This window comes from Symphalangus syndactylus, chromosome 18 (assembly GCF_028878055.3).
Source record: "Symphalangus syndactylus isolate Jambi chromosome 18, NHGRI_mSymSyn1-v2.1_pri, whole genome shotgun sequence".
NCBI lineage: Eukaryota > Metazoa > Chordata > Mammalia > Primates > Hylobatidae > Symphalangus > Symphalangus syndactylus.
The window spans coordinates 44,046,069-44,155,894 of NC_072440.2; the positions used below are offsets into that span (position 1 = coordinate 44,046,069).

Sequence of the window (109,826 nt, forward strand, 5' to 3'; positions counted from 1 at the left end):
TTTCCCGGCCAGCAAATCTCTTTCTTACAGCAGAATGCTAGCTAACAAATGTAGAAGAACTAATAGAGGAGTTTTTTAGTTACCATTTTGCAACTATCATACTAATATTTGATTCTGGCTTACTAAAACTAGCAGCTGAAAGTTTGATGAAAAAAGGACATTAATAAGGTCTTATAGTGTCTCCCCACGAATTAGTTATCAATTATAAGGAAAAAATAATAACTGTACAATGGAGAAACCTGGAAGACATTATCTTAACCAAGTCACCAAAGTTAACAGTACTGTTCTGGTGATCTATTGCTGAATAACAAACTACTCCAAAACTTGGTAGCTTAAAACAATTTATTATTATCTTTCATGGTTCTGTTGATTGAGGGGGCTCAGTTGGCATCTCTCATGCAGTTACCTTCAGATGTTGGCTGGGACTTGATTCATCTTAACGTTCGATATCAATTTGTTTAACATTCAAGATGGCTTCTTTCTTCAGCTATCTGGTGACTGGGATACCTGGAACAGCTGGGTGCTGGCCAGGTGTCTCTCTCTCTCCAAGTGGCTAGCTTGGGCTTCCTCACAGTTGGTGGTCTCAGTCAGGCTTCTTATGTTGGTTGCTTACCCCCAGAGTGAGCATTCCAACCAGGCAAACATTGCAAGGACAAAATTCCAAGAGACAAGGCAGAAGCTGCGAGGCTTCTTCAGATCTAGTAGAAGAAGAAACAATCACGTCTGCCACATTCTATTAGTTAAAAGAAAGTCACTGGGCCAGTCCAGATTCAAGGAGAGGGAACAACATAAGGCCATGAAAACTGGGGACATAGTTCACTGAAGAACTTGGAGACTAGCTATCAGTGATGATCAATATGCATCATGTGCCTCCAGATGTAATGCAGTAAGAAGGACACTACAATACTCATGTGCTATTTCTGCCAGAAATGTTTAACTTGAACCTCATCATGAGGAAACCTGGGATAGATTCGAATTAAGGGACATTCTACTAAATAGCCTATACTCTTCAAAAATGTCAATGTCATGAACAACAAAGAAAGGCTAAGGAATTAATTCAGATTAAAGGAGGCTAAAGAGACATGAAGACTAAATGCATGATTAATCCTGGGTTGGATGCTGGATGAGAAAAAAAGAATGCTATAAAGGACACTATTGGAACAATTGGTGAAATTTGAGTAAGGTTTATAGATTAAGTAAGAGCACTGTGTCAATAAAAAATGATCTAATTGTAATAACTGTACTGTGAACATCCTTGTTTTTAGGAAATATACACTGAAGAATTTAAGGGCAGAGGCATATTGTCTGCAACTTAATCTCAAGTGGTTTAGGAAAAACTATATGAGAGAGAGAGAGAGAGAGAGGAAGCCAGGAGCAGGGAAGAAGGGAGAGAATAATAAAACAAATATGGCAAAATGTTAACAATTGGTAACTCTGGGGGAAAGTATATGGGAATTCTTTGTGCTATCTTTGCAACATTTTTACAAGTTTGAAGTTTTTTCAAATTAAAGAAAATATCTTCAAATGACTGAAACATATCAAATATATTTTTAAATTTTATGACTTCATCATTAACGATGCAAAAAAAAGTCAAAACCCAAAAACCTTATTGGCCCCCTTTGCTGGATGCTAGGGAATCAACCAATTTTGAAAACTAGTAAAAAGAAAGAAGCGACCAGGTGCAGTCGCTCACGCCTGTAATCCCAGCACTTTGGTAGGCCTAGGCGGGTAGATCACGAGGTCAGGAGTTTGAGACCAGCCTGGCCAATGTGGTGAAACCCCGTCTCTACTAAAAATACAAAAATTAGCTAGGCGTGGTGGCATGCGCCTGTAGTCCCAGCTACTCAGGAGGCTGAGGCAGAAGAATCGCTTGAACCCAGGAGGTGGTGGTTGCAGTGAGCTAAGATCGTGCCACTGCACTCCAGCCTGGGCAACAGAGTGAGACTCCGTCACAAAAAAAAAAGAAAGAAGCAAATGTTTATACTACATTTCTTAAGCACAGTTTATCTTGGGGTAACCAAACTGTTGAGGGAAAATTCTTCTCCTTAGAAGAATTCCAGCTAATAAATGAAAAATTCCTCTCTATTTTGTAGGCCAGGGGTTGGGAAACCAAGGTCCTCAGGACAAACCTAGCCCAACACCTGTGTCTGTAAATAAACTGGAATACAGTTGTGTTAGCCCGTTTGTGCTTGTTATAACAAAAATACCTGAGACCGGGTAATTTATAAAGAACATAAACTTATTTCTCACAGTTCTAGAGGCTTGGAGTCCAAGATCAAGGCACCAGCAGGATCAGTGTCTGGTGAGGGCTCAGTTTCCAGTTCCAAGATGGCACCTTGTTGCTGCATTCTCTGGAGGGGAAGAACACTGTGTCCTCACATGGCAGAAGAGTAAAGAGAGCAAACGTACTCTCTCAAGCCCTTTTATAAATGCCCTACATTCACGAGGGCATGGCTCTCGTAAGCATCACTTCCTAAAAAGGCCCCACTTATTGCAATGATGGTGATTAAGCTTCACCATGAATTTTGGAGGTAACACACATTCAAACCATGGCAACAGTCACTCCATTTGTTTACATATTGTCTATACTGGTTGCATTCACACCATAAAGGCAGAATTGAGTAGTTATGACAGAGACCGCATGGCTACTAGGCCTAAAATATTTACTACTGGGCTGTTTACAGAAAAAGTTTGCCAATCCTTGCTCTACTCCAGGAGAATAATGGCCAATGACCTCCAGTGCCCAAACCGTGAGGGCACTATAACAAACTCACAGGGACATCACAGTAGGTATTTTAAATTTGGGGGGAAACAACGATGACATCTGTCAGAAGCCATGTGAACTACCAGCTTGAGGTAATTCAAAGTTTCAACATTAGGGCAAATTACATTCTTTTGACTAACTTATCTTTGCAGTCAGGTTTTCGGTGGTTGCTATGGTCTCAAGAAAGTGTTGTGCAGAATCCAGTTAGGAACAGGAAATGAGGGTAGTGGTGTCCCACCTGATTTCAAGGTTTCAGAAATTATGAGGTGCCCAAGAGGTATAGACATCCCATTAGTAAGCAAATGTGGTTATTTAAGAATGAAATTAAAGTATTATTCTTTCAAATTATGTGTATATTTTAAAGTCGCTACTAAGTTATTAGGACATAAATATATATGTTAAAAGTAGTAGCAAAAACCATAATTACTTTTGTACCAACATAATATTAATTTGTTTGACCCTAACTACTTAATAAACAGAAATGTTAGGTACTTCTATTGACCTATGGGAACTGAGAAAAAATTATTCAGACACTAAAGATGTCATGAACTTCTGATCAAGTGGATGATCATCCATGGCTGCTGAAATGATTAGGTGAAAAGCAGACGAGGAACTTTGTTGTAGACAATATTTGAGCCCACTGAACAGCGTTAATCTCACAAAAGAAAGACCTCCAGAAATCATGTGCTTCCCAAAGTGTTACAATAGAAGTACAAAACACTATCTATAAAGGCTTGATTTTAAAAAATCAAGTGTGAATATGATCAATTGTTCAACTCTCCAGACTTAACTACCAGCCTACAGCAATTAGAGGGAATAGAGAATGTTAAATAACATTGCAGGGATATAATCAGCAAAATCTAGACTACAAGAAATTTTACTGGAAAAAAATACTTCAGTTTCTTTAAAAAAAAAATTTAAAGGAAAAAAAGAGGTGGTTAACTTAGAGACTAAAGGGAATGTAAGAAACATAACTAATTGCAATGTGTGGATCTTGTTTGGATCCTGACTCGAACCAACTGAATTAAATTACAATACAATTCAAGAATTTGTAAATTCATGATACTAAATGATACTAAGTAAATATTAATGTTTTAGATATTATAATTATATTGTGATTATAATTTTTTAGATGAGTCTTTTGTTGTTGTTTTGAGACAGGGTCTCACTCTGTCACCCACGCTGGAGTGCAGTAGTGTAATCTCACTGCAGCCTCAACTTCCCTGGGCTCAGGTGATCCTCCCATCTCAGTCTCTCAAGTAGCTGGGACTACAGGTGTACACCATCATGCCCAGCTAGTTTTTGTATTTTTTTGTAGAAACAGGGTTTCCCCATGTTGCCCATACTCTTGAACTCCTGGACTCAAGGGATCTATCTGCCTCAGCCTCCCAAAGTGCTGGGATTATAGGCATGAGCCACTGCACCTGGCCTTAGAAGAGTCTTCATCTTTTAGAAATACATACTGAGTTGCCAGGCACAGTGGTACACACCTCTAGTCTCAGCTACTTAGGAGGCTGAGGCAGGAGGATCCTTGAGCTCAGGAGTTAGAGGCCAGCCTGGGCAACACAGATAAGTGATATCTGTAATAACACAGATAAGGCAACATCTATAAGTGATAGATACAGGGAGTCTCTACCTAGTCCTTAAATGTTGGGATTTCTTGGAATTTGTTCTCAATTCCTGGCCCCATCCTTTCTTTGTCTTGAGTGATTTTTATCTTCTCTCACAGTGCATGAGTGTATTAATCAAAAATGTTTTAGGGCCTCTGGCTACAATGGCACGTGCCAGTAATCCCAGCACTTTTGTAGGCTGAGATGAGAGGGTCACTTGAGGCTAGGAGTTGGAGACCAGCCTAAGCAACATAGGGAGACCTCGTCTCCACAAAAAATTTAAAAATCAGGCAGGTGTGGTGGTGCACGCCTGTAGTCCTGGCTACTCAGGAAGCTGAGTAGGGAGGCTCTCTTGAGCCTGGGAGGTAGAGGATGCAGTGAGCTGTGATCGTGCCACTGCACTCCAGCCTGAGTGATAGAGTGAGACCCTGTCTCAAACAAACGAAAACAAAGTTTTAGTGGCTATTATGTTATGATATATACTGGTTTTTTGTCCATGGTTCCTGACCCCTATCTCCCATAGTCTTTGTTACAATGTTGGGGCACTTAAGGCCTTAGGAAATAGAATCTCTCTCTTTCTTTCTCCTGTCCTCATTTTACCTGCCCAAGCCAAGACTGTAATCTGATTGTGGGCCAAAATACCCTTATTCCAGAAAGCACCCTACCCCACACCTTAGAGGCAGGAATACAATGCAGAGAGGCTAAGAAAAATCTGAAAAGTCAAGCCTTGCTGGGTTTAAATCATATTTTTTTTGTCCAATCACATTTCTACACAGTTGTCAATCATGCCTATGCAATGAAGCCTCCATAAAAACCCAAAATGACAGGGATCAGAGAGCTCCTGGATACCTGCATATGTGGAGGTTCCTGGAGGGTGGTGCACCCAGGGGGTGCATTGAAGCTTCATGCCCCTTCCCCCATACCTCACCCTATACATTTCTTCATTCATATCCTTTGTAATATCCTTCATGATAAAACAGTACATATAATTAAGTGTGTTTTTGAGTTCTGTGAGCCACTCCAGCAAATTAACTGAACCCAGAGAGGGGGTCATGGGAACCCCAACTTGAAGCTAGTCCACCAGAAGTTCCAGAGGCCTGGACTTGCAACTGGTGTGGTGAGGTTGGGGGCAATCTTGGGCACTGAGTCCTCAACCTGTGGAATCTGTTGCTATCTCCAGTATCAGAATTGATTGGAGGACTCCCAGTTGGTGTCTGCTGCAGAATTCATTGCTTGCTTGGTGGTGGGGAGAAACCCCCACACACTTGGTCACAGAAGACTTTTTCTGTGTTGATGCTTGTTGTCATGGTAGCATGAGAGCAGAGGAAAAACATTCTTTGAGAGTTTCTCCCAAACAGTAACAAATCTTATTCCACTCACTTTAAAAATAACAAAACAAAACAAACAAACAAACAAACAAACAAAACCAGTGAAGGAGATTTATCAGGGAAGAATCCAGAATGACGATCAGAGTTGTAGGTACCCAGACCTCAGTCCTAGACTTAGTGCCACTAGTCTAGGCACTCTATCTCCATGCATCAAGCAGAGATGTCTTTGTTCTAAAGACAGGTTCTCTTTATGCTGCAGGGAAAATGATGACTACCGTCAGCCCCAGAATCACATTCATCTAGTTTAGCCATCTGGTGAACAAATAAGCAACTCCAGGAAGACAGTTTCTTTCTCTTCCTGTCTACAGACCAACTCTAGGGAAAGACTCTGATTTGCCTTTTGAGTCATGTTCCCCATATAAGAGGATGACGTAGAATGACGAGGCCTGGGTAAGACCAAGGGAGCAGGTTCTACTATCAGAAGAAAGGGAAATTTTTACTGGGCAAGTAAAAGTAGCTATCTCAGTTCCCTAAAGAAAGCTACAATGACCCCTTGCATGTTGATAACTCTCAAATGTAGAGTTCCACATCTTGCCACCCAGCAGCCCACTAGATACCTACAATCAGATGTTTTACAGCTACTCTTCACTCAGCATTTCCAATGCTGAATTCATCCTCTCAACCTCTCCTCCCAATCTGTTTTCCCTCTTTATTCTCAATCTCAATGAAGGACACTACCATTCATAGACTCGTCCAAGTCCCAAACCTGGGAATCCTGTTCTTTACTCCTCAATATCCATCACTCCCCACATTCAGGTAGTAAAATCTGTCAATTCTACCTCAAATATCTTGAATATGCTCATATCTTATACGTTGAATGCTCATTTATCATTCTCCACTGTCACTAAAGTAGTTTAGTGGTTATCATCTCATCTAAACTACTCCAGTATCCTTTTCTGACTTTTTGATTTAAAGTAGTACCCTCAAAGCATTATACTGTACAATGGCACCCAGTTTATTTATGTAACAGAACTTACCATAACATCTATTTATTAGATAAAATGCTTACTTTTAATTGTTATTATTATTGTTTTTCTCCTTGACTTGAATATAAGTTCCTTCTTGGAAGAGATCATGTCATTTCTATTCACTTCTAGTAGATTAGGGTGTCTAAATCAACTCAAACTGGTGTGGTGAGGTGGGGGGCAGACTTGGGGATTGAGTTTTGTCCAACTAAGCAAGCACAGAGTTTTTTACAACTTATATTTATTGCTAAATAAATATGAATTTTTCTCAACAAGGAGGCATAAAGTTTTTTATAACTTATATTTTATACTTTTATATTTTTACCACCTATATTGCTAAATAAACATAAATTGTAAAAAAAAACTCTATGCCTGCTTAGTTAGACAAAAACTACCATTAAACAGGTAGATTTTGTTAGAGGAAGGAAATGAGTGGAGAAAAAGTGTGGTATTCAGATTTTTCCCTTTATTAATCTTTTTTATTTTATTTTATTTTTTGAGGAAGAGTCTTGCTCTGTTGCTCAGGCTGGAATGCAGTGGTGCAATCTTGGCTCACTGCAACCTCTGCCTCCCGGGTTCAAGCAATTCTCCTGCCTCAGCCTCCCAAGTAGCTGGGACTACAGGTGTGCACCACCAGACCCGGTTAATTTTTGTATTTTTAGTAGAGATGGGGTTTCACCATGTTGGCCAGGCTAGTCTCGAGCTGCTGGCCTCAAGTAATCCACCCACCTCGGCCTCCCAAAGTGCTGGGATTACAGGTGTGAGCCACAGGGCCCGGCTGTCCCCACAATTAAACTTACTGTGTTTCATTAACCTTCTTGAATCTGAAGTTTTATTTTTCACAACATTAGGGGAATTTTCCAGATTTTATTTTTATTGATTTATTTTTTTGAGACAGAGTCTCACTCTGTCGCCCAGTGGTACAATCTTGGCTCACTGCAACCTCTACCTCCTGGGTTCAGGTGATTCTCCTGTCTCAGCCTCCTGAGTAGCTGGGATTACAGACATGCGCCATCATGCCCAGCTGATTTTTTGTATTAGGTTATATGGGGTTTCACCATGTTGGCCAGGCTGGTTTCGAACTCCTGACCTCAGGTGATCCACCCACCTCAGCCTCCCAAAGTGCTGGGATTACAGGCATGAGCCACAGGTCCCGGCCATCCCCCAAATTAATCTTACTGTGTTTTATTAACCTTCTTGAATCTGATGTTTTATTTTTCACAACATTAGGGGAATTTCCCACCTTTTATTTCTTCAAATATTCTCTCTCTCCTCATTTTTTAGGAAAATAATTTCATTTATGTTACAACTTTTGATATTGTCCCATATCAAAACAGTCCCTGAGGCTATTTTTTTAACCATTTACTTCTCTGTTGTTCAGATTATACAATTTCTGTTGATTTATCTGCAAGTTTACTGACTCTTTTCTGTCACTTCCATTCTGCTGTTAAACCTATTCACTAAAAACGTGAATTTTTAATTTCAGATATTAAAATTTTCAGGGATGTTTTGTATCTGTATATATGTCTGTGGTTTTTAGTTCTCTGCTAATATTTCCTACTTTTACGTCATTGTGATCTTATTTCCCTTCACATCCTTGACTTAGTTTAATAGCTACTTTAAAATCTCTGTCTACTAATTGAAACATCTGGGCATCTTAGAACTGGTCTCTCTGTTAGTTGTCTTTTCTCTTGAAAATGGGGTGTGTTTCGCTGGGCGCGGTGGCTCACACCTGTAATCCCAGCACTTCCGGGGGCCGAGGCAGGCGGATCACGAGGTTTATGTGTAAAATCTAGGGTTCTACCCTCTTTTTTTACTTAAGGTATTCCCCCTTACTTTCCAGCAGCTGATTGTCTCAAATTCTGTCCTCTAGTTTTTTAGACCAGAAAAGCTGTTATCTACCAGATTTCCAGCCACTTCTCATGGTGCAGAGTGGAGCTTACTCTCATGCTAGAATCTGCAAAAACAGGGGAAACTCACCCAGTGCTGTTCCCTTGTTTCAAATGTTATCTACCGTCCTGCTTTTGCTTGCTCTTTAGTGCCACAGGTGGCATTTATTGTATTTTGTGCAGAGGTCAAGAATTTAGTGAGAAGAGAAGGTTCATGCGTTTGGAGCTTACGCAGCTCTTACAAGAAAAAACTCCACTCAAACATTTGGTATGAGGTTTAAATTTTTGTAGAACAATTGAATGAGAATTGAAGGTTGTAGTGTGCAAGAGCTATAGACTCCAGATTAGAGAATTTAGAAGAATTTGGATCAATCCTAGTTGTTTCCGACACTGTAAGTCTTTGCCAATCTATTTTTGATTCAATTACATGCTTTTGGTGGTTTATCCGGACTCTTCCCAATCAACTCTCATTTTTTCATCACATACCAGTCACTTTTCTAAGAATCTGTCCATTTCTTCTAGCTTATTGAATTTGTTAACATACAATTGTTCACAGTATTCTCTCATAATCCTTTTTATTTCTGTGAGTTTGGTAGTAATAACCACACTTTCTCTTCTTCTTTTAGTAATTTTCTTCTTTTTTTCTTACCAGTCTAGCTATAGGTTTGTTGATGTTGTTGATCTTTTGGAAGAACCAACTATTGGTTTTGTAGATTCTCTCTATTGTTTTCTATTCTCTATTCCTTTTTTTTTTTTTTAAGAGAGACAAGGTCTTGCTCTGTCACCCAGGTTAGAGTGCAGTGGCACAATCACACAGCTCACTGCATCCTTGAACTCCTACGTTCAAGCAATCCTCCAACCTCAGCTGCCCAAGGGACGGACTTCAGGTGCATCCCACCACATCCAGCTGTTTCTGTATTTTTTTGTAGAGACAGGATCTCAGCATGTTGGACAGGCTTATTAAAAAAAAAATTATTTATCTCGTCTAAAATCCTAATTATTTCCTTTCTCCTGCTAGCTTTGGGTTGATTTTGCTCTTATTTTTCAAGTCCCTTAAGTTGGAAAGTTTGTTGATTTGAGATCTTTCCTTTTCTCCTTTTTTCTTTTTTTTTTGAGACAGGGTCTCACTCTGTCATCCAGGCTGGAGTGCAGTGGTGCAATCTTGGCTCACTGCAACCTCCGCCTCCCAGGCTCAAGAGATCCTCCTGCCTCAGCCTCCTAAGTAGCGAGGATTACAGGCAGGCGCCACCATGCCCAGCTAATTTTTGTATTTTTGGTAGAGACAGGGTTTCACCACATTACCCAGGCTGATCTCAAACTCCTGGGCTCAAATAGTCCTCCCACCTCGGCCTCCTAAAGTGTTGGGATTACAGGCATGAGCCACTGTGCCCTGTTCAATAAGTTTTAAAAGACTAAAATCATACAAAATATTTTTGGATTTTTCATCTCTAAAAAAATACAAAAACTAGGTGGGCATGGTGGTATACACCTGTGATCCCAGTTACTGGGGAAGCTGAAGTGGGGGGGATCACTTGAGCCTGAGAGTTCGAGGCTGCAATAAGCCATAAGCATGCCACTGCACTCCAGCCTGAGTGACACAGTGAGACCCTGTCTCAAGAAAAACAAGAAAAAAAAAAACAAAGAAATGAAAAACAACTTATTGAGACTTGTTTTGTAGCCTAACATATAGTCTATCTTGGTAAATGTTCCATATGCACTTGAGAAAAAACATACACTGTATTAGTCCTTTTTCATGCTGCTGATAAAGATATACCCATGACTGGGCAATATACAAAAGAAAGAGGTTTAATTGGACTTACAGTTCCACATGGCTGCAGAGGCCTCACAAATCCCTTTGCCTCACAAGCAGAAGGCAAGGAGGAGCAAGTCACATCTTACATGGATGGCAGCAGGCAAAGAGAGAATGAGACAGAAGCGAAAGCAGAAACCCCTTATAAAACCATCAGATCTTGGGGTCAGGCACAATGGCTCACGCCTATAATCCCAGCACTTTGGGAGGCTGAGGTGGGAGGATCACCTGAGGTCAGGAGTTCGAGACCAGCCTGACTAACATGGAGAAACCCTGTCTCTACTAAAAATACAAAATTAGCCGGGCATGGTGGTGCATGCCTGTAATCCCAGCTACTCAGGAGGCTGAGGCAAGAGAATCACTTGGACCTGGGAGGCAGAGGTTGCAGTGAGCTGAGATTGCACCATTGCACTGCAGCCTGGGCAACAAGAGCGAAACTCCATTTCAAAAAAAAAACAAAACCATCAGATCTCATGAGACTTAGTGCCACAAGAACAGTATGGGGAAAACCACCCCCATGATTCAATTATCTCACACTGGGTCCCTCCTACAACACGTGAGAATTATGGGAGTACAACTCAAGACGAGATTTAGGTAGGGACATAGCCAAACCATATCATTATGCCCCTGGCCCCTGCCAAATCTCATGTCCTCATATTTCAAAACCAGTAATGCCTTCCCAATAGTCTCCCAAAGTCTTAACTCATTTTAGCATTAACTCAAAAGTCCATAGTCCAAAGTCTCATCTGAGGCTGGGTGTAGTGGCTTACGCCTGTAATCCAGAACTTTGGGAGGCCAAGGTGGGGGGATCACCTGAGGTCTGGAGTTCAAGACCAGCCTGAACAACATGGTGAAACCCTATCTCTACTAAAAATACAAAAATTAGCCAGGTGTGGTGGTGGGCGCCTATATTCCCAGCTACTCAGGAAGCTGAGGCAGGAGAATCACTTGAGACCAGGAGGTGGAGGTGGAGGTTGCAGCAGTGAGCTGAGATCATGACACTGCACTCCAGCCTGGGCGACAGAGTGAGACACTGTCTTAAAAAAAAAAAGTCTCATCTGAGACAAGGCAAGTCCCTTCCACCTACAAGCCTGTAAAATCAAAAGCAAGTTAGTTACTTCCTACATACAATGGGGGTACAAGCATTGGGTAAATACAGCCATTCCAAATGGAAGAAACTGGCCAAAATTGAGGGGCCACAGGCCCCATCCAAGTCCAAAATCCAACGGGGAAGTCAAATTTTAAAGGTCCAAAATGGTCTCCTTTGACTCCATGTCTCACATCTAGGTCACGCTGATGCAAGAGGTAGGTTCCCATAATCTTGGGCAGCTCCACCCCTGTGGCATTTCAGGGTACAGCCTTCCTCCCGGCTGCTTTCATGGGCTGGCATTGAATGTCTGTGGCTTTTTCAGGCACATGGTGCAAGTTGTTGGTGGATCTACCATTCTGGGGTCTGGAAGACAGTAGCTCTCTTCTCACAGCTCCACTAGGCAGCGCCCCAGTAGGGAGTCTGTGTGGGGGCTCACACCCCACATTTCCCTTCCACACTGCCTTGGCAGAGGTTCTCCGTGAGCACCCCCACCCCTGCAGAAAACTTTTGCCTGGGCATCCAAGCATCCTCTGAAATCTAGGCAGAGGTTCCCAAACCTCAGTGCTTGACATCTGTGTACCCGCAGGCTCAATACCATGTGGAAGCTGTCAAGGCTTTGGGCTTCTACCCTCTGAAGCCACAGCCTGAGCTATACCTTGGCCCCTTTTAGTCATGGCTCTGGAAGGAGTGGCTGGGATGCAGGGCACCAAGTCTCTATACTGCACACAGCACGGGGACCCTGGGCCCGGCCCATAAAACCATTTTCTCCAAGGCCTTGGGCCTGTGATGGGAAGGGCTGCCATGAAGGCTTCTGACATGCCCTGGATAATTGGGGATTAACATTCTGCTCCTTGTTACTTATGCAAATTCCTGCAGCCCATTTGAATTTCTCCTCAGAAAATGGGATTTTTTTCCATTGCATTGTCAGGCTACAAATTTCCCAAACTTTCATGTTCTGCTTCCCTTATAAAACTGAATGCTTTTAACAGCACCCAAGTCACCTCTTGAATGCTTTGCTGCTTAGAAATTTCTTCTGCCAGATAACCTAAATCATCTCTCTCAAGTTCAAAGTTCCACAAATCTCTAGGGCAGGGTCAAAATGCCACCAGTATCTTTGTTAAAACATAACAAGAGTCATCTCTGCTCCAGTTCCCAACAAGTTCCTCATCTCCATCTGAGACCACCTCAGCCTGGACCTTATGTCCACATCGCTATCAGGTGTTTGGTCAAAGCCATTCAACAAGTCCTAGGAAGTTCCAAACTTTCCCACATTTTCCTGTCTTCTTCTGAGCCCTCCAAACTATTCCAATCTCTGCCTGTTACCCAGTTCCAAAGTCGCTTCCACATTTTCAGGTATCTTTTCAGCAGCGCCCCACTCTACTAGTGCCAATTTACTGTATTAGTCCGTTTTCACGCTGCCGATAAAGACATATCTGTCACTGGGGAATTTACAAAAGAAAGAGGTTTAATTGGACTTACAGTTCCACATGGCTGGGGAGGCCTCATAATCATGGCAGAAGGCAAGGAGGAGCAAGTCACATCTCACATGGTGGTGGCAGGCAAAGAGAGAATGAGAGAGAAGCGAAAGCAGAAACCCCTTATAAAACCATCAGATCTCATGAGACTTACTACCACAAGAACAGTATGGGGAAAACTGCCCCCATGATTCAATTATCTCCCACCAGGTCCCACCCAAAACACGTGGGAACTATAGGAGTACAATTCAAGATGAGATATGGGTGGGGACACACAGCCAAACCATATCATATACTTTGCTGTTCTTGGGAGGGAGTGATGTTCTATAAATGTCTGTTAGATCTAGTTGGTTTATGTGTTGTTCAAGTCTTCAACTTTTTTGTTGATCTTCTGTCTGGGCCTTTATGCAATGCAAGGTGTTGAACTCTCCAACTATTAGGGTAGCACTGTCTAAAATTACATCTTTATGTATTATATGCTTATTAAGAGAGATTTTTTTTTTTTTTTTTTTTTTTTTTGAGACAGAGTCTTGCTCTGTCGCCCAGGCTGGAGTGCAGTGGCGCAATCTCGGCTCACTGCAAGCTCCACCTCCCAGGTTCACGCCATTCTCCTGCCTCAGCCTCTCCGAGTAGCTGGGACTACAGGCGCCCGCCACCACGCCCGGCTAATTTTTTATATTTTTTTTTTAGTAGAGACGGGGTTTCACCGTGGTCTCCATCTCCTGACCTCGTGATTCGCCTGCCTCGGCCTCCCAAAGTGCTGGGATTACAAGCGTGAGCCACTGCACCCGGCCTAACACAGATTTATAAATATTCTTTTATGCATTTATTTTTTAAATCCTTTTTCCTTAAAAAAGAGGAGTTACAAATCCAAAAATAGAAAACTACTTACTTTTAATTTCACCTATGTAGTTACCTTTACTGATATTCTTTAGTTCTTCATATGGCTTCCTAGCCTCTTTTCAGGCTGAAGGACTTCCTTTAGTATTCCTTGTAGTTATGAACTCCCTCTGTTTTTGTTGTTCTAGGAACATATTTATTTCTCCTTCATTTTTTAAGGATACTTTTGCTAGATTCGGGATTCTTTTTTGGCTTTTTTTCGCAGCACTTATGTCATTCCACTGCCTTCTGAGCTCCATGGTTTCTGATGATAAGCCTACTGTTAATCATAATGAAGATTCCTTCATTAAGGAATGACCAGTCATTTCTCTCTTGCTGCTGCCAAAATTCTCTTTGTTTTTGTCTTTTAACAATTTAATCACAATTTGTCTTGGTGTAGATCTCTTTCAATTTATCCGCCCTGAAGTTCATTGAGCTTCTTAGATGTGTAGCCTGTCTTTCATTAAATTTGGTAATTTTTCAGCTATTATTTCTTCAAATATTCTTTACACTCCTTTCTTTTCTCCTCTCCTTTTGGAATTCCCACTGTGCTTGATGGTGTCCCACAATCCTTACAGGTCTTGTTCATTTTTCTTATTTTTTCTTTCTGTTCCTCAAACTGTATACTCTTGATATATCTCCAAATTCCCCAATCTTTCTTTTGCCTGCTCAAATCTGCTATTTAACCCCTCCAGTGAACATTATATTTCAATTATTGTGCTTTTCAACTCCAGCAACTCTATTTGGTTTCTTTTTATAATTTCTACCTCTTTAATAGTATCCTCTATTTATTGAACAATTCACTTTTCCTGGTTTCCTTTAGTTATTGTCTATTATTTTCTTTGCTCTTTGAGCATATTGAAGACAGTCGACAATGTCTGGGCTTCCCAAAGGAATGTTCTCTAAAAATTTTTTCCTTTTAAATAAGCCATACTTTCTCATTTCTTTGCATGCCTCATAATTTTTTCTTGTTGAAAACTGGACATTTTGTATATAATATGGTAATTCTGGATATCTGCTTCTCCCACTCCCCACCAGAGTTTGTTGTTGTTGTTGATTTCTTTTATTAAATGTCTGGAACCAAAAAATAAAAAGATAAAAGCCCAAAATGCGAGAAAACACTCCCAGTCTTTGCCAGTTAGCTATGTGTTGTGGCACCCCTTCAATGCTTAACTAGGTAGTTTACAACTGCTTGCATGAAAGCTGAAGGTCAGTCAGAGGTGAGAGTTTACGGTGTTCTTAGGTTTTTCTCTGAGTATGCATCCAGACTAGGGCATGCCGATGGCCTTCTAGATTCCCCAGAATAAAATGAAGCTTTCCAAAGCCTTTATTCCCCCAACTATCTCCTTCTCCAGCCTCTTCCTTCCCAGGATTTTTGGTCTGTTTATTGCTTGTCCTGGCTTTCATACCTTGCTTTCTGTGACACTGGCTGTTTGCCTTTAATGTTTTTGACAAACACTGCCTGGGAAGCTGCCTGAGCCCTGAGGAAGCTCTGAGGCAGGTGAAACAAAGGCAAGCCCTTGAGTTGAACCTTCAGGAAACCATCAGAGAGGTCAAAACACACCTACAATTCCTTGAGGATAAGGTCTATAGTGCTCCCTCTGGTGCCAGCAACCCACACCAGGAATGTGGCTGCCATCTTCAAGGCCACTGCCAACTTGGAGAGTAGAAGATGACCACAGAACTCTCTTGCCAAAATTCAGCAGTTTTTTCTTCATTATATGTTCCCCTGGCTTTTGTGAGTTTTTTTTAATCAGTTTCAGAGTTTCCAAAAAAGGTGCTCCTGACGGTTTTGCCAGCTTATTCATTCTTGAGTTCCCTACTTTTTTCCCATTTTTTGCTGACATCATTTCATACTATTTACTTTTGTGTTTCCCAGCCTTGCTTGAAATTATTTTCTCAGCCTGGAATGCAGAAAAAAAAGAAAGGTTGCTATCACTGAAACTATCAAAAGAATGTATTACTGACTTGTGTTACTTGACCGGCCCTGACTTGAAGGCAGGGCCAATGAGCAGTTCAAAAAGTTTTTGAACAAGAATACCATCAGCAAAACAACTTTTATCTCCCTTAAAGGCAACATTCATTAAATCGTTTGCCTTGTATTTGTCAAGCCCTCCATAATAGACGCAATGTTTGAGAGCACACAGGCTTTGGGATAAGATCTTAGTATGAATTCCAGATCTTCTGCCACTTAGCAGTTGTTTGGCCTTGTACAAGGCACTTAAATTCTCTGGGACTATTTCCTTATCTGTAAGACAGGAAAAATATACATTTCTAGAGCTGTGATAAAGACTTAGATATTATCATTTCCAGAACTGTGGTAAAGACTTAAAAAGATATACACGTAAAATTCTTGGCATTCAATGTTAGCTATTTGTTAAATTTGAATTTTTATTTTATTTTATTTTAGAGACAGAGTCTCGTTCTGTTGCCCATGCCGGAGTGTGGTGGCACAATCTTAGCTCATTGCAACCTCCGCCTCCCGGGTTCAAGCGATTCTCCTGCCTCAGCCTCCAGAGTAGCTGGGATTACAGGTGCAGGCCACCACGCCTGGCTAATTTTTGTATTTTTAGTAGAGACGGGTTTCACCATGTTGGTCAGGCTGGTCTCAAACTCCTGACCTTGTGATCTGCCCTTCTCAGCCTCCCAAAGTGCTGCGATTACAGGTGTGAGCCACTGCACCCAGCCTAAATTTGAATTTTCAAGTTTAGGTTTTTTGTTTTGTTTCGTTTTGAGACAGGGTCTTGCTCTGTCACCCAGGCTGCAGTGCAGTGGCACCATCATAGCTCACTGCAGCCTTAACTCCTGGCCTCAAACGATCCTCCTGCCTCAGCCTCCCAAGTAAGATTGACTACAGGCAGGTGCCACCCTGCCCAGTTAATTTTTTTAAATTCTTTTGTAGCGATGGGGTCTCCCCATGTTGCCCAGACTGGTCTCCAACTCCTGGCCTCAAGTGATTCTCCCACCTCAGCCTCCCAAAATGCTCAGATTACAGGCATAAGCCATGGAGCCGGCCTAAATTTTTAGTTTTTTTCTGGCATTACAGACACTGTTTCTTCTGGTTTAAGCAGAAAAAAGAAAAAGAAACAAAAAGAGCCACTGGCTTCCTTTGTAAGAAGAGCTTAGGGTGGCCATATGCTTTTCAGGGACTGACCTTGAACTGATTTTCATAACAAGCACATTAATTTTACTTAGACTGTATGTTTACTTGGGGAGGTTTTGGGGGAAATTGCTGGGTATGTGGGGTGGGCCTCTAAAATCCTTCTAAAGCCCCTTTTAGCCTAGAGACTAATTTGCAAACACATTTTTAAAAAACAAACCCAAATACCTAGACGACGGAGGGAGCATGCCAACTCAACAGTTTTTTCAAACCAGCTTCCCTTTGTGTCTGTAGGGTCCAAGGACGTAACCAGATCATACAACACGCGCCAGGAAAGCCCAAAAGAGGGGTGATCCCTCGATGGAGGTGCCGCATCAGCGTTTTCTCACGTGGCCTCCGGGGCTCTATGAATGGCAAGAGATCGCATTCCTTCTACTATCCCTTCCAGCCTCCAGCCGGGACAAGGAACTGGAACAAACTCCGGGCTGCAGTTCCGACTAGACTCGCCCACCTGGGCGCGCCGGCTGCCCCGCCTCCTGAAGCCTTGGGGCTGGGCCCTGCGGTGATGGGCGTGCTGGCCGTCGCAGAGCCCTCTGGGAGTTGTAGTCCGTAGCGGCGAGAGGTTTGACAGCGACCGCCGACTTGGCGCATTCAGAACTCCAACTCCCGCCGGCCCCTGCGACCCAGGCTGTTGCCGCTTCCTGTTTGGACTAGGAGCCCCGTGGTCGCAAATTGCGAGAATTTGGGAAGGGAGTCTTTATCTTCTTGTCTAGTTCTCCGAGGTTGAAGGCTCGGCCTGCTCAGGTAGATTACGTTCCCACGTCTAGCAAACTCGCCCTTCGGGGAGGTGGGAAGGTATCCGAGGGAAGGCGGCGGGAAGGGTTGATGTTGGGGCGAAGCCGGCTGTCACCTGGGATAGTTCTTCTTTGCAGCGCATCGGAACCGTGTCTTCTTTTGGGGCTCAGGGAGGCCAAAGCCTGGATCCGCGGAGACTGCTCCGGGGGCACGGCGCGCACTCCTCAAGGGCTCAGTGAAAGGAAGTCAGGAGTCCCTCGGGGTCTGAGGGAATCCGAGTGTCTATGGGAGTCGGTGTCAGCTGGAGCCTTAGAGAAAAGATAGGGTTAGGGTAAATGAACACCCTGACCCTCGGGTGAGAGAAGGAGGGAGTAGGAGAATTGGGGGACTTGCAGGAATGGGAGCACCCTTCTTTCTCTCTCTTGAGATGGGGTCTCGCTCCGTCGCTTGGGCTTGAGTGAGGTGGCGCGATCACGGCTGGGAGCACCTTTCTCCATCCCGAGTTGGGGACATCTAGAGGGGGAACATGAGGGAGGAACCGCCTTTGGGCCTTGAGCTAGGACCACAGATGGGGTGAGGGCCATGACTGGTAAGCCCTGGCCACACTTTTCACACGACTCAGTCGTGAGAGTGAGTGTGTTGATAGTGGGTAGCTTGACATCTCAGCATAGTAAAGCTGGAAGAGGGGTTTGAGAGCAGCTAGTCAAGCGCATTCTCCTCATTTTACAGAGAAGGAAACTGAGGTCCACCGAGTTGGAGAAACCCACTCAACACCAGGTAACCATTTAATGGCAAACTCGACTAACACCTAATTGTCATGACTCTCAGGCAGTGTCATCCATTGCCGAGCTCCGTAGATGAGCACACTATAAGTTGGAAGTTGTATCTCCACCTTGTTTTCTTTTTTCTTTTGTTTTCTTTCTTATTTTATTTATTTATTTTTTTCAGACAGAGTCTCGCTCTGTCGCCCAGGCTGGAGTGCAGTGGAGCGATCTCGGCTCACTGCAACCTCCGCCTCCCTGGTTCAAGCGATTCTCGTGCCTCAGCCTCCTGAGTAGCTAGGATTACAGCTGCCCGCCACCACGCCCCGCTAATTTTTGTATTTTTAGTAGAAACGGGGTTTCACCATGTTGGCCAGGCTGGTCTTAAACTCCTGATCTCAAGTGATCCGCCTGCCTTGGCCTTCCAAAGTGCTGGGATTACAGGCGTGGGCCACTGTGCCAGCGTCTTTTTTCTTTTTAATACCTTCAGACATGACAAAGATCTGACATATGTAGGATAGCAGGCAGCTGCTGAGGAGAAAGGTTTTTTAAAAACGTTTCGGCCAGGTGCCGTGGCTCACACCTGTAATCCCAGCACTTTGGGAGGCTGAGGCGGGCAGATCACGAGGTCAAGAGATCAAGACTATCCTGGCCAATATGGTGAAACCCCGTCTCTACTAAAAAAAAAATACCAAAATAAGCCAGGTGTGGTGGCACATGCCTGTAGTCCCACCTACTCAGGAGGCTGAGGCAGGAGAATCGCTTGAACCCAGGTGGCGAAGGTTGCAGTGAGCCGAGATTGTGCCATTGCACTCCAGCCTGGTGACAGAGTGAGACTCTGTCTCAAAAAAAAAAAAAAAACAAAAACAGGCCGGGTGCGGTGGCTCACGCTTGTAATCCCAGCACTTTGGGAGGCCGAGGCGGGCGGATCACGAGGTCAGGAGATCGAGACCACGGTGAAACCCCGTCTCTACTAAAAATACAAAAAAAAAAAAAAAAAAAAAAAAATTAGCCGGGCGTGGTGGCGGGCGCCTGTAGTCGCAGCAGCTACTCGGAGAGGCTGAGGCAGAGAATGGCGTGAACCCGGGAGGCGGAGCTTGCAGTGAGATTGCGCCACTGCACTCCATCCAGCCTGGGTGACAGAGTGAGACTCCATCTCAAAAAAAAAACAAAAAACAAAAACAAAACAAAAAAAAGTTTCAATAGGTCAAAATTACCCATGTCCTAACTTAAGAAAAATTTCTCTGCCTCATAAACAACTACAAACTTCGTGTTAAGATAGAAGGTTCGGCTAATTGCGGTGGCTAACGCCTGTAATCCCAACACTTTGGGGAGGCTGAGGTGGGCGGATCATTTGAGGTTAGGAGTTCAAGACCAGCCTGGCGAACATGGTGAAACCCTGTCTCTACTAAATATACAAAAATCAGCCAGGCGTGGTGGTGTGCCTCTCATCTGTAATCCCAGGTACTTGGGAGGCTGAGGCAGGAGAATCGCTTGAGCCCGGCAGGCGGAGGTTGCAGTGAGCCAAGATTGCACCACTGCACTCCAGCCTGAGCCACAGAGCAAGACCCTGTCTTAAAAAAAAAAAAAAAAAAAAAAAGTTGTCACCTATAGTTTCTTTGTTTCTAAGAAAATAAAATTTACCTTTCCTTCCCCTAGACCTCTGAGAACAGTTAGACTTGGATTCCTTTTCTTTTCTTTTCTTTTACTTTTTTTTTTTTTGAGATGGAGTCTCGCTCTGTTGCCAGGCTGGAGTGCAGTGGCGTGATCTCAGCTCACTGCAACTTCTGCCTCCCGGGTTCAAGCGATTCCCCTGCCTCAGCCTCCTGAGTAGCTGGGACTACAGGCACACGCCACCACACCCGGCTAATTTTTTGTGTGTGTTTTGGTAGAGATGGGGTTTCGCCATGTTGTCCAGGATGGTCTCAATCTCCTGACCTCTTGATCTGCCTAACTCGGCCTCCCAGAGTGCTGGGATTACAGGCATGAGCCACACACCCAGCCAGTTAGCCTTAGATTTCTAATCACAATCTTAAATACTCTATATTTCAGTTACGTACATAAAATAATATGCTTTTAATTGTGATTTTATAATACTCTAAATGCTTACAATAAAGGGTAAACTCAGCATAGGAGGATGGAATACCAACCTGAACTACAAATTAAAATAGTACTGTTTAGTTTTTTTTTTTTTTCTTTTTGGGGTTAGGGGCAGAGTTTTGCTCTGATACTCAAGCTTTAGTGCAGTGGCACTATCATAGCTAATTGTTACCTTGAGCTCCTAGGTTCAAGCAATCCTCCTGCTTCAGCCTCCCGAAGCATTGGGATTACAGGCATGAGCCACCACACTGGACCTATATGGTATTTTTTAAAAAGTGTATATGGGCTTAAAAGTTAAAAAAAAAAAAAATCACTTAGAGGTTAAAAATGTCTACCAGGCCTGCATTTTATAACATACTTAAACTTCTGTCCTTTGCTAGGGTTCTTTCTTTCTTACCACTTAAATATAACTTGAGAGCATTTAGTGTTCCCAGTGTAGAAGGAGAGATTCTTTGGTACCATAGCATTGCTTTGGTAATTTCTTTGTGAGACCACACCATCCTCCAGCACTGTTAAATTTAACGCCTTTTGAAGCATTTATTGATCAGGTTGGAAGCATGTTCCAACTGTCACATCAGAATAGGAGCATTATAGATCCTATTGGCTAACCAGTAAATGATTCATCAGGAAGCGATTTAGATAAGTTTGTTATTGGAGTTTATAGCTGTTACAGACTAATACAGAAGAAAACATATATACATAGCATAACTGCTTCCACCAGAGTGACTTTTTTGTGGTGTGGTTCCATTTGCTTTTATGTTGGCATACTACAGAGGTGAGTAAACTATGACCAAATTTGGCCTGCTGACATATATTTTTTTCATAAAGTTCTATTGGAACACAACCATGCACACTCAATTGCCTTTCATGCTAACAGGTAGAATTGAGTAGCTGCAGAAACTATATGGCTCAAAAAGCCTGAAATATTTATTATCTGACCCTTTACAGAAAAAAATGTGTCAACCCCTAGCCTAGTACACTGAGTATAAATGTAGTATCTGAAACTCTATAACATACACAGAGGTATTCAGTAATACTCATTTTTAGTCTCTGAGAAAGAACATATATAATAGTTGTATGTGGGTCCATAGTCACATTTATTTGGGCACAAGCTAGTGTATTCTATTGCAGATTGATGCTAGCATCTTGGCATAGATACTATAGATTTATTTTTGCAAAGAATTGTGAAAAGACGTTTCTAAGCCTAGCGTGGAAAGGGCTGATATTCTTTGAGATACGCCAATAATCACAGTCAATACCTTTTTAAAATAATGTCATACCAGTTTTCTTTGATTCTCTCTATGTCCTTTTTATGGAGAGAAGTGCTTCAGTACAGGCACCAACATTTTTTGTTCTTTTAGAGACAGAGTCTCACTCTGTCACCTGGGCTGGAATGCAGTGGTGCCATTGTAGCTCGCTGCAATCTCAAACTCCTGGGCTCAAGCAGTTCTCTCACCTCAGCCTCCCGAGTAGCTGAGATTACAGGCATGAGCTACCATGCCTTGTTCAGTCACCAACATTTTAAATAAAAGTTGAAAGTACTAAGCAAGTCAACTAAGCTGTTCATTCCCCATTGGGACCTATCTCAGTCTCTTGGTGTTGCTCTAATGAAATACTTCAGGCTAGGTAATTTATAAACAATAGAAATTAATTTCTAGCAGTTGTGGAGGCTGGGAAGTCCAAGATCAAGCCACCTGCAGATGTGATGTTTGGTGAGGACCTGGTCTCTGCTTCCAAGATGGCACCTTGATGCTGTGTCCTCACATGGGGGAAGGGATGGAAAGACAAAAGGGGTCTAGCTAGTTCCCTTCAAACTTTTCATAAAGTTATTAACTCCATTCATAAGGTTCTGCCTTCCTGACATAATTACCTCCAAAAGGGCCTACCTCTTAATACCATAACATTGGCAATTAAGTTTCAACATATGAATTTTGGAGGGGACACAAACATTCAAATCATAGCTGGACTCCGTATTAAAACCAATCTTAAACAATTAGAGACTCATTTAATGACTTAGATTTGACTTAGTGGTCTTGCATCTGGGACTTTATTTTAAAACTCAGAGACTGAGTGAGATGTTAAAAGTGATTATGTCTGGGTTTTGTTTTGAGACAGAGTCTTGCTCTGCAACCTCTGCCTCCCGGGTTCGAGCAATTCTCCTGCGTCAGCCTCCTGGGTAGCTGGGACTACAGGTGTGTGCCACTACTCCTGGCTAATTTTTGTACTTTTAGTAGAGACAGGGTTTCACCATGTTGGCCAGGCTGGAATATGTCTGTTTATGTCATCTTGTATATTTAGCCCCTACCAAATTATATCAATGTAATGTCTGACAAATTAATACTATAGAAGTATTTAGCATTTTTGTTAATCATTGATAAACTATTCTGCATTATCACCTATGTAATATTTGCTATGGAACTCTAATTCACCTCTCAACCTAATTCATCAAACTTCGGAATATTTTATACTTCTCATCAAGACATTCAAAAAAGCTTTAAGACTAGGCATGGTGGCTCATGCCCATAATCCCAGCACTTTGGTACTTTGGGAGGCTGAGGCAAGAAGATTACTTGAGGCCAGGCTGGGCAACTTAGTGGCGCACAACTGGAATCCCAGCTACTCGAGAGGCTGAGGTGGGAGGATAGCTTGAGCCTGGCGGGAGGAGGTTGCAGCAAGCCCAGATCGCACCACTGCACTCCAGCCTGGGTGACAGAGTGAGACCCTGTCTCAAAAAAAAGAAAGAAAGAAAGAAAGAAAGCATATCTGTTGTCAACTGAAATTCTCAGGAGCAACAAGTACAGTTGTTTCTGTTGTGACAAAACTTGCACCATCTACAAAAAAAAATAAAAACTAAAAAATTGAAATAAAAAAATTCCACCTTGGGTCTGTGTGGGGAAAAAAGGAGGGGGCATTAAATTTCTGTTGAAAATTTGACATCATGCTAATTGACTAATTGAGACAACTGCAAATTACCAATTTTCTTACAGTTCTTCATATTTACTTGAATATTATAAATCTTTGACTGAAAGGCATCAGGGACTTTGAACTCATTTATGATTTGTTATTTGAAATCATCAGTTTTCTACTTATTTAGAATAAATAGCTAATTCTACTATGCCGCAGAACTTTGGATTTGCTCAGAACAAATACACATAGGTGACTAAACTGGAAATTTTAATTCCTCAGTGGCTCTTACATTTTTCCCCAACCTTGATTTCACTTTTTGGTAAGGTTCACTGAAATCCAAGGATCTTTCTAGATTTCTCCTCTTTCCTGGTTTCTTCACTTTCAATCTTTAAGTAAAGTATTAATTTCCAGAAAGTGAAAGGATCTTCTCTCTCTAAACTCACCCACATTCTCAGTTTAGTTTAGGAACCAATACTACAGAGTATATTGGTTTACAAAGTAAATTAGAAAGTATAGCCATATATTTCTGCCATTGTTTAGGCAGATATATTTTTGCTACTCTGACTTGGCTTCTGTCCTTTCCCTTGTTTCACTGCCACTGGAAGGGTTGTTGCTGGCTAAGGAAATATTGAGCCTTGAGACAAAAAATTTTGCAACAAAAGAAATTGACCTAAACTAGCTTGCTTCAAGAAAAACAGATTCATGGTGTTTAATGTGTAATCCGGATACCCAGGCATGAAGTTTTACTCATTCTAGTCCTGATTATGTCTTAAAGAGTTTAAGGCCAGCCAGGCGCAGTGGCTCATGCCTGTAATCCCAGCACTTTGTGAGGCCGAGGCAGGCAGATCACAAGGTCAGGAGTTCGAGACCAGCCTGGCCAATATGGTGAAACCCCATCTCTACTAAAAATACAAAAAAATTAGCTGGGTGTGGTGGCAGGCACCTGTAGTCCCAGCTACTCGGGAGGCTGAGGCAGGAGAATTGCTTGAACTGGGGAGGTGGAGGTTGCAGTGAGCCAAGATTGTCTCACTGCACTCCAGCCTGGGTGACAGAGCGAGACTCCGTCACAAAAAAAAAAAAAAAAAAAGAGTTTAAGGCTATTTGCCATTATAGCTATTATTTTATATTTATAAAACTAAACAAAGAAGACCTGATTTTCAGATGCTTCTTTTGTCTTCCAGCCTAACTTCTCCTTTTTAAGGCAGACATCAGAGTATACTGGAAATAACATTTAGAATCAAAGTGACCTGGTTTAAATCCCAAGTATGGTTTTATTAGCTTAGTGATTTAGGACAAGTTACTTCTCAGAACTTCAATTAATTTCTTTCTTTCTTTCTTTCTTTCTTTCTTTCTTTCTTTCTTTCTTTCTTTCTTTTTGTAATATGAAGGTAATACCCATTTCCCAAATTCTAAGGATTAATTGGATTTAAACAATAACATGTAAAACATTAGGTCAGTATTAGGCATTCAATAAATAAATGTTAGTTCCATCTCCCACTATCTTCTATTAACTTGTCTTTTTCTCTCAATTTTCCTTCAAAAATGACACCAAGTTTTGTCCTTTTGATATCCTTTAGTGCTATCTTGTTTGTGGCAGTTCAATAATTCTATTATATGAAGGTCAACCTTTTTATTTTTCGTACCTTGCTGAGTTTGCTCACTTTATACTAAAGGCATGTAGATACGTCAGCTGACTTTGTTCAGGCCACTAAGTTAAGGCAATACATATTTTTTCTTTTTCTTTTAAAAAAAAGTTTCTTCTTGTATGTCCTTCCAATGAGTAATTTTTCTAGTTTTAAACAGCCAAATTCATAATAAAAGTGATAGCTATGTTTATTGAATGTTCACTGTGTACCAGCCACATTATATGTATTATCTCATTTTAATCCGAAACCCTGTAAGACTAGTATTTTTATTATCTCCAAAACCAGTGAATCTTAGGGAATTTAAGTAAGTTGCCCAAAGTTGCACACTTAATAAATGGCAGAACCAAGATTCACATCCAAGCAATCTTACTTGTGAGCTATCAACCACCACACGCTACTTGATAGCACCAGAATAGCCCAAATCTCAAATTACCCAGTGTGTGTAATTCAAACAAATTAATGCCTTGCAGTTCTTTCTGAAAGTGCTTTTATGCGTTGTTGGAGATTTAGGAGTGATACGGTTCTGGCTACTTATCAATATTAAAATTTTTCTCTAGCATTTCTTAACCATTCTATAGATTGCTGTTCTTCCCTACAATACAAAAATTTTATTAACCTTCATTAAGTTCAAAAATAATAATAGCAAACTCTTACACAGAGTTTGGTAAGAGTTTGTCATTGTTCTAAATGCTTGTACTTACTAACTTATGGGTTTTTAAATTTTTCATGTGTTTCAGAGTTTCCTGAATAAGTTTTTCCCAAGTTCTGTGCTATTCTTTTTGATGAAAGGGTACTGGCTTCCCTACAATCATCTTTTCAATGTCTAAAATGTTTAATTTTTTAAATTGAGATAATGCTTTAAAAATCTATAAAGCTATAATACAATTCTAAATAGAACTTCTCTACAATATGTTTATTTCTTTCCTAAGCTTTTAATTCTGGTGCTACACCCAGGTTAACTTAAAATGTATTTTTTGTTGGTATTGTATTTTATTTTAGTTTTTGAGACAAGATCTCACCCTTCTGCCCAGGCTGGACTGCAGTGGTGTGATCATAGCTCACTGAGACCTCAAACCCTCTTGCTCCAACTGTCTTCTCAGCTCAGCCTCCTGAGTAGCTGGGACTATAGGCGTGCACCCCCATGCCTGGCATGTGTGTGTGTATATATATATATATCAAATTTTGTAGAGACACGGTCTTGCCATGTTGCCAGGGTTGGTCTCAACTCTGGATCTCCTGGCCTCAAAGGGTCCTCCTGCCTTAGCCTCCCCAAGTGCTGGGATTACAGGAATGAGCCACCATGCCAGGCCCATTTATATAGAATGTTTTCATTTATTATTTCTGGGGAATCATCTTTTCAAGTTAATTAGTCAATTTGACAGTTTTAAACTAAGAAAATTAACAGATTCTATCAATCCTAACTTCATTCCATCTTAATGTCATAAATTAGTAGGTTAATTTTGAAAAATTCTGCCTTTTAGTTTTAAAACTGAAGATCAAACAAGTCAACCGAATTGTTAATCAGTTTTATTATGTAAAGGAAGGAAGAGAAAGAGCAGGCTTTTGTTTTTTGCTTCTCAACTATTTTAATGAAATTAACAGTAATGAGTAACTTTATCTCAGTTGGTCCCATCTTACTAGGATTTTCGTAATAATTATCACTGAGTAATGTACTTTATAGTCAAGAACATTTTTATGCTACAGATTTTCGAATATGTATAATACATTATATGAATCTGTGTCTCAGAGTCAGCTTATTTATTCTTTTTACCTTAAAAAAATAAATTTTGCACTGATCTATTACTAAGCTAATTTGACAGCTAGAGCTAGCAATTGGTATAGATTTGAGCTAAAAGTGAAATGAGGAACTGAAAATTGGAATTAGTTATTAGCATCCTAATATGTTTTATTATTCAAGTGATTTAGGACAAGTTACTTGACTTCTCTAGGCTTCATAAGTGATTTTTTTTAACTTTATTGAGGGTAGGGATCATGACTTAAATTTTTTTTCTATGTTTTTCAATACCTCAGTATATTGTAGGGACTTGTTGAGAACTTGTTGCATGAATATATTGTTCAGAGTTTACCATTACTCAGTATTTTAGTTGTCACATGTTAAAATAGATAATCATTTTTACCATCATACTCCCTTCATAAGATATAGAAATAAAGCCCTTCTTGTTTGGAAATGGTGGTATTTTGGTTTTACTTTTTTTTAAGTTACTGTTGTAAGGTACTACTTTAATTTTATTTAACTTTATTAGTTTGTCTTTAGTAGGACTAAGTTAACGAGAGCTTTGACTTGCTTAAACATTGGGCAGGAAAGCAGAAGAGAAAAGGGAAGTGGAAATCAAAACAACAGAGAAAAGAAAATGCACATATTTGGGAAATAGAACATGTTACCAACATCTGTGTCACGTAATAATCAGTGGCAGGTTGACATCATTTGCCTAGATGTTTATTACTGAAGAAAAATTTTTCACTTAAAAAAGGAAAAACCTCAAGAGGCTGCCTATGTTTAAAAAAAAAGAGCAAGTATTTTCATTTGGTTTTTGATGGAAATGGTAATACATTTGAACATTTATTTTCGCATTACAAAGTACTAAATGAGGTCAGACGTGGTGGCTCATACCTTTAATCCTAGCACTCTGGGAAGCTGAGGCAGAAAAATTACTTGAGGTCAGGGGTTCAAGACCAGCCTGGGCAACGTAGTGAAACTCCGTCTCTACCAAAAAAAAAAAAAAAATAGCCAGGCATGGTGGTGCATACTTGTAGTCCTAGCTACTTGGGAGGCTGAGGTGGGAGGATCACTGGAGCCCAAGAGGTCATGGCTGCAGTGAGCCATGATCATGCCACTGCACTCCAGCCTGGGTGACACAGTGAGAACCTGTCTCAAAAAAAAAAAAAAAAAATTAATGCTAAATGTAATATGTATAATCTCATTTAATCCTCAAACATTAATTTTTTTTAATTTTGAAGATGCAGAGATAGTCTCATGGAGATTAAATGGTTAGTGCTAAATTACACAGGTAGTGAGTGTTAGATACAGGATTTCTAATTCAAAAACTTTATTTTCTTCCTACTGTTTCATAAATGTTACATTTAGAAAATTAAGAAAAGTGGGCATATGAGTCCATTAAACAAATATGGCAACAATAAAACTGTACTTGTTACATAGTCCAGGCAGTAACAAGAAACAGAAGAAAGTGACAAGGGACTGAGAAAGAAATGACAGAACAGGAAAGACAGCACAGCATAGTGGTAAAGAGAATAGGCTCTGGATTTAGACTGCCTCGTTTTTAATTTCAACTCTGCCACTTACTAACTTTGTGATCAGTTACTTCTGTGCTGTGTGTCCTTATCTATAAAATGAGGATAATAATAGTAATTTACAGGGTAAGTAATAAAGCTACATCCCTTGCTTTTACATGTTAAAACCTATTTATTTCAACAGCATCCCCAACCTCTACCCACTGGGTGTCAGTAGCACTCCCTTTAATTCTAACAACCAATTGGGTAAGGCCAAATTCCTTATTACCCTTTTCTACAATTCTTGACATGCTGTGTAGAGTACAGTGCAGGGGGATAAGGATAGAAGCAGGGAGCTCCATTAGAATGCTGTTGTGGTAATCTTGGTAAGAAATGGTAATGATTAGATTCTGGATATATTTAAAGGAAAAGCCAATAAGATTTCCTAATGGGTTGAATGTAGATTGTGAGAAAAAGAAGTCATGAGTGATTCCAATAATTTTGGCCTGAGCAAGTAGAAAGAGATTTTATCAACTGAAATAGGAAAACACTAGGTGGGGTAGTTTTGGGGGAAGAAAATCAGAAATTCCATTTTGGACATGTTAGGTTTGAGTTGTCTGTTATATCTAGCTAAAGATGTTGAGTAGGCAGTTGAATAAGCAAGTCTGAAATTCAAAAAAGAAGTTTAGGCTAGAGATATTAGCATGGAAATTGTCATTGCCTAAATCAATAGAACTTTCTACAATGATGGAAAAAGGTTTATATCTGTACTGTCTAATATGATAGCCACTAGCCTCATGTGGATTTTGAGCACTTCAAATGTAGCTAGTGTGACTGAGGTACTGAATTTTTTTATTTTAGTTAATTTAAGTAGCCACATCTAACTAGTGGCTACTGTATTGGACAGCACAAGCTATGATAGTAACACCATAAGACTGCATAAGATTACGAAGAGATCAAGGGTAGGTCAAGACTGAATCTTGGAACTCTGCAACTATAAAGGGATCTGAGAAATGAGAAAGCAGCAAAGGAGACGGAGAAGGAGGAGGGACCAGTGAGATAGGGAAAAAACCTGGAGGCCTAGTGAATCCAGCTTATCAAGGAGGAAAGTGATTCTTTTGGCAAATATTTCCAATAGGTCAAGTAAGTTAAGGACTGAGAAATAACCCTTGGGGTTACCAATGTGGAGCTCTTTAGTGATCCAATAAGAACAGCTTCTGGATAGTGATAGGAAAGATACCATGATTAGCATAGGCTGAAGAAAGAATGAGAGGATCTTATTTATCTTGTGCTTTCTATTTTTTCCCACCTATTTTATATTTTTTTCTCCTCTTTTGCTTTCCTTTAGTTCAGTTATTTTTTATCCTCCTTCTTTCCCCTCTACTAAATTTAAGGTTATACACTGCTTTCTATTAATAGTTACCTTAAAATAACAACATCAATGTGTGATGTTGATCTGGACAACATAAGGACCTTTGGACATTTTAATTCCAAGACCTTACCTTCATCTGACTTTTTTTTTCCCCTTTGGTCTGGGATTTTAATTCTTTTTTTCTTTTCTTTTTTTTTTGTTTTTGTTTTTGTGTTTGTTTTGTTTTATTTTTTTAAGATGGGGTCTCACTCTGTGACGACCAGGCTGGAGTGCAGTGGTGCAGTCTTGGCTCACTGCAACCTCTGCCTCCCTGGTTCAAGTGATTTTCCCACCACAGCCTTCCAAGAAGCTGGAATTACAGGCACCTACAACCCCACCTGGCTAATTTTTATATTTTTAGTAGAGACGGGGTTTCACCATGTTAGCCAGGCAGGTCTCAAATTCCTGACCTCAAGTGATCTGCCCACCTCGACCCCCCAAAGTGTTGGGATTACAGATGTGGGCCACTGTGTCCAGCCTTAATTATTTTTTTCAGACCCTATAATGTTTATTCTCTTACATTCATTAAATTTCATAAATCTGTAGATAGGTATCTTTAGTGGTCAGCCATTATCTCTACAGATATTACTTCTGTCTTCTTTCTTTCTGATTCTCCAATTACATGCTTTTCAGACCTTCTCATTCTATCCTCCATGTTTCTTAAACACCTTCCACATTTTCTGCCTTTATTTTTCTCTCTCTGCCAATATTCTAGGTAGTTTCTTCTGACTTATCTTCTACGTCATTAATTTTCTCTTTGACTTTTAAACTCATTCATTGAGTGTTGAATTTGGGCTCTTGAATTTTTTTTTTCCTAAAAATTCACTCTGGTCCTTATTTAAACACTCTAAGTCACTTTTTGAAAATGTCTACTTTTTCTGTTATTTATTTAAACATAGGAAACATTATTTTATATTTTTATTCTGTTGATTTTTATAGTTGAAGTTCTTGTGGGTCTGTTTCTGCTTTTGTTTCTTGTTCTCACTCATGGTACTTTATTTCCTCCTATGCTAGGTTATTTTTGACTCACTGTTTGTTGTCTTTAAATGATTGTTAGCAGGACTTCTTTGAGGCCTACGATGAAGGTGTATCTTCACAGGAAAGATTTACATTTGCTTCTATTGGTTACCTAGAAGTGCTACCAAGCAGGTTAATCTTAAATTACATTCATAGCTTTAAGTGTTCCTTGCAAATTCTCATGAGGTGCAGTGTATGGTAATAAATTATCAGTTTATGGTAACAAAAAAGCTCATACACACACATGATGTGGTCAGTAGTTTTGGGTGTTTTTTTTAATTTTTTTTTTGAGATGGAGTCTAGCTCTGTCACCCAGGCTGGAGTGCAGTGGCACGATCTTGGCTCACTGCAACCTCCACCTCCTGGGTTCAAGCTATTCCCCTGCCTCAGCCTGCCGAGTAACTGGGATTACAGGAGCGTGCCACCATGCCTGGCTATTTTTCTATATTTTTAGTAGAGATGGGGTTTCACCATGTTGGCCAGGCTGGTTTTAAACTCCTGACGTCAAGTGATCCACACACCTCGGCTTCCCAAAGTGTTGGGATTACAGGCGTGAACCACCACGCCTGGCCAGTTTGTTTTTTTGTTGTTTTTTGTTTGTTTGTTTTGAAACAGGGTCTCACTCCATCATCCAGGTGGCTGGAGTGCAGTGGCACAATCATAGCTCACTGTAGCCTCCAAATCCTGGGTTTAAGCAATCCTCCCACTTCAGCCTCAGCCTCCAAAGTAGCTGAGACTACAGGCACATGCCACATGTTTTGTTTGTGGCCCAGCTAGTTTTGTTTGTTTTTTAGTGGAGATGAGGTTGTGCCATTTTGCCCAGGCTAATCTCAAACTCCCAGCCTCAAGTGATCTGCCTCAGCCTTTCAAAATGCTGTGATTACAGGTGTGAGACACTATAGCCTCTGGTCCATTTTAAGAAGACTTCTTTGTAGTTCCCTTGTGAGGGAATAAGCCATTTTACTTCTCGTTAAACCTTACTCTGATGGCAAAGGTCTTTATAGTTCCAGCTGTATTGTGGTGGGGAAGTGGGGAAAGGGGATGATTTCTTATTATAATAATTCCTTACTTTGGATGGACACTGAGCTTTGACTTCTGTTTCCCGAATACTACACAAGGCTTTGAAAACCTCAGCTGGAATTCTTCTGGTACAGCAAATACCTTCCAGGCAGCAGCAGTTTCCTTCAGTCATTTTCCTCTCTTGGTTCTTTAATTTCACCTACAAATGGCCTGATTTTCCTTACTATTTTTGATGCTTTTCAAAGATTTTAAAAATATTTTATTCAGTATTTTTAGTTTTTTTCCGCAGGAAAAATGAGTCCGAATAGCCTAATCTGTTTTATTACTGAAAATGAATTGCCCTACTTATTTTTTAGTAAGCTGAAAAACAAGAAATAACTCCATTTAAGGTTAGCAAGTTTCTGATAAATATTTCAGGCATGTACCGCATTAAGATATCTTCAGCAAATTCCAGTATTTTTCCAATTTGTTATTCATGAATATTTATTAGTGATGGATAATAAAATATTTTAAAATTAAACTAAATTATTTATCTTTTTTGTGTAGGACTAACTTCTTCAGTGCTTAGAGTGTGAGAAAAATGGCAAATATGAATAGTGATTCTAGGCATCTTGGCACCGCTAAGGTAGATCATGAAAGAGATCCTGGACCTATGAATATCCAGTTTGAGCCATCAGATCTAAGATCCAAAAGGTAAGCATTTAAAATAAAACACTTATTTCATAATTAGAGTCTTTAATGATTAAAATACATCTAATTATAACCAAACATGTATAGATTTGATTATAAAATATCCAATTTCTTATAGGATTTGTGTGTATACATGTGGAGAGAAGTAAATAGGAATACTATTTACTGGTTTATATTTGATTTTTTTTTTTTTCCACTAAACTCAACATCTCTGTTGGGGGAGGGGTTGGGGTAACTTTACAAAGTAAGGTACATTAATATAATTCACTTAACAAATATGTATTGATTACCCACTTTGCGCAAGGTAATATGCTAAGTGCTCGAGGTAGAAGAGTAAAAGTAATAGAAAATCTTTATCTTCATTGAGGTAAAATTTCAGCAGATAGTTTAAAATAATTTGTGTTTAAATTTTATTTCATTGCATACCTGTAAAACCCAAAAGAATCCACGAAAAAATTATAAACAGAGAATTCAATAAAGTAGCTGCTTACAAAACAGGCAAAAATAGACTTCCAATGAGAAAATGTAAGAAAAAATAAAATACATAGAAATGGTCTTAACATGAATGTGTAAAATCTATATGAGAGAAACTAAAATGCTTCTGACATAAAATAAGATTTAGAGTATTTCATAAAATCTGAGATGCTACTGATTATAAATTGCATATTTAAACAAAATTTAACACTAAGAAAAACTGCTGCCCATACCACTGATACAATAACCTCTTAGGACTTAGAGTTTTTGTTTTGTATTTACTGAAAGAACTCTTGGGCCACGCACGGTGGCTCATGCCTGTAATCCCAACACTTTGGGAGGCTGAGGTGAGTGGATCATTTGAGGCCAAGAGTTCCAGACTAGCCTGGCCAACATGGCAAAACCCCATCTCTACTAAAAGTACAAAGATTAGCTGGGCGTGGTGGTGCACACCTGTAATTCCAGCTATTTGGGAGACTGAGGCGTGATAATCACTTGAACCTGGGAGGCAGAGGTTGCAGTAAGCCAAGATCGTACCACTGCACTCCAGCCTGGTGACAGAGCAAGACTCTGTCAGGAAAGGAAAGGAAAGGAAAGGAAACGAAAGGAAAGGAAAAGGGAAAGGGAAAGGGAAAGGGAAAGGGAAAAAGGGAAAGGGGGAAAGGGGAAAGGGAGAACTCTTGGACTTATGTGATATTTTATCCTATATTTCTTGTGCAATTATAAAAATGAAAATAGAAACAAAGTATATTGATTAAGGTATTACAGACACCTCACATTTAGAATATGATTCTTCTGAATTATTTTTTGATGTAGAGTCATCAAAATAGGTGTTTTCCCCACATACACACACACAGAATTGTCCTTAGTGCCATTAAGAACCCTGGTGCTGTAACATTTCCTGAAAAGATTTTCTTCCAGGTCACCGACACTTAAGTTTTGATGCTTGCACTTTCCTGATCTTACCAGAAGATGTCACAAAAGGTTTTCTAACAAGAACATGACCCATCTATCTTCCTCAAATGGTCCTTAAATGGTTTGTCTGACATGACCAGGGATGGCAGTTACCTGTCATGCCATCAGGAATAACTACTATCATATTCTCACTTGCTGACAGTGATTTTTTTTTTTTTTTTTTTTTTGAGACAGGGTCTCACTCTGTAGCCTGCACTGGAGTGTGGTGGTGCAATCATGGCTTGCTGCAGCCTTGATCTCCTGGGCTCAAGCAGTCCTCCCACTTCAGACTCCTGAGTAGCTGGGACTACAGGTGCATGCCACTGTGACCAGCTAATTTTTTTAAAATTTTATTTTGTAGAGAAGGGGTCTTGCTGTGTTACCAGGGCCAGTCTTGAACTCCCAGGCTCAAGCAATTTGTCCATCTTAGCCTCCCAAGTAGCTGGGACTACAGGTGCGCACCACTGCACCTGGCTAATTTTTCAAATTTATTTTTTGCAGAGATGGCATCTCACTTTATTGGCCGGGCTGGTCTTGAACTCCTGGGCTCAAGCAATCCTCCCACCTTGGCCTCCCGAAGTGTTGGGATTACAGGTGTGAGTCACCACGCCTGGCTCTGGCAGTGATGAAAAGGTGTTCTAGATTATGAGATTCATCCTTACTTAGAAGTGTTTAAATATCTACATTAGAATCAGTAAAATATGATGTAATAAAAAGAATTAAATGAGGCATATTCTGCTCTCATTGGGAAGACTCTGAAGATGTCATAGTCTTCAAATTTTAATCCATAAATTTAATGTGATTTCCCCCCTAAAATGCCAGCAGCCTATTCTAAAGTTTATATGGATCAGTAATTTCACTTCTAAGCATTAATTCACATTGTCAAAAATTATATGTCTACAAGGTTGTGTAATGCAGTATTTTTTATAATAGTAAAGATTAAAAGCAATCAAAATTTCTTTTCTTACAGGACTGGATAAATAAGTTGTGGCACATTTATACAATGGAATATTTTTTCCTCTATTAAAAAGGAGGTGGCTTTATTACATATCAAAATGGAACAAGTCTTCAACTTATTTTGTTAAGTGAAAAATTGAAGTACAGAGCAGTATGTATAGTACACCACCATTTGGGTAAAAATAAATAAATATAATATAATATGTATAAATGAAGTTTTGGGTAGTAAATAGGAAACTGTAAGATGGTTGCCCCCTCAGAGGGAAACTGAGTGCTTTAGGCAGGATGGTGTGGCAGATACTGTTAGGTAGACACCCAACAATTAATCAGCAACCTTACCTATTCCTTAATGTCAACAGAATCCTTATTTTTTTGAGTCACAATGGGTCTTCATCCAAGAGATCAAAGATGGTTGGTTTAAGCTAATCTTGATAATCCTATTTTCATTGGCACATACTTAAGTTTTTAGTTTTTCTTACAACTAGAGGTGGAAATGTGAAATTTATCACATGAGAAATTTATCATTGTCATTTATAGTGGCCATCAGAAAAGATAATGAAATAAGACTTTCGATTCTTACTTATATATTCCAGTGTCAGTAAATATAAGCACTAATGAATGCTGACTTGAATGCTCAGGGTTTTCTTGAAACTTCTAAATTCTATGATAAATAATTGACCACTGTGACAGCAGAACATAAGTCATTAAAGTACATTCCATTACAGTAAGTTGGCAGGAGTTCAAACAGTTCTCTGTAAATTTGTTTAACTGGGTGGATTAAATGGGAATATATTTTCTATAATGAAACTTGTTGAAATGAGAGGGAATCAGCTATTTACAATCATGGCATAACTACCTAGGTAAGCATGTTTTAGGAAAGGCAAATATAGAGACTTAGCAGTACTAAATGCTAAATTGCTTGTGGAATAATTTGTTTAGGAAAACAAACTATTTAATGAGAAAAAAATGTGAGTACCTTCAAACATTGTTATTTCTATTAAAATATGGATTACTTCACATTACATATATAAATAAAACTCATCTACACTGAGGGAAAATTATCTTCCATTTGAAGAACCAGAGTAGGACAACTATTTCCAAAACTGTAGTCATTTTAGAGTTACCTTATGACTTTGGCAATATCTTCAGTAGTACCTGTATAATATAAGTGAATGTTTCTTCAAAAATCTATTTACTTTTTAAAATTAGGGTTAATTTAGCATCAACCCAGATTTGTAAAACGATGGATTTGAAGTGTTGTTTATGCTTTTTTTCTAATATGCACTTCATTAAATACCAACTAGTTTAAATAGCATTTATTCTTGTGCTGCTTACAATCGTCTTACATATTACCATACTTTGAGAAACTGTCTTTGGCTGTCAGAGTATGTCAGGTATATATTTAGATTACTTATCCTCAGTTTAGCTTGTAGTTTTCTATCTCTTCCACTAGGTGGCAATAAAAATCACATAATTTTAATAACTGCTTTGGACTGAAAGTATGATGGTTCGCTTATCCTTTTAGTGGAACTGGGGTCTAACTAAACTTATGTGGAGGAAGGAGCTTGTTGTTATAGGGGAATAATATATGTCAAATCATTTGGGGGGCTTTTTCAAACTATGCAGGCCTACTTTTTATTCTGCATACCTCCCCTCCCCCACCAGTTTTCCCCCTGATTTGGAGTGGAATAAGGAGTGTGAGTGGAGGGACAGAAAGGTTTAGAAGTCTCCTATCTTGATATATGTGCTACATTCCATTAGCAAGTACCAGTCTAAGAGGTTATTTTCCTGTTTTTCCCAGACTTTCTGGTAGCCAAAGATAGAACCTGATTTTCAGTATTGCTTGATGTTGCTGCATATTCAGGATTGCTGCTATTCTCGGACTATGCCCTGGGGAAGTTGACTATCCAGCTAGCCTACAAACAGATTGTGAAATAGTTAATTTGTTTTTGAGCTTCTCTTGTTTTTCAGTCTTTCTCTATCTCTGTTTCCTCTTCTTCCATTTTCCCCAGGGCCTTGGGATTTCATATCCTTCTCTGTATGCCCAGTATTACCCAGGGCAGGAATTCACTCAGACATAACCCCTTAGGCAATTCTTTGTAAACCATATTTTTCTTCTGCCCCTTATTCACCGGTACTTATGTGTCCTATTCCCTCTAGGGCTCTGTTGTCAGCTTGGTATTATAATGGAAAACAATTGGATATATCAGAGACCTAGTCTATTACATTTCCATGGCTATTTTCATTTTAACATGGAGAATCCGGGAACTATGAAGTCCTAACCAAAAGTTTCAAGATTTTTCTAACTGAGAACATTTCAGGTGCTTCGATAAGCCAGTGGGGTACAGGCAGCATTCCTACTGCCCTTCAAACAAACTAGGTATGCTGTGGCACTCTTTTTTAGAATGTCCTCTAGTGTGCACATCTGTAAATTGGTCTTTCTGTTTCACCTGTCACTAATACTGTCACTATAGAGCAGCCTAAATTGACTCTTTCTGGTACTTGAGGTCTTAGGAGAAAGGAAGAAGGAAAAATATATAAGGACAAAGAATTTGAGAGAATGAAAGGATTCTGATGGGATTGGAAATAAGATCCCAGTCTAACAAGTTTATATTTAGATTTAAGACATCTATAACTCCACATCTCAGATTGTCCTCTTAGCACTTAACAAAAAGTTCCTTTGGGGAATCTAGTACATCTAGTAAAAGGATATTGACTAAGGCAAAGTGAAGAGTTTATCTATTAATAGGTAACGGTAGATAGATCCTGGCCCAGTGACAGTGATTGGAAGTAATTGAGGCTTGGTGGTTTCATAGCTGGGATTATACAGATGTTCAACAAAAGACAGAAAAGTAGTTTTCCCAGGAGGGGTGGTTTCCAGAGTTGCATAAATTATATTTTGAGGAACTTGACATCAGTGTTAAACAGATGGACTAGGACCTTGGTCATTCATCAGTGGCCAGTGCTGATGGCCAACTTGCTAGTTGTATTACTTTTATACACTTCTCCATCCTCTTTCCCTTCCATTCTCTCACAGTTGGGCCTCCCTCTCTTCTCTCCAACTTTCCACTGTTACTTTTCCTCAAAGGAACTGTCTTTTTGCTAAACACTTGAAGAGTATTTAGCAAATCCTGGCCTTAGAGTCAGAGATACCTTAAATCTAAATACAGGCAAGGCACAGTGGCTTACACCTGTAATCCCAGCACTTTGGGGGGCTGAGGGAGGTGGATTGCTTGAGGCCAGGAGTTTGAGACCAGCCTGGGCAACATAGCGAGATATATGCAAAACTTAGCAAATTTCTACAAAAACAAAAAAAATCTAAATACAAACTTTGTTAGACTGGGATCTTATTTCTAGGCCCATTAGAATCCTTTTATTCTGTCAAATTCATTGTCCTTATATATTTTTCTTTCTTCCTCTCTTTTCAGATAGTTTTGTTTGCTTAGTTGCCCTTTTGTATCCATAACTGCTTGCCTGAGTGGCTTCTTTCTTTCCTTTTTTTTTTTTTTTTTTGAGACAGAGTCTCGCTCTGTCGCCCGGGCTGGAGTGCAGTGGCGCAATCTCGGCTCACTGCAAGCTCCGCCTCCCGGGTTCACGCCATTCTCCTGCCTCAGCCTCCGAGTAGCTGGGACTACAGGCGCCCGCCACCGCGCCCGGCTAATTTTTTGTATTTTTTTAGTAGAGACGGGGTTTCACCGTGGTCTCGATCTCCTGACCTCGTGATCCGCCCGCCTCGGCCTCCCAAAGTGCTGGGATTACAAGCGTGAGCCACCGCGCCCGGCCTTTCTTTCCTAGATCAATCTGTTCTAATTGATTTTACTGTTTGTTTACTTGCCTGGAAGCTAGTTTTGCTTTATCATCTTTTCTCCCTCTCTCATTATTATTATGATGCTCGTCCACTTATTTTGGGGTGTTCCTGATAAACCCATTATAAGCCAAAAATATCCTAAGTTGAAAATGCATTTAATACCCAGATAAAACCATCATAAAGTCAAAAAATCATAAGTTGAACTGCTGTAAGTTGGGGACTATATTAGAGAAGCCTGAAGAAAGAGGGAGCCTCGCTGGGTTCGACTGGTACTCTTTAGGGCCACATCAAAAGTGTGGGTTTTTTGGAGGAAATAATATGAAGGGTTGGGCAATCATTGTTCTCTGTCTGCTCAATATTGTAACATATCCAAGTATATATTTAGTCAAAAGCGTTTTGGTGCAATAGTATAATTATGCTATAAAAGCAGTAAAACCAATTGCAAGTATATAACAAGAGACTTGAAACTTCTTTTAACAAGCAGACTTAAAACCAAATATTACTGAATTGATGGAGGCACATGAAATGCAAGGGTCTTGTTATAGCTCAGTGGCTGACTATAGGCCAGTGATAAGGAATTGGTATAAAAATTACACATTGAGATTATGCATCTTTGGCTTGCCTGATTTTTTTTAGTCTCATTCTGAAATTGTCCCCAAAGTCTATTACATAACTTTTCTATGCTTTATTTTAAGTTAGGAGATATGTTTTCTGTAAAATAATATTGGGAATTGTTTTGGCGCTATACTTATAAAAAGCCCTGGTTCATTTGCTAGAACATCATGCTTCCTTATTTTTTCTACTTAAGTAGTTTATAGTTTATCTTGGTATATTATCACTACTTCAACTAAGGTTATTTTTATCTTTGTTTAGTGTATACAGATCTGACCTGATACTTATTCTAACACTAGCTTTTTAAAATAACACTAGTTTTTACTTACGTCTCTCAAAACTGCTTTTTTATTTACCTACACTTCATATACAGAATGGCTTCTAGTTTTACTTCTCTTAAATTGTCTTATTAATTTCAAATAGAGGCAAGCATTGGCCTTCTTTATTATGTCTTTGAGTGTAGCTATGCCTGGGAATTTACATGTTAAAATACAATTTCATTATGTTATTTTCATTTGTTTCTCTTTTATATTATAGTGAGAGTTATTTTTATTTTTAAAAAATTATGTCTCTAGGTAGTTGTATATTTTCTATTTTATTAAGGCTAGTAAATGGGGTATTAAAAATAATTGCTTAAAGAGGTCATGCCCTAGGGCCAGGCGCGGTGGCTCATGCCTGTAATCCCAGCACTTTGGGAGGCCAAGGCGGGCGGATCATGAGGTCAGGAGATTGAGACCATCCTGGCTAACACAGTGAAACACCGTCTCTACTAAAAATACAAAAAATTAGCCGGACATGGTGGCACATGCCTGTAGTCCCAGCTACTCGGGAGGCTGAGGCAGGAGAATCGCTTGAACCCAAGAGGCGGAGGTTGCAGTGAGCCGAGATCACGCCACTGCACTTCACCCTGGGTGACAGTGAGATTCTGTCTCAAAATAAATAAATAAATAATAAAAAATAAAATACTAGGAATACAGCTAATTAGGGAAGTGAAAGATCTCTACAAGGAGAGCTACAAACCACTGCTCAGAGAAATCAGAGATGACACAAACAAATGGAAAAGCATTCATATGCTCATAGATAGGAAGAATCAATATCATTAAAATGGCCATACTGCCCTAAGCAATTTATAGATTCAATGCTATTTCCATTAAACTACCATTGACATTCTTCACAGAACTAGAAAAAACTTTTAAAAATACATATGGAGCCAAAAAAGAGCCCGAATAGCCAAGGCAATCTTAAGCAAAAAAAAAAAAAGCAAAGCTGGAGGCATCATGCTATCCAACTTCAAATTATATTACAGGAGTACAGTAACCAAAACAGCATGGTACTGGTACAAGAACAGACACACAGACCAATGGAACAGGATAGAGAACCCAGAAACAAGACTGTGCACCTACAACTATCTGATCTTCAACAAACCTGACAAAAACAAGCAATGGGGAAATATTCCCTATTGAATAAATGGTGCTGGGATAACTGAGTAGCCATTTACAGAAAATTGAAACTGGACCCTTTCCTTAACCATATACAAAAATTAACCCAAGATGGATTAAAGACTTAAATATAAAACCTAAAACTATAAAAACCCTGGAAGACAACCTAGGCAGTACCTTTCAGGACACAGGCACAGGCAAAGATTTCATGACAAAGATGCCAAAAAAATTGCAAAAAAAGCAAAAATTGACAAATGGGATCTAATTAAACTAAAGAGCTTCTGCACAGCAAAAGAAACTATCAGTAGAGTAAACAGACAACCTACAGAGTGGAAGAAAATTTTTGCAAAGAAAATTTTTGCAAACTATGTATCTGACAAAGGTCTAATATCCAGCATCTATAAGGAACTTAAACACATTTATAAGAAAAAACAACCCCATTAAAAAGTGGGCAAAGAAATGAATAAGCAGACACTTCTGAAAAGAAGACATATATGCAGCCAACAAGCATATAAAAAAAGCTCAACATCACTGATCATTAGAGAAATGCAAATCAAAACCACAATGAAATACCATCTCACACCAGTCAGAATGGTTATTATTAAAAAGTTAAAAAGTAACATATGCCGGTGAGGTTCTGGAGAAAAAGGAAGGCTTATACACTGTTGGTGGGAGTGTAAATTAGTTGAGCCATTATGGAAGATAGTGTGGAGATTCCTCAAAGACTTAAAGACAGAAATACCATTCGACCCAGCAATCCCATTACTGGGTATATACCCAAAGGAATATAAATAGTTATATTATAAAGATACATGTACACATATGTTCACTGCAACACTATTTACAATAGCAAAGACATGGAATCAACCAAAAGGCCCATCAATGATAGACTGGATAAAGAAAATGCATACACCATTCAATGCTATGCAGCCATAAAAAAGAATGAGATCATGTCTTTTGGAGGGACATGGATGAAGCTAGAGGCCGTTATCCTTAGCAAACTGACAGAGGAACAGAAAACCAAATACCACATGTACTCATTTATAAGTGGGAGCTAAATATTAAGAACACATGGACACATAGAGGGGAACAACACACACTGGGGCTTATCGGAAGGTGGAGGGTGGGAGGAGAGAGAGGATCAGGAAAAATAACTGATGGATACTAGGCTTAATGCCTGGGTGATGAAATAATCTGTACAACAAACCCCCATCACACATGTTTGCCTGTGTACATAGGCACATCCTGCACATGTACCCCTGAACTTAAAAGTTAAAAAAAAAATGGTACAGCCATTTTTGAAAACAGTTTGATAGCTCCTCAAAATGTTAAATACAGAGCTATCATATGACCTAGCAATTCTACTTCTAGATATCTATCCAGAGAATTAAAAACATATGTCTACACAAATACTTGTAAACAAATGTTCCTAACATTCATAATGGTCAAAGTGGAAACAACTCAAATGTCCATCAACTGATGAACAACAATATGTATCAACCTTGAAGACATTATGCTGTGTGAAAGAAGCCACACAAAAAACACTACATATTGTATAATTCCATTTATATAAACTTTCTAGATTTGGTAAAGCAATAGAAACAGAAAGTAGATTAATGGTTTCCAGGGGCTGGGGAAAGGGGAAAATGGGGTCTGGGACTTCTTTTGGGAGGGTGAAAATGTTCTAAAATGGATTATGGTGATGGCTGTACAGTCATCAATCTGTGAATGACAGATTAAGGAATTTGGGCTGACCAAGTTGTTGAGAATAACTAGAAAAACTGACAAAATGTTTTTAAAAATATGCTTGAAGACATAGGACAACTAATAAGGCAATGTAGAATACCGAGGTCTAAATCAGAATGAAGACAAAGCCAGAAAGGAGAGCCCAGCATTTCCTCAAGAATATATGCCAATTCCAGTTTATTAGCTGAGAGGCTTAAAACAGAGCTTTTGGCCAGGCGTGGTGGCTCACATCTGTAATTCCAGCACCTTGGGAGGCCGAGGCAGGTGAATCACCTGAGGCCAGGAGTTCGAGACCAGCCTGGCCAACATGGTGAAACCCTGTCTCTACTAAAAACACAAAAATTAGTGGGACGTGGTGGCAGATGCCTGTAATCCCAGCTACTCCGGAGGCTGAGGCAGGAGAATTGCTTGAACCCAGGAGGTAGAGACTGCAGTGAGCTGAGATCACACCACTGCACTCCAGCCTGGGCGACAGAGCAAGACTCTATCTCAGAAAAGCAAACAAACAAAAAAACAACAACAACAAAAACCAGAGCCTTTGCCAGCCTGCAGGGCTACAGGAAGAAAATTTGGAGTCCAGGGCCCACTAAGAGAGACTTCACATAAACTTTAGGTTAGAAGCCCAAAGGGCTACAGCCTAGAAATGTGAGTGAATTTGAAATAGAATGGCCTTCTTTCAGGAACCGAAGCCCAACTTTAACTCATCTCAGTCCCCCAAACTGGATTAAGGTGATCTAGGATTGCTCCTGTCTCAAATTGACTTCCCAAAGCCAATATAAACTCTTTCTTTTTTTTTTTATTATACTTTAAATTTTAGGGTACATGTGCACAACGTGCAGGTTTGTTACATATGTGTACAGGTGCCATGTTGGTGTGCTGTACCCATTAACTCGTCATTTAACATTAGGTATATCTCCTAATGCTATCCCTCCCCCTTCCCCCCACCCCACAACAGTCACCAGAGTGTGATGTTCCCCTTCCTGTGTCCATGTGTTCTCACTGTTCAATTCCCACCTGTGAGTGAGAACATGCAGTGTTTGGTTTTTTGTCCTTGCGATAGCTTGCTGAGAATGTTTTCCAGCTTCATCCATGTCTCTACAAAGGACATGAACTCATCATTTTTTATGGCTGCATAGTATTCCATGGTGTATATGTGCCACATTTTCTTAATCCAGTCTATCGTTGTTGGACATTTGGGTTGGTTCCAAGTCTTTGCTATTGTGAATAGTGCCGCAATAAACATACATATGCATGTGTCTTTATAGCAGCATGATTTATAGTCCTTTGGGTATATACCTAGTAATGGGATGGCTGGGTCAAATGGTATTTCTAGTTCTAGATCCCTGAGGAATCGCCACACTGACTTCCACAATGGTTGAACTAGTTTACAGTCCCACCAACAGTGTAAAAGCCTCTCCAGCACCTGTTGTTTCCTGACTTTTGAATGATGGCCATTCTAACTAGTGTGAGATGGTATCTCATTGTGGTTTTGATTTGCATTTCTCTGATTGCCAGTATAAACTCTTTCTAAAGAAAATATTTTAGGTTTCAAGTTATTCATACAGTTTTTTTATATACAATGTCAGGAACTTGCTAAAAACTAGCCAAGCATGAGAGAACCCAGGACAAGATAATTGAAAATTAAGAGACTCAATACACAATAGAAAGAGACTCACAGATGATCTAGATAATGGAGTTATCAGGAACAGACTTTTAAAGAACTGTCTTTAACATGTTCAAGGAAATTAAAATAAGACTGAGAATTTGGCAGTGACTAGAGATAAATATGAAAAAAATAAATTTGTGGAAAATGTTTTTTTAAAAAGAATCAAATAGAAATTCTGTAATTACACTACCCAAATTAAGAAATCAGTGACAATAATGAATGTTGACTAGAATGTGGAACAGTGGGAATGCTCATATAGTACTTATACTTACTAGAGTAAGTATACATATACTATACTATACTTGTAGTAAGTATACGTATAGTATAGTATACGTATATTTACTCTAGTAAGTGTAAGTACAGTCATTTTGGAAATGAGTTTGTAATTATCTGCTACCATTGAGTATACACCGAGTTTATAATCAGTAAAAATGTATGCACATTGCACAAAGGGACATGTAAGAGAATATAAATTAGAATTGAATTATAAGAGCTCCAAAGAAACCCAGATACCCATCACAGGAATTGGTAAGTAAATTGTTGTGTTTTTATATAATGGAATGTTATACAGCTATGAACATGAACAGACTATAGCTACATACAGAATATGGGTGAATGTCACAAAGATAATGTTGGCAAAAGAAGCCAGACAGAAAAATATATATTGTATTATTCTACTTTATGAGAAGTTTGAAAGCAAATGAAACTAATTTCATACATGTGTGCACATATATGTGTCTAGGAAATGCACTAAAATGTTAACAGTGGTTATTTCTGATAGGTGATTTCATTTTCTTCAATAACTTCTTGATTATCTTAAATGTAGACAATGTGCTACATTTCTAATGAGAACAAAGTTATTCCGAAAATATGGCATTCCTATAACTTAGGATAAAAATGGTATATACAAAATGAAAAACTCATTTTCTTAAAATTTTGTTTAAATTACCTTGGTAGACTCAGCTACTCAAGAGGCTAAGGCAAGAGGATTCCTTGAGCTGAGGAGTTTGAGGCCACAGTGCACTATGATCATGCCTGTGAATAGCCACTGCACTCCAACCTGGGCAACATCATGAGACCTCACCTGTAAAACAAACCAAAAAACCTTTTGGTATATTTACTGTATTTACTCCTAGCCGCCTTTTCTATGATGTTTTTAGATGAGATGACATAGTATATATAATTTATCGTGCTGCTTTTTCATTTTAAATTTATATTACATGCCATCGTTACTTCTGCAAGTTATTCCCTAGTTGTCTGTCTGCCTGCCTCCTTCCCTCTCTTCTTCCCCACCTCCCTGCCATCTTTCTTCCCACCCTCCCTCCCTCTTTTCCTCCTCTGCCTTCCTTCCTTCCTTCCTTCTTCTGTTCTTTTGTCAGCAAGCATTCATTATGTTCCTTCTGTTTGCCAGACACTTTACTCAAACACAGCTCCACCCTCCAGTGGGGGAGATGGATACCTAGCAAAAAATAAGGAGTGATAAATACTTGATTTTATGCGTATAAACACACACACGTTTGTTTGTTTTTGAGGCATGGTCTCCCTCTGTTGCCCATGCTGGAGTGCAGTAGCATGATCATAGCACCTTATAACTTTGAACTCCTGGGCTCAAGCAGTCCTCCTGCCTCAGCCTCCCTGGAGGCTGAGACTACAAGTGCATGTCAGCATGCCTGGCTGCTTTTTCTTTTTTTTTTTTTTTTTTTGAGACAGAGTCTTGCTCTGTCGCCCAGGCTGGAGTGCAGTGGCGCAATCTCGGCTCACTGCAACCTCCTCCTCCCAGGTTCACGCCATTCTCCTGCCTCAGCCTCTCCGAGTAGCTGGGACTACAGGCGCCTGCCACCACGCCCGGCTAATTTTTTGTATTTTTAGTAGAGACGGGGTTTCACCGTGGTCTCGATCTCCTGACCTCGTGATCCGCCCGCCTCGGCCTCCCAAAGTGCTGGGATTACAAGCGTGAGCCACCGCGCCCGGCATCTGGCTGCTTTTTCTATTTTTTGTAGAGAAAGGGACTTGCTGTGTTCCCCAAGCTGGTCTTGAACTTCCGGCCTCAATCAGTCCTTATGTTGGGATCACAAGCATGAGCCACCACACCCAGCCTATATATGTATATATTTAGAACTCATTTTTCATTAGGAAAAATACAAATTGAATGCATCCTGTACTAGCATTACCAAGAATCCTGTGGATCATACTCCTGTGAATGACTATGCTATAGGTTCTGGTTGTACCAGGAGTGGAATGAGGCCGTATGTAATACTGATGACCAGGTACCTTGGGAAGGTTTCTGTGCAGGTGCTGCTTTGTGCAAGAACATTTACTGTAGTTGTTTTGGCTGAGGTTAAGGATTTTTTGTTTGGCTTTTATTTTTAAATGTGAGAGGTAGATTTTGCAAGGGATTAAGCTGAATGAGACCTAGGGACATCTTACTAAATATTACTAAAGGAAAAACCTATTCAGATGCTCCCTGGCATGGATCTGTTAAGGGCATATAGGCTCCTCCCTCACTCGTCTCCTTTGCCCGTCAAGGAGGAGAGCGGAAGACTCTTTTCCAGATCTAAGTCCTTAAGGGGGCCTTAAGATGGTCTAGGACAGGAGTTGGCAAATTTTTTTCTATAAAGGACACGTTAGTAAATACTTTAGGCTTTGTGGGCATATGGACTCAACTTCGCCATTGTGGAGTGGAAGTAGCCATAGACAAAAACATAAGTGCATGGGCCTGGCTGTGTTCCAGTAAAAATTTTATTTACAAAAACAGGACATTTATGAAAACAGGACATGGGCTTGGATTTGTTTTATCAGGCCATAGTGTACCTACCCCTGGTCCGCACAGGAGGACTCTAATGTCAGCAACCATAGGGACTTGTACTTCGTACTGCTGTGACACCCATAGGGATACCTCTTGCCTCGTTTCTGGGGAAGTTAATAAAAAGGCCAGGCTCATTCACCTTAATTTCAGTCTATCCCCACAATTCTAATAAAAATGTTCTGATCAAAATGGCTCTTTGGACAATAAAACAGCAAAACAGTCTCCAGCCGCTCCTAAACCCTGAAGCAAACCTGCAGTCCTTTGGCAAGGTCATGCAAAGATTTTAGCTGCCATAAACCATAGGGGTAGAGATTGAAGCTAAGAATGATAGATAAGGGGAAAGTACTGGCTTTCCAACAGTAGTAAAAGGTTGTATGATAAAAATTGTCCTTAAGACTCACTGAAATGCCGAAAGAAGAAATTTGTTTTACAGGCACTCTTCCATATTAGGAATTCTTTCTAAATATCATCTTAAATTTAAATAAACATAATTTAAGAGTGTTTTAATATTAAGATGTTTACATTGTTAATTATTTTAAATGCTGTGATTAGCAGCTTTCTACATAATTTTTATATCATATTTCGATTTATTTCTAATAGAGTCTCAAAGGTATAACTATTATAATGAAGGGTTTGAACAGAATTAAGGTTCGTAACACATATTGCAAATTGCTTTCTGGAAAGATTATGCCAACTTATACTTCTGCTAGCACTGTGTGAAAGTTCTTATTTCAACATACACTTTCTAGCACTACTTTTTTCTTTTTTTCCTAAAATATCTCATATTTAGTTTGTAAAACTTTCCTATAGATAAAAATTAGTTGATAGGAGCCAGTTGGCAGGGCAGGTTTCACTTTGAGCTCTTGCCTTTATCTGTTCTGTTATTGTGGGATTGATCTGCAGAATGTGGCTAGCAATAGATTCTGATCAGGCTACTACAATATTTGCCATCTGGATTGAAAATACAGCCATCATCTTTTGAATGACCAGTTTGTGTAAACCATTTGTTGATAATGTCTTTCCAGTGGTAAAGCAGAATTTCTGTTTGTCTGCCTTTCTTGAGAGCCATGATGAGGATTTCTAAGGCTTAATGTATAGAATCCTTAAGTGCCTTAGTCCATTTGGTGCTGCTCTAAGGAATACTTGAGACTGGGTAATTTATAAAGAACAGAAATTTATTTCTCACAAGTCTGGAAGCTGAGAAATCTGAGATCAAGGCACTGGCATTTGATCTGACATGGGCCTTGTTGCTGTGTCATCCATGGCAGAAGAGCTGAAGAACAAGCTAGCCAAATGCTATGCTGAGCCTCTTTTGTAAGGGCCTTTACCAGGGAGGAACCCTCCCAGCCTAATCACCTCCTAAAGGCCCCACCTCTTAATATCATCACATTGGCAGTGCCTGAATTTTGGAGGGAACACCCAAACTATAGCATTAAGATATGGGAAAGGAACAAGAAAGAGTCTATTTTTCTTTGGTGATCTGTTTAAAGAGTAGATGTGTTTCGTTTGAATCACATCTATGTATAGTATTAAAAATAAGATGTATCTCTCTCTCTCTCTATACATATATATATACACTGAAACCTTTACCTTCTTTCATTGTCTTTCTAGTTTTTAAGGATAGGAAATTTTAGTTAAAATGCTAGCCTGGCATTTTTCTTCTTCCCCACTTTTATTTCCCCCATGGGGAATTGGGTTATGAAACTGGAAATTTTATTAATTTTCCAGAAATTGTTCTGGTGGGTTTGTGTAAGAAGGAGAGTAATAATTGGCACGGCATTGCAGTTACTCTTTATTTATAATTCAGACACGCTCTTTATTTCAAAATATTAAGTTAATAATACTCTTAACTTATTGCACTTAAGTAGATTGAGATAATTTGTGATTTATTTTTACTTCCTAATAAAGTGGATAAAAGGAGAAGCTGCTTGGAAAACTTTCCCACTTGGGAAGTTTTTCCACATTCCTAATTTTCCTTTGTGGAATGTCACTCACCATTTCCAGTTCGGAACTGCTCTTTCTAGATAGTAGATGGAATGGAGTGGTTGTGGTGGTGGTGGTGGTGGTGGTGGTACTCTTTACATCAACCTAGAGAAAAATGGAAGCATCTTAACTTGGTTAAAATGTTTCTGTTGTTTATATAATTCTTTAAGCCTCATTCCAGTGCTGCTGCTATTAAAAAAAAAAAAAAACTCAAAACTTGCATTTCTTTTACTGATCATTTTGTAGACATAAAAATAAGAGATTCTCAGCATAGCAGAATTTTTAAAAATTAATGGATTTTTTTAAAACCAAAATTTAAGAACATAAATTGCATTGAAAAGAATTTTGAAATTTATTCTCAGCAGAATCTGTAATAAAATATATGGGCCTGAGAATTAATTTCCAGGTCAAGTTCTTTGTCTATATGTTGTTGATGAAGTTGTTTTCTTTCAACTAAGTAACAGTTTGGAATTCTAAAACAGAGAACTCATAATCTTCAACCAAGTGTTTATTAACATTTACTTTTTTCAAAAGCTTTTTCACCATGCCACTTGGTTAAAAAAATAACAATCTTAAAAAAATGAGACTGTGTGTGCGTGTGTGCATGCACATATTCATTTGCAAATTATGTACATATACTTCTATACTTACATATTATATACTCTATAAAACATAATAGAAATTTTTCATTATTAGAAAGATATAATCAATCTTGATAAAATTAACTTTAAATTTGATTTATTGGCAGTATACTCAATTTTTTGTTTTCACTTTAACATTGTAATAGTCTTTATTATTTAATACTTTGTCACACAGTAATTTAAACTGATTCAAAGTTTATTCCAGGCCAGGCACAGTGGCTCATGCCTGTAATCTCAACATTTTGGGAGGCCAAAGTAGGAGGATTACTTGAGGCCAGGAGTTAAGACCAACCTGGGCAATATAGCAAGACTTCATCTCTACAAAAAATAAAAAAAAATTAATCAGGCATGGTGGCACATGCCTGTAGTCTCAGCTACTTGGGAGACTGAGGCAGGAGGATTACTTGAGCCCAGGAGTTCAAGGTAATAGTGAGCCAATGATCACACCACCACTGCACTCCAACCTGGGTGACAGAGCAAGACCCTGTCTCAAAAAAACAAAAAACAAAACAAACAAACAAAAAACAAAGTTCATTTCGGTCTCATCTGACAATTACATGTGATGTTTTTTGTTGAAATTTGCATGATGAATTTTCATCCTCCATAATATCATTCAATTCTTACATTTAGTGATTGCAGTACTAGTTTGTATATTTAGTATTCCATGCTATTTTTAAGCTCAAAATACTAGTGTTTTCATTGACTTAATTCTGTTAATTTAGGAGCAACCAGTAATTGGCTGGGCACAGTGGCTCATGCCTGTAATCTCAGCACTTTGGGAGGCCAAGGCGGGTGGCACACCTGAGGTCAGGAGCTTGAGATCAGCCTGGCCAACATAGTGAAACCTTGTCTCTACTAAAAATACAAAATTAGCTGGGTGTGGTGGCACATGCCTATAGTCCCAGCTACTCGGGAGGCTGAGACAGGAGAATTGCTTGAACCCAGGAGGTGGAGGCTGCAGTGAGCCGAGATTGTGCCACTGCTCTCCATCCTGGGCAAGACAGAGCAAGACTCTGTCTCAAAAAAAAAAAACAAAAAAAAAAACCAGTAACCTTGTTCACCTTTTGTGGTTTTCTGTCTAGTCTGAGTTTTTCTCTCTAGCCTGTCCCCTAAGCTCTCTTCTCTTCTACTTTTCTGCCTTCCCCTTCATTTCTGACATCCTCCTAGCTCTACTTTACCACCCAGTTGTTCCAGCCACTACCCTCCCTCCCAACACACTGCACACTACACACACACACACACACACACACACACACACACACACACGCACACAAGAAAAAAAGTATTGATTGAGAGGGACTCCTCAGAAGGTGGCAAGTCTCTCTGTTGGGGGAAGGAGAAGAGTTGATAGACAGGACAATTCTTGGCCAGGCATGTTGGCTCACACCTGTAATTCCAGCATTTTGGGAGGCAGAGGCAGGAGGATCAGTTGAGACCAGCCTGGGCAACATACGAAGAGCCCCATCTCTACCAAAAAAAAAAAATTTTTTTTTTTTTTAATTTGCTGGGCACGTTGGTGCACACCTGGAGTCCCAGCTTCTTGGGAGGCTGAGGCAAGAGGATCACTTGAGCCTCTTGTTGCTGCTGCGAGCTATCAGCGCACCACTGTACTCCAGCCTGGGTGACACAATGGGACCCTATCTCAAAACAAACAACAAAACAAGACCTACAATTCAGTAGCTTCTGGACAGAGTGGAGGAGCTGCCTAGCTGCTCTGAAAGTTCCATTGGAGGAGTACTAAACACTTTAGGAAGGTCCTGAAGTCTTTCTGGACTGATTACTTGAGAGGTGTCATTTTGAAAGACACACTGGGTGGAAGTTTACAAAGGGTAAAGAGGCATTGCATACAATCATATTGAATACTTTATGTTAGAATCATAACTGTTTAATGTTTATGTTTTTATTTTTTAATGTTTGTTTTTATATATTAGTGCTTTATTTGATACTTTATAATGTTTGTAAATTTCCACATTTGAAATATGTTGAGTATTTAATTTCACTGATTTCTAAACATCGTTATACTTCTGCACACTTTTCAATTAAAATATTAGTATTAATACTGGCATTACATGGAGTAAATACCAAGATACTGGTAGTGCAATTTGCTTTAGAATTATAATTATTACTTTGATTTTTCTGTCATGTTTAATGACAGGTTCAAAGACCATTTAAATTCTTCATTTGGAAGTTTTTAAATCTTAGAAAATTTTGAATCCATGTGTATGAAATTGCAGTTAGGAGTTTTTGTTGGTGACAGACATGTTCAGCAATAAAACCATCTAACAATGGAAACATTTCTAAACATTTATTATCAGAATGTTCTTTGTATAACATGTTTTTTTTTAAAAGCAACTACTTTCTCAGACGATTAAAATGCCATCTTTATCTTGAAGGGAGATAAATTAAGTATGTGGGAGGGGGTTGTTTTTAATATCTGCTGTGTACCTATGTAGCATACTATTGACAGCTATGTGTCATCATAGAAAAAGTCATCAAATTCGGAGCAGTTGTTTCTTGTAGAAGAAAAATAGGTAGCTTGTTTAAGTTTGCCACAACATAACCAATAAATTTCTGTATGATACAAAAGATTTTTGAGTCTCTCTCAATCTCTCTACTAAATTTTGAAAGGATGTGTCCACTTAAAATCTATTTTTAAAGGCTTATCTTTGATATATCACATGTACAAAGAAGTGCATTGTATATGTACAATTTAAGAAATATTTATAGGCCAGGTACGGTGACTCTTGCCTGTAATCCCAACACTTTGGGAGGCCAAGACAGGAGGATTGCTTGTGCCAGAAGTTTGAGACCAGCCTGGGCAATATGGCGAGACCCTGTCTCTATAAAAAATTTTTTTTTAATTAGCTGGGCATGGCGGTGTGTGCCTGTGGTCCCAGCTACTTGGGAGGCTGAGGCTGAGGCAGGAAAGTTGCTTGAGCCCAGATGGTTGAGGCTGCAGTAAGCCATGTTCATGCCACTGCACTCTGGCCTAAGCAATAGAATAGAGTAAAATCCTGTCTCAAAAAAAAAGAAAGAAAGAATAATAAAGCCAACATCCATCCAAGCAACATAAGGTCAAAACACAGCAGTAACCTAAAAGTTCTCCATGTGTCCTTCACCAAACACATCCCCCATCCTCCCTAGGGATGAGCACTATCTTGACTGTGTATAATAATTTCCCTATGCTTTATAATAGTTTTATTGTCTGTATATCCCTAAATACTGAATTCAGTTGTACCTGGTTTTGTGCCTCATTCGGGGTACAGACCTTCTTAAGAGTGATGGCATTGTTATTAAATTTCAGAGAAGCATAACTGGTCAGCAGGAGGGTGGAGACAGATGTATAAGCCAAAAATTTTTAAGGAATTTAAGGAGTGGAACCTAGAAAAGGTGTTAGGTAGAAATAAGGTTTCTCTGTTTATACATGTATTAAATGAAAATATGAGGTTTGACTCACATTTTAAAATATTTTGTAAATTTTGCTTAATATTAAAAGCATTTTTTCTGTGGCATGACCATAAATATTTATAAGGTAAGACAAATATGACTTCTTTATTTTCAGTGTGGCACAGCTGAACTACATTTCAAATGAGAAGTAACATTGATAGGGAGCAGTCATGTGAAACTATGTTCAAAAAAAGAAAGCCCAAGTTTCAAAAGTCTTATTCTGAATATTGTTCTCTGTATGGTATTGTTTAATTTTAAAAGTGTTTTCATATCCAACTAAAGTTCAATTTAAAAATATAGTTTATATTTTTTCTTCTCAAATGAAGCTTTAAGCATATGTTTCTAATAATTCAGTTAAATATGCTGAGTTGTATATTTTTTGAAGAGAATCTGTTTTGAAAAGATTCCAAAATATTTGTTTGAACAGGCACTCAGCATCTCGATGAAAACTGTTGGAAAAGAAAAACTTTCAGAGTCATTCTGCCCTCAGAGTAGTCAAGCCAACTAAACTGGTACAGTTAACACTTCTGTAAGAAACCAGGAGCCAAGAAATTTAGCACTTCCTGACTGCTTTTCAGCAAGCAGGCCTCAAACCAACTTAGTGGTTGGAACCAATACCATTGAATTTTTAAAGTAAAAGGCTAGGAGTAGAACATCTACATCTCTTTCTATCAGTATGATATTTATCAGTCTCTTTTGGTAATCCATGACTAGCTTCAATCTTTGCCTTATGTTGGTATTAAAGCTATCATTCTTTCTTGAATTTTGTAGGGCATCATTTTTGCAAAGCAAAAAGAGAATGCATTATAGAGTGTGACCCCAGGTGTAATTAAACCATCTGCCAGATATATTTTTATGTTGCTTTTTAGTACCACTGAGTGTCATAGTGGAGATGCAAATTATATTGGACATCATAATGCTTTGGGATAATTGGTAGTTACAGCAGACTACCAAATTTACAAGTAGGGATTGCTTTTTCAGCTTCTGATCCATTCATTTTTATTATATCCCTTTGAAATATATTGACACCACTTAATTCACTTAACAATAATATGCTTAGTGTCTTAGTTCCTTTTATTCTGCTGTAACAGAATACCTGAGACTGGGTAATTTTAAAAGAACAGAGATTTATTTCTTACAGTTCTGGAGACTGGGAAGTCCAAGGTCAAAGGGCCCACATGTAGGGAGGGACTTCTTGCTTATCACCACATCGTGGAAGGGCCAAAGAGTACATGAGAGAGGGTAGGGGGAAGGAAGGGAACTGAACTCATTCTTTTAGCAGGAACCCACTCCTATGATATTAACCTGCTCCCAAGATAATGTCATTAATCTGTTTGTGAACTCAGAGCCCTCATGACCTAATCACCTCTTAAAGGTTCCACTGTTGGGACTATTGCATTGGGGATTTTCTTCCAACACGTAAACTTTGGAGGACATATTCAAACCACAGCACTAGTATGTATGATACGTCATATTGATCCCTATATCCACATATTTGCTCTATAAGTGCTCTATTTGCATATTCATTGAGTTGACCTATATAGTACCCAGCATATTTAGGTGTTGCAGTAGAGAACAAATAATAAAAGATTCAAAGATTCTGTGTGCTAACTAGAGAGATAAAACTAAGTTTAACACCTCTGCTACCATTTCTCAAATATCACAGAATTAATAAGAAAAATAGCAGAAATTAAATGTTCAGTCACTTGGTTTTTCAAGTACTTCCCACAAGATTAGATTAATGGCTGGGTGCGGTGGCTCATGCCTGTAATCCCAACACTTTGGGAGGCCAAGGCAGGCGGATCACCTGACGTCAGGAGTTGGAGACCAGCCTGGCCAACATGGTGAAATCCTGTCTCTACTAAAAATACAAAAATTAGTCAGGCATGATGGTACACACCTGTAGTCCCAGCTACTCTGGAGGTTAAGGCCAGAAAATTGCTTGAACCCAGAAGGTGGAGGTTGCAGTGAGCCGAGATCGTGCCACTGCTCTCCAGCCTGGGTGACAGAGTGAGACTCTGTCTCAAAAAAAAAAAAAAAAAAGATTAGATTAACAGTATCTCCAGAAATGATTACCATATGTTACTACATTTTAAGTTTCTTTCAGAACCATAAGTATAGAGGAGTTATGTGGAACCAATGATGAATCTGGATTTTTTTTTTCTTCTTTCTTTGGATCTGTGCCTGAAATGGCAAATTATGTACAATTTGGGGCACAGTGTCACTTATGACTTCAAGGAGTCTAAGAATCAGCAGAGGGATACAGTCTTTTCATAAAACTCTGCCTGGTCTTTTCATTTTGGATAGTATATTATTGGAAACTTCAGAAGAAAATGAGGGAGTTTCAGAAAGGAACTGAAGAGGTTAATGACTAAAAAGGATGATTGAACACCAAAATCTGCAGTTGATTAGGATGCAGTTGTGGAAAGGAAGCATATATATAAATAAAAGGGTATATTGCTAAAATCCACAAAAAGTAGAATGAGGCAAAATATCTCCATTGTTCTGATGTTCCATTTTATACTGAGTTGGATAAGTCTCATGAGGGATCTGATATTGAGGTCACTAATCCTTAATACATGAACCAAGGAATAAGAATTCTGTTTATCATAGGAAATAACTTTGGCCCATAAGGAAGGAGTAGAGACTCTTCAGGAGAGGGACATTTTAGTCCATAATTTCTCTGATTTAGTGCCAAAAGCTTTTTTGAGAGACTATTCAAAGCTGTCTTAAGTTTCATTGTTGGAAATTGATAGCTGCTATATTTCTTTTTAATAACTGTTTTAAGTTCTTTCTGTTTTGTCTTCTCTGTTGCTAAATTCCTGAAGATTACAAAAAAGTGTGCTTAAAGTAAAAGTGTTATGAGACAAAAGCTTTATTCTGTGGATAGGATAATACTTCTTTTGTGACATTTTCTGTTTGCACCAAAAGTGAGAAGTCAATGCCTCGCCTTTGTGCATCCCATTACTAATGGAGGACAAGAAGTTATTTTCTTCAAAGGCTGACTTCCAGAATTTTTGGCTGAACGCTGTTTGTCAAGTGTATATTCCCTTCCGTAGGCCTTTCTATATAGAGCCCACAAACATCGTGAATGTGAATCATGTCATTCAGAGGGTTAGTGACCATGCCTCCGCCATGAACAAGAGAATTCATTACTACAGCCGGCTCACCACTCCTGCAGACAAGGCACTGGTAAGAGACAAAACATTACTAATAGTCTAAAATTCAGTTGAAATGAACAGTGAACAATATAAGCCAGGGCACCTCCCAGTGACTGAACTTCTTTCTGACTGTATTTCAAGGATAGCATCATGCAAAGTCAAAGATAGTAATTAATACACATCCTGCATCTCAGGCCAGTTCATTCTCATCTAAATTTGAAACAATCTTTCTATGTTGACAACAACCTGGAGATTTTTTTGGATTAAATTCTCCTAATCCCCATTCCCCAAATCTCTGAGGAGGATAAATTACTTTTGAAATGGCAGGTTAGGCCATTGACTAATAGCAAATAATAACAGGTTCTGCTTAGTGTGGTCAGTTTTAACTTTGAAGCTATAAGGGAAATATTTTTTTAGAAATTTTCTACAAGAATGGGAAACTGGCCAAGCACAGTGACTCACGCCTGTAATCTCAGCATTTTGGGAGGCCAAGGCAAGAAGGATCACTTGAGCCCAGGAGTTCAAGACCAGCCTGGAGAAGATGGTGAAACCCTGTTTCTACAAAAAAAAAATTTTTTTAATTAGCCAAGCATGATGGCTCGCACCTATAGTTCCAGCTACTTGGGAGGCTGAGACAGGAGGATCCCTTGAGCCCAGAATGGATTCCTTGAGGATGCAGTGAGCTGTGATTGTACCACTGCATTCCACCCTGAGCAAAAGAGTGTGACCCATCTCTTTTTCTTTTGAGATAGAGTGTCGCTCTATCACCTAGGCTGGAGTACAGTGGCGCCATCTCAGCTCACCACAACCTCTGCCTCCTGGGTTCAAGCCATTCTCCTGCCTCAGCCTCCTGAGTAGCTGGGATTACAGGTGTGTGCCACCACGCCTGGCTAATTTTTGTATTTTGTGTAGAGACGGGGTTTCACCATGTTGGCCAGGCTGGTCTTGAACTCCTGACCTCGTGACCCACCCACCTCAGCCTCCCAAAGTGCAGGGATTACAGGCGTGAGCCACTGTGCCCGGCCGTGTGACCCTATCTCTTAAAAAAAAAAAAAAAAGAATGAGAAACTGAAATATGTACACGTAAATATAGTAGTTTCTTATTTAGCATTATTCTTTTATTGATCAAAACCAGTAGTCAAAGGGCCAGATACTAAATGTCTTAGACTTTGAGGTCACATACTGTCACATGATATTCTTCATTTTATGATCATCAAAATTATAAATTATAAAATTTATAAAATTATAAAAACCATTCTCAGGAAAGAGGCTGTATAATAATTAGGTTGAAGCCAGGTTTGGCCTATGGGCCAGAGTTTGTTGATCCTTGATCTTCTAAAAATCTCTATTACTATTTTAGGATAAAAAATATGTAAGTAATTTGGTAGTTTATAAAAACTACCACATATGAGATATTCAGAAACTTGCAAGTTTAACTGAAAATAAGAACATTCTGGGAGAAAATAGGATTTTGAAATTAGTATTACTAATAAAAAGAAGAGAACCAACATTCATTAACATTTAATAAGGACCAGTGATTGGGCATCACTGGAAAGTAGCTATCTCATTTAAGCCTAAACAATAGCTATGTGAAATAAATATTAAGATTTCCTCTTGTATGGCCAAAATAGGGATTTCCAAAATGTTCTGGGTAGGGTAATTTTTTTCCCAATTTTTTTTTTGGGCTTTTTCCCCTTAGTCCTTGACATCAGTAGTTGTGGCAAAGTCTTAGTTCCATAATGGAATTACTTAAGCCCTTGGAGGAGTAGAGGTAATCCCGTAACTCTGGGTCTAGTTGAGACCTTCTAGAGGCTCTGCTCTTGGAAACAAACCTCCAAGATCCCATTTGAGCAAGTTTATACCTGCATGTATATTGTTTGCCTGGAAATAGAGTCAGCATGTGCACCAAAGTTGAATGCCGTTTGTTAACTGACACTGAGATGAGTCTAGCAAGTCAAAGTATATAAACAGTGATGTAAAATTAACAATGATATAACCATTCTTAATGAATGTGTGTATACATCCACACTCGTTTTCTGAAAATCTCAAAATTATTTTGGATTTTTAAACTCTTGCTTTTTTAGTTAGATTTTCTATATTTGAAAAATAATTTTTAAATTCACTAATCAGGGATGCATAGTACTTGCATCCACACTTGTTTTCTGAAAATTCCAAAATTATTTTGGGTTTTTAAACTCTTGCTTTTTTTAGTTAGATTTTCTATATTTGAAAAACCATTTTTTAATTCACTAATCAGGGATGCATAGTACTTGTTTATGATAGTTAAAATGTGTCTAGAGGGCCAGGCGTGGTGGCTCACGCCTTTAATCCCAGCACTTTGGGAGGCCGAGGTAGGTGGATCACAAGGTCAGGAGATCGAGACCATCCTGGCTAACACGGTGAAACCCCGTCTCTACAAAAAAATTAGCCAGGCGTGGTGGTGGGCACCTGTAGTCCCAGCTACCCGGGAGGCTGAGGCAGGAGAATGGCGTGAACCCGGGAGGCGGCGCTTGCAGTGAGCCGAGATCACGTCACTGCACTCCAGCCTGGGCGACAGGGCGAGACTCCGTTCAAAAGAAAAAAAAAAGATGTCTAGAGTCAGTTGTTCTGATGTGTAGAAAATATCCTATTTTGCATTTCCTGGTTCTGACATTTCTCTGTGTTTCCTTTTTACCAGATTGCCCCAGACCATGTAGTTCCAGCTCCAGAAGAGTGCTATGTATATAGTCCATTGGGCTCTGCTTATAAACTTCAAAGTTACACGGAAGGATACGGTAAAAACACCAGTTTAGTAACCATGTGAGTGAAACTGCTTTTTGGAGCATGACTTAAACTGTATATATGAATGAAAATTACTGGTTATTTTAATTTTTGTCTCAATTAAAATATTTGACGAGTCAAACTCCATTTTTTTACTGCTATTACTCTGTGTTTTCAGTTTTATGATTTGGAATACCATGATGGGAACATCTATACTAAGCATTCCTTGGGGCATAAAACAGGTAATACTAATTTTTCAGCACACTTTTTGCCTAAATGTTTTTCTTTTTATATTGTAAGTTTTATAACAGAGGTTTTAATAAATCTACATAAAATTCATTAAAGAAAATAGATGGTTATATTTAGTTTTTCATGAGTTGTCAAGTTTTTATCATGATTGTTTAGGGTGAAATAATTGCATATGAATTTATGCTTACATGATGATATATGCTGTTTTATACTTTTATTTTTAAACAGGCTGGATTTACTACTGGAATGTGTGTCATCATATTGATGGGCCTTTTAACACTTTATTGCTGCTACAGAGTAGTGAAATCACGGACTATGATGTGTAAGAATTTGACACAGTGACAATAGATTGTGGGTGTTAATAAGCATTTCCCTTTGAGGCAGATCACTAGTGTGTATATGCCACATGTGTGTCAACTGTCTACTTTGTACCTAAAGATTTACTTCTGTAATTCATCGCTTTCAGCTAAATTGATTTGTTAATAATATATTAGTGGCTGCTTTTGAAATTCAGAGAAGCTGGGAGTTATTTGCAGAGTGCATTCACTTTGGTGCTAGTTTCTTCATAAGAATCATTTAAAAACTCATATTTATAAAATAATGTCTTTGCCAAAACTAAATTGAGAATTCTGTGCTTCCTGTCAGTTAATGGTGACTTGTTTTGACCTATTCATACCAAAAGATCTAAATGTTAGAATCTGCTAAAAGTAGAAATTGTAACTAGAAAAATATGAAAATGTAAGCAACTCTCTAATAATGAATATTTGAAGTTGTGTGAACACCTTACCTCTACTCATATCTACAAATTCTGGATCAGGGAAATATCTTTTTTAGGTTGTTTTTAAGTAGTCTAGGACCTAAACAAACATGCATATTTCATTAAATCTTAGCAAGTATGAATCAACAGGCCAGACTTTGCCTCCAGTTTTTTTCTGTGCCTACTAAGCAGCTTCCTTCTTTATGTTAACCAGATCTAGTATTAGTCACTGGGCAAGTATTTGTTTAAAAGTCTTGAGAAGCCAGACCTGGTGGTGTGTGCCTGTAGTCCTAGCAACTCAGGAGGCATGGTGGGAAGATCAGTTTAGCTCAGGAGTTTGGGGCCAGCCTTGGCACTGTAGCAATACTCCATCTTAAAAAAAAAAAAAAAAAAAGAATAAAAAAGTCTTGAGAGAAGATTCATTCTGGTTTCTAAATGGTAAGAGGAGATCATTTTAGCCTCCAGTTTCTAAGGCAAATTGTGACTGAACTTGGAAGACTTCTTTAAATATATATAGTAAGTTCGTGTCTTATCTAATTCAGCATCTCATTTAAAATTGGAACAGAGCCCCCACAGAGTTCTCTCTATAACTGTTTTTTCTTTTATTTTCTTTCTTTTTTTTTTTGGAGACAGGATCTCACTCTGTCACCCAGGCTGGAATGCAGCAGCGCTATCACAGCTCACTGCTGCCCGGACCTCCCAGGCACAGGTGATTCTCCCACCTCAGCCTCCCAGGTAGCTGGGAGGTGCATACCATCCCAGGTAGCTGGTAACAGGTGCATACCACCATGCCCGGTTAATTTTTTGTATTTTTCATAGAGACAGGATTTCACCATGTTGCTCAGGTTGGTCTCGAATTACTGGGCTCAAGTGATCTGCTCACCTCAGCCTCCCAAAATGCTGGGATTATTGGCTCTATAACTGTTAACTTCCATGTTATTAAACTATTCCACACCATTTAAAAAGAAGAGAGGCTGAGGCACGAGAATTGCTAGAACCCAGGAAGTGGAGGTTGCAGTGAGCCAAGATTGTGCCGCTGCACTTCAGCCTGGGTGATGGAGTGAGACGGTCTAAAATAAAATAAAATAAAATAAAATATAAAATAAAATAAAATAAAATAAATAAAATAAAACTTCCACCAATTCATTTTACAAAGTCCACACACCCCTAACACAAAGCCTGACACTACCAAAAAGAAAGAAAATAATATAGAGATGTAAAATTTATTTGTAAAACATTATCATATAGAATCCAACGGTATATCAAAATAATATCCTGTGTCTAAGATAAGGTTTATTCCAGTAATGCAAGGATGTTTCATTATTAAGAAATCCAACATAATTCACTACATTAACAAATTAAAGAAAAATTCATAATTACATCAATAGATGTCAAAAAGTCACTTAATAGAATTCAGCACCTGTTTCTGATTAAAACTCTAAGTGAAAAGCACTACTTAAAAATAACAAAGTCTATTTATTCCCAGACAAGTACTGGCACCATTCTAAAATTATGAAATGCTAAAGCAGTTTTCATTAAAGTCAAGAAAACATAGAAATGTTCATAATTAATAAGTTTTTTTTTGGAGATATTGTCAAATGCAACCAAAAACCCTAAATAATATAAAAACTAGAAGAGACTTAGAATTATATTATCAGTCAAAAGAGAATTTTATTAGAAATGCTAAGAGTCACTCAGCTCACCGCAACCCCCTCCTCCCAGGTTCAAGCAATTCTCATGCCTCAGCCTCCCGAGTAGCTAGGACTACAGGCGCCCACCACCACGCCTGGCTAATTTTTGTATTTTTTTTATTTTTTATTTTTTTGAGACAGAGTCTCGCTCTGTCACCCAGGCTGAAGCGTAGTGGCGCGATCTCAGCTCACTGCAAACTCAGCCTCCCAGGTTCACGCCATTCTCCTGCCTCAGCCTCCCGAGTAGCTGGGACTACAGGCGCCCACCACCGTGCCCGGCTAATTTTTTTGTATTTTTAGTAGAGACAGGATTTCACTGTGGTCTAGATCTCCTGACCTCATGATCCATCTCCCTTGGCCTCCCAAAGTGCTGGGATTACAGGTGTGAGCCACTGCGCCCGGCAATTTTTGTATTTTTTGTAGAGATGGTGTTTCGCCATGTTGGCCAGGCTGGTCTCGAACTTCTGACCTCAAGTTGATCCACCTGCTCAGCCTCCCAAAGGGCTGGGATTACAGGCATGAGCCACCGCACCCAGCCAAAACAGTTATTCTTGATAGTGATATTGTCCTCACGTTCTTTATCTAGATGTGAATTCTCATAGTCTAATGTCCCCAACTTTTCAGGCTTATGACTGCTTTCTGCCATGTGCTAGCTGCCATATTTTGCTTCAAAGATGGCAGAACTTCAGTTTTTCTATATTCATCAAACATAACAATTATTTCAAAGTAGTTCAAAGCATGGGATCATAGAGGAAAAAAGACTGTAAAATTATCCTTTGATGACAATTAAAATACTCTTTCATAGGTTATACTTATCTATATTCTTTCTTGAACATTGAAATGCAAAACAAAAAGTTTATATTATTAATATAATAATCCTATCATGGAAAAGCAAACGGTTTTAGTTTTTTGTTTTCTTATGTAAATTTCTATCCTAAATGATAGGAATCTCTAAATACATGCTTTTTAAAGTTAATCATATTGTATTTTAGTTGTCTTCTACTTTATCACCTGTTTTTTAGTACGTTATGTTTTTACAATCACCATTTGTGTCTCTTAATGATTGTACACAGTTGCACATGGCAGCTCTATTGTATTTGCTTAATCATTGCCCTATGCCATATGTTAAAGTCATTGCTTGTTTTTGCTATTCTAAAGAATACTCTTCTAAAAATATTTTATATATACTTTCTGTATTCTTTTAAATTACTTTCTTTTTGGTGCAGTGGTGGGATCATGGTTCACTGCAGCCTCAACCTCCTGGTCTCAAGGGATCCTCCCACCTCAGCCTCCTGAGTAGCTGGGACTACAGGTGCATGCTGCCACACCTGGCTAATTTTTGTATTTTTGTAAATATGGGGTTTTGCCATGTTGCTCAGGCTGGTCTCCAACTCTTAGGCTTAAGCAATCTGCCCACCTCAGCCTCCCAAAGTGCTGGGATTACAGACCTGAGCCACCATGCCCAGCCCTGTTTGTCTTTTTCATTGTAATTTGTTTCTTCAGTTGCTAGAAGAGGATAACCTTTCATGTTCTATTTCTACATTATGTTTTCGAACTTTTTTGTTATTTAATTTCTTTCTTTTCTTTTCTTTTCTTTCTTTTTTTTTTGAGATGGAGTCTCGCTTTGTCATCTAGGCTGGAGTGCAGTGACATGATCTCAGCTCGTTGCAACCTCTGCCTCCCAGGTTCAAACAATTCTCATGCCTCAGCCTCCAGAGTAGCTGGGACTACAGGCGCGCCACTATGCCCAGCTAATTTTTTTGTATTTTTTGGTAGATATGGGGTTTCACCATGTTGGCCAGGCTGATCTCAAACTCCTGACCTCAAGTGATCTACCTGCCTCGGCCTCCCAACGTGCTGGGATTACAGACATGAGCCATCGTGCCTGGCCTGTTTGACTCAGTTTTCTGAAATTTATATTGGCATGTGGTAGAAAGTGTGACTCAAGAAACTTACCGCAATGTTGTTATCGGAATATGCCAAATATTAAGTAACATTTTCTGGCCCTTACTGATGCTTTTGTCTAACCTTAGTTTATCACTTGCTTTTATGAATTATAAAATGTTGTGATACTTTAATCTGTTTCTCAGGTTATCTGTACTATTTTATCTACATTTCTTTTATTTTTCTATAATGTTTTAATTTTATTATCTCATAATATATTCTAATGTCTAGTGATAGAATACCCATAATCTTTCGCCAAATATTTTGAGTTTATTTGGGGAACACAAATTATGAATATGGAATATATGTTCAACATTTAGTTTTATTCTTTCTCTTATTTTATCTAGCTTCGTTGGATACCACTACCTGGGAATATCCAGATGTCTGCAGACATTATTTCGGCTCCTTTGGGCAGTGGTCAAGTCTCCTTTTCTCCTTGGTGTCTCTCATTGGAGCAATGATAGTTTATTGGGTGCTTATGTCAAATTTTCTTTTTAATACCGGAAAGTTTATTTTCAGTAAGTATCTACATCATATGCTTTTAACACAGTACTTTCAAATACTATTACCACTGTAATGTTAGTTCTAGCCTTAAATTCTAGGACTTGGGATAAATAAAATAAGAAGTAACATATATAATTTTGGAAAATATATTTTATTCAGTTTGCTTTCTATGGTTGTGATCTCAAATATAGTGTATGCTTATTTCCAAGCATTAATCTTTGAAGGAATAATATTCCTCCAAAATCTTTAGTTAATATAAAATATGTCTATAATCCAACAGATCTTTTAGGTTTGTTTCACTAAAGAATTTGATATGTAGACTCTAGGGGAAACAAATTTCAGCCGCTTATTTTCAACATATTAGGATATAAGATTAGGAAGTCAAAGAATAATGGAATTTATGTGATAAATATATTATTAATATCTACATATCACAGAATTATAATTTACCCAAATCAGCTACTTAAATTCTGAAGAGAGTCTTAGGAATCAGTCCAAATACTTCTTATAATTTTTTTTAGGTTAGATAGAGGAAGTTCATTTTTTTAATTAATGAATTTTTTTTTCTCTTTTTGAGACAGGGCCTTGCTATGTTGCCCTGGCTGGTCTCAAACTCCTGGGCTCAAGTGATCCTCCCACCTCAGCCTCCTGGTTACAGGCTCATGCCACTGTACCGAGCTAGAAGTTCATTGTATAAGATACCAAACTGTTTTCTGTATAAAGGTTTTACTAAAGTTTTCACTAAACCTAAAGTTTAATATATGTTTAGCAGCTTTAAATAAAACATATATTTAAAATCTGGATTTACGTGAAAACCACATTTCAAAATGAGTCCTAACATAATCACAACAGCTAATTTCCCTAAGAGCCTTTGAATGAGGGAGATAAATTCTATTTTATTTTAAACAGTAAAAAATAAAATTAGCTTTATAATTTTTATCGTCAAGCATTTTTATTTTTTGGGGGGTTTTTTTGAAATGGAGTCTTGCTCTGTCACCCAGGCTGGAGTGCTGTGGTGCGATCTCAGATCACTGCAACCTCCACCTCCCAGGTTCAAGTGATTCTCCTGCTTCGGCCTTCCGAGTAGCTGGGATTACAGGCACCCGCGATAACCAGCTAATTTTTGTATTTTTAGAGATGGGGTTTCACCATGTTGGCCAGGCTGGTCTCGATCTCCTGACCTCAAGTGATCCTCCCACCTTGGCCTCCCAAAGTGCTGGGATTACAGGCATGAGCCACCACGCCTGGACCCAAGCATCTTTATTGTTTAAAAAACTATGAAATATTTCAAACTACAAAAAAATTCAAAAGCTAATATAAATACCAGTATACTGACTAATGAGTTTTCGTGTCTCATTTTGTCATATTTTTATTAGATCTCCTTTTTTTTTTTTTTTTTTTTTGGTAGTGACAGAGTATCAATATGTTGCCCAGACTGGTTTCTACCTCCTGGCCTCAAGTGATTCTCCCACCTCAGCTTGCTAAGAGGCTTGAAATATAGGCACAGGCTAGGCACGGTGGCTCACGCCTGTAATTGCAACACTTTGGGAGGACAAGGCGGGTGGATCACCTGAACTCAGGAGTTCAAGACCAGCCCAGCCAACATGGTGAAACCCTGTGTCTACTAAAAATACAAAAATTAGCTGGGTGTGGTGGTGCATGCCTATAATCCCAGCTACTCTGGAGCCTGAGGCATGAGAATCTCTTGAACCTGGGAGGCAGAGGTTGCAGTGACTGAGATTGCACCACTGCACTGCAGCCTGGGCAGCAGAGCAAGACTCTATCTAAAAAAAAAAAAAAAACAAGAAGAAGAATTATAGACACAAGCCACTATGCTTGGTTAGTTCTGTATTCCTATAAAAAGAAAATATTACGGATAGAGTGGAAGCCCCACGTGCACTCCTTCTCAATCTCATTTTCCTTCTCTGAATTTGGTGTTTATCAATCCCATGCACTTTTTGGACTTTTACTACATGAATATATGAGCAACATATACTATTTGTTTTGCAATTTTTTTTGGTGTTTGTTTTGTTTTGTTTTGTTTTGAGATGGAGTCTTGCTCTGTCACCAGGCTGGAGTGCACTGGTGAGATCTCGGCTCACTGCAATCTCTGCCTCCCAAGTTCAAGCAATTCTCCTGCCTCAGCCTCCTGAGTAGCGGAGATTACAGGCGTGCACCACCACACCCAGCTAATTTTTGTATTTTTAGTAGAGACAAGTTTTCACCGTGTTGGCCAGGATGGTCTCGATCTCCTGACCTCGTGATCCGCCCACCTCAGCCTCCCAAAGTGCTGGGATTACAGGTGTGAGCCACGGCGCCTGGCTGCTTGTTTTTAATCTACATAAACGCTTTTGCAACTTGCTTTCTGTCTTTCATCATCTCTATTAATACACAAAGTTCATTCTAATTGAGTTTAGTAATATGAATATACAACTTTTTTATCTGTTCTCATTGATAAACATTTAATTTGTTTTCACTTATTGTGCTATTGCAAGCCAGGCTTTATTAAACATCCTTATTTCTATCTCCTTGTATACATGGGGGAGAATTTTTCCAAGCTATGCACCTTATAGTCACATTTCTGGAATTTAAGATATTCACATTTTCAACCTTACTTGAAATTGCAGAATTGTTCTTTATCATGCTTGTACCACCTACACTCCTGCCAACAGTTTATGAAAGCTCCCCTTGTTCCACATCCTCACTCATACTCAGTATTATCAGACTTAAATTTTTGCCATCAGGATGTGGTTTTAATTTGCATTTCTCCTCATAAGGAGTGGCATTAATCATCTTTTCTTAATTATATTGACCATTAAATAGCTTATTCATATCCTTTGCCCCTTTTTCTATCGGGTTGTTGGTCCTTTTCTTACCTATAGGACCTCTGTAAAGTTCGGATACTAACCTTTTATCCATTATCGTGTTGCAAATATCTTCTAATTAGTGGTTTGTCTTCTCTTTTTATATGGTAGCTCTATGTTATTCAAAAGTTTTTTATTTTAAAATTAGTGTTTTTCTCCATTATGATTCACAACTCTTCCATATACATTTTAGAATCAACTTATCAAGTTCCACAAAATTCCAATCAGAATTTGACTGGACTTGCATTGATTTTATCAGTTGGTACACCGTACAGTAATTGATATCGTTGCGTAGTGAGTTAGAATTAGATTGACATTGCATTGGATTTATTGATGTGGAGAGAATTGATATCATTTAGATACTGAGTCTTCCTTTTTTTTTTTTTTTGAGACGGAGTCTTGCTCTGTCACCCAGGCTGGAGTGCAGTGGCGCGATCTCGGCTCACTGCAAGCTCCGCCTACCGGGTTCACGCCATTCTCCTGCCTCAGCCTCCCCAGCAGCTGGGACTACAGGCGCCCGCGACCACGCCTGGCTAATTTTTTTGTATTTTTAGTAGAGACGGGGTTTCACCGTGTTAGCCAGGATGATCTTGATCTCCTGACCTCGTGATCCACCCACCTCGGCCTCCCAAAGTGCTGGGATTACAGGCGTGAGCCACTGCGCCCGGCCTAGATACTGAGTCTTCCTATTCATGACTTTGGCATGGCATAGTTCTTTGTTTATTTAGGTCTTTAAAAAATTTTTTTTAAGTTTTTCTTGATAAAGATCTTGTGTATCTTTTTCTTTTTGGACTTTTTCCTCAGGATCTTAACATTTTTTCTGTAACTGTAGTTCTAATATACAAATATGCAGTTTTTATTATAAAAAATCTCAAACAAATACAAAAAACAGAATAGTATAATTTCTTCTTACCTAGTTTTAACAGTTATCAACATTCTGTCATTTTTAAATCAACTATAGTAGTGTTTTTCAACCACTTTTTCATTATTGTCCCTTCAAGGAGCCTTTTAGATATTTTTTTCTGATCACCCCTCCCATGAAATTTTAATACCGAAGATATACTGTAAATCTCTTTATGAACTGTATGCATATATATGCTTTATCTGTAGGAAGAGTTTCTTTCACACCTTAAGAATGAATTTTGTCCCTCTTGAGAGTAACATCACATCCATTAAGAAGACATAATCCATGCTATTCCCACTCCCCACCTAGTTCAACTATTAGTATTTGTATAGTTCTTCTTTTAGATAGTATTCATTGAAATAAATAAGTCTTAATTATACATACATACATCTATACAACCCACACCTCCTTCAAGAAATAGAACATTTCCATCTTCCCAGAAAGTAATGACACATTTTTGATTATACATTCAAATTATTTGTTGCTATTATAAAAGAACCTAATTACATTTTGAATGTTTTTTTGAGACAGTCTCACTCTTTCACCCAGGCTCTGGGGTGCAGTGGTGTGATCACAACTCACTGCAGCCTTGACCTCTCCAGGCCGAGGTGATCCTCTCACCTCAGCCTCCCGAGTAGCTGAGACTACAGGCAAATACCACCACCATGCCTGGCTAATTTTTTTATTTTTTGTAGAGACAGGTTTTGTCATGTTGCCCAGGCTGGTCTTGAACTCCTGAGTTCAAGCAGTCTGCCCGCCTTGGCCTCCCAAAATGCTGGGATTACAGGCGTGAGCCACCGTGCCCTGCCCCTTGAATGTTTATCTTGAATCTAGCAAACTTGCTGAACTCTTACTGATTCTAAAAATTTTGTAGCTGGGTGTGGTGGTTCACGGCTGTAATCCCAGCACTTTGGGAGGCCAAGGCGGGCAGATCACGAGGTCAGAAGATCGAGACCATCCTGGCGAACACGGTGAAACCCTGTCTCTACCAAAAATACACAAAAATTAGCCAGGTGTGGTGGCGGGTGCCTGTAGTCCCAGCTACTCGGGAGGCTGAGGCAGGAGAATGGCATGAACCTGGGGGGCGGAGCTTGCAGTGAGCAGAGATTGCGCCACTGTACTCCAGCCTGGGCAACAGAGCAAGACTGTCTCAAAAAATAATAATAATAATAAAAATTTTGTAGATGCACTTTGTGTTTCCTATTTAAATAATCCTATCATCTGTGAATTTAAAAAACTTTGTTTGGGCTTAGTGGCTCATGCCTGTAATCTCAGCACTTTGGGAGGCCAAGGCAGGTGGATCACCTGAGGTCAAGAGTTTGAGATCAGCCTGGCCAACATAGTGAAACCCCATCTCTACTAAAAGTACAAAAATTAGCCAGGCGTGGTGGTGGGCACCTGTAATCCCTGCTACTCAGGAGGCTGAGGCAGTAGAATCGCTTGAACCCAGGAGGTGGAGGTTGCAGTGAGCCAAGATCATGCCACTGCACTCCAGCCTGGGCAACAAGAGTGAAACTCCATCTCAAATAAAAATAAAATTAAAAAAAAAAAACCTTTCCAGTTTTCTTTAATAGTTCATATATGTATACATACATTTATATTTATATATGTATGTAATTATATATACATACACAGACACATGTATAAATGTGTGTGTATCTATATGTATATATTGACGGTTTTTTTTAAGTGTGAAGTTGCATTGAAGCAGTGCTTGTAGATATATTGTTCATAAGGAAATCTTTCTAATGTTTCACAAATATTACATTTGTTGTGGGATATCAGTTGTACCCTTTAATAATTTAAAGACATTCCCGCAAATTGTCTTCTTAAGCATTTTTATTAAAGTGGTTGAATTTTATCAAGTATTTATTCTACATCCCTTGAGATAAACAAAAGATATGAAGAGATAATCAAGAGACTATCTTAATTAAATTTTCTCCTTTATCAATATGATGAATTAAATGAATACTTTTTGTGAAATTTAAACCATCCTTGTATTGTGGAGTAAACTTAAATAAGTTCATTAGTCATGACATATTTTTCAGTTGCCTTACTGGATTGAATTTGCTTTTTTGGAGGGGTAGGAACTAATATTTGTTTAGATCTTTTGTGTCTTTTCCTAACAAATATTGGCCTATGGTTTTTCTTTTTCATGCTGTCCATGAGCCTTGGTGTGTTAGTTTCCCAAGGGTGCAGTAACAAATTACCATAAATATGCTTACAACAACACAGATTTCTTCTTTCATAACTATGGAGACTAGAGATGTGAAATCAAACGGTGAACAGGGCCCTGGTCCCTCCTAAGGCTCTAGGGAAGAATCCTTCCTTGCCTCTTCCTAACCTTTGTTGGTTGCTGGTGGTCCTTGGCATTCCTTGGCAAGTACGTATATCACTCCAGTTACTCCCTCCATCTTCACATGGCCCTCTTCCCTCTGTGTGTCTCTGTCCAAATTTCCCTCTTCCTATAAATTGGGCTGGGCGCGGTGGCTCATGCCTGTAATCCCAGCACTCTGGGAGGCTGAGGCAGGTGGATCACCTGAGGTCAGGAGTTTGAGACCAGGCTGGCCAACATGGTGAAACCCTGTCTTTACTAAAAATACAAAAATTAGCTGGGCATGGTGGCAGGTGCCTGTAATCCCAGCTACTCAGGAGGCTGAGGCAGGAGAATTTCTTGAACCCCGGAGGTGGAGGTTGCAGTCATGCGACTGCACCCCAGCCTGGGTGACAGCAAGATTCTGTCTCAAAAAAATAAAAATAAAATAAAATAAAAGACATCAGTCATTGGCTTTAGGGCCCACCCTAATCTATTATGACCTCATCTTAACTTGATTATATCTACAAAGACTCTATTTTTAAATAAGGTCACATTCTGAGGTTTCTAGTGGACATAAATTTGGGGTAAGGGGAATGCTACGTAACCCAGTACACTTTGTGTCAAGATTTTACTAGCCTTATTGTGAGTCTCTGGCATCAAGAAATTACACAAAGATTCATAAATTCCAATCTTAAATCATAAACAACCCTTGGAGATAGTATAAAAACCCAGAGTACTACACTGTTTCTTTTATTCTATCTTGAGAAACATACAGTGAAGATGAATAATTTAACTATTTAACTTACTTTTATGACCTTAAAACCTAACCCAGCACCTTTTACTATCTTATTCAAGTTTCACAACAGATACTTTTATTAATGCTTACTCAGGTTATAGAAGGTTAATATCAAACAGAATAAAGTAAACCCCCTGAGGCAAGTAAACACATTCTCTGCCTGTTCTCTCTTTCACTGTAGAATGATGAATGCTCAGCCATCTGCATGTGCTTTATTCGTTGTTACTTCCTTTAGTCTAACTCAGTGGTTCTTATGTACATAACAATTCGTATATGGCCTTAGATCTATAAAAGTATGTATTGTACTTTGTTTAAAAAAAAAAAAAAAACTGTAATTGATTTTCCAGGTAAGATCAGCTGTGTGTGAGTGTTGGTTTCCCCTTTTTGCACACTTTAGAATTGTACTCTATGTGAGATGTAACTTTAGTGTGAGTATAAGAGAAAACTTACATATATATCTTTATTCCGGGGCTTTAAACTATCATTAATTCAGTGTTGTGGATAGATTTTTTTGAAATCTTCAATTATGTAAAGATTTTCCACAGTGGAACTGTGAAGCCATTAACATTATCATGCCTGTAAGTGAAGAAAACTGTAGAAGGTGAAGCTATGTTAACAGTGAAGTAGTCTTGGTTCAGTGTACTAGATTACTACACGGATATTAAAAGATTTTTATAGGCCAGGCGCGGTGGCTCACGCCTGTAATCCCAGCACTTTGGGAGGCTGAGGTGGGTGGATCACGAAGTCAGGAGATCAGGACCATCCTGGCTAACACGGTGAAACCTGTCTCTACTAAAAAAATAGAAAAAATTAGCCGTGAGTGGTGGTGGGCGCCTGTAGTCCCAGCTACTCGGGAGGCTGAGGCAGGAGAATGGCGTGAATCTGGGAGGCGGAGCTTGCAGTGAGCTGAGATCGTGCCACTGCACTCTAGCCTGGGCAACAGAGCGAGACTCCATCTAAAAGAAAAAAAAAAAAGATTTTTGAAGATGGCCGAATAGGAACAGCTCCGGTCTCCAGCTCCCAGCCCCAGCGACACAGAAGACGGGTGATTTCTGCATTTCTGCTTGAGGTACCGGTTTCATCTCACTAGGGAGTGCCTAACAGTGGGTTCAGGACAGTCGGTGAAGCGCACTGTGCGCGAGCCGAAGCAGGGCGAGGCATTGCCTCACTCGGGAAGCGCAAGGGGTCAGGGAGTTCCCTTTCCTAGTCAAAGAAAGGGAAAACAGACGGCACCTGGAATATCGGGTCAGTCCCGTCCTAATACTGCGCTTTTCCAACGGGCCTGGAAAACGGCACACTAGGAGATTGTGTCCCGCACCTGGCTCGGAGGGTCCTATGCCCACAGAGTCTTGCTGATTGCTAGCACAGCAGTCTGAGATCACGCTGCAAGGCGGCAACGAGGCTGGGGGAGGGGCGCCCGCCATTGCCCAGGCTTGCTTAGGTAAACAAAGCAGCCAGGAAGCTCGAACTGGGTGGAGCCCACCACAGCTCAAGGAGGCCCGCCTGCCTCTGTAGGCTCCACCTCTGGGGGCAGGGCACAGACAACCAAAAAGTCAGCGAGAACCTCCACAGCCTTAAATGTCCCTGTCTGACTGACAGCTTTGAAGAGAGTAGTGGTTCTCCCAGCACGCAGCTGGTGATCTGAGAACGGACAGACTGCCTCCTAAAGTGGGTCCCTCACCCCTGAGCAGCCTAACTGGGAGGCACCCCCCCAGTGGGACAGACTGACACCTCATTCAACCGGGTACTCCTCTGAGACAAAACTTTCAGAGGAACTATCAGACAGCTGAATTTGTGGTCTCACAAAAATCCGCTGTTCTGCAGCCACCGGTGCTGACACCCAGCCAAACAGGGTCTGGAGTGGACCTCTAGTAAACTCCAACAGACCTGCAGCTGAGGGTCTTGTCTGGTAGAAGGAAAATTAACAAACAGAAAGGACATCCACACCAAAAACCCATCTGTACATCACCATCATCGAAGACAAAAAGTAGACAAAACCACAAAGATGGGGAAAAAACAGACCAAAAAAACTGGAAACTCTAAAAAACAGAGCACCTCTCCTCCTCCAAAGGAACGCAGTTCCTCACCAGCAACGGAACAAAGCTGGATGGAGGATGACTTTGATGAGTTGAGAGAAGAAGGCTTCAGACGATCAAACTACTCTGAGCTACGAGAGGAAATTCAAAACAATAGCAAAGAAGTTAAAAACTTTGAAAAAAAATTAGAAGACTGGATAACTAGAATAACCAATGGAGAGAAGGGCTTAAAGGAGATGATGGAGCTGAAAGCCAAGTTTCGAGAACTACGCGAAGAATGCAGAAGCCTCAGTAGCAGATGCGATCAACTGGAAGAAAGGGTATCGCTGATAGAAGATGAAATGAATGAAATGAAGAGAGAAGGGAAGTTTAGAGAAAAAAGAATAAAAAGAAATGAACAAAGCCTCCAAGAAATTTGGGACTATGTGAAAAGACCAAACCTACGTCTGATTGGTGTACCTGAAAATGATGGGGAGAATGGAACCAAGTTGGAAAACACTCTGCAAGATATTATCCAGGAGAACTTCCCCAATCTAGCAAGGCAGGCCAGCATTCAGATTCAGGAAATACAGAGAACGCCACAAAGATACTCCTCAAGAAGGGCAACTCCAAGACACATAATTGTCAGATTCACCAAAGTGGAAATGAAGGAAAAAATGTTAAGGGCAGCCAGAGAGAAAGGTCGGGTTACCCACAAAGGGAAGCCCATCAGACTAACAGCTGATCTCTCGGCAGAAACACTACAAGCCAGAAGAGAGTGGGGGCCGATATTCAACATTCTTAAAGAAAAGAATTTTCAACCCAGAATTTCCTATCCCGCCAAACTAAGCTTCATAAGTGAAGGAGAAATAAAATACTTTACAGACAAGCAAACGCTGAGTGATTTTGTCACCACCAGGCCTGCCCTAAAAGAGCTCCTGAAGGAAGCACTAAACATGGAAAGGAACAACCGGTACCAGCCCCTGCAAAAACATGCCAAATTGTAAAGACCACCGAGGCTAGGAAGAAACTATAGCAACTAACGAGCAAAATAACCAACTAACATCATAATGACAGGATCAGATTCACACATAACAATATTCACGTTAAATGTAAATGGGCTAAATGCTCCAATCAAAAGACACAGACTGGCAAACTGGATAAGGAGTCAGGACCCATCAGTGTGCTGTATTCAGGAAACCCATCTCACGTGCAGAGACACACATAGACTCAAAATAAAGGGATGGAGGAAGATCTATCAAGCAACTGGAAAACAAAAAAAGGCAGGGGTTGCAATCCTAGTCTCTGATAAAATAGACTTTAAACCAACAAAGATCAAAAGAGACAAAGAAGGCCATTACATAATGGTAAAGGGATCAATTCAACAAGAAGAGCTAACTATCCTAAATATATATGCACCCAACACAGGAGCACCCAGATTCATAAAGCAAGTCCTCAGTGACCTACAAAGGGACTTAAACTCCCACACAATAATAATGGGAGATTTTAACACCCCACTGTCAGCATTAGACAGATCAACGAGACAGAAAGTTAACAAGGATATCCAGGAATTGAACTCAGCTCTACATAAAGTGGACCTAATAGACATCTACAGAACTCTCCACCCCAAATCAACAGAATATACATTTTTTTCAGCACCACACCACACCTATTCCAAAATTGACCACATAGTTGGAAGTAAAGCTCTTCTCAGCAAATGTAAAAGAACAGAGATTATAACAAACTGTCTCTCAGACCACAGTGCAATCAAACTAGAACTCAGGATTAAGAAACTCAGTCAAAACCGCTCAACTACATGGAAACTGAACAACCTGCTCCTGAATGACTATTGGGTACATAATGAAATGAAGGCAGAAATAAAGATGTTCTTTGAAACCAACGAGAACAAAGACACAACATACCAGAATCTCTGGGACACGTTCAAAGCAGTGTGTAGAGGGAAATTTATAGCACTAAATGCCCACAAGAGAAAGCAGGAAAGATCCAAAATTGACACCCTAACATCACAATTAAAAGAACTAGAAAAGCAAGAGCAAACACATTCAAAAGCTAGCAGAAGGCTAGAAATAACTAAAATCAGAGCAGAACTGAAGGAAATAGAGACACAAAAAACCCTTCAAAAAATTAATGAATCTAGGAGCTGGTTTTTTGAAAAGATCAACAAAATTGATGGACCGCTAGCAAGACTAATAAAGAAGAAAAGAGAGAAGAATCAAATAGATGCAATAAAAAACGAAAAAGGGGATATCACCACCGATCCCACAGAAATACAATCTACCATCAGAGAATACTACAAACACCTCTATGCAAATAAACTAGAAAATCTGGAAGAAATGGATAAATTCCTCGACAAATACACCCTCCCAAGACTAAACCAGGAAGAAGTTGAATCTCTGAATAGACCAATAACAGGTTCTGAAATTGTGGCAATAATCAATAGCTTACCAACCAAAAAGAGTCCAGGACCTGATGGATTCACAGCTGAATTCTACCAGAGGTACAAGGAGGAACTGGTACCATTCCTTCTGAAACTATTCCAATCGATAGAAAAAGAGGGAATCCTCCCTAACACATTTTACGAAGCCAGCATCGTCCTGATACCAAAACCTGGCAGAGACATAACCAAAAAAGAGAATTTCAGACCAATATCCTTGATGAACATTGATGCAAAAATCCTCAATAAAATACTGGCAAACCGAATCCAGCAGCACATCAAAAAGCTTATCCACCATGATCAAGTGGGCTTCATCCCTGGGATGCAAGGCTGGTTCAACATACGCAAATCAATAAATGTAATCCAGCATATAAACAGAACCAAAGACAAAAACCACATGATTATCTCAATAGATGCAGAAAAGGCCTTTGACAAAATTCAACAACCCTTCATGCTAAAAACTCTCAATAAATTAGGTATTGATGGGACGTATCTCAAAATAATAAGAGCTATCTACAACAAACCCACAGCCAATATCATACTGAATGGGCAAAAACTGGAAGCATTCCCTCTGAAAACTGGCACAAGACAGGGATGCCCTCTCTCACCGCTACTATTCAACATAGTGCTGGAAGTTCTGGCCAGAGCAATCAGGCAGGAGAAGGAAATAAAGGGTATTCAATTAGGAAAAGAGGAAGTCAAATTGTCCCTGTTTGCAGATGACATGATTGTATATCTAGAAAACCCCATTGTCTCAGCCCAAAATCTCCTTAAGCTGATTAGCAACTTCAGCAAAGTCTCAGGATACAAAATTAATGTACAAAAATCACAAGCATTCTTGTACACCAATAACAGACAAACAGAGAGCCAAATCATGAGTGAACTCCCATTCACAATTGCTTCAAAGAGAATAAAATACCTAGGAATCCAACTTACCAGGGATGTGAAGGACCTCTTCAAGGAGAACTACAAACCACTGCTCAATGAAATAAAAGAGGATACAAACAAATGGAAGAACATTCCATGCTCATGGGTTGGAAGAATCAATATCGTGAAAATGGCCATACTGCCCAAGGTAATTTATAGATTCAATGCCATCCCCATCAAGCTACCAATGACTTTCTTCACAGAATTGGAAAAAACTACTTTAAAGTTCATATGGAACCAAAAAAGAGCCCGCATCGCCAAGTCAATCCTAAGCCAAAAGAACAAAGCTGGAGGCATCACGCTACCTGACTTTAAACTATACTACAAGGCTACAGTAACCAAAACAGCATGGTACTGGTACCACAACAGAGACATAGATCAATGGAACAGAACAGAGCCCTCAGAAATGATGCCGCATAGCTACAACTATCTGATCTTTGACAAACCTGACAAAAACAAGAAATGGGGAAAGGATTCCCTATTTAATAAATGGTGCTGGGAAAACTGGCTAGCCATATGTAGAAAGCTGCAACTGGATCCCTTCCTTACACCTTATACCAAAATTAATTCAAGATGGATTAAAGACTTATATGTTAGACCTAAAACCATTAAAATCCTACAAGAAAACCTAGGCAATACCATTCAGGACATAGGCGTGGGCAAGGACTTCATGTCTAAAACACCAAAAGCAATGGCAACAAAAGCCAAAATCGACAAATGGGATCTCATTAAACTAAAGAGCTTCTGCACAGCAAAAGAAACTATCATCAGAGTGAACAGGCAACCTACACAATGGGAGAAAATGTTTGCAACCTACTCATCTGACAAAGGGCTAATATCCAGAATCTACAATGAACTCAAACAAATTTACAAGAAAAAAACAAACAACCCCATCAAAAAGTGGGCAGAGGACATGAACAGACACTTCTCAAAAGAAGACATTTATGCAGCCAAAAAACACATGAAGAAATGCTCATCATCACTGGCCATCAGAGAAATGCAAATCAAAACCACAGTGAGATACCATCTCACACCAGTTAGAATGGCCATCATTAAAAAATCAGGAAACAACAGGTGCTGGAGAGGATGTGGAGAAATAGGAACACTTTTACACTGTTGGTGGGACTGTAAACTAGTTCAACCATTGTGGAAGTCAGTGTGGCGATTCCTCAGGGATCTCGAACTAGAAATACCATTTGACCCAGCCATCCCATTACTGGGTATATACCCAAAGGACTATAAATCATGCTGCTATAAAGACACATGCACACGTATGTTTATTGCGGCACTATTCACAATAGCAAAGAGTTGGAACCAACCCAAATGTCCAACAACGATAGACTGGATTAAGAAAATGTGGCACATATACACCATGGAATACTATGCAGCCATAAAAAATGATGAGTTCGTGTCCTTTGTAGGGACATGGATGAAACTGGAAAACATCATTCTCAGTAAACTATCGCAAGGACAAAAAACCAAACACCGCATGTTCTCACTCATAGGTGGGAATTGAACAATGAGAACTCATGGACACAGGAAGGGGAACATCACGCTCCGGGGACTGTTGTGGGGTGGGGGGAGGGGGGAGGGACAGCATTAGGAGATACACCTAATGCTAAATGACGAGTTAATGGGTGCAGGAAATCAACATGGCACATGGATACATATGTAACAAACCTGCACATTGTGCACATGTACCCTAAAACCCTAAAGTATAATAAAAAAAAAAAAAAAAAAAAAAAAAAAAAAAAAAAAAAAAAAAAAAAAAAAAAAAAGATTTTTATAAATAAAAGACCTTAAAGGGTAATAGATTTAGTACCTTTCATTCACTGTTAAACTATATTTTTTCCTTTATTTTTAGATTTTATTCATCACATTAATGACACAGACACTATACTGAGTACCAATAATAGCAACCCTGGTAAGTAGTTTGGGATGTTTGTTTCTTTACTCTCCATCTTGCTCCAAAAAGGATTTAAGGTAGAACGTGTGACCTTATTTTAGGTAAATGATTAGTACAAAGTTATTATGTTTACGAGCTGCTACTAAATTGTTGGTAGTGTGTTTAAAAAAAAGAACCTCCAAAAAGGCTGTGTTAATGTAACCAGGCAGTAGGTTGTATTAATGTGAGCTAGGCAACATTTAGTTCATATTATACAATCCACAATTTTATCTACAGTATCCATATTTGCCTGTGAATAATCAATATTTTCAAGAACCTATATCACTATTAATTATATCAGATGTCTAGAAGCATAGTTCTCAGTTTAACTTAGTTTTAGAGATCTATTGTTTTAGTTATTAATATATAGGCTATACAAATTTGTAACCTGTAAAAGAATTCATTTTCTAGTAATAAACAGAGGTTAGTAACTAAATATGGAAAAATAAATTGAAGCTTTGACTCCAAAAGAAATTAATTTCTTAGAAATTTTTCTTTATTTTTAAAAAGTAAACCCTTGTGGCCAATGGGTTTAATCCAGTATGGCCGTTACAGGGAAAGTGAATATAAACATTAATATAACTTTGGTAACAATTATGCTGTTAAACTTAAACGTCACCTAAAGCTTTATGTATTTAGATTTCAGGGATACCAAATTGATGTCATGTTGGAGATGCACATTGATCACTAAGAGGATAATTCATTAAACACATTTATTAAGCCTACTATGTGTCAGGAACTGTTATAGGCTCTGGGGATATAATAATGAACAGACAAAAGCCCCTCCTCTCATGAAGTTTACATTCCAGTGTTTGCTACTCAGTGTCTTACTTTTCCCCCTAATTAAACCTGTCTTTTGTTAATGCTAGAAAATGAGTGAGTAAAGTACTAGCTTTTATTCCTGTGGACACATACACGTATACCTTTGAATTATTATACTAAAATCTCTTGTGCCCTATCCCTTACTTCAGAATTTTCAAAGGACCAAATAACATCCTTGTATTTAAAGAGAAAATTATTTTACTATACCTATTCTGATATTAATTGATGAAACTAGTTTACTAATATCTAAAGTTAATAGTACTTCTCCTCCAGTAGGGAGTCAGTTCATCATTAAGGTAATAAATATTAATATCACAGTCACATTGGTGATTTAGAGAACCCATCAGCAAAGTCAGTTTACTTTATATAGTGATACCTTATATCCAGCACTTCTTGATTTCTCTGCTAATGTTTATTTTGAACAGTGTAGTAAACAGTGAGAGTATGAAACAATCCATTTCAGTTAATGTAAAAAATTTTAGCTGCTGAGCATGGTGGCTCACGCTCTTAATTCTAACACTTTGAGATGCTGAGGCAGGAGGACTGCTTGAGCCCAGGAGTTTGAGATCAGCCTGGGCAACATAGCAAGACCCTGTCTCTACAAAAAAAAAAATTTTAATTAGCTGGCCATAGTGGCGTGCGCCTGTAGTCCAAGCTACTCGGGAGGCTGAGGCAAGAGGATCACTTGAGCCTGAGGGGTTGAGGCTACGGTGAGCCATAGTTACGCCACTGCCCTCCAGCCTGAGTGAGTGAGACCCTGTCTCAAAAAAAAAAAATTACAGCTAACATTTATTGAATGTTAACATTTATTGAATGTTAACATTTATTGAATGCCTGTGTGCAGGCATTGCATTAAATATTTTATAGCAACCTTAAATGGTAGATACTGTCAACTCCATTTTCCAGTTGAAGAGACCAGGGAACATAGAAGTTAATTTCATCCAAGGACACCTAAATATTAAGTGGCAGAGTTGGGATTCATTATTCAGTCAATTAACTTCCATCCACAGCCTGTGCTCTTTTTTTTTTTTTTTTTTTTTTTCCTGAGACAAGATCTCTCTCTGTTGCCTAGGCTGGCCTATAGTGGCATGATCATAGGTCACTGCAACCTGGTACTCCTGGGTTTCAGCAATCCTCCCACCTCCACCTCCCGAGTAGCTGGAACTACATCCCATCCAGCAAAATTTTGTTATTCTTGTAGAGACAGGGTTGCCATGTTTTCTAGGCTTGTCTCAAACTCCTGGCCTCAAGTGATCCTCCTGCCTCAGCCTCCCAAAGGGCTGAGATTAAAGGAATGAGCCACTTTGCCCAGCTGCCATAGCCTGTGCTTTTAACCACTATAATTAGCACAAGAAAATTTCTGTCCAGAGCATAGAAGAAAAAAAGCACACTAAAATGTTGACTAAGAAGGAGAAAGAAAATTAAATGTTTGGCTCTGTGGCATGCCAAATAATGTACAGAGAATAAAATTAAAAATAGAACTGACAATGAATATTCTTTCTCTTTTTCAAATGATAAGCATAGGGTTACTTAATATGAGTATTTTCTACCTGCACTAAGAGTTCTTTACGAAAAGCTGATTATTAGCAAAAGCTCTATTGTGACATTAGAAACACAATGAGAATGGCTGGTACTCTGTCTGATAACAGAAGAAATTGCCACTTGTAGATCAGTATTTAAGAAACATACATTTAGGCCCGGTGCGGTGGCTCAGGCCTATAATCCCAGCATTTTGGGAGGCCGAGGCGGGCAGATCACGAGGTCAAGAGTTCGAGACCAGCCTGGCCAGCATGGTGAAACCCCGTCTCTACCAAAAATACAAAAATTAGCCAGGCATGGTGGTGTGTGCCTATAATCCTTGCTACTCAGGAGGCTGAGGTAGGAGAATCACTTGACCCCGGGAGGCAGAGGTTGCAGTGAGCCGAGATCGCACTACTGCACTCCAGCCTGGGCGACAGAGCGAGACTCCATCTCAAAAAAAAAAAAAAAAAAAAAAAATTTTACTGATTTCCCAGTCATCTGGGTACCATTTGGACTCTTAGGCTTCTATCAAATGTGATCAACTTCCAGAATTATTTTGGATTGTTGGGATTCAAGATTCTTGCATTTTTATCAGTCATTATGATATCATGTCAACTGTTTCAATGATGTTTGCTTTTTATTCCGAACCCATAGATTTTGTTTGTTGTTAAAAGAAATCTGCTCTTTGGCCTTTGTATGGGTCATTAGTGTAATAAACAGTCACCCTAAATGATATTTTTTATATTATTTTGTAAATAAGACCAAATACCATCCAGCCCAGTATTTTCACTCTGGCAATGGAACCAAGGGATATTTGGTGGGATATTTTTATAGTTTCCAGTAGAGTTTAAAGATACTATCTCAGGGCTGGGCGCGGTAGCTCACGCCTGTAATGCCAGCACTTTGAGAAGCCAAGGTGGGTGGATCACCTCAGGTCAGGAGTTCGAGACCAGCCTGACCAACATGGCAAAATGCCCTCTCTACTAAAAATACAAAAACTAGCTGGGCATGGTGATGTGCGCCTGTAGTTCCAGCTACTTGGGAGGCTGAGACAAGAGAATCGCTTGAATCCAGGAGGCGGAGGTTGCAGTGAGCCAAGATCACGCCACTGTACTCCAGCCTGGGTGACAGAGTGAGACTCTGTCTCAAAAAATAAATAAATAACAATAATGATAATATCTCAGAAATTTTAAAGATTCCATCACCCTTATTTATTTTTAGGTGAAGGAGTCCTAATATTCCTAAAATTAACCCTCTATTTTTTCCAGAAAAGAGAAATTTAGGCTCCTAGGAAGAGTTGAGGTTGGTAGAGCAGGTGTCTGTCTCTAGAGGCAGTCATTTTCTGTTTTTTGTTTTGTTTTGTTTTTTTGTCATCTTCTCTAATCTGGTGCTTTCCTATTGCAGTGATTTGTCCAAGTGCCGGGAGCGGAGGCCATCCTGACAACAGCTCTATGATTTTCTATGCCAATGACACAGGAGCCCAGCAGTTTGAAAAGTGGTGGGATAAGTCCAGGACAGTGCCCTTTTATCTTGTAGCGCTCCTCCTTCCACTGCTCAATTTCAAGTCTCCTTCTTTTTTTTCAAAATTTAATATCCTAGGTAAGTAGTAGCACTGAATTATGGAGACTTTTTGTAATAGAATACGTGGTGGAGTCTAGGGAAATACGGTCTGAGTGGGCAGTTACCTTCCAAGCCTGTTCATCTGTGTTTAATTTGTTCATTTGTTTTTGTTTTGTTTTGTTTTGTTCTTGAGATGGAGTTTCGCTCTTGTTGCCCAGGGTGGAGTGCAATGGCCCAGTCTCAGCTCACTGCAACCTCTGCCTCCGGGGTTCAAGCAATTCTTGGCCTCAGCCTCCCAAGTAGCTGGGATTCCAGGTATGCGCCACCACGCCCGGCTAATTTTGTATTTTTAGTAGAGGTGGGGTTTCACCGTGTTGTCCAGGGTGGTCTCAAACCCCTGACCTTAGGTGATCGACCTGCCTCGGCCTCCCAAAGTGCTGGGATTACAGGTGTGAGCCAGCACGCCCAGCAATTTGTTCATTCTTATGATAACCTGATTTTTTCTATTTTTTTTAGGGAGTTTGGCACGGAGAAAAGTGTAGATGACCATTTTTGGTTTTGTTGTGTGGTTTTTTTTTTTTTTTGAGACATGAATTATTTGGTTTCTCATTCCAAACTTATGAACAATTCTTCCTCATTTCCTCTGAGGATACAACTAGATGAAATAGACGAAAATTTCAGGAGGAGAGGTCCAAATTGGATATTATAGGAATTCTTGATTCTAACGGTTGGAAACAGAACTTACTAAGGAAAGTTGTAGAATGTTTTTTCCTACAGTCTCTAAGAGTATTATGCAGAATTCTCACCTGACTTTGAACCTGGGAAGTCATTCTGTATCTCAGGCTTCTTAGGTTTATTCTGCTTTTGCTGGCTTCCTCAGTGCTTTTTTTTCTTAGAATGCTATTGCCTTCTTCAAGGAACAGACCTCTTTCTGTGAGCCCTGATTTTCAGAAACCACTAAACGAATGTGTTTACCCCACTTAAGGTGGCAAAAGGGGCCAGCTGTGGTGGCTCACGCCTGTATTCCCAGCACTTTGGGAGGCCAAGGCAGGTGGATCATGAGGTCAGGAGTTCAAGACCAGCTTGGCCAAGATGGTGAAACCCTGTCTCTACTAAAAATACAAAAATTAGCTGGGCGTGGTGGCTGGTGCCTGTAATCCCAGCTACTTGGGAGGCTGAGGTAGAGAATTGCTTGAACCCGGGAGGTGGAGGTTGCAGTGAGCTGAGATTATGCCACTGCACTCCAGCCTGGATGACAGAACAAGACTCTGTCTTAAAAAAAAATAATAAAAAAAAAAAAAATCGCGAAAGGAACCCCCCAGTGAAAGTTCAGATCTGGCTAACCAAAGACAAGTATATCATTCATAAGGAATTGATAACGCCACATAAACCATACGATTTCACCTCCTCCCTGTGGATGTGATCTCTGGCAGGCAGTCTAGAGCATAAAATAGATAGGCCGGGTGCAGTGGCTCACGCCTATAATCCCAGCACTTTGGGAAGCTGAGGCAGGTGGATCACCTGAGGTCAGGAGTCCGAGACCAAACTGACCAACATGGAGAAACCCCGTCTTTACTAAAAATACAAAATTAGCCAGTCATGGTGGCACATGCCTGTAATCCCAGCTACTTGGGAGGCTGAGGCAGGAGAATTGCTTAAACCCAGGAGGCATAGACCTCATGCCATTGCATAGAGATCATGCCATTGCACTCCAGCCTGGGCAACAAGAGCAAAAACTCTGTCTCAACAAATAAATAAATAAATAACCCATCATATCAAGGAACAAGGCAGTGGCTTCTAGGTTTCCAGAAGACCAGAGGAAAAGTTAAAATTATTTCTCTTTGCCTGTCTGCCTCAGGAACAGGATTCACTGTAAGCTGCCATAGACACACAGAAGGTGAAGAGTTGTGGTTATATAAGCTCTGGCGTCCTGTTTTCATCCTTTCTGAATCAGCTAATCTCCAAACCCACAGTACTGCTTATATCGCTTATTTGTGGTTTCCTGATTTGCTTGCCAACTTTTCTGTGAAACAGATCTTTTAAAAGAATATAAACTTATACAAGGATTTGCTCAATTGGGCACAACAATCACCAGACTTCCAACCAGGTTGATTGTTCATTCTTCAGCTCCTTAAGGATATTCTGCTTTTGTTATTTTCCTTGGTACTTTCCCCTTCTCTTAAAACCATAGCTTCATTAGAGGAATTAGCATCTAAGGCCTTCCTGAATTTTCTGACTCTACTCCATAATGACTAGACTTAATTTCTTAAAAGGAATAATCTTCCACCTTCTACACTACTAAGAAATTCTGAATGCCCATTTTACCCGGTATATAATACCTGAGAATGGAGTCTGGAATCTCCGTCTAGCAAGTAGTGCTACCCAATCAAAACCTCATCTAGATACTAGATCAGGATTGTTCATGTATTTGGCTTCTCACCTTTCTCAAATATTCTTTTGATCCACATTCACTGCTTTTCTTTCTTTACCTTCTTACCATCTCACATTAAATAATGTGACAGACTGTCTCTAACACTTCCAATTCAAAGAATAAAAGTAAGTTTCATGTTGTTTTTTCAATCCTATGTAATCCTACAATTTTATAATGGACTCTCTGCTTGTATCTTCTGCTTAAACTCAACTCATAAGTAAATGAAGCAGTTTTGCATTCAGCAATATATGAGCTACCTTCTTCTGATTCTTCTTTTCTTATTCTTTTTTTTTTCCTTTGAGATGGAGTCTCGCTGTGTTGCCCAGGCTGGAGTGCAGTGGTGCAATCTTGGCTCACTGCAAACTCTACTTCCCGAATTCAAGTGATTCTCCTGTCTCAGCCTCCGGAGTATCTGTGATTATAGGCGCATGCCGCCACACCTGGCTAACTTTTGTATTTTTAGTAGAGACAAAGTTTCGCCATGTTGGCCAGGCTGGTCTCGAACTCCTGACCTCAGGTGGTCTGCCCACCTCGGCCTCCCAAAGTGCTGGGACTACAGGTGTGAGCCACCACGCCCAGTCCATCTGGTTCTTCTTAGGCCTACTACATAGAGTGTCTTTGTTTTTTTTCTGGTAACTCCCTCAGCTTGTTTCTAGTCTTTAGATCCCAGCTGGGTGTTAGCGGCGATAATCAATGCAGGTATCAGTTTTCCACACTTTGCTGAGACTATGGAAACAATGCTTGATTTTAAAATAATCTGTAAAACACACAAAGATAATAAATGGTTTCTGAATTTTTCCTCACAGGCACAGTATCTGTCCTTTATTTGATTTTCCTTGTCACCTTTAAGGCTGTTCGCTTGGGATTTCATTTGGAATTTCATTGGTTTATACCAACAGAATTTTTTGTACCAGGTGAGCTGCTTTGGCAAAATAATAAATTATAATCATGTGATGTTAAGTTAACCATTTTTATATGCTATTCTAAAACAAGTAATTTTTTTTTATGCTGAGCATTTTTATAAATGCTATTAAGTTAAAAACAGGACTACAATTGAGATTATTTTGGGTTTCCTGCAGTTAGTGGTAACCAGGGCCCTTTGTCATTTCTACTTGTTAGTTGAAGTTCATTTAAGTTATAGTGCACTAATACTTGCATTTTCTGTGTTTTTCATCCAGCCTTTCTGATGGGTATATAACGTGGTATTACATTGTGGTTTTGTGTTTCTTAATTAAAAATTTTTATTGACATATAATAGTTGTACATATTTAGGGGGGTACATATGATATTTTAATACCTCGATGCAATGTGTATTGTTCAAATCAGGGTAATTGGGATATCCATCACCTCAAACATTTATCTTTTTGTTGGGAACATACAATGTGGTTTTAATTTGCATTTCTGTAATGATCAGTGGAGTTAGCAACTTTTCATATGTTTGTTGGCCATTTGGATTTCATTTTTTCTGAAGTGCTTCTGTTTTTCTATTTAACTGTCTGTTTTTTTCATATTGATTCATAGGAGTTCTTTATACATTCCAAATATGAATCCTTTCTCAGATACATGTAATGCAATTATCTTCTTCCTGCTTACATCCTTTCTTGATATGCCTTTTCAAAGGAATAAAGTAAGCAGTTTGAAAATGATCAGAAGTTTGGAGCTTCTTTAAAACCATTTTGTGAAGGAGTCTGTTATTTAATGTGTTATGTAATAATCATGGTGTAAATGTCTGTGTTCTTTACAAAGTGTATTTTCCACACAAAAACTTGTACATGCATGTTTATAGCAGCATTATTCATAATAGCCAAAAATAGAAACAGCCCAATGTCTATCACTAACAAATGGATAAATAAAATGTGGTGTATCTTTCTTTTTTCTTCTGAGACAGAGTCTCACTCTGTCACCCAGGCTCGAGTGCAGTGGTGCAGTCTCAACTCACTGTAACCTCCTCCTCCCAGGTTCAAGTGATTCTCCTGCCTCTGCCTCCTGAGTAGCTGGGAGTACAGGTGCGCACCACCATGCCCGGCTAATTTTGTATTTTTAGTAGAGACAGGTTTTCACCATGTTGGCCAGGCTGGTCTCAAACTCCTGACCTCAGGTGATCTGCCTGCCTCAGCCTCCCAAAGTGCTGGGATTACAGGCGTGAACCAACCACCACACCCAGCCAAAATGTGGTGTATCTGTGCAATGGGATATTATTTGGCAATAGAAAAGGAATGAAGTGCTGTAGTTATGGTTGTACAACTCTGTGAATATGCTATTCAATTAAAAACTAGTTGTACACTTCAAGTAGGTGAAACATGAATTTTATTTCAATAGTGCTGTTAAAAAGAATCTCAGGTTTTCAAGAAATTTTCTCGAAAAGATAGCTTTTGTTAGTTAATGGGAAAAAGCTGACTATTTACCCATTGTAATATGACAAGTTAGAAACCTAACAGTGGTCTTACTTGCCTTAATTAGAAAAGATAGAAAAGGATTAGCTAACAAATTGCTTTACAGAGTATCTTAACTAAGTAATAGAACTGATTACTCTGAGAGACAGGAAATTCAGCTAAACTGAAACGAACGTGTTGAAAACTAATAGATCTTATTTTATTTAGATTTATTTATTTTATTTTAGAGCTAGTGCTTGATTCTTAATTGTTTTCTCTTCTTTTCCTAAAATAATATAGCAGAGTCAGTGGACTTTTTATACATTTCTACTTTTTACTCTAAGGAATCTCCTGAGATGGGTTTGTCTAGACCAGCAGTATTTTCAAGTAAATCACGGTTTTATTCTACATAAAATCATTTTTTTTCCTTCTATTAGCAGTCCTCAAAACAGAAATTGGCAGTGCTTTTGCAGTTATTTTATTCTCACTTTAAAGTAGCTTTGTGTTTATTGCAGAACATTTAGAGATTATAGGTAAGTGGTTAATTTAAAATAAATTGCATAACCTGACATAACCACTATTTATGTTTTTGTGGATACCCCCCCACCAGTCTTTTTTTCTTTGCATACACACATCTATACACACACATATATTTTAAAAATAAAAGTAGGCTGGGCACAATGGCTCATGCTTGTAATCCCAGCACTTTGGGAGGCTGTGGTGGGAGGATTACTTGAGCCCAGGAGTTCAAGACCAGCCTGGACAACATGGTGAAACCCTGTTTCTACAAAAAAAAAAATTCTTTTAAACTTAGCTGGGTGTGGTAGCATGCACCTATAATCCTAGCTACCAGGAAAGCTGAGATAGGAATATCACTTGAGCCCAGAAAGTTGGGGCTGTAGTCAGCTGTGTTTGTGCCACTGCATTCCAGCCTGGGTGACAGAGTGAGACCCTATCTCAAAAAGAATAAAACAATAAAAAGTAAAATCACAGTATGTATGCTATTTCAATCATAGGGAAAAAAAGAAACTGCCTCTGCAACATAATTTTTGATACCACATACCACCGCACAACTGTATCTCAATTTAATGAATCCCCTGTAGGTTGCCATTTATTTCTAATATTTTTAAATAATGTTTTTTAGATTTCTCAGTGAAGAATGTTAAATGACCAGTTCGCCCTTTCATAATTGCTTTTCTAGAGGTACTTTTCTGGCAAATTCAGGTATTAAAAAAATGAAGGACTTTAAAGTCAGATAGAGACCCTAAATTTGAATCCTTCCCCATACCAATTGTATGACCTCACTTAGGAATAATTGATATAAAGCGCCTGCACAGAGTATACTTTTTTTTTTTTTTTTTTTGAGATGGAGTCTCGCTCTTTCACCCAGGCTGCAGTGCAATGGCGCGATCTCGGCTTACTACAACCTCTGCCCTCTAGGTTCAAGTGATTCCCCTGCCTCAGCCTCCCAAGTAGCTAGGATTACAGGCTTCCGCCACCACGCTCAGCTAATTTTTGTATTTTTAGTAGAGACAAGGTTTTGCCATGTTGGCCAGGCTGGTCTCAAACTCCTTACCTCAGGTGATCTGCCCACCTTGGCCTCCCAAAGTGTTAGGATTACAGGTGTGAGCCACCACACCCAGCCAGAGCATACTTTTTTCCCCCTTTTGAGTGCTTTGCCTAAGTATAATGCTGGCCTTGAGGAACTTTGTAGAGACATTTTAATATTCTTATTCCCTGGATGAAACAGTGACAACTGATTTTTAGTAATCAACTTTTGGCTACCAATACTCATTTTCTAATTGTCAGTTTTAATGTTTTTGTTTTATTTTTCTCTTAGAGATAAGATTTCAGTTTCCACAGCTGACTGGAGTGCTTACCCTTGCTTTTTTTATTCATAATTGTATCATCACACTCTTGAAGAACAACAAGAAACAAGAAAACAATGTGAGTAATTATCTTTGGAATTGACTTTTGTATCTCCTGAGGATAAATGTTTTAAGTCAGTATTTGAGGCACTTTATATTTGAAGTACAATTAGGCAATTTTGTTACAAGATCTTAATTTTTAAACTTAAACCATAGAGCAGTCGTCAGCAAATTTTTCTGTAAAGATTCAGACGATAAATATTTCAGGCCTTGTAGGCCTTATGGTTTTTGTTGCAGCTACCCAACTCTGCTGTTATGTTATGAAAGCAGCCATAGATAATACATAAACAAATGGGTGATGGCATTGTTTCAATGAAACTGTTTGCAAAAACAGACATCAGACAAGATTTGGCCCATGAGTCATAGTTTGCTGGTGCCTGCCATAGAGCAACCACTGAAAAAATAGAGGTATGGCTAATAAGCCATTAATCGTGGTAAAATCTTTTAAAGATACCCTGGGTGTGGTGGCTCAGGCCTGTAATACCAGCACTTTGGGAGTCCAAGGCAGGAAGATCACTTGAGCCCAGGAATTCGAGACCAGCCTGGGCAACATAGTTAGACCCTATCTCTACAAAAAAAATTAGCCTGGTTTGGTAGCACATGCCTATAGTTCCAGCTACTTGGGAGGCTGAGGCAGCAGGATTGCTTAAGTCCAGGAAGCCAAGGCTGTGGTGAACTGTGTTCATGCCACTGCACTCTAGCCTGGTCAACAGAGCAAAACCCCATCTTAAAAAAAAAAATGCGGCTGGGCACGGTGGCTCACGCCTGTAATCCCAGCACTTCGGGAGGCCAAGGTGGGTGGATTGCGAGGTCAAGAGTTCAAGACCAGCCTGGCCAAGATGGTGAAACCCCGTCTCTACTAAAAACACAAAAATTAATCAGGCGTGGTGTTGGGCGTCTGTAATCCCAGCAACTCAGGAAGCTGAAGCAGAGAATTGCTTGAACCGGGAGGTGGAAGTTGCAGTGAGCCGAGATCGCCACTGCACTTCAGCCTGGGCAACAGGTCCAGACTCCGTCTCACAAAAACAAACAAACAAAAAATGCAACTGATCCAAAAGAAGCCATGGAAAGGGGACCAAAGAATAGATGTGACAAATAGAAAACAAATAGCAACATAGTAGATTTAAACCCATTGTATTGATAATTACATTAAAAGACACTGCAGTTAAAAGATTAAAAGAGGCCAGGTGCGGTGGCTCACACCTGTAATCCCACCACTTTGAGAGGCTGAGGCAGGTGGATAACTTGAGGCCAGGTGTTCAAGACCAGCCTGGCCAACATGGTGAAACCCTGTCTGTACTAAAAATACAAAAATTAGCCAGGCATGGTGGTGCGCACCTGTCATCCCAGCTACTCAGGAGGCTGAGGCGGGAGAATTACTTGAATCCAAGGGGTGGAGGTTGCAGTGAGCAGAGATCGTGCCTCTGCACTCCAGCCTGGGCAACAGAGCAACACTCCATCTCAAAAAAATAAATAAATAAAAGAGATTTTCAGACTTGTTAAAAAAACAAAGCCTAACTATATGTTGTCTACAAGGAATTTATATTAAACATAAAGATATGCCATGCAAATATTAAACATAAGAAATCTGGAGTGGCCAAATTAATATCGGATGAAATAGACTTTAGAACTGGGAGTATTGCCAGAGATAAAGAGGAACCTTACATAATGATCTGCAGGGATCAATTCATCAAGAAGACATAATAATCCTAAATGTATATGCACCCAGTGACAGAGCTTCAAAATAAATAAATTAACAATTGCAAAACTGAAAAGAGAAGTAGACAAATCCCCAATTATAATTGGACATTTTATCACCCTCCTTCAAGTAATTGGTAGAACAAATAGATGAAAATAAGTAAGGGTAGAGGAAGCGTGAAAAATACTGTCAATCTACTTAATCTAATATATATTTATAAAAAGTCTTCCCTCAGCTGCGGAATGCACATTCTTCTTAAATACATAAGAACATTTTCCAAGATAGACCATATGCTGGGTCATAAAACAATTCTCAATAAATTTGAAAGGATTTAAGTCATACAGAGTATGTTCTCTAACCATAATGGAGTGAAGATACAAATCAATAACAGAAAGAAATTTGGGAAATTCACAAATTGTGGAAATAGAACAGCATACTCTTAAATAACCAATGGGTCAAAGAAGAAATCAGACGAAAAATTAGAAATACTTTGAGTTTACTTAAAGCAGTGCTTACAGGGAAACATATAGCTGTAAGCACCTACACTAAAAATGAAGATCTCAAAAACCTAACTTTCTACCTTAGACAATAGAAAAAGTAAAGCAAACTAAACCCAAGGCAAATGGAAGTTAACAAGTTACTTGTTGGCTTGTCTGCAGATTTTGTGATCAATTTAACAGCTTCTGACCTTGTAAACAAAAGTCATAATGAAGTTCTACTAGAGGTCTATACAGTTGTTACTGAAATGCAAGAGAAGGAAGGATTTGCTGGGCCTGGAGATTCTGAGAAGGCTTTGAGTAAGGGGTAATGTTTGGCAGTCGTTAAGAAGGCAAAAACCTTTCTAAGTAGAGGAAGTAAGCTCTCTAGAGCAAAAATATAAATTAAGCTTTTCCATCTTCATCTTTACTAACCATACATGTTGCATGTTACCTGTAAATGGAGTTGTGCTTGAGTCAATCTGGATTTTTCATACTTCCTACTATCTTGGTGAATTTACCTCAAATTCCATTTTTGTCATATGTAAAAATGATAGCTACCTATCAGGGTTGTGATGTTAACATGATCTAACTTAAAATAGAGGTTGGAAATTTTTAGTATTTTTACCCCTCTTACCCTTTCTTTCCTGATATTTACAGTGTGTTCTTGTAAGCTAAGTTAGCCCAAGTGCCCTAGAAACTCATTTTGTTAAGTAGAATTCTCACAATTGGATAATCCTATCCATAAGGCTGTGCTTCTCAAACTTCACCACCAAAGTCTCCCTAATAACAGAACAACCTCATGTACCTAGGAATCTGGGGAAGACAAACACAATCTTATTGAAGTGTCATGTTTTATCTTAAACATTTACACATATTTTTATCATGCCCATTATTTGTTTATCTTACTAGAAAACAGTCTCAGGCTGGGCACGGTGGCTCACGCCTGTAATCCCAACACTTTGGGAAGCCAAGGCGGGCAGATCACAAGGTCAGGAGATTGAGACCATCCTGGCTAACACAGTGAAACCCCGTCTCTACTAAAAATACAAAAAATTAGCCGGGTGTGGTGGCACGTGCCTATAGTCCCCACTACTCGGGAGGCTGAGGCAGGAGAATCACTTGAACCTGGGAGGTGGAGGTTGTGGTGAGCCGAGATCGCGCCACTGCACTCCAGCTTGGGTGACAGAGTGAGACTCTGTCTCAAAAAAGAAAAGGGGAAGGGAAAGGGGAAGGGGAGGGGCTCAAAATGAGTTAAATTACAGGCAGCTCACGTTGCATGGTTCTTACATGCACCAGTTTCATCAATCTGGTTTAGTTAAATTACATCAGTTCCTCCTAACAACATTTGTTCAAATCTCAGTTACCACAGAATTTGAACTATTAGTACTTGTAAAGTAGTAGCTGCTAGCCCTCACTTCACAAAGCACTACATAAATAACAAGTGCACGTGATAATTAGTAACCAATCACATAACTTCTTTCAAAGTCTGTCAATGACTGGTCACTGTGTATGTTTTTCACTGTTCAGTCTGCAAAGCAGATAGTTGTGTTAACTCCTTGTCTCCCAGTGATAAACTGACATGATATTTTACAAAAAATGGATACTTGAACGGGGAATTGTCAAACAAAGTGAAAGTGCTACAATGAAACAAAACAATAACAAAGTGAAAGTGCTACAATGAAACAAAACAATAATGCAAGAAGTAAAATTTGAATTGAACTCTATATAATAGAGTTATAAAAGAAATAGCCAACTGTGGAAATATTGACACTGCTGCCATACAAGAGACTCCAGATATGCAGCTAGAGAAACTTAAGGAAGGTGAGCTTATCAACATGCATTTGGAAAGTGGTTATGATTACAAGAATGAAGACATCCCAGAGGAAGTGACATTGTCAGAAAACTTCACATTAATCGAATTCTCAGAGATGTCTCACAACATTGAAAGCACAAAAGATGAAATGTTAGAAGCTGGTGAACAGTAAGGATGAAGGAGTATGACCGTTCACCAAGGCATGGAAAAGATGCCTGCTCCATATTGTTAAGTTATACAATGAGAAGAAGGAGGCAAACATAGTTCAGACTACTCTTGGTACGTTTTTACCAAAAAATAAAATATTTTAAGCTCAATATTTTTGACATTGCAACGTACTTTAAAAAATGTTGGCTGAGCACGGTGGCTCATGCCTGTAATCTCAGCACTTTGGGAGGCCGAGGTGGGTGGATCACCTGAGGTCAGGAGCTTGAGACCAGCCTGACCAACATGGAGAAACCCGGTCTCTACTAAAAATACGAAAAAAAATTAGCTGGGCGTGGTGGCACATGCCTGTAATCCCAGCTACTAGGGAGGCTGAGGCAGGAGAATCGCTTGAACCTGGGAGGCGGAGGTTGCGGTGAGCCGAGATCACGCCATTGCACTCCAGCCTGGGCAACAAGAGTGAAACTCTGTCTCAAAAATATATATATATTTTACTTTTTCTTCATTTCCCTACACATTTATAACTGACAGTAAGAGTATTTAATGTTTTGACAATTGTTAAAGATCTTAGAACAATTATAATTTTTCCCATTGATTATTGTGATCACTTTGCATAGTTTCAGGTTGCATAGTAATTTTTATAATCTCATACTACCCTGCAAAGTGAGGACTGTCTGTGCTTAACTTTTCACTCACCAGAATTCTCAAGTTGAATTGCTTTTCTGGAAAGTCACACCAGTTTATCTGGAGGTGTATACGCCCCATTGTGAGAAGCTCAGGGCTGGATTGAGATGGGCGTTCTTAGTTCATGGTCTCCCAAGGACTGAGGACATGTCTTTGCCTTTCTTAGTAGAACACTCAGTGGGCCTTGAAATCCGTATTTCATATGTAAATACCATAAAATGAGTTCTTTCCACTTAGTATTAGGACTAGGGCTTTGTAGAACTATTATGTTAGGTTCAGCTAATACAATTTGATTCACCTTTTGTCACTTGTGGAAACTATTTTTAAAACAAAGGCTTAAAAGCAAAGGTTTAAATGGCTGGGCATGGTAGCTCACACCTGTAATTCCAGCACTTTGGGAGGCTGAGGTGGTTGGATCACCTGAGGTCAGGAGTTCGAGACCAGCCTGGCCAACATGGCAAAACCCCATCTCTACTAAAAATACAAAAATTAGCTGAGCATGGTGATGGGCCTCTGCAATCCCAGCTACTTGGGAGGCTGAGACAGGAGAATCACGTGAACCCAGGAGGCAGAGGTTACAGTGAGCTGAGATCACGCCACTGCCCTCCAGCCTGGGCAACGGAGCGAGACTCCATCTCAAAAAAAAAAAAAAAAAAAAAGCAAAAGTTTAAATGGATGTTTTGTTTTGTTTTTTTTTTACTGTCTTAATTGAAATTGGGTTATGAAGTGATGGTCTACCTTTCAAAAAACTAGTTGTACTTCATGTTAACTTCTTAAAATATTAATAATTACTAAGCATAAAGCTAACATTTATGAAGCACTATGTGCCAGCAACATTCTAAACACTTTGACTATATGTAAATATATATACACTCTCTTTTTGATTATACTGAAATTGGCTTATATGTTAGCAAAAATCAAGCTAAATGGGTACTATATACTGAGAAAAACTTTGTCATTTGATTTATTTAATGATTATACCTTTCAGCAGGTTTCAGTAAGTAATTTGAAAGAAGTCCTGTTAATATCATGGCATAATATTTTCTTGAGATTAAAGTCAGAAAATGTAAAGCTTGCCAGGGACTCTGAATTCATAATGTGGATACTGGATCATTCCAAGCTCAGTAAACAAAAGTTTGAAAATAGAAAAGAAGACAAAAGAATAGAAAAGGCCTCCTCTTCTGTATAAACTATACCTGGACTTGGAACTAAAGACATTTGCAAAGAAAGAAACAAACTCCTAAATAGGTGTAGTGATCAAATTTTCCAGGTTTTCCAAGTTCAACTTTATTTCATACAGTTTTTTTTCCATGAAAAGTAATTTGTTATATGTGTAAATGGGATATCATTTCTATTCCTTTTTTTTTTTTTTGAGACAGAGTTTCGTTCTTGTTGCCCAGGCTGGAGTGCAGCGGCACGATCTTGGCTCGCTGCAAGCTCCGCCTTCCCGGTTCAAGCAGTTCTCCTGCCTCAGCCTCCCAAGTAGCTGGGATAACAGGCATGTGCCACCACGTCTGGCTACTTCTGTATTTTTAGTAGAAATGGGGTTTTTCCATGTTGGTCAGCCTGGTCTTTAATTCCCGACCTCAGGTGATCCGCCCGCCTCGGCCTCTCAAAAGTGCTGGGATTACAGGCATGAACCACCGCGCCCGGCCATCATTTCTATTCTTTTATCATATCTTACCAAAAAAAGGGGATTCGGGAGCTGAAGACCATCCAACTAGTTTATCACCAGAGTATGTAAGCCCTATAACCCTCCTGGTTGTGTGGATTGACCTCTTGATATTTCCTCATCGTATTTGAATCAGAACCTCTAAGTGCTTCTTTTGTTTAGTTTTGTTTTGTCTGTGTTTAGTTGTATTACCCTGCTTTGTTCTTTAAAACGATTAGAAATGCCTCATATTGTGCTTTGTTATTTACTTTTTCCTTCTTCATATGAATCTGTGGTTTACTTGGCTATATACCAGGAGAAGTTATGTAAATGTTTGGGGTCAGTCTGTGTGGTCAGTTTCTGTCATTTTTGTTAGTAAATGCTCCGCTGGATAGTATTTTCACTATGAACGGTACGTGGAACAAATAATAAACCATGTCTGACAAACAGAATGTGCTCCCAAACCCACTTCTGGGCCTGTTGTGGATCCAGTTTTCGTTCTGACTTGGCATTCTACCTGTCTTTAGTTTTCTGCCGTCAACCCTGCCAGCCATTTCTTATTCACAAGACAGAATCAGTCACCTTATTAATGTATAGGCTTCTTGATATAATTACCAGTTTATATTGTCACTTGTGTCTCTTTTTAAACATATTTTTTACTTTGAGCCTCATTTTCTGAAGAATAGCTTTTAATGTTCCATTAAATGGGCTTTCGAGAGGCTGTATCTTTAGGCCTAATACAGTAATGGCTTGTGTTGGAGCCAGAGAATAGCAAAGCCCATATATGTGTATACTCTTCGTAAGTGGCATGTTTCCCAGCGTCATGCTAAACCTCAGCTGCTTTTATAATAAAAGCATCATTTCTGTTCATTGGAGTATTCAGATGAAAACACATATGCAGCTCCTGAGCCACATTTACTGAAGGTATGTTGGAGTACTGTGAAATAAAACTTTTCTGATTTTAGTATCTCAAAATGGAAGCATCCCTGTATGTGTTCTGTTGTATAGTTGTTACTCATAACTTGTTACCTCTCTTTTTTTATTATTATTGTTTATTAACTATGACACAATTGCATTGGAGACTAGTCAGCTCTCCATCGTAGTAGCTAAGGGCCTGCAATTTGGAACTAAAAAGATCTTGATTTGAATATTGGTTTCACCAGATACTCACTTTGCAGCCACAAACGAGTTTTGTAACCTTGCTGCGCTTAGTTTACATCTGTAAAATGAAGAAAATGACAGTATCTACATTATAAGGTTGCAATGAGGATTAAATGAGATGACACTTGTAATGTGCTTAGCAATAGAGCCTGGCACCTACAAGCACTTAATAAAGCCAGTGTGGCTATTATTCTTTATCTACATTTACCAAGCTCCTCCTATGTACCAGGTGTGGTCCTGGGTATTGGGTATGCAAAGAAGAAAAAGCCATGGTCTCTCTCCTCAGAATCCCAGAGTCTTGTGGTACAGACACATTTAGAGAAAAGTTAAAATACCAACATGATGCAAGAACTATTAACCTTGGCTATTTTAGGGATGTCAAGGGACATTTTATCTCCACTTGAAATTCTTTATATCGTGCACATGGTTTACTTTTATAATATAAATTAATGACTGTCACAATACAGTGGAATAGTTGCTGTATTTGAGATATGTATATAGTGCCGTGAGAACAGAGAAGTGGTGGGGAAAAGTCTTATTGGAAGCTGTGCACCATAGCCTTTGCATCTTAATCAGATTTCCCCCTAAGTGTGCTATGGTACACTTCTTTGCAAGAAGTCAGACCAAAATAACGTGGTGATCAGGTAGTAGATAAGCTGAAAACTGTCCATGGAATGGTAGCTGTCCCACTTTACAGAGAGCTGTCTCAGGCCCAGCTGCTTTGCCTCCCAGGATTTTTTCACAAGGCTACCTCTGTTCTCGAGTGGCATTGAGTAGGTTGAGTGTAGAATGACTTTCTTTTTTTTTTTTTTTTTTTTTTTTTCTTTTATTTTTTTATTATGATACTTTAGGTTTTAGGGTACATGTGCACAATGTGCAGGTTTGTTACATATGTATCCATGTGCCATGTTGTTTTGCTGCACCCATTAACTCGTCATTTAGCATTAGGTATATCTCCTAATGCTGTCCCTCCCCGCTCCCTCCACCCCACAACAGTCCCCGGAGTGTGATATTCCCCTTCCTGTGTCCATGAGTTCTCATTGTTCAATTCCCATCATTAAAAAGTCAGGAAACAACAGGTGCTGGAGAGGATGTGGAGAAATAGGAACACTTTTACACTGTTGGGGGGACTGTAAACTAGTTCAACCATTGTGGAAGTCAGTGTGGCGATTCCTCAGGGATCTAGAGCTAGAAATACCATTTGACCCAGCCATCCCATTACTGGGTGTATACCCAAAGGACTATAAATCATGCTGTTATAAAGACACATGCACGCGTATGTTTATTGCAGCACTATTCACAATAGCAAAGAGTTGGAACCAACCCAAATGTCTAACAACGATAGACTGGATTAAGAAAATGTGGCACATATACACCATCGAATACTATGCAGCCATAAAAATGATGAGTTCATGTCCTTTGTAGGGACGTGGATGAAACTGGAAACCATCATTCTCAGTAAACTATCGCAAGGACAAAAAACCAAACACCGCATGTTCTCACTCATAGGTGGGAATAGAATGACTTTCAACCATCATAATGGGAAACTACTACTCTTTGACAAAAAAGTAGAGTTGGCCGGGTTCATTGCTGTTCATCCTACACAAGATCAGGAGGCAGCCCTGGGGGTGACTGAACTCTGGCCTCCCGTCAGAGCTTCATGAACTAAAGAGGAATGATTTTGAAACCGCGCCCGGTCATCCTCTTCCTCATTCCTAAGCAATTAGAAGCATTTTGAGAGGGCTGGAACCAATCTGCATAAGCCTTTAGCTCCACGGGCTTATCCACCATCTAATTTAGGGTTTAAAACCCTTGATTTACTTTCAAGTTGATTGTCAATTTAGACCTGACCTTAAGATTTCTCATAACTTGTTACTTGCTTTTTAACTGAATTTGTCAACATTCGAGTTTATACAACTCTACTATGTTAGCTAGCCCATTTAAGGAAGAAAGTAATCCAAAACGTCAGAAATGTTCCCTAATACCAAATGTCCAGTTTTTTTATTGTGCTATCAAATGTTTTTAAGTTTATTTTTTTTTCTAATTTGTTTCCTTAGCTTTCAAAGTAATTTTTGTTTAAAATGAAAAACGAATAGGCTTGTTGCCATAATTTAATTGTGCTGAATTGTTTGGCCATAACTTTAGTGGTGATGAAGACCAGATTTTTGAGCTGGGGAATCTGTTCTGTTTGGATCTGACAGCTGGCTACATTAAATATCTTGGAGCTTTTTACTTTGCATGGAGATGGGAGGTTGGGAGGGTGGGAACCGCAGTAGAAGAAAGCAGTCCACTTTATTTAATGTTCTGCATTTGTTTGCTGATTCCAGTAACATTGTGCAGCTGTTTGAACAGCTGTCTTTTGATTTCCTTTTGTTTACTGTTTAGATTTATTAAGCTTGTCTTTAATACTGCTTGTTGTCTGTTCTTTAACTAGCTTTCTTTCTTTATTAAATATATTTTAATATGTTCTGCTCTGCTGTGGTCTAGGCATGTTTTAATAATATAAGTTAATTTACCAAAGGATGAATTTTTAAAATGTTGCAGACCATACTGAAGTGGCTATGCTTACTTTCTTGTTGTCCCTTAGCTTTATTATTGTAGTTAAATATTTTGTAATTCGGCAACTAAATTATCTTTTGAAATTAAGTCAGAATTTCAGTCATGTTAAACCACTATGTTAACTTCTAAGTCTGCCAACAGGTAGCTTAGTCTACATACTTCAGAGTACTTTTTTTAAAAAAATTGGCAGACTAATTGTTAAGTGTGTGGATTTTGTTTTAACTACTTTCTGTGAACAAATTGAATATCTAGAAGTATATACACACATGTACAAGGTAAAAAGACAAATTTTATATTTATTTGTTAGTCTTCTTAGCCTATTCAGGTAGACTTACTGCAAGGTTCTTCAGTATTATGGGACTTTTGTTCTGTATTTACAGGTGAGGGACTTGTGCATTGCTTATATGCTGGTGACATTAACTTATCTCTATATTGGAGTCCTGGTTTTTGCTTCATTTCCTTCACCACCATTATCCAAAGATTGTATTGAGCAGGTAAGGCACTGTGTACCCTCTCTGTGTGATCGTGTACACTTTCATGTATTTATAGTAGGTAGGGTGATACAGTGGCAAGATATAACATCAGATAGGCCTGGGTTTTAATACCATCTCTGCTATCTACTCCAAGTATGGGAATTTAGGCACCTTCCCTTTTCTTTCTGAGCTTTATTTTTCTTTTCCATTAAATAGTATAATAAGTACCCCCGTTTGATTTTTAGATGGACTCTGAGATAATGTACTACATGCCAGGCACCTTGTCGTACTCAAATAAATGTCTACTATTATGTACATATATTTCTCTTTTTATGGGGAACTGGTACAAGTAGTTCTCATGTAGTTATAAAACCTCACAGAGAATACATTGAAGGAACTCCCTATTTTTAAAAGCCTATATCAGGAATGCCCTGGATAAACTAGAGTCTTAGTTTATCAGACCCTAATGATTAATCAGACTCTCATTCTTATATTGAGTGACAGGCAGCAAAACAAAACAAGAGTATTTGACTGCTAAAAAAAGAGAGAGAGATGTCCTATGAGTCACCAGAGGGTTAAAAAAAAAAAAAAAGAGTAAAAGAAAAAAATATTTTAATAAAAGGTTGCCATAACTAATATTTTCTTTGATTTAACCCATCAAAACCTTAGCAATAGTATAGTCTTTAGTTATAAGTGACTGAAGAGTTTCTCACAAAAAAACAACATTTCACAAGTGACTTTCTGGTCAGAAGAAATTCCTCTTATAGAGTGCAGTGGAATATACAATGTGATTTATTACAGCTGAATTATAACGGTTATTTCAGCAAAATAATGTTAATAGTGTTCTCATCTTTATAAGAGAAATAAGTTTGAATTACTGCTATTATGGCAGCTTGGAAATGTTCTTATTTTCTTGATTTCCTTGACTCCAGAAGTTCTTTGGCAGCCAAATGTTTGCTGGAAATTTCCCTGATATGAACAAATTCATACAAAGCCTACACCCTTGGGAAGAGGAATATTTGTGGTATTTGTATTTGAAAGAAAAGATAAAAATTCTGAGTAATTAACTTTTTTTAAGATACCAAACCAAAATGGAGAAAAGGGTCATGAAAGGAAGTAGAGATAAATCCTTTTCAATTTAGTGATAGACTAAACAATGATGTAGTAGGTGATAGACATACTCTCACCTTATTCTGTCATCTTTACTTCAAAAGGGCTTACAGTGCTTCAGAGGAGGAAAGCAAGAGAGCCAGAGAGGGTAAAATAACACTGAATTAAATTAGCTCTTTAAATCTTTAAAGCAGACTGGTATTTTCCTTGAACCACATAAAGCAGTGCTTTCTCGATCTATCTGTGGTGAAGGACAAAATTGTCTTTGCTGTTGCTTTAATGTTAAATAAGTTGTAGGCTGATACTTTCGTAAAATAGAATAAAATTGTGGCAATGTCAGATCTCTGTAAAAGTTTCTGAACACTTTCAATTTCTATACTTACCTCATTGAAAAAATACTTAACAAGTAGTTGTAGATGGGCACTAGTCCACAAACCACAATTGGAGTAGCACCTGTGTTCAAAATAAGCAGAAGACATTCTATTTTATCAATGTTTGTACTGAATTTGATTTTTAACATGACCTCATTATCTTTCTTGGATTAGAATTTTTTAGACAACTTCCCTAGCAGTGACACCCTGTCCTTCATTGCAAGGATATTCCTGCTGTTCCAGATGATGACTGTATACCCACTCTTAGGCTACCTGGCTCGTGTCCAGCTTTTGGGCCATATCTTCGGTGACATTTATCCTAGGTAAGGGCTCTTCTCTTGACCAGCAAGATGTGCCAAGCAACAAATGATTGTGCAAGCAGGTCAGTTTAAAGTGTGACTGATCTTTTGCTATAAAAATGCCTAATGTGAGTGGTGACTAAAGATAGATCATTGGTGTCCTCTTCCCTGAAGAGCTTTAAAAATAGAAGCCACTCCCTTGTCTAGAATGATTTAAAGTTCGTTCCTTCCAGTATAGTTAATTAGCTCCGATACCATTTATATTTATATTATTATTTAATTGCTATTGATTTACACATTGTCAAGAAGTTTATAGTGTATAGTACCTATGTTGGCAATGTGTAGCTAATGAGAAGCAACACTTTTATTTTAATTATTGGTCATTGAAACTATCAGGGCCAAGGGAAAACTTCCCCTTTGCCCTCTGAAGGTTTGTTGAAAATGACTGACAAAAGGCAGATTAATAGGCAAAAAGGGCCAGGCTCATGCCTGTAATCCTAGCGCTTTTGGAGGCCAAGCTGTGTGGATCGCTTGAGCCCAGGAGTTGAAGACCAGCCTGAGCAACATAGTGAAACTCCATCTCTACAAAATTTTAAAAAATTAGCTGAGCATGGTGGGCATGCTTGTAGTCCCAGTTACTCAGGAGGCTGAGGTGAGAGGAGGAGGATCGTTTGAGCCAGGGAGATCAAGGCTGCAGTGAGCTGAGATCACGCTGCTGCTCTGGGTGATACAGTGAGACCCTGACTCCAAAAGAAAAAAAAAAAAAAGAGGAGAAAAGGCATATAACTGTATTTGAATGTGGTTTTATGTTACGTGGGAGCCTTTAGAAAGAAGACCCAAAGATACAGGGGAAATTGTCCATTTTTATGGTTATGTTTATGTGAACAGCCATGTCTAATGCTAATAGACTGAGAGGGGAAACCCATCAAGGCCTCTCTGTCTAGATTCTTAGCCTCTCTGAGCATGCATCTTTTTCATCGGCGTCTGGGACAGGACCCTCTGGAATGGGAGTCTTATGACCTGCAGTCAAACAAGACAGGTCAGATCATTTCTTTATGGCTAGTTTTTACACAGAAATAGAGGGAAATTGGAGTGATATTTTTAGGTTTTATGGCCAGCTTAAGGGAAAAGGTTTCCATGTTCCACTTTGGGGAAGAGGGATTCTAGTTTCTAAGCTAGCTTCGGGAGAATGGGACTGAGATTCAGAAGGTCAGAGAAAAACTTTTGTTTCTGAGGCTTTCATTTTGGGGTATGGTTTTCTGAGTCCAACAATCCTTACTTTTATATTCACTAACATTTATGTAGTTTTTTTTGTTTGTTTGTTTTTTGTTTTTGTTTTTTTTTCTGAGACGGAGTCTCGCTTTGCTGCCCAGGCTGGAATGCAGTGGCGCGATCTTGGCTCGCTGCAAGCTCCACCTCCCGGGTTCACGCCATTCTCCTGCCTCAGCCTCCTGAGTAGCTGGGACTACAGGCGCCTACCACCATGCCCGGCTAATTTTTTGTATTTTTTAGTAGAGGTGGGGTTTCACTGTGTTAGCCAGGATGGTCTCGATCTTCTGACCTTGTAATCCGTCCGCCTCTGCCTTCCAAAGTGCTGGGATTACAGGCGTGAGCCACTACACCCGGCCTACATTTATGCAGTTTTACATAAATGATCAATTGTTTAGAATTGAAGGTCAGATATATAATTAATTTTTATTTGATATATAACAAGTTTAAATTACTGCTATAATTGTTAACCTCTTATTGGGGATGAAGGAGTTGTGAATTCTTTTGAAAATCTTTTCAAAGCTGGTTACCCTCATCCAAGAGAAATTTCTTTTTTTTCTCTTCTTTTTTTTTTCCAAGAGAAATTTCTATATGTCATTTCAGAGTTTCCCAGCAGCCTTCTTGTGGTTAACTCCTACTCTTACATTAAGTCTTTTTATAGGTTCATCCTAGTGAGAAGAACCTAGTCCACTTTTATTAGGAATAAGTTCTTTTAAAGAAAAATAACTGTTTAATAAAATTTGAAAAAAATTGCATTTACAGTAACCAACTAAACAAGTGGTCTTAATCAGTTCTTGTTTAAAATGAACTGATGTAGTCTGCTTCTTCAATAAATAATTTTTGCCATAAATATGTTGGTTTCAAAACAAAGCAAAAGTCAGGAGTTACCAGGTCTCAAGCACTGATAAGTATAGCAGCAGCTATAGTTCTAGTGTTATTATCCAGAAGATTGGAGCTCAGTACGTGTAAGCCTCTGACTGTGTTTCTACTCTGCTGTATTTATATTCATCAAAGAAAATAAATACAGTGAAGTCATAGATGAAAAAGTGCTAAGCAAATACATTATTCCTGTTTTCTACCATTATTTTGCAGAATTGTGGCTATCTTTACAAGAATGTTTTTTCTTCTTGGAAAAAGTCAGAGATTTCCCTTTCGTTTTCACATTAGAGTTCTTCCCCTACCACCAAGAACACATTGTCATTTTCATTTATCCGACGGTTATAAGCACTCTATAGAGTGTGCACACTTTGGAGCATAATTTTTGGTCTCACGACCCTTTATGCTCTTAAAAATGTATTGAGGACTCCAGGAGCCTCAGTTTATGCAGGTATAGCTATCAGTATCTAAATATTAAAAAACAGAATTTAGGTTTTGTGTGTTTTTTTTTTTTTTTTTGAGACAGAGTTTCACTCTTGTCGCCTAGGCTGGAGTGCAGTGGCATGATCTTGGCTCACTGCAACCCCTGCCTCCTGGGTTCAAGCAATTCTTCTACCTCAGCCTCCCGAGTAGCTGGGATTACAGGCACCCACCACCATGTCTGGCTAATTTTTTGTGTTTTTAGTAAAGGTGGTGTTTCGCCATGTTGGGCAGGCTGGTCTTAAACTCCTGACCTCAGGTGATCCGCCTGCCTCAGCCTCCCAAAGTGCTGGTATTACAGGCATGAGCCACCATGCCCAGCAAAGTATTTTTAATTTCTTTAAAATCAATGGTAAAACCATTACTTGTTAACATAAGTAACATTTTTGTAAAAAACCACTTTCAGGGGATGGATACCCCAGTCTCCACGACGTGATTATTATGTATTACATGCCTGTATGTAAACATCTTATGTGCCCCATAAATATATACACCTACTATGTACCCACCAAAATTAAAATTCTAAAAAAATAAAAATAACTGCTTTCAAAAAATTTTTCATTTGGCCGTGCGTGGTGGCTCACACCTGTAATCCCAGCACTTTGGGAGGCCGAGGCGGGTGGATCATGAGGTCAAGAGATCGAGACCATCCTGGCCACCATGGTGAAACCCCGCCTCTACTAAAAATACAGAAATTAGCCTGGCATAGTGGCGGGCGCCTGTAATCCCAGGTACTCGGGAGGCTGAGGTAGGAGAATTGCTTGAACCCGGGAGGCAAAGGTTGCAGTGAGCCAAGATGGCACCACTGCACTCCAGCCTGGGTGACAGAGCGAGACTCCATCTCAAAAAAAAAAAACAGAAAAACCAACAAAAAAAACCTTTAATTTACATTTGCAAAACTCTGATGTGTTTTACTAGTAGACAATTGGATTCTCCTCTCTACTTCTGCGTTCCATGTTACAATATCCTGTTTTCGTTTAGATTTGTGAAGAAAATCCAGCCTCACATAGATAGTTAGAAAAAGAAAGAGTACTTTGAATAGCTTTTCCATATAATTGTGGATATTCTTCTTTGATACTGTGCCGAAACCTGACAAGTGGTAGCTTCATATGAGTTGCATGGTGGAATCTGAAACTTGTTTACGTTAAAACCAATTGGTCTATCGTGCACTTTGGATCTTTTACGCATGCATGATTTTGTAACATCTGTTTGATCATTTGGAAAATATTGGTTCACTGAGTTCTGTGGATCTTCCAAATGTTGACACACTTCATTTTACAATATCAAAACACGCTTTCATTAATACTATCACTAATTTCATCATAAGAGCCTTTAAACATTGGGAAACTGTCAAGCTCAGGGTAGCAAATACAAGTTTTCCAAAATTCTAGTTTTTATTTGAAAACTTTAATTTTATCTTTGGCAACAAATACTGCCAGTTGTTTTCCTTGAAGTGACAAGCTTATATAATTCATTTTTCTGGAAAATATCTGTCAAACAGATATTTTGAATATCTGAGTTTGAATGACCATAGTTTGACTGCAATTCAAGTAAATGTAGCATTTGGTAGGCAAAACAGCTAGGTCCCCCTCAGCTCAGCCACACAAGTACTTTTCCTCAAGACTTCCAGCGTACTGTACTGCAGTAAGCGCAGATGTGCTTTATTATGACCTTCCTATTTGATCACATAGAATATTTAAAAGATACATATTCAAACATGAGATTTAGCAAAATTAATGTTCTACTCCTTTATCAAGGACCTTTTTTATTCTTTGGAGAGTGTTTGGCATTAAAGAATACAGTATGGAAAGCATGGGTGTTAGCCGGGCATGGTGACACATGCCTGTAGTGCCAGCTATTCAGGAGGTTGGTTTGAGCCCAGAAGTTCAAGGCTTCAGTAAGCCATTATTGCCCCACTGCACTGCAGCCTGGATGACAGAGCAAGACCCTGTCTCTTAAAAAAATAATAATAATTAATTAAAATTTTAGAAAAGGAATACAGATGGGTGCAACTGCTTCCCTCTGTGTATACAAAGTTGTTTCCTTTTATAATACAGAAATAACAAAGGCCCAGCCAATACCTCAAAGCTCTGAAGCAATTTTAAGGTTAGAGTTTCTGGGTAAACAGTAAGATCTGTAAGCCTAATATCTTTCTAATTCATCAGGGTATATGACTAACCACTTATTTATATAAATAATTTTCTTTGTTTTTAATTCTCTTTGTAATCTTTATCTGGGATTAATTAACCTCTGATAACTCGGGCCCAAAGGGTTGCTTTGATGTGTACATTTGGCTTTTGAGAATCATTTTCAGGGGAAATGGAGTTATTTCTTCAGCATCAAATTTTCATCTACATTATTTTTATTTGTGTCCAAAATTGATTCCCAAACCTTGAATTGTTAATATCTAGTTAAAGTATTTAGTAAATATTCTCTTCATGGTAGTGAGTAGCTTTAAGTTCTTTCTTTATGGTCTAAGTATGAAGTATGACCACTTTCTTTAAGTGGTTAAATCTGGAAGATAAAAACCTGCCCATTTTGTCTTTCCCTTAATATGATGTGTTTAATATAAAAGTAATTTGAACACTTTATAAAAAGTTCGTTAAATATAGAAAAGAGGGAGTGTTATCCAAAACCCCAAATTGTAACAAAATCACTACTCCCTTCTCAGTGTATATCCTTCTGATTTTTTTTTCCAAATGTTTTTGGGGTTTTCTTGTGTAGGGAAAACCTAGCTGGGTTTTTTTCTGAATTGCCTAGATAGTATATTACCTGACAAGGTAATAGAGGTAAGTTATTTTAAATAATTTTTAACATATTCTGTCAAGTAAATTATTGTCTTGCTATGTCCAGGATTCTTCTGTTTTTTCATAAATATCTTGATATTCCTAGCATTATCATTGTTTGGATTATTTTCTCAAGATATTCCAAATGGAATAATAGATCAAAGAATGTGAAGTCTGATACACACTACCAGTGTACTTCTACAAAATTTAACCAGTATAATTGCACAAAAGAGCTAATTTCACTTTCTTGTTACCAAAATTGAGGACTAGTGTTACCTTCTATTTTTGCTGTGATTTTATCAAGCTTAAGACATTTTTATTTTAACGATGTTAAGAATGAACTGTAGTCTCATATTAGTGGTTATAATTTGCCTATTTTTATATTTTTTCTTTCCTCCAAACTCTCTTCTCAACTTCTAGCATTTTCCACGTGCTGATTCTGAATCTAATTATTGTGGGAGCTGGAGTGATCATGGCCTGTTTCTACCCAAACATAGGAGGGATCATAAGGTACTGCCTTGTAAGGGAATGGTGCCCTTACATATATTGGTCTTTATTTTTAGGCTTTTCCTGTTGTTGTTGTTGTTTTAATTTAATTGTATGAAATTCCTATGAGTATTTAAAACTAGTAATATTCAAATACAGCCCCTTGGTATCAGTAAGGATGCTTATTATCTTCCCTTTCTGTTTGTTCTGGTGGAGAACTCACTCTAGAAGCCCCATTATCCCTTAGCCTCAGGCATCATTTTCTTTTTCTTTCTCTCATCATCTTCTACTTTATTTCCTGTCTATATCCAAAATTAAAAGTTATTTTTAATATATGTATAACTTTGTAGGATTACCTGGGAGGTCCTTTATTTGTCAGAGCTTCCTTAATCCATTCTAAGTTCCTTAATCTATTTCTACTCAAAAGTATTTTTCAATGTCAACTGTAGTCAAAAAGTAAGAGTTTAAGTAAGAGTTCAGACCCTAGATGGCTTTCTTTAATATCCTTTTCCTAAAAACATGACAGGATGAATTAGAGTAGGAATAAAGTTGTACCTCAAATTCTCATGGGAAATTGGGATTTAGAATGATCTGATTTCTCTTACTATAGACAGCAGGAATGAGTCATTTTTTTGGGAACACTCTTACCTAAGAAAGTAACAAGGAACAAGAAGGGGAGATTGTTAGCCTGATGCTTATTGAATATAAGGGGCTTACAAGTTCCTATTGAACTGTTCCTCAAGAAAACCCAAGTATAGAGAAAAGGAGAAGAAAGTGCATATTTCTCTGTCACAGTCTCATGTTTAAGTATTTTTGTTATTATCTTTCATAATCATCCTGAATGCCATGGTAGCATTTATCTGTTCTTATACTTAAACGGGGATGCTAACAGTCCCTCAAAAACTGAGAATGAGTAATTAGTTTATTAAAGATCAAAGATAAGAGGCCTAGCTCCAGTTGTTTCTGAGGAAGTAGCCACAATCACCCAAATACAGAGGAAGTACAGAGATTTGAGGGATGAATAAAAAGTCTTTGTTAAGCAGATGCTATAAAGATGAGCAGGAAATCATATTTTATATTAACTTAGCAAGTAAAGTAAGTTTTAAACCCAGATGTTTTATGTCAACAACAAATGAATCAAAAATAATTTTTGTTGAGCTATCAGACTGAGGAGGATTTAAATTGTCCTATGTTTACCTTAATTGTAAATCAGAAAAAAGCAAAGGGCAAGATGAATATTAACCCCAAAAGCTTTTATTTTGCAGATATTCAGGAGCAGCATGTGGCCTGGCCTTTGTATTCATATACCCATCTCTCATCTATATAATTTCCCTCCACCAAGAAGAGCGTCTGACATGGCCTAAATTAATCTTCCACGTTTTCATCATCATTTTGGGCGTGGCTAACCTGATTGTTCAGTTTTTTATGTGAAATACCTCAACTGTTTTTTTCAAGAGCTCATGATATTTTGAGCCTTGACAACAGTTCTATATAAATTCACTTGTAAATGCTGCTGTTGCGTAATTCTAAATATTTTCTAAGATAATTTGAAAGCAAGGGAAATAGTGGCCCCTTAATAAGTATTTTTTTATTGGGGTGGGGAAAGGGGCAGAAAGAATGATCTTAGTGTCTTTACCTTTCTCATATTAACTCTCCTCTTTATTCTGTGGTCTTTTCTGAATAGAAATGTATGCCCTAGGAAGAAATCATGCTGGGTTTTGCTTTTAGAGATAAATGGTGGTGGATTTATTTTGCCTGCAGTAAAGATTCTCAGGGTGTCAGAGCAGCATATTGCCAAATCCTGCTTCTGTTTTTTGTTTCAGTGTATTCACTTTCATTTTCTTACTCACTAGACCATTTCTGCAGTTTGCCCAAACCTATACTGTTTGGGACAGTAAGCCAAATACCTCATTTTTAAAAAGAAGTTTTCATGGCATCAGTGTTAATAAAGTACATTTTTAACTGAGTCTTAATCTCTATTTGAAGAAAAAGTAGAGACAAAAGTAATGTCAATGTAATCCCCAGGATCATGAAATGTATACAAAATAAATAATGTAGGAGAGTTTGTTGCTGTCTGACTCCTCTTTTATTTCTAATCCAGTACCAGTGACTTAGATCGAAATTACAGTTCCCCAAGCCAGACTTTGCATAGGAACAAGAATGATTGTCCCCATAGACCCAGGGAGTGCTTTTGCTTTTTGGATCCCTGAGATCCCAGTGTAGGCTGTCATGACAGACCCAGTGGGGAAAGCATGGCAGAGAGGAGCCTGAGAGGCCCATAGGGGAGAAGGCGAACAGAGAAGGGGCCAGGAAGGAAGAGGCCTCAGCCCAGCATATTTTTTTTGTGTCCTCTGGGGGTGGACTGGTTTCTGCACCACAAAAAAGGATTGATTTTGTTTGAGGTATGACCTTCAGAAAGAGACCTCCAACTGCTTACTTCTGT

At 39.0% G+C, this 109,826-nt stretch overlaps 1 protein-coding gene and 1 long non-coding RNA gene across 11 annotated transcripts; one reads left to right on the top strand and one right to left on the bottom strand.

Annotated features, from left to right (window-relative positions):
* Positions 1 to 328: 328 nt before the first annotated feature.
* Positions 329 to 17,508, bottom strand: LOC134733453 (uncharacterized). Of its 2 annotated transcripts, none has more exons than XR_010116907.1 (4): positions 17,199 to 17,508; positions 12,996 to 15,774; positions 2,251 to 2,351; positions 329 to 698 (listed from the first exon to the last, which is right to left on the bottom strand). It is a non-coding gene; the product is annotated as an uncharacterized lncRNA (long non-coding RNA). The 2 variants fall into 2 exon arrangements; XR_010116908.1 differs by having other exon boundaries at positions 17,191 to 17,460.
* A 142-nt stretch (positions 17,509 to 17,650) lies between these two features.
* SLC38A9 (solute carrier family 38 member 9) lies at positions 17,651 to 109,448 on the top strand. Of its 9 annotated transcripts, XM_055251666.2 has the most exons (16): positions 17,651 to 17,774; positions 18,495 to 18,542; positions 32,423 to 32,569; positions 56,159 to 56,291; positions 58,938 to 59,059; positions 59,199 to 59,262; positions 59,498 to 59,591; positions 64,009 to 64,179; positions 78,308 to 78,367; positions 82,136 to 82,330; positions 85,529 to 85,636; positions 88,935 to 89,041; positions 99,614 to 99,727; positions 101,362 to 101,510; positions 107,318 to 107,407; positions 108,649 to 109,448. In XM_055251666.2, the coding sequence occupies exons 3-16, from the start codon at positions 32,457 to 32,459 to the stop codon at positions 108,812 to 108,814; spliced, it is 1,686 nt and encodes a 561-aa protein (XP_055107641.1). In that variant the 5' UTR covers positions 17,651 to 17,774; positions 18,495 to 18,542; positions 32,423 to 32,456; the 3' UTR covers positions 108,815 to 109,448. The 9 variants fall into 9 exon arrangements, with proteins under 9 accessions (XP_055107641.1, XP_055107642.1, XP_055107649.1 ...); XM_055251667.2 differs by lacking the exon at positions 18,495 to 18,542; XM_055251674.2 differs by lacking the exon at positions 82,136 to 82,330 and having other exon boundaries at positions 17,656 to 17,774.
* Positions 109,449 to 109,826: the final 378 nt, after the last annotated feature.

Excerpts from the sequence above, each read along its gene's own strand:
- SLC38A9 (XM_055251666.2), top strand. The coding sequence starts at position 32,457 with ATGGCAAATATGAATAGTGATTCTAGGCATCTTGGCACCGCTAAGGTA. Across the intron at positions 89,042-99,613 it reads ACAAGAAACAAGAAAACAAT|GTGAGGGACTTGTGCATTGC; the intron begins GTGAGTAATTAT and ends CTGTATTTACAG. Across the intron at positions 101,511-107,317 it reads TTCGGTGACATTTATCCTAG|CATTTTCCACGTGCTGATTC; the intron begins GTAAGGGCTCTT and ends CTCAACTTCTAG.